Raw genomic sequence first — 144,179 nt, forward strand, 5'->3', positions numbered from 1 at the left:
GCTCACAACAAAGAGATTTCGAGGGAGGAGGGCAATAAGAGTTCATGGATTTGTGAAGGTTCAATTCTGGCAATGAATGTCGCACAGTTTTCCAAAACAGTTATGGTTGCCTTGTCATTACCACCTCCATCACCCTTTGAATTTCTTTTTATTCTGGTGGTGTGAAAGGGCATCCCATCTCGGGTTATTTTGCCCCTTCAGGATTTTTTACTCCTATTCTTCCCCATTTCACTATGAGGCACCATCTTCCACCCACAGCTTCAAGCCAAAATCTCCAGTCATCCTGAATTCCTCTTCCCTCCGTTCACATGAGTAGGTCCTGTTGGTTCCACTTCCAAAACACATCTTTTACACTCCATCTCCACCACCGCCTCCATGGTCCAAACTACCGTGTCTCTCTCAAGGCTCTCACAGATCTCCCTCTATCCCTGCTAATTTGCATCCCCACTCAAGTGCACAAGCAGAGACCATGACCTTCCTGAGACATAAGTCAAATTCTGGCATCCCCTGCTGAGAAGCTGGCTCCTCTCTACCTCCCAAACCTCCTGTTTACTAGATTTCAGCCACATGAGCATCGGTGTCATCTTTGACCATGTCAATCCCTTCTGCATACGCAAAGGAAGGCTTTCCCTCAGGATGACTGCCTCACTCTATCCTTTTAGGACTCAGTTCAAAAGTCTCACCTCCATAGAGAGGTCTTATCTATGTTAGGACCCCACACCTAATTACTGCAGCCACTTACTCTTGAGTATCACTGTGTTTTTCCCTTCACAGCAACTCTGTAAGATAATGGGAGATTCTGGTGTTCATTTATAGTTTGTCCATTCCACCAGAATATAAGTAGACATAAGGCAGACATTGTGTTATTTTTATCACAGCTAAGTTCCCAGTACCTCGCAGAGCGTCAGAGAAGTCATTCAATAAAAGTTTTTGAATTAATACATAGATAAAACCATTTCTTTATTTTTTTAAAAAAAGTGTAAATGTGGCTACCACAGCATGAAAACACCCCAGAAGGTATGAGAATGACATGATAAGGATTCACTCATTTCAAGCAATGACATGAATTTCACACGAAGTCAGATGAACACCTTCCCTCAAATATAATGAGCATTCCTGTGGGCTCACTTGCTCTGGGAATAGTATACATCTATGAGGAGTATGTTTTTTATAAAAACAACAACAACAACAACAAAAAGATAGTAGAACTGAAATAGGGACATTCAAGGAAATGAATAATGTTATACTAATCATTGTTTATAAATCCAAGTCCTAATCCAAAGTATGTTACAAAAGGGAAGTCAAAACTAATGTTATTTTTATACCTCTCACACAAACAAAACTTCTAGAAGAGCTGAGAGCCTAGGAATTTTAAAGCTTTTGCACAAGAGGCAGGAATTTTATCTTTTGAACGAGAACAAAAATCTTAGGACACACAGAAAGCATGTCTTTTAAAAACTAATTTTCACAGTAATTATTCTATCCATTTTTAGTAATCTTTATATTACTTTTAAGTATATCAAATTAATTCATTTATTTCCCTGTTAATAAAGAAAAGGTACATTCACAGAATTAGTGCACTTAAAATAAAAAGTAAACAGAGAAAACAGGAGACCTACAGTCCATAACCTCTTTAAGGCCAAGTTTGATCACCTAAAAAAACAAACTTTTGCTGATTTTACAACTGTTCTCATTCTTCATGTTGCAAATATGCCGGTTTAGCAGGCCAGCTTTTTAGGGCAGCTTAACACAGGATCATCCAAAAATATGCTGAGACTTTCAGGTTGCTGTTATAGAGTCCATGGAATTTTGTGTGTAATGTTAAGAAAACCCTTTCAACTTTGACGTTCACCCCAGGAGCATCCGTCTCCCAATGGGTATCGACCCAGGATTCTTAAGGCTGGATTTCATCAGGTAAGAGGGCAGTCCGTTCCTCCTCTGTGCCCAGGATATTTTCGAGCTTAGATCTACATTGAAGGAAAAAAGCACAGAACCTCAATATTCCTCATCTTAAAAAAACAAAACAAAAACCCAGTACTACACTCTACCTTCCCCCTCAAATGTATCTACAAAGTAATGAGGCTTAGAATGCCCAGAAATCTCCTGACTGGAAGAATGGGTAGGAAATGGTTATTTCTTTTCCACTCCCATAGGCTGATTTTTAAAGGGTAAAAGGAATTGACCATACCTTCTTCTCTGTGAGTGCTCCCACAGATAAAACAAGCCCATTGTCACTCCCTTTAACACAAGTGAAGAAGACTAGTTAATGTCAATTCTCCAAGTCACATTTCTCCACAAATGTAAGGAAGATAAAAATAAAAGACTGACTACTCACGCTTGTCATAGCCCAAAGACCCTGTACAGCAGCTGCCCATTCAAAACCAATTTTCTCATACAGAAATCCACCCAGGGTTGGTCCTAAGAAAGCACTAACAATGAAAAGGAGGAAGAATATTAAATAGCATTAAAAAAATAATAATAACTACTTCCTAAAGTCTGCAACTGATCCCTGAATCATGATCTTCATTAAACTGGAAGTGGACGTACTAAGGACAAAAGCCAATTCCTGGACAGAGCACTGGGTGGAGAAAAAAACTGTATCTGAAAATAAAGATGTCCAAAGTTTTTAAACAATTCTAAGGATGCCTGGGTGACTTCGTGGTTGAGCATCTGCCTTCGGCTCAGGGCAAGATCCCGGGTCCAGGGATCAAGTCCTGTATCGGGATCCCCACAGGGAGCCTGCTTCTCCCTCTTCCTGTGTCTCTGCCTCTCTGTGTGTCTCTCATGAATAAATAAAATAAAATCTCATAAAAAATAAACAATTCTAAAATTATAATAACTGTTTCTGAAAATTTTCACAAAAATTTTTAAAAGTGACACACCCTCAAAAGAATCTTTATACTATTCTCTCTCTGCTTCTCCACATTCGTATTTAAAATAACTTAATTCAGTACATATATATTGAGATATACTATACAGTGCCAGTACACAGCTATCCCTCAGGTACAGCAAAGAGTAAAAAAAAGTAAATGAATGAAGAAGTGAATACATTTTTAAAACTTGAGACATGATCCTATTAAAAAGATTTAGAAAGAGAACTTTAAAAAGACAAAACAGGGACGCCTGGATGGCTCAGTGGTTGAGCGTCTGCCTTTGGCTCAGGTAGTAATCCTGGGGTCCTGGGATTGAGCCTCATATTGGGCTCCCTGAGGGGGGCCTGCTTCTTCCTCTGCCTGTGTCTCTGCCTCTCTCTCTGTGTCTCTCATGAATAAACAAATAAAATCTGTTAAAAAAATTTAAAAAGAAAGAGAAACATAGAAGACCATGTTGATGATGTTTTAAGACCACTGGTATAACCATCGACCTGGGAGCTGGAGGGTATGGGTTAGGACTCCAACTCTGCCCTAAATGAATTAGGTGCCTTTGGGCAACCCATTGGACTTCTCAGTATCAATTTCTTCATGGAAATGAAGATAGTATTTTCCATCTCGCAGGTATGAATCAAATGCCTACTCACCCAACTGACCACATTGCGCTGAAGAGACCTGACACAAGTCCCAAGGTACTTAATCCTTCTTCAAAACCATTTTCACTGCAGAGACACAAGAGTAGATCTGTTATGAAAGGGGAAACCTACATGAAAGCAAAGAGTATGTGACAGAGAAGTTAAAATAGATTGGAAACGATCTGAACAAAACCAACAGCCAGGACACTCCATTTCTAATATGAAAAGCTAATCTAACTCGAAGGAATTTTCATAGTTGTGTTTCCTTCATGGTTTTCTAAAAAAAATTTATTGCATATATAAAGCATGATATTAAGAGTCATGACCCATTTGCATGAAGTCTCATAAAAATATATAATTAATGAATAAATTCTTAAAATGAGATGAACATGCAAAGAGAATAAGGAGAAACTTCTGGAAAACACAGAGGCAGCTCCTTATGGCTCGGAGAATTGTTGCCTTGAGCCAGCAGAGCTAGCGCCATTCTTCCCGCTCCAGTTCACTTCGTGTTCTTCATTGTCATGCCTACTAAACAAAAGACTGGTGGCCACCTGACAAATGCCTGGTATGATACTGTGATTTATAATGAAAAATATATATTTGGTCTTCCTTCTATTTCTAGCCAGGAGCCCCCAACACCCTTGGAATTTCCTAAGTGATGAAAGCAATTTCAAGTGCCTGTGGTTATGTTTGTGAAGTGAGTTATAGGGGCTCCTTGCCAGAAGAGTCAACCATGTGATTAGAAGGTGAGAACCCATTCCTCCCTCTGAGGAGGAAACAGGGGCTGGAGGTTGAATCCATGGCCAATGGTCATTGACTGAATCAATCGTGAGTATGTAATGAAGTGTCTATAAAAACCCAAAAGGATGGAATAAGAAAGCTTCCAGGGTGGTGAATCAGAACCCTTTCACATACATGCCAGTATGCAGGAGCCCCAAACCCCACAAGGACAGAAGTTCCTTTGATCAGGACTTCACCCTTTGTCTCTTTTCATCTGGCTGTTGATTCATATGCTTTTATCTCTTTTGTAGTAAACCAGTAAATCTAATGAGTACACTGGTTTTGTGAGCTCAGTGAATCACACTAGCAAATTAATTGAATCTGAGGAGGTTGTCATGGGAACCTCTGATTTCCAGGCCACTCAGTCAGAAGCACATGTAATAACCTGGACTTGCAATTAACACCTGAGGCATAGGGCAGTCTAGGGGACAGAGCCCTTCACATGAGGGATCTGCTATTCTCTCCAGGTAGATAGTATCAGAACTGAGTTACATTGTAGGACATCTACTGGTTCTGGAGAGTTGCTTGGTGGTGTTGGAACCACCCTCATCCCCCAACACACTGGAAATGGTACAAGAATCATTTCGCCTGGTCATTGTATGCCCTCGTATGGACCTTCTCCATGAGAAGGAAACATTGCTCAGGCCTTTCCATTGTGCTTTGGCTTTTCAAAAGTAGACGTGTTCCTAGGCATAAGCCAAGCCAAGCCTCTATCCACAACTCATTTTACCCATCACTGGATTATTATTACCATATACTGTCATTGATATAGTACTATTGTATATACTATTTATATCACAATATTGTGTGATATAAAATCATGAAGATTTGGTCTTGTGAAAAAAAAATCCAGCATTCTACAAAACTGAGAAATTCAAGAAAGTGTGTGATGCCCCCTGCTATTCACAACACAGTTCCTCAAGCACAGAAGTAACTTACTATGCACAACTGAGGATCTCCGGGATAGTTGGAATTATACTCATCCCAGCAGAGATGCCAGTTTAGGACTAATATTAGCACCAGCAGCCAGAGCTGACTGCAAAAGAGTTTTGGAGAAAGGAACAAAACAAAACAACATTAGCATGCTGACAAGATACAAGCTTCATATTAAGGCAGGCAGGCTGAATCCCAGGGCAGCTTGTTTCATAGAGCACATGACTGGTCTGCCTCATTTCCATCTGACCCCACTTCATTCAGTGACAGTGCCCTCGAGCTCCTTACAGTTTGGTGGTGGTATGGGGGGAGGAGTGGGAATCAATTCACCACAATATCTCAGTTCCTTTGGTCACACATATCACATGCCTAGAGTCAACATAAGAGGTTACCACCATACGACATCTTCCCAAAACTGGCTAAATATTAATGTTGCTCCTTCAATCACTTGGCTTTGAAATTCAATTGACTAAAAAAAAAAAAAAATGGCATAAAGGGAAGTGGCAGGAAACAAATTTTGCTCCATTTCCTGCACTGTGCCACATACTTAACATCCATTTCCCCACTGAACAGCAATATCCTGCCAACTAAAAACTATGATCACCTCCTTTTTTGTAGGGAAGACAATGCAGGCTGCTGGAAAGTAAATGATTTGCCCAAGTTCCCATATCTAGTAAGTGGCAAAGGCAGGATGCAAACCCAAATCTGAAGGATCCTGAAATCCTTGCTGTTTCCGTGTTACACTCCATCCCAGAACTACCTGAAAAGCTTTAAGCACCTTTTATTTTAGCAAATAAATTACATTTAACAAGCTCTAACAAGCAGTGACTACATGCTAAGAATGATATAGACAGAAAAGAGGGTCGCCCAGGTGGCTCAGCAGTTTAGCACCTGCTTTTGGCTCAGGGCATGATCCTGGAGTCCCGGAATAAAGCCTGCTTCTCCCTCTGCCTGTGTCTCTGCCTCTCTCTCTCTTTCTCTCTATGTGTGTCTCTCATGAATAAATAAAGTCTTAAAAAAAAAAAAAAAGATTTGATCCCAGTCTCAAGGATAAAGAAGGAATAGAAAAAACAAAAACATATCATAAGAACTGTCAGCTAAAAGTAGCAACAAATGCTATTTTTAAAATAAAGTACAAACAATCGTGCAATTGAAACACAGAGGGAGAAGCATCATTCTTTTCATTTGATACAGATTTTAGACATTTCTATTTGCTTGTACCACTACCTCCTAGTAAGGTAAAATACTGCCAGTCTAACAGACAACTGTAGTCCTAAATCAAGGTAATTTACTGAAGTAATAAGGTTCAAAATACAGAGCCATGGCAGCATCACACCAAAAATTTCTTTAATACCTCTTAATGCTATTCAGCCAAAAATACAGAAGGAAAAACATTACCTTTTAATGTGCAAGACTGGTATAGGTCCTAAGAGCATGTAGCATCCTGCTGTGATTATGTTTCCCCAAACCAGAAACCATTTCCTTAGATGCTGGTAAAGAAAAGGACAGTCAAAAACAAACAAACAAACAAACAAACAAAAAACCTCTTGGAGTAAAGCACCTCCATAAACAAAGCACATGCAAAAAAATCACTGAAGAACACAAGCCATGACATGAAAAAATCCAAATACACTGAAAAAAACCAAAACTTTACATTTAAGAGACAATAGGTACATGACAAATAAAAAAGCAAGGACAATATACCCCAAGATAGGGAGTTTCTAAGAACAAGCATTCCTTGGGAAGGGAATGTACTGTAGATTTTGCATATGATGAACAATTCCAAAAATAACAATTTAAAAAGCAGTCACAAGGAACCACCTGGTAGATGCAATACCTGAAACATTCACATTATTTAAAAAGTACCCAATAAAATTATTCCTTTTAAACTACTTAAATGCAGGCTGAAAATTCTAGGGGCAAGATATCTGTTCAGTGACAGAAGATGGTCTTAAATGGGAGTTTTTCTGTTCAAAAAGTCTAATCCAATAGTTTGTCAGCAACTTCAGCACAGACCCCTTTTTTCCCAGAAGAAGCAATTAAAAGTGAATTTTCTCAGAGCGATGGTAGGTTGGAAGACACTGGAACCTCTTTATTGACTCCAAAAATTGAATATAGAATTAAATGTTGTTGCCCTTTAAAAAAAAAAAAGATAACATAGAGGCGATGGTTGTGTTAATTAACTAGATGGAGAGCACCTTTTCACAATGTATTTAGATCTCAAATCACCATGGTGTAAGTTTTGAATACCTTATATTTTATTTCTCAGTTATACGGTAATAAGCTGAAATTTTTTTAATTGAATATCAATTCTAATCAATGGACCTCTAGAGTTCCAGAGGTACAGTTCCAGAAAGCCATTGGTCCAAATATACAGGAGTGATTCTTAAGTGTAGATTCAGTGTACATACTGGCATTTTATCACTTAGTAGACCAAACAATGGCGAAGAAATGGCGTAGGATGATGCCAAACCCAGGAATACCAGTCCCACATAACCAGCTGGTAAGTTAAACTGTAAAAGAAATTTTGTGTTAGAGTTATGTGATTAAGTAATTTTTAAAATAAACATAAACCTTTTCTGGCCACTTCTTCAGTTCTTATTATCTACCATGAGCCCACACTTCCTAATTTTGATCTTACTTTTATAAATGGATTTCTTTTCCTATAAGGGGAAATAAAAACCTTACCAGAGGTCAAAAGTCCAAGATGTCTTGCTTTGTAACATTTTATTTTGAACGTACAACTTGGCTTCTATGAATCATAGCACTTTTTACGTGTATACCAGTGCTTCATCAACTTTAGGGCATATTAGAATTACCCGGAGAACCTGTTAAAAGAGGTTCTTATTTGAAGCAAAGTGCTAACATGCCTTGGTTCAAGGGATGGAAAAAAAAAAAAAAGAGAGGTTCTTAGACTTCAGGCCTAGAATTTCTGAGTCAAAAGGTATGGGATGGGGCCAGATAATTTGCATTTTTTATGTAGGCTCCATGCCCAGCATAGAGCCTAACATGGGGCTTAAGTCATGATCATGAGATCAAGACCTGAGCTGAGATCAAGAGTGGGACACACCTGACTGGCTGAGCCTCCCAGGTGCCCAAGGAATTTGCATTTCTAACAAGCAACCAGGTGATGCTGACTGTCTACAGACAGAAGTGCACTGGTATAGTATCCATTTCAAAGGAATGCTAATATCTAATTAAAGATGATATATACACGACAAAGGCTTTTCAAACAGTAAGCTACCACACAACTCTGATACTGTTACTACAGCCAGCATGATACAAACACATTTCTTTGCCTGAGTTGTTCCCACCTTCCATAATTTCCTTAACTAATTTTCTTAAGTAAGCCCATGAAATCTAGGGCCAGGCCCTAAACTCATAGTCTCCAGATTTATCTTTTTGGGTATTTCACATACACAAAACTGTCTCTAGTGACTTCAATGAGCTGTGTTTCTGGTAACTGTGCTTTTGGAATACCAGTACCTCACAGAAAGTCAGTATGGGCTGCAATGAGAGTTCTGCCTTTATAAACACATATTAATTCCTCAGTATAACTATCAGGTAATGTACTTTACCACATTATTAATCATCTTTTTTCAGAAATATCTAAGAGCAAATTTCTACAACATCCAACTTTTAAATTCAACATTTTCCAGCATTAAAAAAAAAAAAAGATGGAGACAGACTCTTGACTCCTTTCTAATATCCCAGATTAATATATTCCATAGTCATTTAATTGTATGTAATAGCTGAAAAACTAAGTGGACTCAGAGGGGATCTGTTAGAGAGGAACATTAAATGAGCTACTGAGTCCCCCAACTGTCTCACTGGAATTTGAACAAGTAGAGGAAAGTATTCTTGTCCAGCAGCCAGGGTGATGCCCAAGCCAGACCTATGATCACTCCAGCAAGACTTTGAAAAGGAGACCAGTATTCAGGCCACTTAGTGAAAAGCTTCTTTTGTTTACCATGAATCAGACCCCCAGTCACAGTAATGTAGCAGAGGGAAGGTTACATGCTACCCAGGTATGCAGTTCTTATCATGTCTCCTTCTCAGCCACTCAAGAGCTCTTTCCACCAAGAAGGGCCCAAAAGCAAGCAATTATACCCACCTTCTACAGTGGAGAGCTCTTTGACAATCAGGCTACCTACCTTCTCCAGAACAAAGAGAGACAGTGTAGGATCAAGGAAGCCAAAACATGAGCTGAGTGAGTTGATGACAAAGGCTATGAGTGCAACCTTGGGTAAAGTGATGAGTTTCCAGAATGAGTGTTCGCCTGGATCAGAGTCTTTGGGTAAAAATTTAAAAAAAAATAAAAAATCAGAGTAATTAAAATTTTGACCTATTTTGAAAAGTAAAATTGCTAAGGCCATCTTTATCTGGTAATCAAAATAACCGCACCTCTGAGTTTGCCTCAAACTGCATATTATCTATATTTGCATATAAATTATTTAAACCTAGAAGCCACATTGAGTTTCCTTAAAAACAGTTTCTCAAATTCATAAAGAATCAACTGGAAGCAGAATGAGAGGAGAAGAGGGGGATCTTAGGTTATTAGGTTATACCTGAAAAGCAAGTGAGGCCTTCCCTAGATGGGATAGAGAATACATAAAGTTAGATTTGGTGCATGGGAAGAGCCAGAAGCTTTACTGAGGAACTATGCGTGTATGCTGTGAAGGGATCTGAATTCATCACAGAGCATCAGTTTTTTTTTCTGATAGCAAAGAAAACACCAGATTGAAAGGGGGTGCTACTGAATCATGCATAAATTATATTGGAATTCATGGCCAACGGAGCACAGACCTCACTTCTAGCATTCCCCTTGCGGGAACCCAGCTTCTTCACTATTCCCAGCAACAGGAATGTCATGACTCCTTTCTTTTTCTCCTGCTAATCTGTCAAATTCTATTCACTCTGTAAGGTTTGGCACTGGCCCACAAATTTTACCTTCCTCTGTTTCCTACCACACTTCCAGTCTCTACCATACATTTTAGCATCTAAACTACATTTCGTTTTACATTGTTTACTATTGTCTGGTGATTTTCCCGATTTCCAGTTAAGTTATTGAGCAAAATCTTTGCTGGGTCAGGTGCCATGCAAAATGTGGGGCAAAGAAAGGCAAAGAAGACAAACTCAGCCCCTGTCCTCTCAGAGAAATTTCAGAAAGGATTGGAGAGAGCTAGGATGGAACTAGGAGGGAACCTTTTGTAGCCTATAAGAGGACTGTCTTAAAACAAACAAACAACAGGGAAAGCCATATAAAGAAGGCTTTCCTAAAGCAGTAATATCTACGTTGGTACCCAAAGCATGAGCTTAAGATGAGCAAGTGAAGGAAGAAAGAATAAGCCAGGCAGATTATTCCAGGAATGGTACATTCCAAGACTCAGAAGTCAACAAAACTTTTCTGTGTTTGAAGAAATGAAGGGAGAGAAGCAAAGCTGGAGGATGGAGACTGGAGCAGGGGGCACCAGCAGAGTGGAGAGAGATCATAATGTAGGTGCATGTTTATGCAAGACTTTGTAAAATACACAGGGAAACCTGAGAAACTGCTAGGGATTCCAAACAAGGGGTAAGAATCAGAGCTGTGGTTTAAAGAGACCTCTCTGTGGCCTTGTGAAGAATGGAGACAAGGGGACCAGTCTGTAGAGGCAGGCCAGAGATGATATTGACCAGGTGTGGACAAGGAAGCTCTTCGAGGGCGAGGATCAGCACTTGAATATCCTCATTTCTCCAAAACACCTGCCATGGTTCATCACTTAATTCTTGGTGAATAATGATCCAGTATGGATCAAAACATAAAAAATCACAAAGAATGGTTCAAGTATTTTGAGTCAGGATAAATTTAGACTTGGTCAGGATACAACAGATAAAGTTAAACCACGATGGTAGTTTCTCACTCATCAGCCAAATATTGAACAGTGAACTAAATGTGAGCACAGTCCAGGATGCTCAACTACAGAAGGTGTGCAGTTAGACGCAGAAAGAGGACAAACACCACCATATGGCTTGGTGCAATAGCGCCAGAAGGGAGACTTCATTTGGTGTGGATTTTAAATAGCTTATTAAAGATGTTCATTAGTTACCTTTGAGATACAAATGATAGAAGATCAATTTTAATCAGTTATATATTTTTGCATATAAAAGGGGCTATGGATTTACGGTATACGATAAACTATTATGGCAGAAATGGTGACCTTCTCTAAATCCAAACTGGGAAAATTGAGAAATCACAACGGGAATATGTAAGAACATCCAAAGAAACAAATAATGAGTTTAACCAGAGGAAGAAGCCCAAGTAATGAAAACCTATGGTGATATCTACTTCAAGATACATATAACAGAATCACCTGGGGAGCTTTTCCAAGCTACTTGGGTTCTCTTTCTGCTCCCCACAATTCCGATCCACTCTTTTAGGGGGGCATGACCCCCCTGGTTGACTACACTGCCACCTCTAACAGCTACTGTTAGAGGTGGGGAAGCAGGGAAGGAAGTGGAGTGCCCATTAGGTGTGAGGGGGCAGCGAAAACACCGATCCCTGCAGCACTACCGAATCAGCATTTAGTTGGGTGATGGAGAGGGTTCAGAAACACTTCCCAGAAAAGGCAATACAAAGTAAGTTTTGAAGGATGGGGAGGGGTCAGAGCAGATGGGATGGGGAGAGATTTCAGATCATGTGATTCTTCTACTGAAATCTCACAACAGCTCCTCATGGCTTTCAAGATAAAGCTCTCATTTCATGGATTTCGGGATTTTTAATAAGAGGATTGGTATGTCCATGACTGTGTTTTAGAAATATTTCTTTAGAGCAGGACAGAAGACTGGACTTGGTGAGCAAATACAAAGGATGAGAGAGCAGGAGGGACTAAAGTTGACTTTCAACCCCCCAAAGCTAGAGCCACATTGTCTATGAGTCTAGAAGGAGGCAAAGGAGTGGGATAGAACCTTGTAGGACACAAAATTTATCAATATCATCAAAATACAAGAAAAATTTAATTCTCTAGCTTCTATCCATAAGCTCTCCCCAAACACTAATTTTAACAAATATTCCTTAATAGGAACACCTAAATCTGTATGCACAGTCTTAACATTAACAACCTAGGAGATTTTTTTTAATACCAGTTTTCCATCTAAATAGAAGATCCTTCCACAGATGAACAGCAATTCTGCCAAACCATATTGTTCCTGAAAATATAGCTACCTGGGACTCTGTTAAGTTCAATGAAAATGCTAGGAGATTTTAATCGAGGAATAACAAAAATGAAGAGAAATAACTGCCAAGTACCCAGGCTGATGGCAGTCAAAGGGGGCTGCAAAACATACCACATTGTGGGGGGTTGGGTAGGGAGGAGATGAGGAGAGCAGACCAGGACTCCAGGAGTAACAGATGTTGGGGCCAGTCCAGCACCTAATCATAGAAATTCTACATATCTTGTCCTACCATTAGTTAGTAAGTCTTTTTCTCTAGAGTACAGGGTTGACATGACTCTTTTCCCCAATGCGTGAGACTCTGGCCTGGGGCCAGTTTCTTGATTATCAGTCCAGTGTTCATCTGTGAACCAAACAACCAAGATGCTCAGCTACAGAAACCACTGTCTTACATGTAGAAAGATGACAAGCACCACCCTGCGTTTCAGGGTGGTATTGCCTCTCTATATTCTCTAGCTCTCTCCTCTCTAGCCTTCACGTTAACTCTCTAGCTCCGTTCCCTTCATCACCTGATAAGGGTCAAATGCCAAAGATGTTACTAGGCAATCTCACTGTAATAAGAATAGCCCTGGCCTGGTAAATTTCATCCACAGAGAAGGAACTATCAATGAGCCACATGTACCTGATGAGGACACCATGCTCTGTGCCTTCCTGACTGTGCTGACTCTGGCATGTTCCTCACAGTGACCTTGGCAGCTATGTGCATGGAGCTGTTACAGGATAGGTTGACTCATAAGGGGCATGAAGGTTTGAAGCCAGGGTGACCCCTATCACTGCCCAATGTAGCTCTGTGTCCTCCCACCTGGGACGACCACTGGGAAGAAGGTCTGACCTCGCCCTTCTGCCTAACGGCCTTCTGAGAAGGTATTACCATGTGCAGCATTTGATAACTTGTCATTTTGAATAGTTAATTAAGTCCAAGAAGATCTGGTGAGCACCTCATATGGTGATGTTTTATGACGAGGAATTAAATATCTGCTTAGTTCTAAAGGTTAGAATTTGTGATATAAAGAAATTCATATAAACTGCCTATAGCAACATTTTTGAAAAGACAATAAGTTCCTTCAGGGTGTTCTACAAATCTATTATTGATTACATAAAGTAAAAGTACTTGTTAAATTGGCCTCCTACAAAGGCATAAAAATACTTAAATTTCAGATTCTTAAAGTGAGTAATAAATGCAGTCTTACCATAATTAGGTAAAATGTACATGTTGAGTGGTATCATCAGCAGAACTATGCATCCCAGAAAAATAAAAGGCACCTCATAGCCAAAGGATTGATACAAGAAGCCACCTAAAGGAGGCCCTAACACTAGTCCCAGTCCAGAAAAAATCTCAAGACTTCCCTAAAAATGGGGAGGGGGGGAAAGAAAATTGAGTCAATATAGTTTGTTTGAAAATTTTTAACAAATAAAGATTTAATGGACACTATCTGAAAAAAATTCTATCCACTTCACAATATACACACACAAACCCACACAAGCCCAAGATGAGCCAAAAACTTACATATACATATAGAAATACTAGAAAAATAAAATATGGCAGATTTTTTCTGGTTTGTTTTTTAATCCTTATGGTAGGAAGTTTTTCTAATTGTAACATAAAACTCAGATGACACAAAAGAAAAAATTCATAAATCTGGTTACATGAAAATATGAAAAACAATGGTTAAGTACATCAAAAAACAAATGAACAGGGAAGAAATACTAACAAAGGACTAATTTCCCCAAATATATCAAGAGAGCTAATACTAATCAGCGGGGGGAAAAATGAATAACTCAACAAGAAAATGAGCAAAATGCTATAAGCAGACTCTTGACACATAAAACAAAATACAAATAGCCCTTGCGCATGTATAAGAAAGCTCACTCTCACTTTCAAAAGAAGCAAACGGTTAAACTACAAGACACCAGTTCTTACCAATCACCTATTAAACACTCTGCTGCAAAGAAAATGAGGAAAGCAACACACTCGTACACTGCTGGTGAGTGAACAGAAGAGGTAACTTGTCAAATCTATTAATATTACAAATGCATATACTCTCTGACCCAGAATGCTATTCTAAGGATTGAATTTATGGGTACAGTTGTAAAGATGTGACATGGCATATGTGCAAGCTTATGTGTTGTAGCACACTGTTTGCATCAGCAAAAGATATAGACAATCTGACTACTTATCAACAATCTCAATAAACTATGGATGTATGTCACCTCCATACAGTGAAGTACCACATATCGCTGCTAAAGGAAAGTAAAGAGTAAGAAACTCTTCACATACAGGCACAGAATGATCTTCAGGATCACTGTTAGTATATCAGCAAAGTCTCAACATTGTAGAGACTATGCTAGCACTAGTGTAAAGAAAACAAAGGAGGAAGGAATCATGGCCTGTGTATGTGTGTGTACATGTTCATACATACATGGAATCACTCCAGAAGGAACCTATAATCTCTGTGCCTTCTGGGAGAATGATTTTGGACTGCATGCCTGGACAAGTGTGTCTATGAAGGTGAGGACAAATAACATACAGGATACATTCATTATATTCTGTATTTCCTTTTGCAACTTCTGAATTTTGTACTGCATAAAATTCTTCTTTGTTAAAATTAAAATAAACAAAACAGTGCTATGGAAAATATTTTACTATTAAAAAAATTCTTATAAAATTGCACCATTTTAAATCAATCTAGTCTTCAGCAGACTGTGGCTTACAACTGTATATCCTCAGATTTTACAGAGGACACAAAAGTAGTCCATTGAAAACTTTCAATTTCATAAAGAATATAAGAATTCTACATTTAGGGATGCCTGGGTGGCTCAGTGGCTGAGTGTCTGCCTTTGGCTCGGGGTGTGATCCCAGGTCCTGGGATCCCTGAGTCCCGCATTGGGCTCCCAGTGGGAAGCCTGCTTCTCCCTCTGCCTGTGTCTCTGACTCTCTTTCTCTCTCTCTGTGTCTGTCTGTATGTCTCTCTCTCTGTGTCTCTCATGAATGAGTAAAACCTTTAAAAAAAAAAAAAAAGTCTACATTTAAGCACAGGGAAGCCATCCAGGTCAACTACCATGTTAGGTGTATCAGCTTTTGGCTGCAATTTTCATATAGAAACGTGGTACGGTAACATGAATATTCCCTGTTAATCAGATAATTGATCAAATGGACTATTGCTGTCATCACAGGAATTTCTTGGGCAGCACTTTCCAGAGCGTCCCACAGAACAGCAGTTCTTTAAGAGTCAAAAAGTGTTTCCATAGTCAAACTGAGTTGTGGAAAATTATATAAAATATCTTTACTACAGGATTTCTCAGAGCCTTAATACACTCATGTGAACTGGCATCTCTAAGCTGGAGGACAACAGATGTGTACTCCTAACATTTCACTCACAAAACCTTGTTTTACAGAGCATGTCAATGAACTAGTGTTCTTCTGAATCATTTTTGTAAAATGTGTTTCTGGGAAATGTAAGCATTACACCTGTCACAGTGGCCATTCCTGCATGCCCAATGGCTAAGGAACCCAAAATGAACCTAAGCAGCTAGCTGGCTATAGATACAGATATTTAACCAAAATTGGGAAGAAATAATTACCTAAACAGCAGTGTATTTAATGGCCAAAACTATAATATTGAGTAAATATGGGCATTCTTGGTACTAAGCTGATGAGGTCCTAAAGTCTAGAGGACAATGATTTATTCTGAGGGCTGCATTTGGTCTTACAGACAAGCCACAGACCCTTTAGGAATGCATGGGTCCAGAGGAGAGGCCAGAAGACAGCCTGCTTGGGTCAGAGGCAGTAGCCAAGAGCTGGGACAGAAATCTGGTATGTCACTAATCCTAGGTATTTAGCATCTAGCCAATCTATGAGAATGTGTGTCAGTATAATGTTATCAAGTGATTGGGGAAAAAGTAAGAGAGCATGCAAGGCCTTCAAGATCTCTATGATTCCTTCCATGAATCTGGAAAATGGAGGGGAAGGACTCTCGTGTAAATCAAGTGTTTGACCATTAGGGATAACTCTTCTAAAGCCAAGAAATGCTGGCAGCTCAGTTTCAGCCTGGGCTACAGAGAGACAACAAAATACTACTGGGGAGCTCATTTTGTTTTGTTCTTAATGGCAAAAAGAATACTTGAACCACATTTACCTGTCAAACTGCTCATTCAGGGGATTCTAAGCTTAGGAAGAGATCTAAAGAAGACTAATGATACTTTGGCGACAGCCTGCTGCTGTAAGTAGTAATTGGGTTAAAAAGGTAACCAAAACACAGAAAATAGAAAAAAGTAGATCTCGAAGAATGGATGTCAGCATTAACTTGGATAGGGTAAATATTTTAGCCTACACTAAGAGGAAAATAGGAAATGTGTATGAAATACATACCAACACCGTAGCCACACTATTTGGAAAAGCCTTTGCAAGAATGGAAAAGGAAGCAGTTATTGCTGCCGCAAAGCTGACTGCATCTGCCATTCTCACCAGAAAACACATAGCAATAAAAATTGGTCCTTCTGGAACTTTATCCAATACACTGAAAGAAAACAAGGCAATTTTCAAATGCATGGTGGGAAAAACAGTAGTATCTCACCCATAGTCCTTACAATAAATCTCTTTAGAAAAGGTTTTTTTTTTTAGTTGTTTTGTTATACTTTCAATAGAAGTGAATTATCTCTCTCTTTTTTTTTAGTAGCAATCTGAGTCATAATGACAGTTTAGTTGCCCTTTTGTGCTGACATAATGGGCCCTCTACACAGTAACACTAAATTGGCTTTTTGAAATATGTAGAATCACTCTGACAAGAATATATACAAAAGAAAGACTTCTTGGTCTCAGGTATGCCCCAGTGGTGGAACTCAAATCTTTAAAAAAAAAAAAAAATGCAGAAAATAGATGATCCCTACTTCCCCTGCAAAAAAAAAAAGAGAGAGAGAAAGAGAAAGAGAGAGTGAGAGAGAGAGAGAGAGGGAGAAAGTCAGCAAAAAGAAAAAAAAAGTTTGATATGAAGACTTCCTGGGCTTACTTCATCATTATCCCACCATACTCTTTTCATTTCTCTATGTTCTCCCATGAAGTTGTGTTGGCTCTTCCATACTATTTGCCACTACGTGGCTGGTAAAGGATGCTAAACCTTAAGAACTTGTGAGCTATTTTGCCTCTGGCACTTATTTTCTCTCTTCCAGGAAATAGCAGTGGAGGGAACCACAACACAAGGGAGCACATGACTCAAGCCTGGCCAATCAGAGCATCCCCCACCTCCAGTGCCCTTGAGGCAGGGATGGGTCACCACCAAGATCAGGCCAGTGGCTCCATTCTGCGAATCTACTGGAAGCTAGGAAAAGTGAGGAGCTGCTGGGCAATTCTTCCTATGGATGCCGCTGGGGAATTCTTGCTACCACAAGGGGACAGTTTGTCCAAGAACAAAGCACAAGAAGAGGAAAGCAAAACCAGGAACTTGAGAAAGATTTCTGATTACATTATTTTAACATCTGTATCCTGATGTGCTCCAGCTGATTCTTCAATGCACTGTGTGCTTGAGCCAAAACATATCCGTGACTCAAAAAAGTGAATTAGGTTTCTGTCACTCACACTGACAGAAGTCCTAATGAACAGATTCAGAAGCCACTTAATGTTAAGTCCTTAGAAGACTCCTTCCTTTATTTGTTCTATCCTCTAAGCACCCAATTTCCTTCACCCATAGCTACATGCTGAGCAGGCAACAATCAACAGTTCTGATGGATTTAAAAAATCCATTAACATTTTAAACTGAAGGTAAATTATAAAATCTGTTCAAGCTCCCAAACGTATTGGAACATGACTTACCCAAAGAGAATTGTAACTCCTCCTGAGACAAACATTCCTGCTACAAACATAAATTTTGCTCCAATCTGTACAAGCTGTAAGAAATGTCAGAAAAGAGGGATAGATTGATGACTGTTATGAGTCTACATCCACATAAACAAATCCACTGTATCAGAACATACAAGATTTGGGAAAGATATATACAATTAATATAAGATTATAATAATTCTTTAAAGGAATGACAACATACATCTCTTCAAACATGGAAGAAATGAAAAATCAATCAACTTATTATGGTCAGAGAAAGACCAATCCCATACAATCTCACTCATATGTGGAATTTAAGAAACAAAACAAATGAGCAAAGGGGAAAAAAGAGACAGAGACACAAACCAAGAAACAGACTCCTAACTCTAGAGCACAAACTGATGGTCCCCAGAGGGAGGTGGGGGTGGGGAACACGGGTGAGATGGGGATGGGGATGATGGAGGGCACTTGTGAGGAGCACCGGGTGTGGTACAAAGTGTTGAATCACTGTATTGTGCCCCTGAAACTAACATTACACTAATGTTAACTAATTGGAATTCAAACAAAAACTTAAAAAAAAAAAATCAATCAACCATAAGAATGGAACAATCAACAGTAGCATAATTCAAAAAATATAATGATAGCTATTTCTGTATCAATAGAAATTCTAGATTGATAAATTAGAATAACTAATTATGAACATATAAAAATTAAAATGTTCTTTAATACTTACATATTTTCCAAATACCAAAGATGCCAGCAAGTCAAACAAAGCATAACATCCAAAGATCATACCCGTAACTGTATTGCTGACTCCTTTCTTCTCAGCCTTTAAAGAAACAGGAAAGGAACAAAGTTTAAAAGACAAATTCTCATCCATGTGGAAAGATGGAGCTATTAGATCAGAGCATTGTTTTATGGTAACGTTTATCTACATAGCAATTTCACAGATTGTTATTTTATTTTTTTAAGAGTTTATTTATTATTTATTTGAGAGAGAGAGCACAAACAGAAGGGAGGAGCAAATTCCCACCTAGCAGGGAGCCCAGTGTGGGGCTCCATCCCAGGAACCTCAGCCAAAGGCAGACACTCAACCGGCCAAGCCACCCAGGCACCCCCAAATATTATCATTTTAAAACAAGCAGAATGGTGAAGGAAGGGAAGCTATAATAAAATCATTTCTGACATGAAAGCTATTCACTCACCACACCCATAAAAATTGTTAGCTTTATAATCTTGAGAAAAGAAAAACAGAACCGAAGGCAATGCATTTCACGATTTCAAAAATAAATTACAAGAGTGCCTGGTGGCATAGTCAGGTAACCATCTGTTGATTTCAGCTCAGGTCATATTCTCATGGTCATTAAATCAAGCCCCACACTGGGGCTCTGCACAGGACATAGAGTCTGCTTAAGATTCTCTCTCTCCCTTTGCCCTTTCCCCCACCCCTATTAGCATGCTATAAATAAATAAATAAATAAATAAATAAGAAGCTGAAGTAACTAAAACAGCATGGTACTGGCATAAAGATAAACCTATGGAACAAATTAGAGAGCCTAGAAATAAACCACACAGTCAATTGATGTTCCACAAATAATGAAGAAAGGATAGTCTCTTCAACAAATGGCATTGGGAAAACTAGATATCCACAAATAAAAGAATGAAATCAGACCCCTGTCTTAACCTACTCACAAAATTGACTCAAAAAGACTTAAATGTCAGACCTGAAACTATCAGACTCCTCAAAGGGGGATGCTTCTTGACATTGGTCATGGCAATGATTTCTTGGATTTGACACCAAAAGCTCGGTCAACCAAACCAAAAGTAGATAGATGAGATGAGAAGTCATCAACTGATAAACCAAAGAGAGAGGCCTGAACAGACCCCTCCCCCACAGTCCTCAGAAAGAACCAACCTTCCCAACACCCTGATCCCAGACTTCTAGCGTCCAGAACTGTTAGACAATGAATTTGTTGTTTAAGCCACCTGGCATGTGGTACTTTTGTTATTGCAGCACTAGCAAACTACAACAGGTACCTCAACGGGAAGATATCATCAAAGGAGTCAATGAAGACATGGAAAGAAGATGCACTGGTCAAGTCACATTATCCACGTTCTTTGCTTAATGGATCTAATAAGTATTTAATCCTGGAGTCTGGCATTATTTATATAATAGCTTTGCAACTAACATTTATTTGGACTCTCACTATGAGTCAGAATCTCTATTAAGTGCTATTTTACATGCTTTCTAAAAACAGTTAAATGAGGGATATATTTTTAGCTGGCTACATTTTATAGATGAGGACACAGACTTGCAAAAGTTACACAGGAAACCATGATGGTTTCCAACCTGTGCAGGTTCCCACACTCACTATGGAGATAGGATGGTGACTTCAGATATCCTAGAATCACATTCCATGGCAGCAGCCAAATATCACTTTTGGAATGTGGATCCTGCTTCACATTAGAAAAGCAAGAATAGCTATTAAAAGCAATTTCTAGTTCACATGTTATCCTGTGACAAAGAAGGAGGGTGCCAGAAAAAGGATGAGTAGAAATAGGAATCCTGCACCAGAATTTAAAAAGAGCCCTATTTTTTCCTTGGTCTCATTAGCTCTAGCTAATAGAAAGGATACATGCAGGAGGAAAGGTAAGTTTTACCAGCACATTTGGCAACCACAAGGCTTTATTTTAATAAAAAATAAAAAGGATCCTAGATACTCTTTGTATCTAGGTCTTTTAAAGTTAGAATGCTCTCTCCCTGCCTCTGTCTTCAGCCTTCCCTCCTGTAAGCAAAAAAAACTAAATCAAAACTTAAAAAGCACAGCATAGGGAATATAGTAAAAAATACTTCAATAACTGTAGGGTGACAGACGGTAACTATTTATTGTGGTGACCACTATATAATGAAGAGAATTGTATAATTGTTATGATGTAGACATAAAACTAATGTAACAATGTATGTCAAGTACATGTCAATTTTTTAAAAGATTGGAAAAATTATTAACAAAATAACAAAACACAAATCTACAGTCTTGTTCTTCTTTGTATTCCACTAAGGAGAAGCTAACTTTAGTTGCTAGCCAGGAAATACCCTGCTCACTGGTTGCTCCAGTTACTCCAGGTCCTCTCTGTCCTAATTACAGAGGCTCAACCTATCATTATATTTTCCAAAACCCAAAACTGATCAGGCTACTCAGTCTTGTTCAAACACCTCTCTGTTTTCTTTTCTTAAGCTTTTATGTATTTATTCATGAGACACAGACATAGGGGCAGAGACATAGGCAGAGGGAGAAGCAGGCTCTCCGTGGGGGGCGGGGGGACTCAGGGATCACGCCCTGAGCCCAAGGCAGCTCAACCACTGACCAACCCAGGCGTCCCTTGTTCAAATATCTCTGATAGCTTCTCGCTGACATCTTTGGCATAAATGGAAGGACCCTTGCATTCTAGCTTCCCCTGCCTCCTCAGATTTGCTCCTGTGGAACTTCTCTTCCATCCCAGGCCCAAGCCACATCAAGTTGTCTGCTTTCCTCACAGAGAACATGCTATTTACTTTGCCTCTGTTGTTCACCTCGAGAACACATTTCTCAAGACTCACCTTGGATTCATCCTGTGAAGTCTCTTTCAACACTAGCCTTTTTCTCCCTCCCTCACCACCCTCACACATGACAAAATTAACCATTCCTTTCTCTTAAGAGTCTCCTAACAATTTGAACAGCCTTTTGGTAAAGGGTGCCCAAATACTCTGCAACTTATTTTTTTTTTTTCATATTTTCTCACTCCCAGTGGATTGACAAGAGAGGTAAGTTTTCCAGATCTCTTTTTTTGTCCTAACTGCATCCAATGCCTGCATGCCCTGGAGGGGGAGGCCATTAACCCTTCCACTCCCATTCAGTAAATAGAACTAAATCAAACTAGTCACTGAACTTCATCAGGAACGTGATGAGATCCTCACTACTCTGCCTACATTCTGGATTAGCTACAGATACCAAATGCTATAAATGTGTGCAAAAAAACACTGAAAACTAAAGAGCACTGTAAGGGTATGGAGTCACATTGTTCCTCTAGCAAAGAAGCCATTTTCATCCTCCTTGGTAACACAAAAAATGAAGGGCTACACATTATTAAGGCAGTTAGAGGACCCAGAGGGATCAGTGCAATTAGACCTGAGGCTTTGGCAAAGAGTACAAGGTAAAACTCAACTCAGCCAAGCCAGGACCATTTCTTCCATGTTATATCCCACCCACATCCAGAGTTCATGTGGATTCTCTACAAGTTAATTCCCCCTTGAGTCTGTGTCATGACCTGCAAATCCACATAAAAGGCAATGATTGGAAGGAGCTAGCCAATATTAACCAGAATTCCTTCTTGGCACCAACCACTGCTACTAGATTCCATAAAAAATTCAAGCCGGAAAAAGGGATTTACTGGGACCATGCCTTCCTAATTCCAAAATACTACTAAGTTAAAAACTCCAGGAGACAAACTTCCCGTCTTAGCAAAGACCTTTTGCAATAATGCTAAAATCTCAGTTACTAGACCACCCCCTTTGTTTTGGTTGCAGAAACCAAAGATTTATCAAACTACATGGTGACAAAGCAGTCCTCAGAAGGTCAATTATATTTAGGTGAGTTATCTCCCAAGAGGATTTTCTTTCTGACTGGATTTTTTTTTTCCCTCTGGCATCAAGTATTACATCAGAAGTCTTTCTGCTGTGGATCCCTGGGTGGCTCAGCAGTTTGGTGCCTGCCTTTGGCCTTGAGGCATGATCCTGGAGTCCCGGGATCAAGTCCCGCATTGGGCTCCTTGCATGGAGCCTGCTTCTGCCTCTCTCTGTTTCTGTCTTTTTCTCTCTCTCTGTTTATCATGAATAAATAAATAAAATCTCTAAAAAAAACAAGTCTTTCTGCTTATCAAAGTTCTATGCATCATCTTTACTAAATGCAGATTTGTATATTTTACACACCATAAAATGAAATAATTCATAGGGCTTTTTAAAAAAAATTAAAGTTCATAAAAATGTCTCACCTCCTTGGGAAAAAAGGGTCCTAGGATAGAATAGCACATCATAGAACCCAGGTTAATGGAAGCTGCTGATACCAGTACAAAGAACTGTTCTCTGGAAAGCTGTCTGGGTGTCTCTCTTGTATTTCCCAGAGAGTCATCACCTTAAATGCAAACATGGTATAATTACAGGCATATAATTGGGACTTTTGATTGAAGTTTCCAAATGTCACTTCTGTGCACTCTGAAGATAATGTCTGCAGAACTAAAGGCTATTTTGAACATAGCACATTTGATCAAATGTAACACAGAGCTTGTACATCACTACTATTTTGAAAACATTTTCAGGGCAGAATTTATCAAACCATCTGATCTGTTTTGCCTTCTCTATTTCTTCCACCTTTAATAAATTCCTTCAAGAAGGATGAGGCAACAAGGAGATCTCTACAGTATAATTTCTCAAGTCACCAGCTTCATATGCTACATGAGCTTAAAATGTTCTAAGCATGTCATGTTAGCTGTTCATTAAGCATTCTAGGGTAGTATTGAAGTGAAGTGAAGCGTGAGGAAAAAACAAGCTAAAGCATTCAATTGGGGAATGAATACTTACAATGGTATGCTCCTGGAAAGACATGTCTCACTAATACATACATCGATACATATTTTACACTAATAACTAGCCTTTTGCACTGATTATTTTCATACTTACTTCCAGGGCTACGTGTTCATTTAATTTAAAGACAATAGGTCAGTTACTCAATTTCAAATATTCATTTTTAAACTCAACAGCTTGAGAAAAAAGAAATGTAGGCATGAAAACTTTACTTGGTTTGCTCTACTTTTCAGAGGTTGCCACTGCAGTCCAGGAAAAAAAAAAAAAAAAAAAATCTGTGCAAGATGAGGAAGTCTCAAGAACCTTTATAAAACTTCTGGAGTAAAGGGGGGAGGGAACTAAGAGAAAGTTTAAGGGGGAACAGTAGGTGCTCCAAACGCAGTGCTTTACCTTTGTCTAATGACATCCGTATTTGAATGCATTCCCAACTTATAAAAGCGGCGCTACAGAGGAAAAAAGTCAGGAGAGACCTCGCCCCGGCCCTCCGAACTTCAACCCCTTCCGAGAGGGCAGAGGCTCAGAGCCGAAGCCCACCGCCAGGCCCCTGCCTCGTCGAATCTCTCTGAAACAAACCGAGCTAAAACGAATTCAATCGTTAGGGAGAGTCAGGACCCACGCCACTAAGGGGTGTCCCCCTAACCGCCCTCGGTCACCTCTGGGGGGGCGTGGGCCCTCTGGACCCCCCGGCGCGTCCATGCGCGGCTCGGTGCACGGGCTCCGGCGCCGCAGCTCCTCCGGGTCCAGGCCCGCGGACCCCGCCTCGCAGGAGCCCTCCGCCGGGCGGCGCCCGCTCAGCCGGACCTCGGCACCGTGGACCCTCCGCGGGGCGGGGCGGGGCCTGGGCGGGCCGGGGGCGGGGCCTGGGCGGGGCCGGGCGGGCCGGGGGCGGGGCCGGGGGCGGGGCCGGGCGGGCCGGGGGCGGGGCCGCGCTGCTGCCGGTGGTTGTTTTGTTTTGTTTTTTTTAAAGACGCAGGCTACTATCATAATCCACGCCCTTGGATAGGCTGTGCTTTTCATTCCGTATAGGGTGAGGTGGGGGAGGACTAGTCTACATTCTAAGTAGGTGAACCCCCTCGTTTAAAATGAATAAAATGTTTTTCCACTAAAGGTGAGAAAGGAAACTTACACAGACACAGAAAAGAGGCCGCCACCTTACTGTCATCATCACAACCTGCTGGCACACACACACAGAAGCTTCACTTAACCTCACCTTATTTACTATTTGGCAACAACTAATGTTTGAGGCCTGGGAAATTTTTGATTTGAGATCAACATAAAATTTAAAGAACTATTGAGTTACCACTTTGTTTCAGGCATTGTGAATTTAAAGATGCATAAGCCCCATCCAGCCTCTAGTAGCGTACCTCCGCCCCAATAAACAGACACCTGTTAATAATTTATTATAATGCAATGAGTTCTGTAATAGAAACGTATTGGAAGAACTCTTCACTTTGGCTGAGTCCAGGATGGCTTCTAGAGGAAAAGGTGTTACCTTGCGTCTTAAAGCTTATGCAAAAATTGCTTGGGCAGGTTAGAGCCATTCTAAACAGAAGGATTAGTTCTAGCGTTAGGTTCCTTCAAGTATCTTTTCAGAATCTTTATGATCTTACCTCCACCAGCTTCTCCAACTTTATTTACTTTACATTCCCTCTCCAATCTAATATCAAGCCATGAAGGAGAATTTTTTTTTTAATTATCTCTTTGATGATTACATTTCCTTTTTTGTTCTCGCTTTCTGGACTGCTCCTTATGCAGATATTGGGTCATCCAGAGTGAACCTCTTATTTATTCATCTTCTTCTCGTCTACTTTGCAACTCTTCCTATTCTTGCTCCATCTTATAGGAATTTCTCCCAACTTTATCTTCCAAGTCCTACAGCTGAATTTTTCATTTCTATTATCATTTATTCTCTCTACCCCTATTCCCATTCCCCCATCGGCAGTCATTCTTGCATGGTTTAGTGGTTTGTTTGTTTGTTTGTTTTTTTTTTTTAAGATTTTGTTTTGAAGTAATCTCTACACCCAGTGTAGAGGGCTCAGATTTACAGCCCTGTTATTAAGTCACACTCTCCACTGGCTGAGCCAGCCAGGTGCCCCAATCTCGCATATTTAAAACAAATCTTTTTTTTTGTATGTATTTCCATAAGATGTATATTCTTGTTTTGCACCCATCTATTTTTCATGTATATAAAGTGTACCGTGGTGTACATTCATATTCCTAACTTTCTCTCCACTTCCATTTTCTACTTCCTATCTTCCATTTACATGTTCAGTGTTACAGCTGAAAATACTATTATATTAGTTTTCTGGCGTTGTTGTAACCAATTGCCACAAAGTTGGTGGCTTAAAACAACACAGCCTTGTAGGCCAGAAGTTCAACATCAATTTCACTGAGACAAAGTCCAAAAGGATCTCAAGATCTTTAACTTAATCATGTCTGCATGGACCTTTCTTTCAAATAAGATAACGAGTTCTAAAGATTAGGATGTGGACATATCTCTGGGAGCCATTCATTATTAGCCTACTGCAAATATCCATTCATAATTTTATATACTCATCATAGACATATGAACACATTTGGAACCCTTTTATTTATAAACTATAATGGAATATTTTGTTTAAATGCTACTTCCTCAGGGAAGTTTATTCTTGGAGGATCTTTTTATTGGATATAGGAATATGGGGAGAGAGTTGTTATCTTTCAGCTTCTTCGGGATATGATTCTACTGATTTTGATCTCTATAATTTCCATGAGAAATCAGTATAATTTTGCATGTTACATACCTTTTTATTTTCCTGGCTGCTTTTTGGAATTTTCTCTTTGAGTTTCAATGGTTGACTTGTATGTGTCTAGGTATGCATGTATTTTTTTTTCAAATTTGTATTTTAATTCTAGTTAGTTAACATATGGTGTAATATTGGTTGCAGGGGTAGAATTCAGTGATTCATCACTTATGTACAACACCCAGTGCCATCACCCACTTAGCCCATCCCCTGCCCACCTCCTCTTCATCGACCCTCAGTTTGTTCTCTAGAGTTAAGGGTCTTTTATGGTTTGCTTCCCTCTTTTTACCCCTTCCTTTGTGTTCATCTGTTTTGTTTCTTAAATTTCACATATAGTGAAATCATATTGTATTTGTCTTTCTCTGACTGATTTATTTCACTTAGATAATACACTCTAGCTCTACCCACATCATTGCAAATGGCAAGATTTCATTCTTTTTGATGGCTGAGTAATAATCCATTGTATCTATATATCATACCTTCTTTATCCATTCATCGATCAACAGATATTTCAGCTCTATGGTTTGGCTATTGCTGATAATGCTGCTATAAACATTGGGGTGCATGTGCCCCTTCGAATCAGTATTGTTTGTATACTATGAGTAAATACCTTATAGTGCAATTGCTGGGATGTAGGGTAGTTTTATTTTTAACTTTTTGAGGAACCTCAAAAATTTTGCATTCCCATTAACAGTGTAAGAGGGTTCCCCATTTTTCATCTCCTCACCAACATCCGTTCTTTCCTGAGTTGTTAATTTTAGCCATCCTGATAGATGTGAGGTGGTATCTTACCGTGGTTTTGATGTGTATTTCCCTGATTTTGAGTGATGTTGAGCATTTTTCATGTTCTTGTTGGCCTTCTGGATGTGTTCTTTGGAAAAATGTCTGTTCATGTCTTCTGTCCATTTCTTAACCGGATTCTTTGTTTTTTGGAGTGTTGAGTTTGATAAGTTTTTTATAGATTTTGGATACTAACACTTTATCAGATATGTCATTTCCAAGTATCTTCTCCCATTCCATAGGTTGTCTTTTAGTTTTGTTAACTGTTTCCTTCACTGTGCAGAAGATTTCTATCTTGATGAAGTCCCAACAGTCCATTTTTGCTTTGATTTCCCTTGCCTTTGGAGACATAACTAGAAAGAAGTTGCTACAGACAAGGTCAAAGAGGTTACTGCCCGTGTTCTTCTCTAGGATTCTGATGGTTTCCTGTCTCACATTTAGGTGTTTCATCCATTTTGATTTTATTTTTGTGTATGGTGTAAGAAAAGTGATCCAGTTTCATTCTTTTGCATGTGGCTGTCTAGTTTTCCCAACATCATTTGCTGAAGAGACTGACTGTCTTTTTTCCATTGGATATTCTTTCCTACTTTGTCAAATACTAGTTGACCGTATAGTTGTGTGTCCATTTCTGGATTTTCTATTCTGTTCCACAGACCTATGTGTCTGTTTTGTGCCAGTGCCATATTGTTTTGATGACCACAGCTTTGTAATATAGCTTGAAGTCCAGAATTGTAAAGCTTCCAGCCTTGCTTTCTTTTTCAAGATTGCTTTAACTGTTCAGGGTCTTTTGTGGTTCTATACAAATTTTAAGAGTGTTTGTTTTAGCTGTGTGAAAAATGCTAGTGGTATTTTGATAGGGTTTGCATTAAATGTGTAGATTGCTTTGGGTAGTATGGACATTTTAACAATATTCATTCTTCCAATCCATGAGCATGGAATGCTTTTACATTTCTTTGTGTCCTCTTCAATTTCATAAATATTCTATAGTTTTCAGAGTACCTCTTTTGGTTAGGCTAATCCCTAGGTATCTTAGGGTTTTTGGTGCAGTTATAAATGGGATTGATTCTTTGACTTCTTTTCCTGCTGCCTTTTTTTTTTTTTTAATTTTATTTATTCATGAGAGACACAGAGAGAGAGCAGTAGAGACACAGGCAGAGGGAGAAAAGCAGGCTCCACGCATGGAGCCTGATGTGGGACTCGATCCCAGGTTTTCCGGATCAGGCCCTGGGCTGAAGGCGGCGCTAAACCGCTGAGCCACCCGGGCTGCCCTTTTCTTGCTGTTTATTTTTGGTGTATAGAAATGCAACAGATTTCCACATGTTGATTTTATATCCTGCAACTTGGCTGAGTTCTTGTATCAATTCTGGTAATTTTTTGGTGGAGTCTTTTGGCTTTTCTACATAGGTCAGCTGCAAATAGTGAAAGTTTGACATCTTTCTTCTGATTTGGGTGACCTTTTGTTGTCTGATTGCTGAGGCTAGGACTTCTAGTAGTCCTTTGTTGAACAACAGTGATGAAATGGACATCCCTGCCATGTTCCTGACCTTAGGGGAAAAGCTCTCAGTTTTTCCCCATTGAGAATATTAGCTATGGGTCTTTCATATATACCTTTTATAATGTTGCGGTATGTTCCATCTATCCCTACTTTGTTAAGTGTTTTTGTCAAGAATGGATGCTGTATTTTATCAAATGCTTTTTCTGCATCTGTTGAGAGGATCATGTTCTTATCCTTTCTTTGATCAACGTGGTGTATCACACTGATTGATTTGCAAATATTGAACCATCCCTGCAGCCCGGAATAAATCCTACTTGATCATGGCGAATCATTCTTTTAATGTACTGTTTGATTTGATTTGCTAGTATCTTCTTGAGGATTTTTTACATCCATATTCATCAAGGATGTTGGCTTAGCATTCTCTTTAGGGGGGTCTTTGCCTAGTTTCGGAAAAAAGCTGGCTTCATAGAATGAGTTTGGAAGTTTTCCTTTCCTTTCTTTTTTTTTTTTTTTTTTTTTGGGAACAGTTTAAGAAGAATAAGTATTAACTCATCTTTAAATATCTGGTAGAATTCCTCTGGGAAGCCATCTGGCCCTGGAATTTTGTTTGTTGGAGATATTTGATTACTGATTCACTTTCTTTGCTGGTTATGGATCTGTTCAATTTTTCTATTTCTTCTTGTTTCAGTTTTGGCAGTTTTTAAGTTTCTAGGAATTTGTCTATTTCTTCCAGATTGCCCAGTTTGTCGGCGTATGATTTTTCATAATATACTCTTATATTTGTTTGTTTTTCTGTGGCATTGGTTGTGTGTGTGTGTGGGGGGGGCGCTGTTACTGCTCTGGCTTTTAACCACCCTAGCCCTATTTAAAAAGGCACCTCCTAACTCTGGGAAACGAACTAGGGGTGGTGGAAGGGGAGGAGGGCGGGGAGTGGGGGTGACTTGGTGGCGGGCACTGAGGGGGGCACTTGACGGGATGAGCACTGGGTGTTATTCTGTATGTTGGCAAATTGAACACCAATAAAAAATAAATTTATTATTAAAAAAAAAGGCACCTGCAGAGCCTCCACTGTGTGTACTGTGCTGCTCCCTGAAATCCATCTGTCTTAATGGGAGGGGTGAAAAATGGGGTTGGCCCACTCTCTTCCTCAGAGACAGATGTTCACAATCACTGCTGTTCAGGAAACCCCCACAGAAAAGCAAACAATCTCCTCTCCTGTGTCCCAGGAGTCCATCAGATCCCTGCCTTCACCCTGTATCTACACTGTACCCCTGCCTGGTGGCACACAGTGCTCCTGTGTTTTATCTCAGGTGCATGGCTGGATTTCAAAACTCCAAATTTTAAGGACCCAGCATGGTGTGGACCCAGGCCAATCCTCTAGGGGATGGTCTCTCCTTGCTGTGGTTGGTACTGGTTTATCTGCAGAATAGCAGTTGCCAGACTGCTCCAGGACTTGGAGTTTCTGCTAAAGCATGGCAAAAAGCTGGCTTCCAGGTTGGCTATCGTCAGGCATCTCTTCCTGTATGCTATTAAATGGGGCAGTTCAGTGGAGCCCTCCCACTCTTTAGTTCTCTGAGAGGCAATGCTGCTTCTCCCAGACACACTCCAAGAAGGGGAGAGCTATCTCTCCCAGCATGACCCAGGGGATCCTCAGAGGATGCTGTCTACTCCCCGGTTTCTGTCCTCCTTCTCCTTCCCGGAGCACTGCTGTGGCCACCAGGCTTGACGCTGGTGATGATGTGGACTTCTAAAACTTCAGCCCTTCAGCTCCACTGCTTGTAAAAAGTTGCAATAATCAGCCCCTCTCACTTACCCATTGGTTTTCGGAAAGTGTTTTTCTTATGCAATCCCCTGAATGCTGCTTTATCTTTCTCTCTCTCTCCTCTGTGATCAGGGCTCTCGCTTCTCCAAGCGCCCATCATTCTTTTCTCCCCTAAATCACATCACTGCACCTCCTACCTTCCACAGTGTGGCCTCTTTTCTCTCTCTCTAGTTGGCAGTTTATTCTCTCAGTCCTCAAATGATTTCCTGGGTGTTCAGAATGATTTGATAATCATCTAGCTGTGTTCAAGGTTTGAAGCAAGCATAAAATCCTTCTCCACCATCTTAACTCCTCCTTCTCTCTTATTTATACTTCTTGGGGTTCACTGAACTTCTTGAATTTGTAAATGTATGTGATTCATCAAATTTTGGAAGCTTTTGGACATCATTTTTCAAATATTTTTCTATCTCATTCTTTTGTCTCCTTCTGGCAATCCAATTGCATGTATGTTAGAAATACGTATTTAATTATACATATGTTAGGTTTTTAAATTTTGTCCCGCAGGTCATTGCAGTTCTATTTAGCTTTTTCAATTCAATAGTTTTTCTCTCTGTTCGTCAGTTGGATAATTTTAGACCGATCTAGCTTAAAATTCACTGAATCCTTCTTTTGTCAACTTTAGTCTACTGCTAGCTCTTCCAATAAATTTCTCACATTTTATTTTTCAATTCTAAAATTTCTTTTGATCCTTTTATAGTTTATGCTTTTCCTATTTGCTCGTTCATTATGAGAATTATTATTATTTTAAAGATTTTATTTATTTATTCATGAGAGACAGAGAGAGAGAAGCAGAGACACAGGCAGAGGGAGAAGCAGACTCCCTGTGGAGAGCCTGATGTGGGTCTCCAGGATCAGGGCCTCGGCTAAAGGCAGTGCTAAACTGCTGAGCCCCCCGGGCTGCCCCGATAATTATTATTTTACATTCTTGAGTACATAAAATTCTAGTCTGCAATTTTAACATTTCTTAAAAGATTTTATTTATTCATGAAAGTCACAGAGAGAGACAGAGAGAGACACAAGCAGAGGGAGAAGCAGGCTCCCTGTGGGGAGCTCAATGCAGGACTGGATCCCAGGACCCCAGGATCACACCCTGAGCTAAAGGCAGATGCTCAACCACTTAGCCACCCAGGCATGTTAAAATTAGTTTAACATTTTGATTACTTTGGACTCAGTTTCAATATTGCCTTTTCTCTTGTGTAAGAGTCATGTTTTTCTGTTTCTTTCTTTTTTTTTTTTTTTTTAAAGATTTATTTATTCAGAGAGAGCGAGAGAGAGGCAGAGACACAGGCAGAAGGAGAAGCAGGCTCCATGCAGGGAGCCCGACGTGGGACTCAATCCCAGGTCTCCAGGATCACACCCCGGGCTGCAGGCGGCGCTAAACAGCTGGGCCACCGCTGGGCCACCGGGGCTGCCCTTTCTGCTTCTTACTATATGTAGTAGTTTTGTATCATATCAAGGGCATCATGAGTAATACATTGCAGGGACTTTGGATTCTGTTGGTTTCTTTCAAACAACACTGATTTTTTTTTTAAATGTCAAGAGTTAAACTTTGTATCTGTTTCCCTCATAGGAAGTAGCTGAAATTTATGTGCATTTATTTAGCCTTGGCAAGGTTGCTAAGATTCTGCCCCATGAAAGTGTGGGTCAAAAGCCAGCCAGAGATTTAGGCAGAGTTAATATGTGGAATGATGGTCTTCCTTTTTTGGAGTCTCTCTTTTCCGGGATTTTTCCCCTCCCCTCTATTTCCAGTAGCTGTGGTTGCTCTAAACTCTGCCCTCTAGTTTTCCAAGAAGTAAAACAAAATTTTGACAATTAGTTACCCCATGTGGCACTGACTAGGGTCTGTCCTTATACTAGAAGCCACAAAAATGGGAGGTTAGCCACTGCCATTCTTTTTTTCAAGTGTTGATCATCATCCTCATTGTCTGCCACCCCCTCAAGTCCTGTATACTTTTGGTTACTGTTCAGTATCTTTAGGTAGTTGTTTGAAAAACTTTTTTCGGCTTACTTTTGTTATCTGCAAGGTAGTTAGTCTTACAGAAGTTCCTAGTAGTTGTATTTTATTTAACTAATAACCTATGCTGGGTTGGGTGAGAAATCTCCAGATAGTCAGTGAGTTTGAGAAGCACTGCCTTATAAAACTTTTCATGAGCTGCTATAACCAAGATCCCTAAAACTATCCTTTTTCTACCATTCCTCAAACCTGATTGTTCAGTAAACCCTCTAATTCTCTGAGCCGTTCAATACTTTATTAGCAGATGCATATTTTAAAATGTTGGTCATTCAGTTGTATGCAAAGAACTGTAAATGATACAGTATTACCCAGATTTTCTACAATGAATATGCCTTCTTGTCCTAATACAATATAAGAAAGCAACTACTGGGGATGCCTGGGTGGCTCAGTAGTTGAACATCTGCCTGATCCGCTCAGGGCGTGATCCCTGAATGCCTGGATCAAATCCCACATCTGGCTTCTCACAGAGCCTGCTTCTCCCTCTGCCTGTGTCTCTGCCTCTCTCTCTCTCTGTGTCTCATGAATAAATATAATCTTTAACAACAACAACAAAAAAGCAACAACTGTCATTTACAAATAAGGAGATCATCTATAACTTGGATACACAAGAGGGAAGTTGGCATCAGTTATAACTCAGTGTCATGTGCTGAAGTCATATGATACCAGAAAATGGATACGGCGGACTGCCAAAGTGTTCAGCATTTACTATTATTAAAACTTTTGTTGCAAAATGATAGCATAGAATGTCCAAATAAAAAGAGTCTTTAAGAGCATCTCATTCAATTCCCCACTATATTTTGCAGATAAGGCACTTGAGGATCAGAGACTAGAAGTGTTTTGACCAAAGCTACACAATGAAAAATGATAGAGGAAAATCAGCATAAAGAATTCTTGAATCAACAATCTGCCCTTTAACTTTATTGCTGGGGTTAGAACTGGTTAGGTGACTGGGAGTTTTTTCTCTCTTTATTGCAGCTCTAGTTCTAAGGACGGGAGTGGTCCTGGCTTTATTCCAGTGGTTCTCTAATAAAAACTGCGGTTATCAAACACATTTTAGAGCATCAGGATCCATTTTTCAAAAGAAATGTTACACAGCAGCAGAACTAGTCTAGAGAAAGTAACATTGGAGTCTGGAGTCCTACAAATTCAGGTCCTCCTTATATCCCAAGTGAATGCATTTAACATGAATTTAGGATTTGTTCTATTAGCCACTACTCTTTTTCATTTATAAATTAGCTATGTTGCTGATTTATAATTAGTTTATCAATAAATTTTAAGTATTATCTCTAATTATCTTCCTCAGTATGTTTAGTTCCCACAAATTCTGAATCAGCCCCGTAGCAAGCAGCCACAGCACCCAAAAGGCTCTGGGCAGCATCTGGTAGCAATAAAAACAAGGACTTAGAAAACATTCTTAGTAAGACTTATGAAAAGGTAGATGAGCATCGCACAAAATCCTCAAAATATGTAAGCTGTTAACAACATAGGCTTCTTATTTAGTTTTTCAATCATCTAGCTCCATTCTCTCCTATAACCATTTCCCCCTTAATAAGCTAGGTTTTCCAATTAAAGTCCTTCCTTACATATGAACTTTACAAGCTATGACCCGCTGTCTTTATTAATTTATTCCATTCTTATTCATCTAGTTTCTTATATTCTTTTCCATTTTCTTCCCTCCCAACTTTTATTTCTCCTTTGATTCTTCCCTTGAAATAATAGAATTCTATCTTCTTTGGCCCAAACCTTTCTTCAGCTACAACTAATTTTCTACAGTATATATTTTTTTTTTCTCTACAGTATATTTAAAGCCACATACTACATAAGGCAAGACTAGACCTAGTGTCTATATACCTATACGTTCCTGAGCTGCAGCAGGAATATTTCCTGAGTTTTATCTTATTTCTTAGCTCCCATTTTCATCCATTAGGCTTATCTTCTATCCCAAAAGGTAGGGACATTTTAAACATTTTCAAAGTAAATGTGTTTTTCTTTTAAATGTGGTTTTCTGGGATGCCCGAAACCTGCCACTAATTCCCAAGAGACGCTTATTTATCTAGCTCTAGTTCTGTAGTTATCTGTAGTTCTCAACATGGCTTTCTTTTAGGTATGCCATCTACTCAGTTGCTCCTTTAAACTTATTTCGATGTGTTCACTTAATACACAATAGTTTAGTGATTCCAATATGCAAGTCACTGTACTAAGTGCTGGGCAGTTTAGGGCAAGAGAAAGTAATATTTAAGAACCTTTCTATGTGTTTTCATATGAAGTTCTCTATAAGATAAATAACTATATTTACAGGCACAGTGGTAAACACTTTAAACAACCATCACATTTAATCCTCACAAAATATTATACTATTATCAAGATTTTGCTGGCTCAGAGTAGTAATTTGCCCAAGGCCACAAAGTGAGCTAAAATTTGAACTTCGCTCAGCTGCTCCCCACCACTGGAAGATAAAAAAATCTTTAATGAGGCCTAGCCCAGCTTCTCTTCCCAGCTCTGGTCTTCTTGCTATTCAACTCAAAGATCTTTTCTGTCATTTAATCTGTCCTGCATCTCTTCTGACATCTGTTCTAGGCTGAATTGTGTTCACCTAAAACACATATGTTTAAGTCCTAACCCCTAGCACGTTATATCAAGACCCTATTTGGAAATAGGGTTGTTCTAGATGTAATTAGTTAAGATGAGATCATACCAGAGTAGGGTGAGCCCTTAATTCAAGGTTAACTGGTATCCTTGGGGTCAGTTAAGCATTGGATTTTGGCTCAGATCATGATCTCCGAGTCCATGGGCTCCCTGCTCAGTGGGGAGTCTTCTTTTCTCTCCTCCTCTGGTCACCCCACACACCTCTTGTGCTCTCTCTTACTCACTCTCTCAAATAAATAAATAAAATCTTTTTAAAAAAAGATAATTAGTATCAGGATGCCTGGGTGGCTCAGGTTTGAGCATCTGCCTTTGTCCCTGGGCTTGATCCTGGAATCCGGGATCGAGTCCCACATCAGGCTCCTTGCATGGAGCCTGCTTCTCCCTCAGCTTATGTCTCTGCCTCTCTCTGTGTCTCTCATGAATAAATAAATAAAATCTTTTATAAAAAGATAATTAGTATCCTTATAAAAAAAGAAAAATTTAGACACAGCTACAGAGGGAGAGAACATCACATGAAGACTGAATTATGCTGCCACAGCCAAGGAACACCATGATTTCTGGCAAACCTCCAGAACCTAGGAGAAGGGAATAAACAGATTCCCCCTCACAGCCTTAGAAGGAACTAACTCTGCAGACACCATGATTGCAGACCACTTGCCTTCACAACTATAAGACCATAACTTCTGTTGTTTAAGTCACCCAGGTTTTGATACTTTGTTATGGCAGTTGTAGCAAACTAATAAAACATCTACACTTAGGACAGGAACACAAATGTCTACGTTCTTTTTCTGCCTCACACTGCAATACTCCCTTTCTCCATGTATGCAACTTTTTAGCACAGTGAAGTAGAACCAGTTGCATTGTTCCCAACTTCAGATGTGAAGAGTTATTGAACTCTGTGATCATCCACATTTGGGCAACCATTCAAATGGAGAGGGGTTGGAACCATGAGATTTAAAGTCCACTGCGCTCAAACACCAGTTTTTGCATTTATTAGCTGTGTGACCTTGAACAACTCTCTAAGCTTATATCCTTACTTTGTTCAAGGGGGCTAATGCCACCGCTACACATAGGGTCTCAAGGACAATCAAGGGAGAAAATATAATAATTTTAAAATAAAAATTATTATTTATTGTTCCTAAAACAAACTTCAGAATTTACCTTTCATGGGTATTTCAGATGCACATTTGTGTACTTTCTATAAGTATTATAATGTGCTGGTATAAGAGTGACTCTGGCCTTTAGTCTCTATGTAATATTGTCTTCCACTTTTGGCAATATCCAAAATTGAGAGGAGGTAACCTTAAACAACTGAACAAGGAGAATTTATATTAAAGAATCCTTGAATCACCTCAGTGTCCATTACATTTATTCCTAGGATTAGAAACAGCTATATGCTAGAACTTCAAAAAAATATGTAGGTCTGGTTCTAAGGAAAGAAATTTACAAATGATAGAAAAGATACTTAGAAGGCCAAATATTAAGGTATAGGCCCATGATATCTGAGTCTACATAAGATTACCAGCTGCTAGAAGACAGATAAGAACAACGTAAGATGCACTTAATTGTTTTCCCTCTATATAGATACATTGCTTAGAAATGATTATTTTTTCCCCCTTATGTTTCTTGAGTATTTACCAAATTCTCTGCCTTCTATCTAAGATTTGTTTTGGGGGAAGGAGAGGGGAGGAAATCTAAGATGAAATCTAATGCTTAGCACATTAACTTTTATTAACTTCAGATAATTAGAAACTGCTGAAACCACCAAATTCTTTCTTGAAAATGCAAGTGTACTATGATAACTTCCAAAAAAGCCAAGGAGGGTATTAGAATGCCCTCTCCTTTTCTCTCATCCTTCCTTAGAACCCTTTCATTTGTTGTTTTCCCATTTCAAATGCTGCCACAGCCTCAAATCCATCTTTATCTTTCCACATCATCCCTATTCCTTAAGCCCCATGCCATTTTGTACCTTCCCTGTGGCCTTTAGGTATTCTAATCTTTGGTTCAAATCTTAACCCTCCCACAACAGTGAGAGTGGCAGAAATAAATCTCATTCTTGTAAACTCTGCAGCTTTTTTTTTTTTAAATAAATTTATTTTTTATTGGTGCTCAAGCTGTCAACTTATAGAATAACACCCAGTGCTCATCCCATCAAGTGCCCACCTCAGTGCCCATCACCCAGTCACCGCCCCCCCCCCCCCTTCCACCACCCCTAGTTCGTTTCCCAGAGTTAGGAGTCTTTCATGTTCTGTCTCCCTTTCTGATATTTCCCACTTATTTTTCTCCTTTCCCCTTTATTCCCTTTCACTATTATTTATATTCCCCAAATGAATGAGAACATATAATGTTTGTCCTTCTCCGACTGACTTACTTCACTCAGCATAATACCCTCCAGTTCCATCCACGTGGAAGCAAATGGTGGGTATTTGTCGTTTCTAATGGCTGAGGAATATTCCATTGTGTACATAAACCACATCTTCTTTATCCATTCATCTTTCGATGGACACCGAGGCTCCTTCCAGTTTGGCTATGGTGGACATCCTGCAGCATTTTTTTAAAGCAAACGTTTAAAAGGTAATTGAATCAACAACTAAGCGAGCAGCCTTTTAGGATGAGTTATGAATAGACACTAGAAGCTCAACACTTTCAATATGAAAAATCTGTAAGCATTCGAAAAGATAAAAACGAACCATACAGATGTGTTAAAATTCCAGTTCATCTCTGCTGTCCTGGTTAATTCTGCCCCGCCCTCATGTTACCCAGTTTTTTTCCCCCCCCCGCTCTCTCTTCTCACATTATCTGTTCACTACGTATCCATAGTGAACCGTCCGGGCGCCGATCAAATGCCTGAATGCTGATGGCTTGGAGACTTGCCAGGAGAGGAAGTTAAGAAAAAGAGACTGATGATACGCAGCCGTATTCCATATATTTGCATTTTGAAATGGAGGTAGTAGGGGTTTGGCTGACATGTGCAAAATTCAAAATGTTGCCTGCCCCTGGTTGAAGCCGGGTTCCAGGGCTCTGGGATGCCCCCTCTAGCTCCGCCCGTCCTGCAGGCCAAAATCAGGCGGGATTTCTCAAAGGCTCGGTTCTCACCACTACATTCCGGTCCTGGGTCGGGCACACCGTGGGCGTATTAAATGCACCTCCTGAATCCTGATTCGCGCGGGATTACGAATTTAGGGGACGATCTACCGTGAAAAAAAGAAAAAAAAAAAAAAAAAAAAAAACAACTTCATTTAGAACCAACTACCTTTAGAAACCGTAACCAACCACCTGAGGTTCCGCTTTACTAAACACATCACCGGTGAAGCGGAATTTGCCTAGTGCTTCGTACCGAAAAGGTGCTGGCTTTTCGTTTCCCAACAAACCAGGATCGCCTCCAAAACGACCTTGAGAGTGACTGAAACGAGAAGGGAGGGCATGCGGCGCAGGAAGGCCCAGTTGGCAGGGGCGACAGAAAGTCACAGCGCAGCGCTGCTGACCTAGGTTGACACTGACTGCGGAGCTCGAGCGCCGCGGGAGCCAAGCAGGCGGCGCAGGAGCGCGCTGGGCCTCCTCGCGCTCCGTAGGACGAGCCCTCTGGGCCTCCGTAGGCCACGCCTCCGGCGGGGAGGCCGAGGCGAGGCTGCCCGCGTTGGTGCCTGTTCCGCGTGTCAACGACCGGCCGCGCAGAGTCGGAAGACTAGGAGTGCTCCGGCCTCAGAGCCGCCTCAACCCGGAAACAGAAACTCTCCGGCCTGGCACCACCAGAGCCACCTCCGTCAGGAAAGGCAGTGCACATGCGCGCAGGGGGCCCTGGGCAGCCCTTAAATACCGTCATGCGCGCGCGTGCGACCTCTTTCTCTGCCGCCGCCGAGTCGCGCGGAGGCGGAAGCTCCTGGTGAGTTGAACGAGGCGGGGGTAGTAGTCTTGCCCCTGCTGCTTCTGGCCAAGGTTGGGTTTCGGCTGATTTGTTTAGTCATCTGGTGTTTTTGTTTGTGTCTACGTTATAGTGCGGTCAAGATTCGGCTACACTCGTAATCCACCGCCATGGCCGAGGAAGGGTGAGGCCGGGGTGCCGGGGTTCCGGGGTGCCGGGGTCGTGGTGCGGGCTCAGGGTGGGCCGCAGCGCCCCGAGGCCACCTCGCAGAGGATTGCGCGGAATTTGCTGGTGGTTTTGACTTGGTTTGGTGCATTTCAGCATTGCTGCTGGAGGTGTAATGGACGTTAATACTGCTTTACAAGAGGTGCTGAAGACCGCCCTCATCCACGATGGCCTAGCACGTGGAATTCGCGAAGCTGCCAAAGCCTTAGACAAGTACGTGTATCAGTCTCAATACTGTGGGTTGTTGGAACCGGAGCAAAACTGCAGCCAAGGGAAGAAAGCGTGAAGTTCATGGTGTTAGCACAAGAGTTCTGAATGACATCGTCCTACAGGAAACCTAGGAAAAGGTATCAGAACTCAGATATGTATAGCCCCACAAAGTTCGTGGGTTCCTGTTTCCAGTGGGAGTAAGCATTTGATGTTTCTTAACCAAAGACTACAGCGTTTGAATGATGACTTAAATTGTCGGATACCCCTTCACTCTCTCGATGAGTGAAACATGAACAGTCTGACAAACCTGTAGGTTGTGGGACGAATCACACTTGAAAAGGACAGCTAGGAGTCCTCATTTGGCAGTTTGCAAAAATTGAAGTATGAAGTTAGGGAATTGCAAGCTATTGTGGAAGTAGCCGGATTGTTGGGAGAATTCAGAAGGTAGTAGCTGTAGAGGTGAACACATGAGAAATAATTGTAAATAGATCTGCTTAGTTTTGGGGCTAGAGACGTTGGCCAAAACAACTGCATGTATTAACGATTTGAGCTGAATTTTAGTGCACTTTAAGAAGTTCTTAAGTAATTTTAAGGCTGTTCAGCTCACTTTGGTGTAGACTGGCCACTTGAATCCACTGAAAAGAACAGTTGGAAGCCCTTCGAGTCCTGGTGTGACTCCCCTGCAGTATTTGTACAGTGATGGTGCTGCTCGGTATTGTGTTCCTGGGCCAGTAACCGGTAACAACTCTTAAGCGTGGTTAGTTTCATACAACAGCTTTTAAACGCGTAATTGGCTTGCAAGAAAGGATGACAAAAGTTTGTGAACTAACGGTACATAAACTTAGTATTGGGGAGTTACTGAAAGCTTGATCCTGTAGATGAACATAGGCTCTTTAACAGGTTCCGCAAGCTGAAGGAGTTGTATCTTCCAGTGGGTGTTGCTTGTTTTGCCACTGAAGTCCTTGCAAAGATACATACCTCCCTTATAAAGTGCCAAGAGAGTAGATTCAGACCTGAGATTGAGATTTCTCCTATTGGATTTTGCATTTCAGGCGCCAAGCCCATCTTTGTGTGCTTGCATCCAACTGTGATGAGCCTATGTATGTCAAGTTGGTGGAGGCCCTTTGTGCTGAACACCAAATCAACCTAATTAAGGTAAGTTACCCATTTAATTTGATTTATCTGAATTGTTAAGAGATACCTTAGTGTAATAAAAATTGAACCACTTAGAGTTGTCTGGATTAATGCTACTTTATCCTATCAGTAAATTTCGTAAAGAGCGTGTCCCTGCTTTCTGGTGTGGAACATCACATAAACATGGTATGTTGGACTGTGCTGAAGCTAGTTACGGAAATGTTATATTCCTGTGGAATTGCTAATTTTGGGTGTTGGTACAGAGTGAGCATATTCTAGGTGATATTGGTGCTGTACATGATGACAACTGGCTCCCTCTACTGAACTGCAGTGAGGAAACTGCCATGTCACCCTATCTGATTACAGCTACCTTTTGGGTCTGATTTATTGTCAGTATTCCTGTCTGGTAACTAATCCAGTGATTTTTTTTTTAATTCCACTCAATAGGTTGATGACAATAAGAAACTAGGGGAATGGGTAGGCCTCTGTAAAATTGACAGAGAGGGAAAACCCCGTAAAGTGGTTGGTTGCAGTTGTGTGGTGGTTAAGGTAAGTCAGTATTTCTCTCTGGGATGAATGTTGTGCTAGGAAGCTGTGTGTGTAGGGTTTTAATTGTTAAAAGTCAGGAAAGTCATAAATTTGTTATTTTCAATATTTAAAATCCCTTTTCTACCTTTCAGAAAAGGAAAATAGGCTGCAATTAAGCCAGCCAATGAATCTGCTTACCTGAATATGTTTCTGCAGAAATTTAAAAATTGCTGGCAATAGTAATGCCATGTTACGAGCCTTAAAGACACTGAAGTCCTTAAGGTCCCTGAAAATGGCTATAAGAAATTTTAGTGTTGTGAAACATTTTCCTAAGACACAAGCTAACTTTAACTTTGTAAAGCTTCACCATAACTAGTGCTAACAACTTGGTAGAGTTTCTAAATGTTTAAAAAATGGTTTTTGTTTATTTTTTTAGGACTATGGCAAAGAATCTCAGGCGAAAGATGTTATCGAGGAATACTTCAAATGCAAGAAATGAACAAATAAAAAACTTGGTTTTTGTTCCTCACCTGCCTTTGTTTATTTTGGGGGCATAAGGTCTCTGTTAGCAACGAACAAAAGATAATCCTTGTAGAATTAGCAAAGTAACTAACTGGAAACCTGTTACTTCTCCTGATTTCTAAAGGAAAGCCTACTCCAACCACTAAAGTGTGGGTAACTGAAAACAATGACTTACAGATAGCCTTGCAGTGATTGTGACTGCCAAGGTTTCCTAGATGTCATTGATCAAGACTAAGGCTAGGCAGCCTAGGACCTAGAGGAAATGGGCCGAGGCTGGTCAGTGTGGTTAACCTTGGCAGTCCTACAATTTGGCAGCAGGTTGAAAAAGTTGAAGTCAAACTGCAGATATGGGCAGGATTGGATTTAGGGTATGGGACATAGTAGAAGATGGCCAGAAGTGATTAATAACGGACATGCCTATTAGAAAAGGTCTGTCCATGGGGTTTGTTAACACTTGGTGTTAGATAAATGTTAATTAAGCACAGAGGCAGGATGTGCTTTGATACGCTCAAGTCTCAATCCCAGGGAAAGGTGATTACACACGTATTTCAGGCCTGGACCAAGTTACTGTGAGCATGAATTAGCCATGTAGGATGAATAGTGTTGTAATCTTTTTTTTTTTTTTTAGTGTAATCTTAAACCCTGCCAAATTGCTGCCTGGGGCACTTTGAATCTCTACCCTAGTTTCCCAGTATTGCTGTTTAGTTAAGGAGGGGGCACATGTGTGAACTGGAGCCAGATCTGGTTTTGAATGCTCACTTGTTGAATAAGCCCTTTTCTAAAGCCTGCCTTTGGAGAAGTAGCAGCCTCTACCATCCCTGAAAACTGCTGTTCTCTGCCTGGTAGATTTACTGTGGTGGAATGAATGGCCTCAAAAGCTGTATAGAGTTAAAGCCATAAATAATGTACCCAGGGGTTCATCTACCATTAAATGTCAACCTGAGATATCGAATTTCTAAGCAAAGAGCTTTCTGTTGCTCTTGAGTTCTGGTTTATGTCAACATCTGAAGCAAACCATTGAGTTATTCTATTATCTGGCACTGTTGGAAGATGTTGAGGGAATAGCAAGAACCTTTACCAACTTTGAGGCTTAATGGTTTGTGGGGAATTCTGAAGCTCGTGCTAGGGAGAATGGCCAAGTACAGCACTCTTCATTTTTTTCACTAGACTCCTTTTGGGGGGTAGTATGGAGAAAACCAACTGCTCAGTATTCTGTTGTCTCACTAAGGTAAGCAGTGCAGCCTTTTTTTTTTTTTTTTTAAGATTTTAGTTACTCATGAGACCTAGGCAGAGGAGAAGCAGGCTTTATGTAGGAAGTCCGATGTGAGATCCTGGGGTCCAGGATCACACCCTGAGCCAAAGGCAGACCCTCAGCCACTGAGCCACCCAGGCATCCCAACATTGTTTTTTGATCTTTGCATCTCCATTGTCCCCTGGGAGAAAACCCAGTCTCTTCAAGGAATACTCTTGTCCTTGATCCATCTTTCTCAAAATAGGTACTACCCTACTGTGGCTGTTACTCAAAATCCTGCTACTCTGGATGATAACCATGCTCTCGTTTGCTGTTGGCTTCTGTCTTCTAAATGTCCGTGTGACCAAAAAGACCTCATATGGTCAAATCCAGTTGCATCACAGTGTTTTCCTCTTCCCTCTTGCTGGGATTTTCTCCTATAACTTTGCCATCCATAAATGAGTGCATCCACACTTCCCCTTCAGTCTTTTGTTTCTCCCTTTGCACTGTGTTAGAACCAGAGTTGGGCTCTGGCCCATTTCTGTGCAGCCTTCCTGGGACATTCCTGTAGCTTGAGATTCCTTCTATTTCTAAATCAGTTCTCATTTTATTTTTGATCAATGGTAGACAAATGATACATTCTAGGGAGTGCCTTGTGAACACCCACTTGAACAAGTTTTGTATACATTAAAGTGAACGTAATCACCCTAAAATGTTTTCGTTAGAGGAGTTAACTAGCGTATCAGGCTCTACCAAGCGTTCATCTCTATTTTCTTCCAATTTTCAAGGCATTGGCATCTGGGGTCCTCTGCTCCTGCTTCTACCTTGTATGGTCCTCAAGCTCTTTCTTTGCTGCAGTAGCTTTTCCGCTAACTGATGCTGTGAATCACTGCTCACTTCAGGTAACATCCACACAGCTCGGAGAGCAGGAGTTTGAGCTTTATGCTTGAAGTATAGTTTTCCCTATCTGGCAGTCTACTTCAAAACCCAGTTTAAATGTAACTTCATCCCTAATGATTGTGACCTGTCTACAGCTTTCATGGGATTCACAGTGGAGCTCCTCCATGCTGAAGTACCAAGGCAGAAGCAGCTGTCTTCGTTTTTTACTGGGAAAAATACTTCTGTGAAACCAGTTGGTCTCAGAATCTTGACCTCTCATGGACCTAAGCCAAGCACTTTATACTGTTAACTGGCTCCTATGGTCAGTCAGTGAGACCTGGACATTCCTGTTCACTTAGGCTATAAGAAACCTCCAAATCAAAACCCTCCCATTTTCTTTGTCCTTACCTCTGTTTTTATTTTTGCTTGGTCTTGGTTTTATTAAAAGTTCTATTACATGTATTTTTGGTAAGCCACTTTTAAGTGCTTTTAAAAAAGAACCAGGACATCCGCAAAGGACTTAACAGGGCTGTATTAAGTCAATGTCTGTTAAAAACAGGAATTTGTTAGTAATTTTTAACTAGATTGTGGAAGCAGTGAAGCCATTATGCAGGCAGAAGTGCATAGAAGTCCTAGAACAGTGTGGGAGTATCAGTTTGATTGAAGACTAATCTAGCCCTTAAGATGGAGCTTGAATTTTTCTTTTTAGGTGAGTATACATACAGAATTAGGTTCTGTTCAAGGGATATGTTCAAGCATTTAATACTTTTTGCTGTACTCTTGAGACCTAGAGGAGGAAGATAAGGATATTTAGCTAAGGAGGGGAAATAAGGGGACAGCTTTCATGACTCCAGGCTGGTGATGGGGCAGGCCTAGAGGGGTGAGGCATTGTCTTCCCAGTCAGGGTCCTCACCTCAATCTACAAGCCAGAACAGAACTTGTAGGCAGTAAATTCCAGAAAGAGCAGTGGAGGCATCATGGCTCCACTGATGGTTAAGGAGAGAAGCCACTAGGCTCACCTTCCTGTAGAGAATCTATTGGTTAAAGTATGACTAATTTCTGGTGGCTGGCCAGGTGCTGGGGGGCAGAGGGATCATGGAGGTCAAAATTGAAGATTAATCTTTCAAGGGTTGTCAAAGGGTTGTATTTGGGACTTGGGTTACATAGTCTTGCCTCAGAATGTTCACAAGGATTTGGACTGGTGCTTGCTCCCAAAGGGAAAAAGATTGTGAGTCCTTTTAAAACCTGGATTATGTTTCAAATAGCACAAGCACACCTAAATTCAAACTGCTTTATCACAAGAAAGGTGTTTCAGCCAGCTTTTTTTTTTTTTTTTTAAGATTTTATTTACTTATGAGAGGCAGAGTCTTAGAGGAGAAGCAGGCTCCCCATGGGGAGCCCGGTGCAGGACTCCATCCCAGAACCCTGGGACCATGCCCTGAGCTGAAGGCAAGATGCTCAACCACTGAGCCACCCAGGTGCCCCTCAGCCAGCTTTTTATCTGAAACCTGTATTACCTAACCACAGTCTGCTGATTGAAGTTGCATTACAATTTGGCCTTTGCTTGGAAAGACTTAGAAATGAGGAAGGTGATCTTGAGGATTCCTTATCTATACAAAAGGGACAATTTTCTCAGCTTTCTCCTGGTTTGCATGAAGCATCCCTTCAGTATGCCTTTGCTTTTGGTCTTTGACCATCATCACTGCATTCCGAATTTGCTGATTTCCACAGCAAATTGGCTTTGGAAAGAGAAAGTGCCAAAGAGGGGAGAGAGAAGTACTATTACAGGTAGGAAACCGATCTCTTTCAAGTCTCTTTATGAACTAAACTGGATGTGAAATATGTAGAGGTAGAGACACTAGTGATCATCCTGTAGTCCTGACAACCCAAGAGGTTGTATGTTAATTTCTCAGGTTTTTTTTTTTTATTAAGATTTTATTTACTGGGCAGCATGAGTAGGTGGGGAGGGAGCAGCAGACCCCCTGCTGAGCAGGGAGCCTGATGCGGGGCTCTATCCCAGGATCTTAGGACCTGAGCCGAAGGCAGAGCTCAACTGACTGAGCCACCCAGGTGCCCCAACTTCTCAATTTTTGATGATAAAGGAAAAAAATTGTACAGCATCAGTTCAGAATGCCCTTAGGTAAGAGCACTCATTTATTGTCTAATAATAATAATGATTAAGTAAAAAGTATAATTATATAATGGGATATCATGGTACCTAAAACATAGACAATATGAAGGACATTTGTTAATGTATTTTAAAAGAATATTCAAAATGTACAATAGGACCACATTTTGTAAAAACAATAACATATATAAGGATATACAACGAGGTTTTAGTGGTTTCTGAAAAGGTGGATATTTTGGTTTACCTTTTGCTTTTTTTCCTTCAACATGTATTGCTTTTGTAATAAAACCTATTTAAGGAAATGAGATAATGGTATAGGGCTCTCTTGGGGTTAATATTAAGTACCACTAATACACAAGTTAAAGAGAATAATGCTTTGTGAACAAGTGCATTTATTTACTTGTCCAGTAAAATAGCAATTGGGTAAAACACAAGCTTTAAAAGGCTGAACTTAGACTTAGCCAGCAGAGGGCAGTAAGAAGCTGGTGCCTGGTGAGGGACCTGTCTGCAAACCAGTCAGACAAGTACTAAGGACAGTGCTCCTTTCCACAGCACTTACCCTAACATCGAACAGAGACAAAACTAGCGTGGCCCCTGCACAAGGATGACACCCAAATTCGTGAAGCAGCAGTAACTATAGCAGGCTCCCCGTAGGGAAAGCTGCTCCCGCTCTAATATTGTTGGGCTTTAGTTTACTACTTAGGCTGCATTCACTTTTTGCCTTGCTATTGCAGAATCTGCGATCCCTGGCCAGGGAGGTTGTTTTCCTTATGTCCCTGGAAGCTGTCAGTAGAGGTGACTGTGGTTATTTTTATATGCAACTAAGAAATTGAAACTCTGCAACACATTCCTGGAGGAAAGTTTTGAGTCCATAGTTGTATGCTTCTGTTAAACTCCTCTTCCACTACACTGAGATTTGTCTAGAGCCACCTGAAGGCCAGAAGGTTTCAGAGCAGGCCGATTGTGGAAAATGGGCAGAATTTGGAGAGTATCACGGCAATAGATATATTTTGGAGATTACAGTTCACATGATAGCTCCATGGAAGCATTGACTTGGTTCTGTGCTGTGTCTCTGACCTTGAACAGTACTGGTGTGGTAGGCACTTGGATATTTTCTCTTGGATAAACAGATTTGACCTGCCTATCTGTCTAGTAGGTTAGTTAATTTGTGGGTTTTCTTTTCGGGCTTGAACTCCACAGCCTCTTTTGCTATTTCAATTTCTCATGTTCCTTTTATTCTGGCAACAACAGTGAATCTCTCAGGGTGGGCCTCTTTTAGACTAGAACGGTGCCAAGCTGTCTCAGCCTCCCTTCACTCCAGCTCCACTCTTGGGAGCAGGGCAGAGAAGTGTATTCTATCACAATATGGAGTACAGAGCTCTAAGAGTCTGAAAAAATCATTTAAAAAGCCACTTTGAGACCTGGGAACAGTAAAAAGTACTTGAATTCAGTGAAACTATTTTTACATTGCAATAATTTCTTTTTGAAGCCTGTTTATTAAGACACATGCCAACAGCACAGTATTGTACAAGTGATGTGAATTAAACCTTACACAAATGTAGTATTTGTCTTTTTATTTTTCCTTCTCTCAACTGCCCCCAACTAAAATTTACAAATGGATATAAAAATCCTGTTTGTACCTGGTTGGCTTATTAGAGAAATACTGCGTGAAAGGCCTGTGATATTTCACAGTGCTGCTACCAGATTAAAAGTAACAAAATGCACATAAATAAATATGAGATTCATAACAAAAATAAAATATTAACATACAAAAGGCTACAAATTAAAAGCACTGTTTTCACTTTTGGACTTGATGTTCAGATATACTTGGTGAGTTCCAGAGATCAGCAGGTGTTTTGCTAAGTGGGTGCATGTTGTGCCTTGCTGGGAGGTACTTGCCCACACATGGATTATAAAGTGATGCAGTTATGCCATTGTTTCAGGAGGGATTACATGTATAATTTTTAAGAAGAAATTAGAATCTTTTCTAACCCTGCCCACAAGTTGCATTTTGGAAGGCAGCTATGATCACTATACCGCCAACAATACACCACCAACTGCATTGTGATATCCAGTTCACAATTTTATATTCTAAATTTCTGATATATGAAGAATCTAGAAACTTTACTCTAAAACATGAAAATGATGACATGTATAACATGAGCCATGCTGAAGTGCAGAAGCAGAATTCAGAGCCCTATACAGAGAGGAATCAATGTATATTAAATCTTTCAGATTTTAAGTTACTGTGGTCAAGGCATAAAGATCATCCTTGTTATGACCTTGACTGTGGCCTACCATTGTCATAAGAGGCGGGCTCATTCAAAGCACTGCAGGGCGCCTGGCTGCCATCTGCAGTGCTGGGTAATAGAATGCAGGACGGAGGTAGGTGTGGCTGACATTCAGTGGCAACGTGATATTTGGGCAGCAGTAAAAATCAAACAGGTAAGAAATGAGTTGGTCTTCAAAGAGGCTTCTCAGTTTTAGTAAAACCACTTAGTGCTTTTCTCTTCTCAAAGCTTGAGAACAATGGGTAACAGTTCCTTTAATGAAGCAGAAATCTGCCTGAAAAATGCGTCTCAGGACTTTCTAGCATCATGACAATTTGAAATAAGTGTTCTGTTCATTTGTGGCAAATGAAGGTGACATTTTAAAAGCAAGCTGTATTTCTGGGGGTTGGGGGATAGAGAAGAAGAGGAAGGAGGGGGCGGAATGGGGAAAAAATAGAGATAGGAAATGAAAGAGGGAGGTGTAGGGGGCCAAGGGCAGACTGCCCCAAGATGGGAGATTTTAGCATGAGGATTACTTGAGTTAAAGACCACCAAACCTTAGTAGATTCAGGAGAAGCTTTTTACTTCCTCCACAGCCATCTGAAAAAATTTATTTTTTAAAAAAGATTTTATTCATTTTAGAGAGAGGGAGAAAGAGCATGAGCAGGGAGGGGCAGAGCAGGATGAAGTAGGAGACAGAGTCTGAAGCAGACTCCGCACTGAGCATGAGCCCTATAGGGAGCCCATCATGATCCTGAGATCGTGACCTGAGCCAAAACCAAGGGTCTGGTGGGCAACCGGCAACCCACTGAGCCAGCCAGGTGCCCCCATGAAGGATTGAGATGGAGGACCTGCTCCAGAGAGGGAGCCATCACCACAAATAACTACACTATAATGTGAACTGGCTATGGTGGACAGGGAGGAGTTCAGCAAGGCCTGTCTGATCAAGCTCCTCCCCAGTGTCTTCCCCAGTGGCCCAGCAAACATTCGTTTACCAAACATTTACTCTTTTCCATCTTTCTGTGAATTGCATTCCTTCCCTTTGAAGTCCCAGACCGCTACCCCCTTCTCCTTAGTTCAGAATGACATATAGACCCAATTTTGCTGGTCTTTGGAATTTTTATGTCTGTGTGGATTCCCTGTACATATGAAATGAAATTTTATTTTGTTAATCTGTCTTTGGTTAATTTGATTACTAGTCCAACTGAAAGGATCTTGAAGGGCAGAGGAAACTCTTCCTCCCAGACAGTGTGAATGAGGAGGTAAGTGGAAAGAAAGAGAAGGAGGAGGTGGGCATGGGTTGGGGAGAGAAGAAGACAGAGAAGGAGGGCTGGAGAGGGAGAGAAGAATATGCTTATGTTATTATAAATCAGTAGGAAGCATTTATTAATTTATCCACAAATTATTTTCTTCAGTTAAAAAAAAGAGAATATCAACATTTGCCTTTGATTTTTGGAAGGTCAGTAATCACTTAACATTATAAATCATGAGTTAAAAATACATATAAGTGAGTTGAATATCAGCTGACCAGTTCCACTTTTATTGCATTGGCTTGAAGTCCAGTAGTTGTTTTCCCTGGTGTTCACAGTCTCAACTGTAATTATGTTTTATTGAAATGAAAGTACTCAAATCATTGCCAGTCCTCAGACTTGTGCTTGTGTGCTAAAAATGTTTTCTCTGAGCAGCAAAATAAAAAAAATTATATCCTACCTATATAGGTTAACTGTATCTTCCTTGCAAAGCATTGAAATTTGGAGGTTGACAGTTTGGATGAAAGATGCCAACTCTTCTTATTTAAGGAAAAAGTACATTTAATAACATTTATATTGCTTTATCTAAATTGAAACATAAATAACCAAGCAAAATCCTCCCAACATACAAATAACATGTAACAAAAACAGGAGCACCTCGGTGGCTCAGGCCATTAAGCATCTGCCTTTGACTCAGGTCATGATCTCAGGGTCCTGGGATTGAGCTCCACACCCAGGCTCCCTGCTCAGTGGGGAACCTGCTTCTCCCTCTCTCTCTGCCCCAATCCCCCTCCCTTGGGCTCTCTTTCTCTCTTTCTCTCTCTCAAATTAAAAAAATAAATAAATAAATAACATGGAACAGAAGCAAAACATCTGTGTAGGGTTGAGTGTGTGGGTATATAAACTGTTCCTTTTAGCCCTGTAATTCTGATTCTTTGATTATTGCCTGTTACCTTGATAATATGAGTTAAACAACTGTGCAAGGAGTTAACAGACCTTTTATTCTATCATTTTGTCATTGTAGGCAATTCCCAAATTGCTTCGTGTCTGATATGAGTCCTTTGAAGGGGGTCTACCAGCAAGGGACTCTAACATCATTCTGGGCTCTATTTAAGACTAATTTAGTGCAAAAAAAAAAAAAGAGTATATTTCTATTATACCTATCACGATCACTTCCTAGAGTTAGCTTATTGCTAAATGATATAAAATTTAGGGAAGTTTAGTAGTCTACACAATGACACAAGTGATCTTTTTAATACTGTCCTCTAAAGTAATCATAATGGCAATTGTGGTACATTATTTTCTGACTATCAATAGCTACCTTGCCTCTGTTACCATTTACTGGTTGTGTTACTTTTTTGAAGTGACTATGTGTGCTGAACAAAATGTGACCTTGCTACTTTCTCCTTATATTTCTGGAGAAGATGTTCTCTTGCCCGGAAAGAATTGGGTCTGGAGTTCAGGCCTGAAGTGATGAGATTTTTCCCACTGCAGACTCTACTTGCAGTTAGAATCTGAACTTTTAAGATAGAAGGACCTGAGAAATGGTCTTGTTTGATTCCCTCATTTTCCAACGGAAAAGATAGAGTCACAAATCCTAGGACATGCCCCAAGAAGCCTTTGGATATGTGTATAAACTGAGAGATTATCAGATTTGTCAGTTTGTTGAAGATTAAAATATTCTGTATTTAATATACATAGGATTGTTTGTCAATGTGTAAGTGAAAACTATCAGTGATGAGAACCACAAACATCCTCTAAATCCATAAACACTTCTTAGATCCTGAAAAAACAGTTAATGATGGCAATTTAGTCGGCTCCTACAAGAGGAATGTATAGATGTGGAAGAGTGTTTATACAAAACAAATGTACATGCATAGTCTTTCACAAGTCATCCTTTTGCAATGCTCAGCACGTTGAGTTTGTCCATGCACTCTTTTCCTGATCTGCACTTGTTCCATATTATCCAGGCCAACAACATGATATAGAGGAGGAATGTCTCTGGAACCAGAGATCTACAGCAGAGACCTTTGTGGGGCCCTCAGAACATAGGTGAACCAATAAGTTCAACGATGTGTCTTTTAAAAAAAGATAGAAGGGAAGGGGAGCTATTGGTCCAGAAAACAGTGATTTGAATAAAACCCATCTCAAAGTGAATAATGAGAATGTATTTTTACAAAAGTTTATAGCTAGTGTCTTTGCCTTGTCATTAAATAAAGAAATAAGCTTTAATTTTCAGAAGCAGTTATAAATAACTTTAAAGGAGGAGGACTGCCATCTATAATTGATTGGTAAGGAGAACTGGACTTTTCTTTTTAAAAATGGTCCTGGATTAGGTGTCCATTCTTCTAATATACTGTTGGTAGAATGTTGCTAATATTTGTAGAGAAGAGCCTACCTCTTAATGATCTCCTTAAGTTATGGTCCAGAGACTTAGATTCTTATCCTAGACCAGAATTCAGTTCCCACCCACACAAATCTGGGGAGACAAGTACACTAATACATCAGGTGTTAATGGTTTACATGGCAATAACAAGAGGGAAAGAAAAACTAATTTTTGAAGATATGGAACCCTCCAGGTATGTTTTCAGATTCTAAAGGTTAGTGATGAAAAGAAAATCTGCAAAGTTTATTTACCTACTTGTCTCTATAGTTTGGTAAAACTCCAAAATAAAACTAATTTTTGTCAATGTTAACTTGTCTTCCACCTACTCTCATCTCTATGAGGGTTTCTGAATTTGGAATCATTGAAGAGAAATCAATTTCCTGAGAACACGTTAGTTAATATTAGAATTCAACATATGTGATTGTTATTTTTAATGTTTTAAAATGCTTTATTCGTGTTTGCATTGAAAAAACAGATCAAGGGATCCCTGGGTGGCTCAGCAGTTTAGCGCCTGCCTTTGGCCAAGTATGTGATCCTGGAGTCCCGGGATCGAGTCCCGCATCCGGCTCCCTGCATGGAGCCTACTTTTCCCTCTGCCTGTGTCTCTGCCTCTCTCTCTCTCTCTCTCTCTGTGTCTCTCATGAATAAATAAATAAACTCTTAAAAAAGTAGTAACAGGAATTACTATTTAAAAAAAAGCACATCAAAATTTAGGTCATATGGAAGCAATATTTAGAAAACTCAGAACTACTGATTTAATGTGTAGATAAAAACTCCCAAACTTCTCTACAGTAACTTATATCTAAAACATACCAAGTTTAAAACAAGATTACTGTAGCATTACCACTTTGAATGAGAGTGGTCTTAATCTACTGGCTGAAGAAATGTATGAAAGAGCCAGCATTCTCTAGTTGGTTGGGTTTGTCCTTTGCAGGCCTTTGCGTTCCTTTGGAGGGTGATTTCATTCCATTCTATGCAGTGAACAGGAGATGGCAGCATGACTTCAGACGTTCGAGAAGAGGCGTCTAATCCCTTCTGAAAAGAGGAGGTTGGAAGATGGAGAGCAGAGTTCTAGCAGCAGGTGCTACAGTGTGTCTATCAAGCAAGATACATAGGAAACAAATGTGAAATAAAACTGTTTAATGCCCCTGAATGCTGCAGATTTTTACGCATATTTTCCAGTGTAATAGTCCCTTCCTTTGTAAAAATGAAATGGGTCAGATGTTGAGCTTTTTATGGGATTTAGAAAGCTGTACAAGCCTAGCAAAGAACTTGGCTCTACAGCTGTGAGATTTCTAATTTCTGGTTTTTTTTTCATATGGAGAAGTAATTTTCTAAGAACACTAAACATGTATCTTCCTTATTTCTTCTCAAGTTTCTAAACAGACTTTAATAATGATGGACAAGGAACCTGGATCTCAGGTCCATAAAAAGACATAAATGCACAGAACTGGAACTGCTACTCTGTTTTGCTACAAGGTTAATGTAGGAGAAAAGCCATTAGATTGGTAAACCCATGGGTCTCCAGGTCTCAAGACCTCAGCTTCTTTTCAGTATTCAGTTTGGTACCTTTCCTGGAGGAGGCAACTTCAAGGAATATAAACATGTAATGTGCAACCTGGATATATCTTACTGACATACTTAAAATGATACATATTTGTAAATATATTTACATACATTCTATATATAATTGAACTTGGAATTTCTCTCTTCAGGAATTTCTTTTAACCAGCTACTGGAAGAGTACCTGGAGAATCAAAATTTATTGGCTTTATGAACAAAGAAGAAAAAACAAAGGCCTCTAGAAAAGGTTTTGTGCTACCTACGGTAGGTCTTTTTACTCTGGTTAGGAAAGAAAAGATTCAAAGGATCATTGGAAATTGGAGAGTTGAATTCCAGCTTTAACCTTCATTTTAAAATTCTATACTTAGGGGTGCCTGGGTGGCTCACTTGGTTGACCACCTGACTTTTGATTTTGTCTCTGGTCATCATCTCAGGGTCATGAGATCAAGCCCGTGCCAGGTCCATGCTGAGCAGAGAGCCTGCTTGGGATTCTGTTTCTCCCTCTCCTTCTGCCCCTCCCCCTGCTCATGCTCTCTCTGGCTCCCTCTCCATACATACATACATACATACATAAAATTTTGTTTCTTAAGAGTCTTATTTAGGAGATATTTTCAAAAATGCTACCTTTTAAATATGGATTTCTATTGCTCATTTTCATTAACCTGTGAGCTTTAATCTCCTCATGTCTCCATAGGGTCTGCTTTAGGCAATGCTTGGTTGTTGTGGTTATTTAGTTTTGTTTGTTTTGTGTTTTGTTTTTAGAAAGCAACCCTTCCACAATGGCAAATTTTGATCTGTGTGTACTAAACAGAACATTTTATTAATATGCTAACTCTCTTTCCATTAAAATCCAAGGTTAACAAGTACATATATATAGCTTTTATGGGCTGACCAGAGACTCGAAGGTGAACTTGAAATTTAGTCTACCACTTGGCAGCTTATGTCACTGACAGGGTTACTATATCAGAAATAATGGCTTGAGTGTGAATTTGAATAAATGAAAACCATAGATGTTTAATCATAACTCAGGAAGAGGTTTATCCTAGCCTCAATTATGTAGTAGGAAGGAATATCTAACCTTAAAACCCAGGCCACCTTTTTCAATATGTTGAGCCTCCTCATTAAATAATTGTGAACAAAAATACTGCTAGTTTTCATCCTTTTGATGTACTAAGAATTTAGTTCTTAAGAACTTTAGGATGAGATTTGACAGAGGTTTTTGGTGTGTTTGTAGGACCAACCACTGGGCATCAGATTGGATAGTAGAAGTTGACATGGTGTTCATCATCAATTCATTTGAAAATGAGAACTCAGGGGAACACAATCACTTAAAGTGTGTGTGTGTGTGCGCGTGTACACTCATACTAGTTGTTTCAGCCCATATTGGCCTGCATGTGAATCCTAGCTTTGCCAGTGAGTCATTGTGAGACCCTAGAGAAATCATTTAGCTTATATAAACCCCAATTCTTTTTCTCTAAAATAGGAATACTAATAATGTCTTACAGATTTTAAAAATTAAGATTAGATGAGATAATATGTGTAAAGTGCTTAGCTGTGTTCAGAACATAAATGGTGGTGGGTTAGTATGATGATGATACAGAATTATCACAGAAAATTATATGCATATATACAATATAATTAGATTACTTTTTTCTTTGCAAAGCCCTTGGCTATATAAAGATAGTTTTAAAATCTGTTAAAAATTTGGATATCCCTTAAGGAATAGGTTTATAACTTTTAGTTACACACTGCTTGAGACAATTTATTTGTGTAACCTTCTCAGAAAAGTTTTATAAATAGTTTCGAAGGCCATGGACTTTATTAGGGTCCCAGTCCTAAGGGGTTCATAGAAGCTGGTCTAAAGATTATTTAGTAAGATTATAGAAAACTGTTCTACCTAATGGGAGTTTATGTCTTTCAGATTCCTGCTCTTGAATTCAGCTCTCAACTCTGGCTTTGTGCTTCCATAGATACCATGCATGTTAAGAGCATTGGTTGTAGCTATGTGGAGCCATTCCTCTGAACAGCATTTGTAAAGCAGGACATCCATTTTTGCATACTACTTAATGTACTGCATGTTCAATACAATGTGTTACTTTTTTTTTTTTAAGATTTTATTTATTTATTTATTTATTTATTTATTTATTTATTTATTTATTTAAAAAGATTTTATTTATTCATGAGAGACACAGAGAGAGAGAGAGGCAGAGACACAGGCAGAGACAGAAGCAGGCTCCACGCAGGGAGCCCAATGTGGGACTCGATCCCAGGTCTCCAGGATCATGCCCTGGGCTGAAGGCGGTGCTAAACTGCTGAGCCGCCTGGGCTGCCCAGGTTTCATTTATTTATTCATGAGAGATTCAGAGAGTAAGGCAGTTCTTATGCTCGGAGGGGCCATAAAAAATGGAATGTATCACAGCTATAATTTTATAATTATTTCATCCTTGTCCTCATATCCTTCATCATGCTCACATAGCAAAACCCCACCCCTGCTTATTACAGTACTGTTAATTCAATACAGGTTAATACAAGTGAATCTGGTCCATTCCTACACTCATACAACTGAACACCATTGCAGAAAAGCATGCAACCAAACCAACTGGGTTCATCTTGCAGGCTGGAGGTTAGAAATTGTGGTGGCAAGTTGACATTCCTCTCTGATTATTTCTGTTTTCTTTCAATGAAATAAAAAAGCAAGGTCACCAACCAGAAGAATCAAGATGAGGGAGGAGGTGATGAAAATTTGAGGTAGAGGAGACAACCAGGAGAGAGAGTGAATAGGCAAAGTATATGATCCCACATACTTTAGCTACTGTCACCCTTTCTTAATTCTCACGTAGAGCAAAACTACCCAAAGGAGTATCTAACCTCCCTGTTTTCAGTTCTCCTTGCAGTCCATTTTGAAACCACTCCAATCAGTATCCACTCAAAATTTCCCTGAAACTTCTCTCCTCAGGATCAGCAGTGAATCACTTGTTAAATTTAATGTTCACTTCTCAGTCCTTTTCTTGACTTCTCGGTAGCATTTGAGAGTTGAGCACTCCCTCTCCTGTGAAACACTTCCTTTACTTGTCTTCAGGTTTTGGTTGCTTCCTTGACTCCTTCTTGGTCTACATTACAATTCTTCATTCTGTCTCTGACCGAAATGTTGGAGAACAGAGGTTTCATTCCCTGGGTCTCTTCTCTATCCACACTTACTATCTTGGTGGTCTCATCCATACTTTTGTGGAGGGCTTCAAATTTCTACCTTTTTAACAGAACTTTCCCCTGAACTCCAAATAGCCTACACCCGACTGCTCACCTGATATCTCTGCTTGGATGTCTGACAGGCTCCTCTAACCAAGCTTCTCATCTTTCCTCAAAAACTCATTCCACTCCTGATTCCTCCCCACTGTAGTAAATCACAACTCTACCCTCTTAATTGTTCAGGCCAAAAACTTGGGAGTCATCCTTGCCTTCTCTCTTTCTCTTTTTCTCTCTTTCTGGTTCACTTCTGTCAGCCAATCCTGATGTTTTTACCTTCAAGATATAGTCAATAAGAGGTGATCTCTTTCCACCTTCATTGTTTCGTTCTGATCCATGTCAATATTATGTCCCACCTGGACAGCTGCAGTGGCCTTCTCACCAGGGTTCCTGTATTTACCCTTGACCCCAACAATCTATTCTCCCCAACAGCACCCAAGGGAGCCTTTGACAACTTAAGTTATATAATTTCTTCTCTGCTTGAATTCCTTCACGGATTTTCATCTCATTCAGAGTAAAAGTCCTTAAAATGCATACAAGTCTTTACATTGTCTGACTTGGCTATCTCTATGATCTTTCTCCTTTTTTTTTTTTTTTTTTTTTTTCTCATTTACTTCACTTTAGCCACACCAAGGAGAGGCGCCAGCAGGGTGGGAAGCAGGTGAGGTTCAGGTGCTCAGACTGAGGCTCCATGTTGGTTCACCCCCATCCTACAAGACAATCAGGGTTGTCCCTACTCTCTTTAGGGGTAGTGACAGCTTTCTGCTCTTGCTAGTCCTGGGATCCTATATCATTCCTTGCTGTTCCTCCAAATGAGCTAACTTTTTAAATAATCTCTTTATTAAACTTGGCTCAAATAATCTGAGTATGCCACTTACTTCCCACTGGGACTTGGACTGATACAGGGACACAAGATATTCTAGCAATAATTTTAGGGAGCTAAAGAGGACTGAGGAGATTACCAACTGTCGTGTGGAATTTGTACATAGATGTAAAACATCTGAGGAGACTGAGGTTCAATGTAAAACACCCAGCAGAGAATACTGAGTTACATTTGCAAATAGAGGCTCAAGTAGCCTGATGTCAAGTGGTCCAAGTCCCTGCCAATCCCACAAAGGCAGGGAAATGAATTTGGATACATGTTCTTTCCTCAATATTAAGCTCCCACCAGCCAAAGGTTCAGAGAAAGGTGATGATAATAGTTTACTTTTTCTATTTCCTTGACATCTATACCCTCTAGCCTTAATGTCTCCTTCATTGTTACATTTATTTAGCATGTCCTGTCATTCTTGTGTGATATTGATTTGCCAAATAAGATGAACAAACAGGCCATCACCAGTTCACCAGTGTCAAAATAGCTCTGAAGGGAAAGACATCTGTGGAGGATAAGTGAGAGGGCACTTAGGTGGACAGAGGGACCCAAAATAAACAGAAGGAAAAAAATAAAATAAACCTGAGATGATGCAGAATTTTGGAAACAATTTATATACCAATGCTGCAGTGGTAGAGGGACTTCTGGGAGAAAATCTGATGTTCATCTGTCTCAGAGATAGTGGTGGCTGGGCTCTCAGGGGATCAATAAGCATAATTTTTCCTATGTGTGTGGACTGATCTGCAGTTGTATTTGTGCGTATGCACAGTGCTCATAAATTGAACATAAAGAACAGATTATTATTTTTTCTATTATGTAACTCAGTGCAGCACCCAACAGAGAGCTTTGTATTTTGAACATGCAATCATTAGTTAAATGACTAAGTAAATGTTAATCTACTGAAAAGTGAGAGCCCAAAACACCAGAATATTAATACATTAAAACTTTTCTTCTTATTTAACTGATTATTGTTTTTTTGAAAAGATTTTATTTATTTATTCATGAGAGACACAGAGAGAGAGAGAGAGGCAGAGACACAGGCAGAAGGAGAAGCAGGCTCCACATAGGGAGCCCGATGCGGGACTCCATCCCGGGACTACAGTATCATGCCCTGGGCCAAAGGCAGGCACCAAACCACTGAGCCACCCAGGGATCCCCCCATAACTGTTTATTGTTTTGGTTGGATTTGATTATGTTAATTGGCTCTTGTCAATTAATAGCCAGCTATTAAACCTATCAAAGAAATAAATACACTGGGGATCCCTGGGTGGCACAGCGGTTTAGAGCCTGCCTTTGGCCCAGGGCGCCATCCTGGAGACCTGGGATCAAGTCCTACGTCCGGCTCCCGGTGCATGGAGCCTGCTTCTTCTCCCTCTGCCTGTGTATCTGCCTCTCTCTCTCTCTCTGTGACTATCATACATAAAAAAAAAAAAAGAAAAAAGAAAAAAGAAATAAATACACCGAATATCTGTTTACTTGGCTGAAAGCTAATTGCTGTGATTTCTTTCTTTTTTTTTTAAGATTTTATTTATTCATGAGAAACAGAGAGAGAGGCAGAGGGAGAAGCAGGCTCCATGCAGGGAGCCTGACGCGGAACTCGATCTCAGGACCCTGGGATCATGACCTGAGCTGAAAGCAGACACTCAACCGCTGAGCTACCCAGGTGTCTCTAATTGCTGTGATTTCAAACACCTTTTGGATCTCTCTCCCTAAAGGAGTTACAGAAGAATCTATTACTTTTTAAATCATTAACATACAGCCATTGTGACTTGTGTGTGTGTGAATATGAAAACTAAATGTTAATATTGTCAAGTTACTGCTCATTTTTTTTTTTAAGATTTATTTATGATAGACACACAGAGAGAGGGGCAGAGACATAGGCAGAGGGAGAAGCAGGCTCCATGCTAGGAGCCCGACGTGGGACTTGATCCTGGGACTCTAGGATGGCGCCCTGGGCTGAAGGCAGGCACCAAACCGCTGAGCCACCCGGGGAATCCCCTGCTCATTCATTTCTAATTAGAACCTGAGTTGCCTTGACCACTTTTAACCTGAGCAAAAGTATAATTAATCTGACAGAGCAGCAAAAACCCAAAGTGCCTCCTGGATGAATGAGTAAAAGATGTGTCCCCAAGTGGAGCATCACTACCATCATCTTTATGCATTTGTGAATGCATATTAAATAATTCAAGTTTTAAATGAAATTATTATAATTTTACCAATGCTCTATATTTGCCTTAAAAGCTAATTTTGTGCCATCTGAGTCATTAGATAAGAGGAAAATGAGGAAATGTATTTCATATGTTAGATTTAAATACATTTAAATTTTGGTGCAACTTTAAGCTTGAGATGAAACTCTGGGCTCCTGTAGAATTTTTTTTACATACTGTATAATAAAAGTCTGTAATCTGATACCTCACACATCTCCATTAACCTCTAACATTGAATTTGTTCTATCCTGATTGTTTTTTCATTGATACAAGTGTTTGGTGAGGAATTAAGGAGCTTTCCTTCACAAATGTTTTGTTTGATTTACAACACGTGGGGCTGTGATATTCCTGGTTAGAATATTTTACTGTTGAAATCCTTAAAAAAAAAAATTAGTTGAATTCCCAAAGGGTAATGTGCATCAGTTCTATGTTAAGCTCTTTGTTTGGACTTATTATTTCAGTCTCCAAAATGTGTTTTCACTAACATAATTGTGCTGTAAATACAAAAAGTATATGTACAGCTTAAACATTTGGGAAGGCTTCTACAAGTTGCTTTATGCTGGGCAGTTTACTTTTTCTATAAAGGCATTTCTATTCCATACTCTACTGTCCCACAGGTTTCTGAAATGTGAACATGGACTCTGTAGGAATTCTATTTTCGGACTTAAAAAACACCTGCATTGTATGGTAGACAGTTTTCACTATTGTCTAGATGAGTGCTTTCTCCTTTCTTCCTTCTTGAGTACACGGACATCAGTTTCACCAGTTTCCCTTTGAATTTTATGTACCCTCCTTTGATTTATAGGATGTAAAGCTTCCAAGAACCAGAGTTAGGTGTCATATTCATCCTGTCTGTCTGTCTGCCCTTCCTTCCTTCCTTCCTTCCTTCCTTCCTTCCTTCCTTCCTTCCTTCCTTCCTTCCTTCCTTCCTTTCTTTTCTTTTTTTTTTTTTTTAAAGATTATTTATTTGAGAGAGAGAAAGGGAGAGAGTGAGCAGGGGGAGGGGCAGAGGAAGAGGGAAAGAGAATCTTAACAATCTTCCCACTGAGCATGAGCATTTGATCCCACCACCCTGAGCTCAAGATCTGAGCAGAAATCCAGTCAGATGCACAGCCGACTGAGCCACCAGGCATCCCCGTCCTGTATTTTTCATGCTGTTCCATTTTCTTTTTTTGACCTTCCTAATCACCTCTTTTCCTCCAGCACTCTGTAATTGTGAGCCATCAAAATATAGTGCCATCTTCAAGATGGCCCAAGCCCCACGTCACTAAGACATATGCTCCGTATCTGCTCTTCCCGTTATGGAAGCCAGTAGCCATGTGTGGCTGTGGAGCACTTGCACTGGGGCTAGTCCAAAACGAGATGCACTGTAAGTGGGAAAAACACTGGACTTCACTTAATAGAAATAAAAAAGATGTAAAGTATCTTATCAATATTGATTACGTGTTAGAATGGTAATATCTGGGGCTTATTGATTAAAATGTTTTAAGTGTTTAAATCTTTTAAGAGATTTGAAAGTATTATTAAGATTTTTTTTTTTGTTTGAGGCTACTAGAAAATTCTTTTAAAAGTGGGACTATCAGAAAATGTGACTCACATTTGTGTCATGCATTATATATAGGTTAGACAGTACTGCTCAACATCAGTCTTTCTCAAATCTGGTTGCCAATCAGAAGCATCTAGGAAACTTTTAAAATCCCCACATTTTCTTGAGTATTATTCCAGACTTATGAAATCTGGATACTGGACGTGGGTCCTGGGAATTTGTACGGGAATTTGTACTCAGACAACTCTCCTGATAATTTTGAGGCTGCCAGTAGGTAGAGCAGCATTTGAGAACTTCTTTTTTTTTTTTTTTTTTTTTTTTTTAAGATTTCATTCATTTATTCAGAGAGACAGAGAGAGAGAGAGAGACACAGGCAGAGGGAGAAGCAGGCATCATACATGAGAGCCTGACATGGGACTCAATCCAGGGTCTCCAGGATCACGCCCTGGGCTGCAGGCGGCGCTAAACCGCTGCGCCACCGGGGCTGCCCGCACTTGAGAACTTCTATTCGATGTGGCCCCTTTTGATACCTCATGCCACACTTTTTGGTCGTAGGTCCAATGTACTACAGGAAGTGCTCTTTTATGTGACTGGCTATGGTTGTGGGTAAATCACAAAATATTAGTCCCTACTGCTTCCCTTAACCTATTTATTTAGAACCCTCCAGGAAGGGGCTTAATGAGCGAGGGTATTTGTATAATGCTATAGAAGCTCTTTTATCTGATTCAGATGGGACCAGCAGTGGCCATTTGCTTTTCTTTCTAGACTTTTTGGGTTTAATTAAAAGAGTAGTTTTAGCTTCACAACAGAATTGAGAGGATTTTCCCCATACATGCCTCCACATGTGCATAGCCTTCCTACTATCAGCATCTTCCTCTAGAATGAGACATTTGTTACAATCACATTTGACACATCATCATAATCTAGGTGCACAGTTTACTTTCAGATTTGCTTCTGGTATTGTACTGTTTACTGTAAAAATGCCATTTAAAGGGGAAGGGGAGGGCAGCCCCGGTGGCTCAGCAGTTTAGCACCACCTTCAGCCCAGGGCCTGATCCTAGAGACCTGGGATCGAGTCCCACGTTGGGCTCCCTGCATGGAGCCTGCTTCTCCCTCTGCCTGTGTCTCTGCCTCTCTCTGTATCTCTCATAAATAAATAAATAAATAAATAAATAAATAAATAAATAAAATCTTTAAAAAAAATAAAGGGGAAGGGGAATGATATATTCATATGTCAAACATTTTATGTGAACTGGAAAAATATATACATAAACTCCAATATTAATCTTTTGATGTAGGGCCAGCATGTTTTCTTGATATACCGGTCTGCAGATTAGAGTTGTCTAGTATCTTTTTTCCATAAGCAAGATCTAAAATGCTTCCTTTACCATTTTCACCTCCATATCTTCCATATCTTTAAAATGTAGAATGATCTTTTTTTAAAGAATGATCTTAAATATACTTACAAGGCAATCCATGTGCAGTGTTGCTTAGCTTATTGTGATTTTGTCTCAAATTCTGTAGTGTTATCACTTAATTTGTCAGAAATCATCTTTCCATCATCCTGAAGCATTTAACTTAGTTTCCACAGAGATAACTATGGTGTGTTTTTGCTCTTACGTTTCATACTATTTATTAAATACAAAACACTGATAACAATTACAACTGTTACAATCAGGTTCGGGAATAAACCAATTTGACTACTGTTAAGCATAATACTCAACTGGCTGGAGTAGGGCTTCTCAGGCGTCATCTGCTGTTGACAACATTTAAAATGCCATGGGCATCAGTATGTATGTTTAACAGAAGGAATGGATAGTATGGTGAATTAATCTGGCAAATCAGTTAATTGAAGGTCATTAAGAGAAGCTCTACTATAAAACATAACAGTAGTAATAGTAACTGATATTTATTGAACATTTACTATGTGCCAGACGTAGAAACTTTATGCATAATACCTCTCATTTGACCCACAAACATCCTTTGAGACATGATTTATAACTAGCTTCATTTTATGTGTGAGGAAATTGAAGTGTCCAGAGGTTAAATCACTTAAGGCCACACAATTTTAAGTTTGGAAATAAAATTCAAACCCAAGTCAGTCTGATGGAAGTGTCTGGGACCAACTTTTAGTTTCAAAAGCCTAACCTTGATGAGAGGGTTCATGCTGTCCTTTGCTGGAGACCTCACTTGGCCTGACATTGATCTATGGGACTGGGTCTTGACACTCTGCAAAGCAAGCAATTACCATAACAAATAACTTGCATGTGTGTCCTAGATTAGAGGACAACTCTATAAACCTTCTTAGAATAGGAGGAAGCATCATGTAATTAATGTATCTAATGTCTTAAACCAATGAATAAGTTGAGTGTTTTGAAGCAAACTTTGCTAAAAATATTATTTGAGCTAGGGCCCAGGTTTCAAGGAGGTAAATAAATTTTTATCCTCATTTCTGGACACTCTATTATGGGATCCCGAAACCAGGTATTTATCATGCTGTCTCCTCTGGGGCGCTTTTCTTGGTGTGATGAATGTGGCTTCCTGGAAAGGCTGTTTTACACCAGCCTTGAGGCAGAGACCTTTTAGCTCAAAGAAAAATAAATTGGCTTCAGAAAAGAAAAAAAAAATCATTGTCAACCTTTTAATCCTTCATTTTCCATCTTCTCTTTCCTGACTATGGTACCATGAATAGTTCAGTCTTCAGGGATTCATTGTTCACTTCTAAAAGAGCAGCAAGTGACCCAGATGTGTACTTTGAGTGCCTTTTATATGTTTTGTCACACCCATATTTGTATGTGATAATTAATCAACCAAGGATCAAGTACCTAAAATACTGCCCCAGGCTATCTCTGACCCCACCATAATCTTCCTCCCTCAGGAAAGAGAGTGAGCTGCTTTGCCAACGTGTCATTTGGTAATATAATGTTTTTCCAAGAAGTTTTCTAGTGAGCTACAGCGATTTACACCTATTTTCTTGTCTTTGCGAATGAATAATGACATTTATTTGCTTTGAACTGTAATTATGTCCAAAAAAGTCATTCTATTTATTTAGTGGTTCTAGATTTTCTAAGGCTTTACTTTCAAGCCTGCCACATTTGAACCACTTTTTTTCTAATGATTATTTTGATCTGAATGTAAAAAAGAAAAAAAAAATCAAGCTGTGTAGTTTCCCTTTTGCCATGGTAAGAATAGTCAAAATTATTCTGTGAAAATTTCAGTTCATAAAAACTTGCTGCCAGGGAAGTGAGCAACTCTGTTAAAGCCTGTGACTCAATGAGATACAGATTGGCTGTCCTGTGTCACTTGTAATTAAAGATGTCTGGCTGCCAGAAAAGAAGTAGTGGCCATGAGTAGGTCCAAAGAGAATGAAATTTCTCTTACTTGAGACCTTTCTCTGGGTGTCTGTGAAACAATACTAAACGTGAGTTTTGTTTCACTTCAAAAAAGTTAGCTTTAAAAAAAAAATTAGCTTTATGGTGAAATCAGCTTCTTGATGAGAAGAGATTCTCTCCATGGTTTTTGCCAGAAGGTCTGCATTTTAGGATTGGAAATCAAATTGAATATCAAGAGTGGATGGGATCCTTGGACATGCCTTTATAGATGGACAAACTCAAATAAGTTGCAGAGGGCACTAGATAGATAGATAATGGCTCACACGTGCCTTTTAAAATAAATGCTATTTGTGTTGTAGACAAATGGTTCTCAAACTGTGCTCCTCAGAGCAGCAGCAGCAGCAGCAGCATCACCTCCATCTAAGGGAGGCAAATTCTCAATCCCTACCCCCATCTTCTTAAATTGTAATCTCTGGGGATGTGGTCTGGCAATCTAGATTTAAACAATCTCTCCAGGTGATTCTGTACATTGATATTTGAGAACCACTACTGTACACAATTATTTTAGCTGGAAGGAAATTTTGCCATCATCTCTCCAAACTTACCGCTTAAAATACAAAGATTTGAGGCTCAGAGAAGTTCCATGATTTGCTTGGGTGTTAGTTTGTTCCAGGTTGCAAGGAATAAAGTCAAATAATGACCATTTAGTTTATGGAAAATTATTATAGGGGTTTGTAGGGTGCAACAGCGATATTAGTATGTGGACACAGCCATATCTCTTTCACTCTTTGTTATTTATAATACTTCTGACAGATGACCTTGTCTTCTCTCCTACCTCACGGCTTCTGCTTGCTTACACTTTTCATTGCTTCCTTGCTTTTACTTAATGCCTTTTCTCTCCATTAGCAGTTTTGTTTTGTCATGTTTTTCAGTCTCTGCACCAATCCACAGTATCCCACTCTGTGTCTTATTCTGTAAAGTCCCTATGAAAGAGGATCTGGTATAAAATATGGAGTTCTGCTGCTAGGCAGGACTCTAACATCAGACCATCTCATTCACTCATTCACTCAACAGCCATGTGTTGGTTCTTTGGGTCTTTTATTATTCTAGGCTGTAGAGACATGAGTGAAGAAGATAACACAATATTTATATATCTGTGGCTCTTAAATTCTAGTTGGGAGGATGGAGAGAAAATAGATGAGGAATAATATTTACAGGACCACAATCTCTTATCTGTGCTTCTGAAATTCAAAATGCTTTTTGAACTGAAAGGTATTTCTAACTCAGTTGGCAGCAAAACCTGACTTGACTTGAACTTAACTGGCAGCAAAACCTGACCTGGAGAAAGGTGAAGCTATTTGTAGTCTTTGTTTATGGCTCTTCCTGTGAATCTCCATGCACGGCATTGAAGAAATATTAATGTTTGATTATGGGGAGCTGATCCTAATGGGAAGATGACATAAAGTCTTTATAAAAATGTTTTTAAGAGTTGAATTCTGAAACACAACTAGTCCTAAGGGTTTTGGTTAGGATTGCAGGCTTGTAATAAGGATTGACCAATCCAGTGCTATGAGAAAAAGTTACTCAAGGTAAGAGGATAGAGAAAATGGAAAATGCTATACAGATTCTAAACACTAATGATTGCTATGATTCTTCTTAGCGTGCTTTCAACTCTGCAAAAAGTCACTAACACATAGGGATGAGGAAATGTAATCACCAGGAGAAGATAAAGGGACTATTGCAAATAAATCATTCAAAAAACGTAATTTATAAACTTCTAATCAATTCTCACCAAGTAATTCCTTAAATATATTAAGTATTAAGTAAATTATGAAATCTTAACATTATGGCCTGATGTGGGGGGACATTAATGCTCTTAAAGCATGTAGAGTCTAAGGAAATGGATTTAAATCATGCCCTTCTATAATAAGGACATAAATATATGTTTAGAAAATAATGACTAAATGGATTAATTAATGACATGGCAAAGAGGGAATGAAGAGGAAGGGAATCTGAATTATTTCTTCTGTATGTATCTGTTGTGTGTGGTTCAACCTAAGCAAATTTATGGCCTCTTTATACAAGCATGAATTGCATATGGAACTTTTCTATGCCATGTTAGTGATACCATCAGTCTTGTCAACTTCAAATTCTGTCCTGCTATTGATATTTATTTATTTTTCTCATGCTGCCTGTAATACAGTCTTCACCTGGTAGGAAATACTATTGCTAGCCTGCTGTCAACATATTTGAAAAATATAAGTGGTATCTGACTCTATTGTCTGACTCTTTGCCTTATTATTTTATCTTATGTGTATAATTTGTAACAATATTTAGTATGCACTGAACTGTCTCATAAACCCAGAATAAACTTAATGAACATCAAAGACTGGATATGTACCTTGACATATGCTAGATTTACATTTTTAAGTGATTTATGGCTTTTTGATCTCCAAAGTTTTTAAATAAGAAGTTATGTTTGGCAAAGAAACATACATTGTGATCTACAAAACCAGTATTGGATGAAGAATTAAGAGTCATCCCATCATTCCTGTTGGCACACAATCACATGGTCTCTGCATGCTTGTGGTTATACTCAGCCACCTCCATGTCTTTACAGCTTCATTTTTGCTGTATGTGGAGTAAAATATTAGCAAGTGCTGATTATGTTTTGTGAAATTATAGAGACTTGTCTCCTCTCCCAATCTTTGACATATACTGTCAAAGTCTTCTTGCATCTTTTCTTTCCCACATTGTTACAACAGTTAGTTTTGGCAAATTTCATCATTAGTTCATGGTTTCTAGACAAAATTGTCTCCAGAAGACAGAGTCCTATTTTGTATTGTCCATTTATAAATGTAACACCCAGATTTGGTTACGGTAATCTGACCGATATAGAATATGACGACAATAGAGTCTCCTAAATCTGGAACCATACTGTTACTTTGCAATTCAATCATATCTTTCTTCTTATTTATTTATTTTACTCAGAGCTGTTATCACTTTTCTAGTGTCTCTGACACTTTGTTTGGGCAACTCTGGATCTTAGATCTTCATAGACTGTCCTTGGTCATAGTTGGTTATATAAGTGATACTCAGAAACAGCCTATGTACTATTATATTGATAGGTCGAGGTGAAGACTACACATGGGAATAGTTCAAGATTACTAGAAAATCTCTGATTACATTAATTGGAGATTTAAAAGCAGAGTTTTCATTTAGTTTTAAATTTTGAGATATAATCCAATCGTGTGTGAGTGTTTTTTTTAAAGATTTTATTTATTCATGAGAGACACACAGAGATAGAGGCAGAGACACAGGCAGAGGGAGAAGCAGACTCCACGCAGGGCACTTGATCCTGGACCCCAGGATCACACCCCACAAAAGGCAGGCTCTAAACCACTGAGCCACCCCGGCGTCCTGGGGTAAGTCAATTGTTAATCTTACTGTTAATGATAGTCTCATTAACTTTGTGCCTTACATTTACTAATTTCAGAAAATGTCAGTGGGGATTCATGTTCAAGATATGAGCTCTGAAGTAACAAGTAGTGTTGGTGTGTATAAAGTTTGTGGAGAAAAAAACTCAAAAACACTTCATCTTAGTATTTGGATTCTAGAAATTGACCATAAGGATGTTAGAGTTTTTTTGTTGTTGTTTAACTTTTGTGGTTAAAAGAATGAATTACAGTCTTGATTACAGATCTTCATTGCAGACCTTCAGCTTGTGAGGTTAGGGGAGTGATTTATAATGTTGACTATAGGTCAGATTGTCTTTGAGAAAGCTGTGCTTTCAACACCACGGGGTTAAAAGAGAAAACCTAAAGGAAAATTACTATATTAAAAACAACCCTCCTCCCCACTCCTACTCCCAGCCCCCACTCTCCCCAATATCCTGGTTTATAAACCAACATAAAATTGATGCTGGTGACTGATTGTCTTTGCCTCCATGTGTCGACTTCCTTACTGTTTTACTTTTCCCCAGCTTCCCCGTCTGTGCTCATTACTTTCACTCACTCTAGTTCTATCAGGATTATTAAACTGGTTGAGTCCTGCTTTGTGGTCTCTTTGAAAGGAAACTCATAGCTACAGCCAAAGACAATGGAGGAAATTTCACTTTCCTGGTTTTAGCATCATATTGCTAAGGGAATTACACTGTGTCATGAAATATTGGTTGGTTACCAGATTTCCAAGACCTCACTCATGGATGTAACCCTTATAAAATATAAATAAAGGCAGAAATCCAAGAAAGCCATACTAAACTTCCCAAAGGGAATTACATTTTCAAGACAGTAAACTTTTAAATGTGTTATGTATGGTCCTTTTAAATGTTATAACTGATTTCCTGATTATAGAGAGTGGACAACAAATACAAGCAAAAAATATAGAATAGAAAATAATAGTTTTGAAAAACTGCCACTTAAGTATCCACACTGGATACTTAACATGCATATTGCATTTTTTAAAAATGAATTAGCTGAGCACTAATTTTAGATTTTAAGTGGTCTTACATTTCGTCTTCTATTTCAACCTCTTCCCTCATTCTAGTTTTCATATTGACAAAAACTGTCTTAATTGCCCCTCTATCTAACATGGGTAATTTAGAAACTAGAAATTCTGATTCATTTGTTACCTTAATAGAACTAAGTTACTAACATAAATGTGTGATAATATTTTCCAATTTTAGCGTATTTGCTGCCGAAGTGAGCACATGTAATAATATTTTCCATAAAGATTATTCTCTTAGGAAAAAAAAATATTGACAATGACAAAGTGCCCAGGCTTTATTCTTATAGTGAGTAGTATAATCGGAATGTCTTTGGGGATTCAGTTCATTAATATATGTAAAATATTTCATTGGAGGAGTGTAATTATTGACAAACTGTAAGTCTTCAAATGTGCCCCCTGCACAGATAAAGTTCCACTGAACTTCCCTAATGACTTGTAAACGAGAAAGGCAAAAGTTGCATGGCTTATCAATGTCAACTACACTCTAGCTGGTTGACACTTAAGTCACGGAGGCACTCCTTGAATGTATGTGTTTTTCATTATAATAATTTGCCTTTTAAAAGGCATATTCATATTAAATGTATATGTGAAATAGAATTGTCTTCTGAAAAGGGATAAGCAAATACTGCAGTGTAGGCCAGGGAAAATGTTGACATAGACTCCAGTTGATACAGGACTTACAGGAATGGCCAATCACCAGAAAGCCAAAGTGACATTTGGGATTATCGTTGGCTGTTCTGCCAACCAGTTTTTGGTTTCTTCCAGCTTATTGGGTAACAGTGAAAGTTTTTGATTTAGAGCAGAGGTTGAAAATCTGTGGTAATTCAAACATGGACTACATTTCAGCTAATCTTTACTCTCCCTATGAGCAACTAACTGATTAAAAACAGCGAATAGGATTATAATGGAAATGTGCGTTTTAGAATCAGGAAAAAAATATTGTAGCAATCTAAGTGACCCTCTCCAGATAGTCGCTGTGCTACTTACAAGTCTCCCCTTAGTTTTTTCATTCATAGGAACTCTACACTTTCTTAGTTCTGAAAGCAATACAACAAAACAACAAAACAACAAAACAAACTTCTGTAATTTTGATATTTGCTTATGCCAGTTTAATTCACTAGTTTTAATATTCCTAATATTCCGAATCTCTATTCATTCTTTTTTAAATTAAAAAATTTTAAATTTTATTTTAATTTCTATAAAGTTAACATGCAGTTTTATATTAGTTTCAAGTATACAATCTAGTGATTCAGCAATTCTATGCATTACTCAGTGCTCGTCAGGGTAAGTGTACTCTTAATCCCCTTCACCTGTTTCACCCATTCCCCACCCCCCACCTCCCCTTTGGCAACCACCAGTTTGTTCTCTATAGTTAAGGGTCCGTTTTTTGGGTTGTCTCTAGATCTCTATTCAGATGAACTATATTCCTTCCCATCACTGCCTTAGACCTCAGTTCTCGGTGGCACAGGTGCCAAATCTCGGTGCAAGCAAATGGTGGGGGTGGAGGTGCTGATACAGGCCAGCTGGAAGCTAACAGGTCACAGTGAAGTGAGGAAAGTGAATTCTCTAACTTTTATTTCTGCAAACCTCTCCTGTCCCTAGTTGTTTCTCCACCCACGGAGGGTGCCAATATGAGACTAAGCCCAAATGGGAACCAGATAGTATTATCTGGTCCAGTCTAGCTGTGGAAAATCTCAGAGGCCAAGGATGGAAGTGTCCAGGATTAAGGTGAGATGTAGTCAGAGTATGAGAGGCAGAGCTGGATCCTTCAAGCATTTCTTTTGGAAACTGAAGGAAAAAGAGACAAGAGCCTAATCCTAAAGATTTGCAACTTGGATACCAATGTGGGAATCATGGGCCTTTTGGATGGAAAGGGAAAGAATGTGGTTTCCCTGGGTAGTTGGAAGAACATACGATAACTTTTAAATTTTACCAAAACTTCTGATTCTGGTCCATGGTTAGTACCTCTCCTTGCACATCTCACTGCAATCCCAAAAGTCTACCAGAGTATGACTCTGTGCACTGATTTCTGGGCTTCGTCCTTGAGATGATGATGACTTTTATTAAAAGAATCACAGTAAATAAATATTGTCATATTTTCCCCAACTATATGAATACATTTTAAGGTAGCCAGAGGCCACCAAGAGAATGGTTTTAGATTCATTACCAGTGTGGGAATTACACCCACAAAGTCTTACAGTCCTTGAGTAACACAGGACTGAGAGCTGTGGGCTGAGTGCTGGTGTTCCAACTGCAAGTCAATGCAGAGTATATCCAATATGAAAATGGAATTGGTTCAAATGATGAGTGTATGGAAGTTCAGAAAAGAGGAAGAACTACACAGACTTGAGAGAGAAGAGACCTGTGTGGAAAAAGTGTCACTAGCTAGACTAGATTATGCAGAAAGAAGAACAGGGGTATTTGTAGGTTTCCTGATGACAGGAAAGTAGTATTCAGGAAGATGGTGAGGAACTTTGGCAAAAATAGGCGTAAACATTACATAGGGCTTTGAAAGTCAGTTTGAGGAGTATAAACTTCATACTAAGGGTGAACTATTGACATATGGTTTAATTTTTAAAGTGTGGCATTTTGACGGAAGGAAGGTTTTAGGAAAATTGTTTAGCAGAAATGCCGTTTGGCTTGGAGAGTAGCAAAGCTGGAAATAGGAAAGGCAACAAGAGTTCTATGTGGGGCTGGCAAGACCCAGAAAAGGTAGAAAGGGCACCTGGTTGAAGGAAGACAGCATTCTCTCTGCATTGTAGCAGTTAGGGAAGGGCCAAGACAGGGCCACTGGTAAGAATGCTCATGGCTATGGAAAGTGACGTCACAGTGCTCCAACTTGAGAAGAGTAACCCAGCCTTCTGCTTTTGGAGAAGGAGACTTAGTGTCTTGATTTCATGTGGTAGATCTGCATGACACAACTAGTTTCCCTACTAAGGCTGGGGGCTTCTACTGGCTCCACTCAAGGCATACCGTAAAGATTTTTCTAAGAAATTAGCTCCAGGGGATCCTTGAGTGGCTCAGTGGTTTAGCACCTGCGTGATCCTGGAGTCCTGGAATCGAGTCCCACATCGGGCTCCCTGCATGGAGCCTGTTTCTCCCTCTGCCTGTGTCTCTGCCTCTCTCTCTCTCATGAATAAATAAAGAAAATAAAATAAAAAGAAATTAGCTCCATGGAACATTGAGGCCTGTCTGTTGGTTGTAATCTTTCTGATGTGATTTTACCTGCACAGAGCATGCATGTCAATTTCATTTTCATCACTTTGGATGAAAATGCTTAGAGCAGAAAAACCAATTTGGTGTCTGGTGCTTTTTAGGTGCAGGAATTTCAGTGGCTTCAGATGGTTGCCACACCTTAATTCTTCCCAGTTCCCAAGGACCTCCTTGTCCTGGAAGTTCTTTGAAAGCATGCCTCAAAACCCTAGGACATAGTCCAAGCAATCATTCAGCCTCATACCCACTCATTCCTCTTTATCTTAAGTGAAATTAGCATGATTTCATTCACTTACCAACATTTATTGACAGTCTATTATGTATCAGATTAGCCCCTGTGGGGATCACAGTGTAGTAAGGAAATCAGATAGACTAGCAATAAAGAAAGCCTCAGACACACCATGATTGGTACCATGTAGGATGGGACTCTGGAGCCAGACCATTGAAGCAGCTCTGCTACTTACTGGCTATGTGACATTGGGCAAGTTACTTAATGTCTCTGGGGTCTCAGTTCTGCCATTTGCGAACGAGAATAATAGTAACACCTAACCTAGAGGATTATTTTGAAAGTTAATAGAAGACAAGTATTTAAAACAATACCTGGCACAAAGGAAGTGCTCGGCAAATATCAGCCAGTATACTCCTGGCCAGGGGAAGGGCAGACACAGTGAAACATAGCATAGGGGCAGCTGATTATTGTTAGTACATTTTAGCAAATATGAGAGATCGATAGCCAGAATCCACTCAGACTGGTCATGGCAAATTTCTGGTTGGTCATTATGTCCATTTTGATTGGTTGGTGACTGTGCTGTATGGTTTATTATTATTTTTTTTTTTATCATCCCGGAGTCTAAGTCACTGATTTTGAAACATTATGATATATTATCATAGCAAAATGCTTGCTAAAAAATGTAATTTCTTGGGCCCTAGGCCAGAGAATTAGTTCAGTTAACATAGAGTGGGCCCAAAATATTTTAAACAAGCTTTGCAGGTCTGCTCTCTGAGAAACTCTGATTTAGAGAGTCAGGGAAGGTCATCTGGAAGAAGTAATGTTTAAATGAAGACCTGAAATTCCAGTACCTTCAGGCAAGAAGGTGGGAAGAGCAGGATGGAGCAGGAGATCATTCTTTTCAGGGGAATAGCATGGGCAAATGCACAGAAGTGAGGGGAGAGACGTTAGGGATGGCTGGAGTATTGAGTACAGAGGTAGAAAGCAGCAAGCCCTGTTTTTTTTTATTTATTTTTATTTTATTTATTTATTTATTTTTTATTTATCTTCCTGACAGTGAATGGGAAGTCACTTAAACTATTTTAAGGATTGGTGACAGGATCACATTTACACGCTAGAAAAGCTCTGGTTTTGTGCAAAGGGAGGAAGCACAAGCAAGTCAGAGGCAGGAGGCCAACCGATGACTTCTGTAGGGAGAACTGCTCCCTTGGTGGCCTGTCATGTCTCCTAACTTTGCAGTTGGCACCATCCCTGACTCTTTCCCTCACTACTTGACATCTGAACCTCTCTTGACTTCTTTAGCCCCTCAGGCTTTAGTATCTTTTTTCACATCAGGTGTGGCTTCCCTGCTTGTGGCTCTGGGATTTCAGGAATAGCAACGATGTTCTGGCCCCAGTGCTTGGCCACACGGGCCACACAGGCATCTGAGGAGGCAGCTTTGGAGTGTGGCGTGCATGGAATGTAAGATAGGGGAGGCAAGGCTCTGTCTTGTCGAGCTCTCTTGTGGCTATGAAAATGGCACCTGGTGTAGCAACAGTGTCTAACGGAGTGGTCTACAGTAGGTGCTCAATAAAAATACCAAAAGATGACCACCCAGAAACACCAGAGGGCAGTTCTACGTTCCACAGATGCTATGAACTGATCTCTAATGACCCAGCTTGGCACTGCCAGTCAGGAGTCATTTTAATTCATCCTTTTGATCACACTTTCTTCTCCCCACCCCTTCCTCATTCTTTGCATATTTCCTAAGAGGAATAAGGGATTGGACATCATTTTTTTTTCTTTAGTTAACCTTAACATGTTGTATTTTAGCTCTACAAGCTATTCTTATATTGTATCTTTGGCTTACTTGGAATCACATTGCCAAAGCAGAGAAAGTACAAATCCTAGAAACCTGCGACACTCTCTAAACTCATGTCAGAAACCCATCCATAATAATTTCCCAGAATGAGATTGAAAAGGAAAGGACAGGCTGTAATCAGCTGTAGCACTTGTCAGCTTACCCCTCAGATCTTACCCTCCTGCCAGCTCTTTGGGGCAGGCTTCCCAGAGGGCAAGAGGTAGAAAAAGGAGCTAAATAAGCTTCTAAAATGGTCATAATTTTCTAAAGGCCATGTTTTAAAACCCTGGGATTAGTCCCCAGAAAACCATTTATTCAAGTGTTTATTAAAACAAAGTTATGGGTAATGCTCTTTCCCCCATGAGCTGACTGGATGTTTGTTAAAGCTGAGTTGTACTTATTGATAATGGGGATTAGAGAGGATTCACTATTAAGTGCCAACTGCGTGTTTAATTGTTACTGCAAGAAAAATATAACTTACTGGTACACAGTGCAGAATTTTAAACAAAGTGCCCTTTATACTTTCGGAGGAATGTGGATGTTAACCAAATGTGTCTGCATGGTTTCAATTAAGCAGAGGAATGTTAAATGTAAAGCTAAATTGATGAAAATAACCAAACTTTCTGACAAACCAATAAATTGGAGTCTAGAACTCATTGCCCATACTGTATAGCAGCCAGAGAAACATTGCTAGCTCATCAATTTTTACCTAATTTTTTGAGTTAGTTTATACTTGAAAAGAAGGAAGGAATGCTAGGAAAGTAATTTAAATTCTACCCAGCTATAAACAGAGAATATGCATGGTGGGTGTTGACCTTATTCTTCACAGTATGCAATAGAACTAATTGTTTATTCTTTTAGCAATTTTCTCATTGACATTTTTGGAAACTTAAGACAAAGTTTTGAGGGAACTCTCATGTCAACATTTTGGCAAATGATCTGACCAAATGCTAGTCACTGAACTATTTTTCTAAACTCCTTAGAACTCTTCCATAGCAATCCTTATTCTCTTAAAATAATATTTTAATTTTCCTTCCCTCAAATTTTGTATTCCTAAGTGTTGCTGTCACATTGAGATGACAATGTACAAGAAAAATTATGAGCTTGGAGAAAATCCTGAAAATTTTCAGAAAACAGAGGATAAAATTACTTAGTCAGAAATCTAACTCTGCACATTTCTGCCTATGTCAGAAATTTCTATTTCTAACAGAGAAATTTACCTCTGAATACATCCTTATATTCTGGGGGAAATGGCAGGAAATGAACTGAACCAAAAACAAGTGGGAGTTGAAGCCATCATCTTTACTATTGTGATCTTCACGTGACATGAAAATGGGCATCTTTGCTGAACCATGGCCCAGGAACCCGCCTTCCGACAGGCTGTACGTGCTTGAAGTAGAATGGTTGCCAAATGCAAGGTGGAGTCTCTTAGTTTTCGAGTCCCTGTCTCAGGTTCCAAGTGTGCCAAATGGACCCTCTGGTACATTCCCAGCCAAGGGTCTTTTCAAAGCCTATTTATGTTATAATTTCAACAACACTGGAGGACAATCAATTTTTTTTTTTTAATTAGGTGGTTCCTCAGCACATTTTATTTGGTGACCACTTAACAAATGTTATTTTTTTGGACACAGTCATGAATCTGCTTCTTTATGTGCCTTTAGATTAAGTTGTCAAAACTTTTTTTCAGTATTTTTCAAATTGGCCTACAATTTTAAATCAGACATACTTAGATACATTACACATTTACTCTATTTCAAATTTTCATTACCTGCTTAAATAGCATCCAGAGGGGAAAACTCAAGTGATCTTGCTTGAGAGCAGGCAACATGGTTTCCACTCAAATGAACTTTGTATCTACTTGTTTCTGATGGTTCTGACTCTGCTCAGTTAATACTCCTCTGATAGTTTCCATGAACTGCTGAATTTAAGATGCATGGTGGCTCTCGGTTGATGAATTAAGTATTTACAGCACCTCCTGTGATGATAATTATCCTTCAAGCTTTGTATCATCCACACATTTGATGAGCTTAAACCTCTAAGGTATTCATTCATATCATAGCTAAAAATGTGGTAAGCCCCTGGACATATGCCTTCAGGTTGGGTTGATCTGAAAATATTTATTGTGTATCCCTTGTTCAGTCTTGGGATGCAAAGACAAAGAATGTTACATGGTTTCTGCCCTCAGACACTCTCAACAGACACTATAGTAAGGCATTGATTGATAGATATATTTCAGTCAGCTATTAATGCATTTAATGTGCTATTCCCCCGGTGACATTCCTCATTCTTTCCATTTATTAAGTGCCTACTATATGCCAGACAATATGATAGGTCTTGGAAATAGATACAACACCATCTGTGATTTTTATTCCAAATTTATCCTGGAAGACATTATCAAGAGTTTTTCTATAATCAAAATCCACCATGACAGTTAATTTAGGATACTTTCAACCAAGTAATCTTATCAAATTCAGACAGGCGGAGCTTGTAGTGAGCAACTTTAATTCTCAAGTTTAGGATGATACCTGAAGCCTTCTAATACCCTGGCTAGTTCGTCAGATATCCTTCTGACTTTACCATTCTCTTTTCTGGGTTTGATTATATTTTTACTAGTTATTTTGTTTTTAGAGAATTCCATTGTGTGCTTGTGTTTTGCATCCACCCTTTCTTCTCTAGTCTTTCAGAACCCCTGCCCTCTGGTTCCATCCAGCGCTACTCAATTTTCACACTAGTATTCAGCCCTTAGTCAATTTTTTGCTCATTCCAACATTAATACTTTCAAAAGATGTGTAAGGATGTCTAATACATGTGTTGGACATGATATCTATCAATCATTATACATTCGCATTTGCATATACACACATTTGCTTTAACTATACCCAAGATAACTTTTGTCTCTAACCCAAAGATATTATATCATTTGTAATATAGGGTAAGAAATATTATCATTTACACCATAACCTCAAAGCCTAATAAATGCGATGTTATTATAAGGATGGTCAGGCAGTATTTCTAAGTGGAGTTTTTGGGAAGGTCTTTAATCACCATCCTGCCCTAAAGAAATACTGTTAAATGCAGGGATGCCTGGGTGGCCTAGTGGTTGAACATCTGCCTTTGGCTCAGGGTGTGATCCCGGGGTCCTGAATCGAGTCCCATATCAGGCTCTTTGCATGAAGCCTGCTTCTCCCTCTGCCTGTGTCTCTGTCTCTTTCTTTGTGTCTCTCATGAATAAATAAATAGAATCTAAAAAAAAAAAAAAAAAGAAAGAAAGAAATACTGTTAAATGTGCTATATCTGTTTTGCTCTTCAAGGGCCACCTAGAGTATGTATGGTCCTTCCTATCACAGCGTAGAAGTAAAAATCTGGGAAGGTCTCTGCTTGAGTGTCGTCAAGTGTTTTATAAGTCTTTAATTACAACCCTGTGCTATCATTTGGTACAGATGTGGTAACACTCTGATTCAACAATCATTTATTATTAAGGACCTATCATATACAGGTCCTCTTACAGATACTTTGACAATAAATTGTTTATTCTTTATTTTAACAAGTATATGTATTGAGAACTTATTATGAGCCAGATTTATGTACCAAGTGGAAGATTTGCTATTTGGTCTCCAATCCTAGGGAAAATCCCAGTGAATATAAAATATAAAGATAAAGCAGCTCAGAAACTTCTTTGTGTTTATTTTACCAAAATAATTGTGCAAAAGTTTCCCATATTTCAGGGTCTATAGATACTGAACATGAACAAAACAAAATAAGAAACTCTTATTATAAGAATATTGTTGGGACACCTGGGTGGCTCAGCGGTTGAATATCTGCCTTCAGCTCAGAGCATGATCTCGGGATCAAGGATTGACTCCTGCATCGTACTCCTTACATGGAGCCTGCTTCTCCCTCTGCCTATGTCTCTGCCAATTTTTCTGTGTCTTTCATGAACAAATAAAAATCTTAAAAAAAAAGAATATTGTTGTTTTTATTTGAATTTCCTAACACAATGAAGAATAAAGCAAAGATCATGTATGGGGGAAATATATACATCTTTCCTTTCTACCTTCAAAAAATTAAAAGAATCTTTTTCCTGCTTAGAGTCATAGTAATATATATTTAATATAAATTTATAATATATTTAATAATTTTGTATTTTATATAAATTTTTATGTACATGTTCAAACTCAAGCTGAGTGTTTTGGATGAATCCAATTCTCTTATGAATAGTGACTCACATAATTTTGGTCACCAGGAAACTGGTGTGACTAACTTGTTGGTAGATTCCTTTATATTCTTCTTTCAGAGGTGCTGACTTGGTAGTGTTGGTTAAATTTGAAAAAGAGATCAGAATGGAACTCAGAGTAGGCCCAGAACTCAGAAAACCTTGTCCCTCATTCTAGCTTAGGCTGTGACATTAGCTGTATATCTTCACTTCTCCATATATAACACAGGTACATCTCTACTGAGTAACAGTCTTCAGGGATCCACTAAAAATAATTTTAATTGTAAAAGTTGTAATAATAATGATAATAAAAACAATAAACAACATTAATAGTAATAGCTAACATTCATGAGGCTAAATATTCTATTTATTTTATTTTATTTTTAAAATATTTTTTACTGCTTAATCAAGAACATTAAAAAAAATATTTTATCTATTTATTTAGAGAAAGAGAGTGTGTGAGCAGAGAAAGGGACAGAGAATCTCAGAGCCAGATGTGGGCTTGACCCCATGATTCTGAGATCAAGACGTTGAGCTGAAACCAAGAGTCAGATGCTCAACCAAATGAGCTTCCAGGCACCCTGAGGTCAAGTATTTCAAATACATCCTCTTTAATCCTTATGATAATCTATATGGTAGGTTCTATTAGTCTTCATTTTATAGTTCAAAACACTGAAGTTTCAAGAGATGAAGTAGCTTTTCCAGGTCTTCCATTTTTTTAGTGCATATTTAATAGTTTCCTTTGGACTTTTCTTCTTTACCATTTGGTAATTGGCCTTCCATGAATATTATATTGAGAATAGGTATATCTGTAAACTCAGTTCAAAACACCATTGTTTGATGATGTAATATATAAAGATATAATGTAATATATAAGGATAATATATATAAATGTAATCTATAAAAGACAATAAAGATATAATCTGTAAAGATAATAAAGAGATACCAAATATGGTGTTTGAGACTTAATTTAATATTGTTCGATTATTAGTAGCATCAGAGAAGCATTTGAAAGCAATGTCCTAGAAGGTTAAGGAAATGAGAGAAGGTTATAGAGTGGCAGTCCCTGAGATGTCAGGAGAAGCCAGTAGGGTCTTTGGGGTAGTCTTTAGAAAATGCTTTTGCTCACAGCAATTTCTTCTTCTCCTTGGGCCTGTAACAAAGGACATTTTGTTACTAGAACAATTTATGTCAAATCCCCTCCTGATCCCAAGAAAACTGGACTTTTGCTTCCAAGTTGTATTTCTCTCATCCTCTCAAGGCCAAGGTTTGAAAAAACCTCTAAAAGCAGGATTCAATAAATACATTGAGCTTGCTAGGAATATTTAGCTACTTGGTTTTGTGACTGTGGCAAATCATTCACTTGAGCAGAGCCCGAAGGGCTTTTATTTGCCGTTATGGGAAATACAATCTGGGCGAGATAGAGAATGTTCTTTAAAGGGAGATGTTTGTGGGTCACTTCAAAGTTATGCGTGCATACCTAGGGCTCTCTCCTTGAAGAAACTTTGTTAGCATCAGCATCCATGTTTCTGTTTTTAGTTTAGAATGCACATTTCTCCTCTCCACTCACCAGCCCCCTCATTCCTCTTTTTTCTGGTAGCTTTGCAGATTGAAAATACCTCTCTCAGGACACAGTAGAGAGAGGCCTGGGATGTGATGCTGAAAAACAGCTGTGATTTAGAACAATTGAGGCCCCCTGGATGTATTTTCTGCTTTACCAGCAGTTTGATAACTAAGGACTATAAACTTTTAGTGGTGATTCCAAGTCCCTGGAGGCTGCCCTGTTCATAGCTCACCTTCCACACTATTTTATAGAGTATAACATTGGCTCCTGCCTTTTTAAAGAAGTATTTTCTGGTTCTTTAGAAATTTTGAAACATGATATATCCCAAATGTTGAGAAACTCAGTTGGAGAAGACTAAGTTGACAGTATTCTTATGTACATTTTGGTGAAGAGTGAGGGTGTATTTTCTCATGCAAAAAAAATGGGTTCTATTTGATTTTGTAAAATTTAAGAAATATTCACTGAGAATTGGCTAAATGCTGTGTACTATGCTAAATGCCAGAAAGTAAAAAAACACAGTTTCTGTAGTCGAGAAGCTTCTGGTCTAGAATAGCTTACTTCCATAAAAGTGCACAAGGCTATGGTTGACTGTGCTTATTGAGACTACATTATAAATATTATAACCAAAAAAAAATACAGCAATATTCAAAGTATATTCTTAATGTAACTACTGTTTAAAGTGCTGTATATTAGTAGGTAATACAGCAAGTATTTTATAGTCAAATAAGTTTGGAAAATGCATGGTTAGGCGAAGTTAAATATGATTCTTTTTGTGATCCTTCAGGAGGAAGGGTGGGGTGCAGCACCCCAAACTTACTTGAGTTCAGAACCCCCTTTTTTGAAAAAAATTATTTATTTATTTATTTGAGACACACACATACACACACACACACAGAGTAAAGTGAGAGGGGCAGAGGAAGAAGGAGAGAGAGAATCTCAAGCAGATTCTATGATGAGCATGGAGGCTGACTCCGGGCTTGATCCCAGGACCCTGGGATCACGACCTGAGCTGAAATCAAGTGTTAGTTGCTTAACCGACAAGTGGCCCTCTGAACCCCTTTTCTTAAACGTTCCCAGGGCAGGACCTGTGAAACACAATTTTTAACAAATATCTTAACTTTTAGTCACTTAAAAACTGTATTTAAAGGAGGCTTGTCAGGCTAGAAAGTTCCAAGGCGACAGTGTTCAATGGGACTGAAAGATCTACTAGGTAACCGCTTGCATTCATTGTTGGAGAGCATGGAGAGCCTGTCAACCTTTGACCTGACATGCCCATACTCAGGAGATACCAGCTCTTGCCTTGCCTGGTTCCTTCAGCCTCCCTGAAGTCTACCACCCAGAGGGACAGGAAGAGTATGCAGGGAGTAACCAGGAATGTCACAAAGTGGGGGCAGGTGCTCAGGTGCAATGGCAAATCCCTTGGCCCGATTTGGAGAGGCTGGGTCAGGCACCACCTCATCAATCTCCAGAGGTAAATCAGGTCCATGACATTTTTATAAAACGGAGCATTTGTTTTACCAAATGAAACATTTCCCCGAGGCTTTGTACACAGAAATGGCAGAGGCAGCTGTGAGGAAAGCGGCCAAGGTAGCCAGGCAGCAGCCCAGGAGCCCTGGACTTGCCTTGGACACCGTTACTCATTTGTTGGGAGGGAGACTTCTAGTGGTGCTTTACAGATTCCAAAGTGCTATCGTGCAGTTCATTGCTTTTGATCCTTCTATCAGTCCACAGAATTAGTAGGGGGGATGCTTCCCACTTTATTTTATTTTAATTTTTTATGGTGAAAAAATTTATGTTTAGATTTATAGCCGGCTGGACTCAGTTTTGATGATCCCAATTTTGTTGGCAACACCCAAAGCATCATAGTCAGGAGCCAGTCGAACGTATGCTTTCTTCTCTCCATCAGGCCTGATCAAGGTGTTGATCTTGGCCACATCAGTGTCATAGAGCTTCTTCACAGCCTGTTTGATCTGGTGCTTATTGGCCTTGACATCCACAATGAACACAAGTGTGTTGTTGTCTTCTATTTTCTTCATGGCTGACTCAGTAGTTAAGGGGAACTTGATGATGGCATAGTGATCAAACTTGTTTCTCCTGGGGGCACTCTTTCGAGGATATTTGGGCTGCCTTCGGAGACGCAGGGTCTTGGGTCTCGGAATGTAGGTGACGTGCGGATCTTCTTTTTTTTGTGACTGTGTACGCCTTTCAGCACCGCTTTCTTACCTTTCAAAGCCTTTGCTTTGGCTTCGGCTTTGGGAGGGGCAGGGGCTTCCTTCTTCGCCTTCAGCCCCATCTTCGTGAAAGGGATCTCCTTCCCACTTTAGAGATGAACAATTTAGGTTTAGAAATGAGAGGATTTGCCTAGAGTTACATGCTAAGGAAATAACCAAAGCAAATCAGTGTTAGACCACAGGAATAGTGCTTCTTAAGAATCATCTGGAGATTCCGATTTAGTGGGTCAATGGTGTGGCCAGAGATTCTGTATTCCTAACACTCTACCAGGGGATTCTGTTATTGCTGCTTCCTGCGAGACCATACTTTGAGTAGCAAGGTTCTAGGCCACATTGCTTCATGTAAATAAGAATTGATTGAAAATGTACGGGCAGTTTGTTTCTCAAAAACCACCTTACAAAGGTCTCACTCGAGTAACTATAAGACTCATGATGGCACTAGATGTACCTCTTTTTTTGTTTTTGAAGATTTTGTATTTATTTATTCATGAGAGACATAGAAAGAGGCAGAGACACAGGCAGAGGGAGAAGTAGGCTCTCTGCAGGGAGCCTGATGCAAGACTCGATCCCAGGACCCCGGATCAAGACCTGAGTGAGCCAAAGGCAGATGTTCAATCACTGAGCCACCCAGGTACTCCTCTAGATGTGTCTCTATGGTCACATAGCTAGCTGCTCATGCTCTCTCCACCAAATCTGACATTTCTTTGGCCAGTAAAACCCCTGTTCTGTGGTTTGCATCAAGTCCTTTCTTTTCTACTTAATGTTCTTCACATCTGTCCTTCTGTCCCCTCATCTTGTCCCATTACTATTTTAGATCCATCTAATTTTTTTAAAGATTTAATTATTTATTTGTGAGAGACACAGGTAGAGGCAAAGACACAGACAGAGGGAGAAGCAGGCCCCATGCAGGGACCCCGATGTGGGACTCCATCTTGGATCCCAGGATCACACCGTGGGCTGAAGGCAGACACTCAACCACTGAGCCACTGGATCCATCTACTTTTTTGAAATTCAAAATATGTTTTTACTAAGAATTTCCTTCTATCGAATTAAACCATACCAATTTATAACTCAGGGCCTCAATTAGTGAACATGTACAGATATTATAATTATTAACTTTTGGGTAGTCCATAGTGTATCCTACATAATCCATATGTTTATATAGAGCAATATTTACTATAAGGAAAAAAATAGATTTTTAAATGTAGGTCTTTTGTGGATACATTTTTCCTAGGTCGGGTAGAAAAGTGTATCAAAATTATATTTTGGATTGGTGGAATGAGTAAGGAGTGCTATGTTATGGGTAGTGATGTGAGTTAATGGTTTCCAGCTGGCTTCTGAAATCACACAGACTTGATCTGAATTCCAGAACTTCTATCTGTGTGATATGGACAATTTATTCAACTTCTTCTATACGATGAGAATAAATGATAATACTTTTAAGATTATAAATGTTAGAGCAAGATTTTCTGTTTTACAGAGAATAATTGGTGCATTATTGTTACTGTCAAAATATAACACAGTAAATGTCACTTTAGTGTCAAATTCATAGCTTGAGGATAAAGTGCTGAGAGGATAGATTAATGATTAATTAAAAAATATATAACTTTAAAACCTGCAAAATAGGATCCTTCAGCCTTTGCTTTCTAAAACTGTGACTTGTTTTCCGATTTAAAAAATTAAGAATATTATGTGTATTTACAGAGCCCCCAATAAAATTCTTGTGCTTTCAAAATAAGTATTTATTTATCTTTGATTTGGGGGATTGTGTTAAAAAACTTCAAAACAAAAATAATCTATGACCTTTGTAATTATAATGAGATTGTTTTCAGTAAGGTGTGAAATATGAAACTCAGGAATTCTTATTGACCATAATTAATGTATACTAAATCTTTTAAAATAATTCTGAAATGGGTTTGGTCTGAAATCTAGACAGAATTTGAATGTGGAATTGGGACGTTGGGTCTTTCCCATAGCTTTGCTTGTATTGTAACTTCTGTTATTGACAAAATCCTGGTGCCCCAAATTTTTTTGCTTACTCAAGGCCTGATTCTCAAAGTTGAAGCTGCTGCCAAACTCAGGGGAGTCAGAGCATGAGAAAGGAAATTGAAACACAAATTCATGGAGCATGTGTTTGAACCTGGACCACAAAGAAGGTGCTGGACATGGATAGCTCCTGGGCAGGGAGATACTCAAGGAAAGAACACCTGATGTGTACTAAGAAAAGTAAAGAGACTGGCCTGTTGTGAGTAGATTGTGCATAGGATAGAATGGAGAAAGATAAATACGATGGCACCAGTAAGGCTGAATTAATAAAATCCCACAAGATGGAGGGATTTGAACATACTGCTGAAATTTTGCTTTTTATTTTAAAGCTTTTTACTTTAGCAATCAAATGATGAAATCTACATTTTCATGATATTATCCAGGCATTTAGTGTGCAGAATAGCTTGGCTCCAGGAGAAACTGAGGGCAGAAACCCATTTAGAAGTTGTGATCACATCACTGTAGGTGGGAGGTAAGAAGTGGTGCCCTGAGAAGTGGCCACAGTACTGGAGGGCAAAATAAGAGAGGAAAAGCAATTGCATTAAAACAACAACAACAAAAATCAGAGCATTCGTTGTCTATTTGCATTTGAGGAGGTAATAAAAAGAAAAATTCACCCTGACCCCAGAGATGCAAGCTCTAGTGGCCAGCAGAATAGCCACAACTGGCAAAACCAAGAGATTATTGGCTTACTTTTAGATATGCTTCATTGAGGTGATTCCAGAACTTTTCGATATAGATGTTTTGTCATCAATTGAGTATTAAGAAAGGCAAGAAGTGCAATTGAGAGGCAACACTGTGGACGTGGCAGTTGACATATATCACCGTATAAAGTTTCCAATGAGGTAGGTTGAAAAAGAGGAGATAGAGACAACTAAGAATGGACTTCCACCTCTGCAGAATAGAAACAGGTCAAGAATTAACTGAAGATAGAGGAGGACACATCAGTGGGGTAGGAGGTGGAGGAGGCCGAAGATAAGATCCAAGGATTTCCTAAAAGCTCGTTCATTGCCTATGTGCCATGGAGCAAGCAGAGAAGCATGGGGGCAGATTCTAGGAGGATACTATGTCCTTTTTCATTTACAGCGAGCCTCTCAGCATTCTTGTATACATCACTACTTCATCAAACATTAGTGTAAACATGCAAATTATTTATTATTGAATAGTTAGAAAAGTGGTGATAAAAATTGAGCAAGAATATCTTTCTTGACAAATTAAATTTATATTGTGTGAGAAAATAGGCACAGTTTTTCTTTGGCAAATTGAAAATTTTTAATTGCAATAACAATATTATAGGAATAATTATAAAAATCATGTAATATATTGAGTGACTGCAATCATGTTAGCATGCATACTGATGTGGATGCTCTGTTCACTCTTCTAAGACCCACTTCTTCACTCTATCTCATCCTCTCACCTTATGCAAGAACATCTGTACTTTGCTTTCTAATGAGTCATTTCCATTGACACAGACACGTTATTTCTTCAGTCATAACCTGTTAACAAGAAAAATCTTCCTCCACCTCACTTTTCCTTCAGGTTTTGCTCATTGTCTCTGCTTATAAACACATTTCTCAGTAGAGTTGACTTTACTCGTGGCCTCCAATCCTGCCTCAATGCCTGGTGTGCCCACACTAATCGGCCTCCCCTACTTCTCCCTTCCTTTCATTCCACCGAAACAGTTCTGACAAGGTCAGTGAAGACTGAGGACCTCCATATTGTTGAATTCAGTCAGTTCCTGGTCTTTATATCACTCACCCTCTCAGGAGTATTTGATGCACTTGCTCACGTCCTTGGAATACTTTCTTCATGCCCCAAAGTGAACTTAACGCGTCCCAAACTAAACTCCTTACCTCAGCTCCTCCCACAGTAAATGGTAATTCCATCTTGCCCATCGTGTGGGCCGAAGAACTTGGTGTCATCCTTGGTTTCTTTTTTTCTCTCAAACTCCACATCCAATATGATGGCATCTTACTGGCTTTACAATAAAAATATAACCAGGGATCTGGCTACTTCTACTCCTGATGGAAGCCACCATCTTCTCTTACCTTGGTTATTACATCCTCCAAGTTGTCTCCCTGTTTCCACCCTATCTTTTCCTATGATCCATTCTCTGTATAACAGCCAGGGATACAGCCAAGAAATTAAGACGTAATATTATTTCTTTGTTCAAAATTCCCCAATGGCTTCCCTTGTCACTCAGAGTAAAAGGCAAATTCCTCATGATGGCCTCAAGGAGCCCTACATAATCTGGTGCCTGCCACTTCTTTAATCCTGACACCCCTGATGGGTTTGACATGCCTGCCTCAGGGACATTGAACTTGATGTGTTCTTTGCTGGTATCTTCCTGTGGCTTACTATCTCAATTCTTTTAGGAATCTTCTCATATTTCACCTTTTAAATTAAGTCTTCCAGGCCTGCTTATTTAAAGTTATGAGTTCTTGCCCTTTACACCCCAGCTTTCTTCTAAGCTTTATTATTATCATTTTTATTGCACTTGCTACCATTAGGCAAAATATATCTTATATGTGAATGCCATTAGAGTAGTGATTTTTTTTCATTGTTATATACCAGCACCTAAAGCTTGTCTGGCATATAACAGGCACTCAATATATATAAATGAATTAAATTAAAAACTAAATCAGCCTGATTTAATCTAATAAAATTATTTGCATTAATCTCATATTAAACATCCAGAAAATTGTTTGTATTGACTGTGGAGTATTTTGGATTCCAATGCAGTGATAATCCAATGATAAATTTTAAAGATTGCTTGTCTTTTAGGAAATATAGGTTTCAATGGTAGCATTACTTTTTGGGAAGTAATCTACATTCATAGGAAATGCATCAAGGAACTAATATATGTGAGAAGGTCCTGGCATGGATTATCAGTGATTATCAGCTTCTCAGCAGTGTTATCCTGGCTATAAATATGTCTCACTTTCCATAGTCAATTATTTAATGAAAGGTAGTGTAATCAAATGGAAAGAGCCTGAGATTTTAAGAAACCTAAGCTATTCCTCACCAGTTGTGTGACCTTGGCTAAATTATGTAACCTTTCCAGGTATTTTCCTCTTAACAAAATGGTAACAACAGTGAGGTGATTGTGATGATTAATTCAGAGAAATTTTTTGAGCAGGGACAGTTTTGCTCATTGCTATAATCTCAGTGAATATTACATGTGAGCAGCGAGTGTCAGATACTATACTCAATAAGATAAATATTAGTTGAATGAATAAATGAATGAATAATGTTTGCAAGGCATCTAGACTAGTGCTTGGCACATTATAGGCGCTTAATAAATAGTAGCTATTACAATAGTTATTAGTAAATTAACTATATTTCTTTAATTATATAAAACTCTTAGAAATTGAAGAACACAGAATAGGTTCTAGCTGACTTCAGCTGTTTTTTTCCTTATTGGATAGAATCGAAGATGCTTAATAGAACTTCCAGGATATTTATAACACTACAATTAGAAAGCATTTTCTTTGGCTTTTCTCTTGATGAAAAGTACCATTCAACACTGAAACTAGAGCTGTAGTTAAGATAGAAGCTGCACTACACTTTGATTAACAGTTAATGTCAAAACTTAATTTCCTTAGTTTTTTTGTATAAAGGTGATGGAAGAATGACCAGTAAATGGTCCTGATGTGTTCACCTAAACTGTTCACTTATAGTCTCCTTGCATATGATGCCACCACAGCAGAACCCAAAGGTAGCAATTACCCAGCCACATCATGTTAGATAGACGTCTTCTATGTTCAAAGGCTGTTAGGGCAGCCCTGGCTATCTTTACCTCTGAATAGAGAAGAGTTAGCAGTAAAGGAACTGAAATCAGCAGATCCAAGTTCTAGTTACAGAGCTTTAGTAACCAGTCATATAATGTTCCATTATTTGACAGCTCCTGATCTATTAAAGGTGATAAAAAAAGTTCGTATCCACCTTTTGTTTTTGTTGTTGTTTGTTTCGTTTCTGTGGGCAGCAAAGTTTATTGAGTGATAGTAAAGTTTATTGAACAATAGTACAAAGCTCCTGAAGAGGGAGGGGAACCAACAGGGTTGCCCCCTTACCCACCTTTCAGTGGAATTTAGAAAGGAGAAGTACATATGCTTTGTTTGCAAGCAAGAGAATAACATCTAAAGTTTAAATAAAGAGGGTGCGTTTTTGTTTTACATTTTTTAAAAATAAAGAGAGAGAGGATTTTTTTAAATTGGAGTTCAATTTGCCAACATATAGCATAACACCCAGTGCTCATCCTGCCAAGTGCCCCACTCAGTGCCCATCACCCAGTCACCCCAAGCCCCTGCCCACCTCCCCTACCACTACCCTTTGTTCATTTCCCAGAGTTAGGTGTCAGAGAGAGAGGATTTTAATAAGACATCGGGTATATCTTATGGAAACATGGACAGGATGTGTAGCTAAGCCTGAGTGAGTGCTGGAACAAAGAACTAGAAAACCATCAGAAACCATAGCTCCTTAATCAACCTCCTTTTCTTTGTGCCAGTTGCGTTATGTTGCTTTGTGTTTCTACTTCATCATCTTGGTTTCCCCCATAGACAGCTCTGTTGGTTGGTTCATTAACAAACAAAATCTTGAATTGGTAGTTTTGACCACCAGTCTGGTAACTTAACAGGTAGAGGAACCTCAGAAAATCTCCTGTGTTTTAACTGCAAATTCCCAGAAAAGAGTCTTCAAGGAGACCTTGCTTAGGTTAGACGTCCTCATGGTCCAATCAACTATGGCTTGAGTTTGGGTGACATGCATTGTTGCCCCTTTATTGTTTTATTATTATTTTTTAATTCAAAGATTGTGATTTTTTTTAAGGTTTTATTTATTTATTTATTCATGAGAGACACATAGAGAGAGAGGCAGAGACACAGGCAGAGGGAGAAGCAGGCTCCATGCAGGAACCCCAGGATCATGCCCCTGGCCAAAGGCAGGCGCTAAACTGCTGAGCCACCCAGGGATCCCCCATTGTTGCCCCGTTAGTGGGTTCTGTGGGAATATTCTGAGATGGGGGATGGGCAGATTCTTGAAAAGAATGTAAGAAAGCGTGGGGAAATAATGTTCAAAGAAAATGATTGACTTTTCCACTTCAAGTCTTTACATTTATTTGGAGATGAAAAATAAAAACATGTAAAAAGTTTAAATTAATTATCTTTATGTTTTCCCCAGTATATTGATTTTTTAAGTGAAAAAATTATATTGTTAAAACAATTGACTTGATTATGATTTGATCAAGATGAGTTTAGCTGAGAGAAGTGTCTAATTTACAAGTACGGAGTTATACAGAGGGGAATTATGTGTTCAGAAGGCTTCATTTGAGGTAAAAGCAGTGCAAGACTCCCCCTACCACCTCAGTGACACTCAACTTTCAACTCCTTTTATCTAAAATTAAAAAGAAAATAAAACATAACAAACAAGCAAGCAAAAAACTCCAGGAAATACTTAAACTCTTATAAAAACACAGGAAAAGAAACTTGCTTGGAAAGTTTTCAGTAAGTTATGTTTGGTCCCCAAGGTACCAAGGTCCATCCCAAGTGGCTTGTTTTCATTTCTTTTAATGTAATATGTATTTATATTACCAAATTAGCACTGAATAGATTCCAGCATGGTTTGGGTTTACCTGAGTACTCTGAAGATTCTCTTCATTGTTTTTATTAATGTCTTTTCCAGCATTTCTAAATGAACTTTATTTGTACTGTACTAGCAGCATACATGGCTCATGGAGAAAAGTTTGGAGAATATGGGATAATATACAAAAATAGAAAAAAACCACATAGATAATCACACTACCTACAGGTACCAATTGTTCATATTTTGTCTGTTTCAACGTTTTTTCAATGTTTTTTCATCATTTTTTTTTCTAATAAAGAATTAGCCACTGAATATGCGGCTTGTGTTTTCCACTTATTGTTATAATATGAAGTTTCTTGTGTCACTAAACTCTTCATGAACACTCTAATAGTGTCAGAATGTCCTAAATGGATGTATTATGTAGTAAAACATTTTGTGTACTTTCACCCTAACAGGGGGCATTGAGGTTGTTTCTTATTTTACTTTATTATAACAGCAATATGTAATAATGCACATTTTAACGATATAATATTTGTCCCAATTTCTGTTATTCCCATAGGATTAATTACTACAAAAAGAATTACTTGGTCAAAGGTTAAAGGTTGTACATTTTCATGTTCTTAAAGCCATTTCTAAATTTCTTTCCAGAATACATGTTCCATTTTACAAATCTATAGACCAAAAAGATGTCTCTCCTTGCACCTTTATAGTATTGAGTATAATCATTAAAAACAAAATAAACCCAAAAAACACCTGTTAACTTTTGTGGGGGAAATAGCATTCTGTTTTCATTTGTAACTAGTGAAGTTGACAATTTTTTCTCATATATTTCTCATATTATTAGTGACTTAGAATTCTTTTGAGGAGCATCTGTTTACATACTTGGCTCATTTTAGGGTCCTAATATTTTCCTTATTAATTTTTATGAATCTTTTATTTATTAAGTGTATAACCACTTGTCAAATGATTCAGAAGCATTATCTTGTTTTGCATTTAGATGCTATGCATTTTTAGCTTCAGGTCTATTGTTGTTACTAGAAAATTTTCCTTCCATCTTTCTACTTAAAAACTTACAAGCTTGTAAAAATTAAAGAACAATCCAATGGGCCCTTTATACTCTTCACTTCGATTCACTGGCTAATAGTATTTTGTCACCTTTTTTTCTCCTTCTCTTTCTCTCTCATAAATAAGATACATACATATATGTGCATGTACATGAATATGTGTGTGTGTATAAGAGAGAGATATTTATTCATGATTGTTGAACTATTTGACAGAATGACTCAGACACTTGGCTGCTACAATCTTTTTTTTAAAGATTTACTTATTTATTTATGATAGACAGAGAGAGAGAGAGAGAGAGAGAGAGAGAGAGAGAGAGGCAGAGATACAGGCAGAGGGAGAAGCAGGCTCCATGCCGGGAACCAATGCGGGACTCCATTCCAGGACTCCAGGATCATGCCCTGAGCCAAAGGCAGGCGCCAAACCGCTGAGCCACCCAGGGATCCCCCTGATACATTCTTTATTGTGTGATTTCTTGGAATAAAGACACTTGCCTACATAACTGCAATACTATTAATTCATCCAAGACAATGAACAGTTCCATGATATCTAATAACCAGTTCTTACTTGCATTTCTACTATCCCTCAAATGTCTGTTACATTCCTTAATTTTTTAAATCCAAAAATCCAATTAAATTCCATAGTGTATCTATTTTGTGTCTTTTCAGTTATTAAAGATTAAAAAACTTTAAATAGTCTTTTTTTTTAAAATTTATTTATGATAGTCACACACAGAGAGAGAGGCAGAGACAGGCAGAGGGAGAAGCAGGCTCCATGCACCGGGAGCCCGACGTGGGACTCGATCCCGGGTCTCCAGGATCGCGCCCTTGGCCAAAGGCAGGCGCCAAACCGCTGCGCCATCCAGGGATCTTTTAAATAGTCTTTTCTTATGAAGAAGTTAAATGGCTTTCCCCTATACTTTCTACTTTTTAAAGTGTATCATTTTATTTAAAATGATACACTTTTATATCCAGTTGGAATTTGTGTTATGGTGACTGCTAACCATCTCAGCTCATTTTTCTTTCTAAATAGCTTATTTTCTTTCAGTAATATTTATAAACATTTCTTGAATTTCTTACTTATTTTAAAAGCTTTACTTCAAAAATTTTGTCCAACATTTTTTAAGTTCTTATACATACTAATTAGGATCTGTTCCAAGATATGTCTCTGTTCCATTGATCTTGTATGAGTTCCACAGAAATTTCATGATTATAGATTTGTAATGGATTTTAATAGATGACAAGTCTAATCATCATTATCTTCATTTCCTGTTGTCTAATTTCGGAATCATTGCACAAGTTTTGTTCTTATATAAATGCTAGGATATATCTTAAATTTCTCCTATTATATAAGGAATGTCATATTATATTTTTACTGAGATTCTAGTCATCCTCTGAACTTCTCTTTATTAAAGTTACATATTTTTCTTGCTTAATAACTCTTGGCACTCAGTAGACATTTTAATCTATATATTAATGTCACTTAATTATTTTCAGAGTTTATATAAATATGAGTGGAATATTGCTTGATATATGTGTTGTCTACCCAGTTATAGATATTCTAAATATCATCCCAAGATGGAGCCACAGAAGGCCACAGTGTTGCTCAACATTTATTGCTACTCTCTCTTCTTCCCAGATCCACCCTGATAGCTTTCATAGAATTGTTCTTTGGCATGAAGCTTTGATTATTAAAAAGATGGCCTTATTAACTTTGTTCCTACATCTACATTAAAGATGCTGTTTGTTACAGTTTATAGGAGTCTTGCTTATGAGAATCTATCAGAAACTTTTCTCTCTAGCCTCACTCTAATGAGTGCTTTTCCCAAATAGTTATGTTTTAATTTTATGGATGGTGAATCTTATAACTTATTATGTTTGAATTTATACTTCTGTCATTTGAAAGCTTAGAGCCAATTTTGTGAACTTCATTCATTCATTCACTCCTCCAGGTCTCCAATAAATGCTTTTACAAAATCCCAATTTTTACTTTCTTCTCTGAGTATATACTTGCATCCAAATGGTGTTTGTGCTGTTGAAATTGCTGCTTTAATTGGTCTATTTGTGACTTTTTCCCTTTCTCTTTAAAATATTGCAAATTTATCTATAAACTGAAAGAATGGTTTCAGGGAGCAGTAAAAGAATGGGGGGAATACCCACTATGGTAATAATGACCTTAAGTCTCATATTTTAAAGAGACTGTAAGTTTAGCTTTGCTCTGTCAATGGAGCAGAAGTGTTGTAAACACTTGAAAATCACTACCTCCAGGCCTAGACTCCCTTTGCTCCATCTCATTCTATAAACCTTCACTCATGCCCTTCAAAATATGAGAGAATTGACCTCATTATAATTTATGGAGATTTATTTCCACAAAATCTCAAGGTTCTTCAGGGGCTCTTAATATTATAACACCTATTGCAAAGATTTAAATCAGTGCATTATTATATATTCCAAAATATTCTTGTAAAGAAGGAGTGGGCCACATTCCCTCTTTCCCAGTTCAAGGAGGGAAAAAGTTCTGACTCCATTCTTAACAGCTGCATGAAAGGAAAGAATATTCTAATTACATTGGGAAGTCTCCTGATATGTCACAGACAGTTCTACCTTCAGACAGAGTCAGGTGATGACAGACTATTTACACACATATTTCAGGAGAAAGGGCTTTCACTTTCCATCTGCTTTCTCTTTTGATGAATAGTTTTTTTTTTTAAAGTTAATATCCTTATTGGAATATAAGTTGCTATAAATATATGTAGTGAACATAGGAACATGAACCTCTTCTTTTTATTGATATTATATAATAGGTCAAAGTCATATTTATCATGACATCTTTTTATGAATCTAAAAAGTTGTGGGTTTTTTTTTTTGTTTTTTTTTGTTTTGTTTTGTTTTTTACTAATATTAGTACAGCTAGAGGAAATAAAAGAGATTCCTTCTTCACAAGCTGAACTGGTAAGTTCAAGACCAGAGGTCATAGAGATAAATATTTTGTTTCATTTCTAAAGGGGCAGAATAGCGTTGTCAAACCTAATACCATTGTCTAAGAGGTTAAGCCAATTCCTGTGAAGAGCTCACATTTTTCTTCTACATCTGGGGGTTTGGCTTCCATCTGGATTTTCTGCTCTTTGAGTGTTTTGGATTTTGTGTATATGTAGCCATGCTTTGAAGAAGTTCACTCAAGGTAATCATATCTCTAAAATTATACAGTGTTTTGGATTAAGGTCATAATTATGCAGTTGCTTAGCTTTTCTTCTGATAAAAATGGTAATAATAAAACTGATGAGACTCAATAATTTCTAAAACGTACTTGGCTGGACTACTTAAAATTCGTGTTTTAATATCATACAGCTTTCAAATAAGGAAACCATTCATGGAAATACAAAAAGAGAGGTTTTTAACAGACCAAATTTTTTTTAAAGACTTTATTTTATTTATTCATGAGAGGTACAGAGAGAGAGAGAGAGAGAGGCAAAGACACAGGCAGAGGGAGAAGCAGGCTCCATGCAGGGAGCCCGATGTGGGACTCGATACCAGGTCTCCAGGATCAGGCCCCGGTCAAAGGTGCGCTAAACTGCTGGGCCACTGGGGCTGCCCTAACAGACCAAATTCAAATATAGGTAGTATTTTACCACTTTCCTATAAACTTTAGGTCCTATAGCTAGGTACTTGGTTTATTCTGAATAGAAACTGAGATTTACTGTTTTGAAATGATACCTTGTAGAAATTATGGATTTATTTCCTTGAAGGGTTCAGAGTGGAATTCTCATGATACTTAATGATTAAACAGCTATATTGTATACTATTCAATAAATTAAACTTCAGGGATGCCTGGGTGGCTCAGTTGGTTAAGCATCTGACTCTTGATTTCAGCTCAGGTCATTAGCTCAGGGTCATGAGATCAAGCCCCATGTTGGGGTCTGCACTCAGTGTGGAGTCTGTTTGTCCTGCTCCCTCTGCTCCTTCCCCTATTTGCTCTCTTTCTTTCAAATAAATAAATAAATAAATAAATTCTTTAAAGATTTTAAATTTCAGCTTCATCATAGGTTTTTGACACCAACAGCCATGTGTTGTTGCTTTTGATGATCTCTGTAATCCCTATTTCAGTGATTGTTACCATCCTCAGCTGGAATTCTCCTTTTGTAATCTGGGGTATCATGTTGAAGGACAATGCTAAATCTGGAAATATCTCCTATACCTCCAAAGAGACCTTGTGATATGCATTTTGTATTTACTGAATGTTATAATAGCCCATCTATTTGAAAATGGGTAATGTAAAAATCATATATGATATCTTTCTTTAACCTTAATATTTGGTTATCCTATGTGCTTTCCCCAAATTTTGAGTAGGCATTTGCTGTAACACTTTTGGAGTCATTTCTATGTATGAGTCTAGGTTGAAAAAGCAAAAGAAGGAACAATGGCTGTGCCAGATTTTTCTGAGCCAGTATTTGACCTGATTGCATTTCTTTAAGGAACCATATATCAATCAGGCATGATTTCTAAGAAATGCTTTATTTTGTTTGAAGTATAAGGATTCATTAGTTTTAAGAGCAAAACATAGAAGCTGGAAAATAGTTGTTTTATTTTTTTTTTTAATTTTATTTATTTATTTATGAGAGACACACAGAGAAAAGCAGAGACATAGGCCGAGGTAGAAGCAATTTCCATGCAGGGAGCCCCATAAGGGACTGGATCCTGGATCCCAGGATTTTGCCCTGAGCCAAAGGTAGATGCTGAGCCATGTAGGCATCCCTGAAAAATAGTTTTAGTTTTTTTTTTTTTTTTTTTTTTTTACAGAGTCAGCCCGTGTAATTTCTGAGCATAATCATTTTATAAAATGTTAGAAAAATTTCCTTCCTTCCAACTTTTGCATTCCAATTGAGCCTAATCGCTTTGTGGGTTTTGATGATCTAGCAGGTATGAAGCACTATACATTAAATGCAATGTTGACAAAGGAAATTCACTGGCAAGGGTTTCATTAACTGAGGATTAAGCTAAAACCCTTTCCCAGAATTGCCAATAAATGAGACTGTAATCTAAAATTTCACATTAAATTTAGTACAACTAAAATGTGTATGTTTGCACATGTGTGTGCTTACTGAATGAGTGTGTAAGTGAATGAGGGATAATCTTATTTTTTTTTTTGGTTTGTTTTGTTTAATTCAGATGGCTGGAAAAGTACAAATTTTCCTGATTATTGTAAATGTAATGTACTAAGTAGGAGAAAATCCAATAACCTAAGTCTTCCTCTATAGGCCCATCCAAGCAGATGCAGAAATATATCATTGAGAAATTTGAAAGGTGAAGCATTTACCACATTCTATGGGTGAGTTTGGGCCTGATTTAAGAGAGTATCTTTTTTTTTTTTTTTAAGATTTTATTTATTTATTCATGAGAGACACACAGAGAGAGATTGGCAGAGACACAGGCAGGGAGCCCGATGCGGAGCTGGATCCCGGGTCTCCAGGATTAGGTCCTGGGCCGAAGGCGGCGCTAAACCACTGAGCCACCCGGGCTGCCCTTAAGAGAGTATTTTTAATAATTATCTTATGAAATGGAGATTTTTAAAAATATGTTTATAAATTTGATCTGGAAAATGCCACTCTGAAAGAGTACATTGTAGTATTTTTTATATTTTATATTATATTTGGATTTGGTCATGATTACTATATTACTCTAAGATTAGAATGAAGATTGCTCAGATATTGTTGAAATTCTTTTCTACATTACTAATTTAGGCTTAGACTTTGTGGAAATAGTGGTTGTAGCTGAACATACCAACAGCAACCTAATTTTGTGATTAAGTAACAATGGTTTGCTATTTCCTAACCGTATTTTTTAGTTAAGAGTATAAGCTTTTCCAATCTTTGGTATGAATAATTTGGGCTAATACTTGAATACAGTGGATAATGGCTCATTACACTTCAGTTTGTACTGTTAAAATCTAATGTCAATCATAAAAATTGCTTTGAATTTGGAGATGTTTATAAAATAATAGTCCTGAAGGCTTTAAGTGAACTCTGTGGAAAATTTGGCTTATTCTCTACTCTGAGGCTGATAAATGATATTCCATGTTTTCAAACGAATCAACAAAACCTTAAGAAGTTAAATGAGTTGCTCTAGGCCTTGCATCTTGTTTCTTTATTTTATTTCTTTATTTATTTTTATTATTTTTAAAGATTATTTATTTGAGACACACAGCGAGAGAGAGAGAGGCACAGACACAGCAGAGGGAGAAGCAGGCTCCATGCAGGGAGCCAGACATGGGACCGATCCCAGGTCTCCAGGATCACGTCCTGGGCTGAAGACGGGGCTAAACTGCTGAGCCACTGGGGCTGCCCTCTATATTTTAAATAGGACACTAGAACGCAGTTAGGTTTCTCACCATTTTGTGTAGAGTTTCATTCATTGCGTCACACTGCATTTTAATTTGTTGAATAGTGAATTTCACTTTTAAAAAGTTTTATTATGGAATTTATTAATTCCAAATATATCTAACATTTGAACACAGCATGGAAACTCTTCTGTACTCAACATCCAGATTAAATAATGATCAATTCATGGCCAATTTTTTTTCATCCACACTCCAATTTACCTTCCTTTTCCCACATTACTTAAGTAAACTCTAGACATTACACATTACACACTACTCATGTACACACATATATGATAAAATTTCAGTTTATACTGCTTGTTTCCACAGGACTACAGAATTTTCATCTCTCTTTCTTCATGCTGAGAATCCTGGTTTTCAAGTTTGTTAGAATATCATCTAATTTGCCAGCTACTAATTTGCTTTTACACATTACCCACATAACAACCCCAGAATAACAATCTCTGGCAATATTACCGCAGAGCACTGTTTGATTTGTGTGTGTGTTTGTGTGTTTGTGTGTTTATGTGTAAGTGTGTGATTCTTTTTATCCTTGAGATATAAACCCTAATTCCTCTTCAGTTACTCAAAGATGATGACTAGTTGACCACACAAATAGAATTAGGGACTGTCCAAATATAGGAGAAAATCCTCTGGAGAGCATTTAAAAAGCAGATGGTTACAAATACAAGCACAGTTTGAGGAATGGAGTAGGTAGTGAAGGCAATTTCTTTCTGTTCTGCATTGACTAGTTGTAGTCAGAACATACTCCATAGTTCTTTTGTGAAAAGACAAGTGCCTGGGTGGCTCAGTCAGTTAAGTGTCTGATTTTGGCTTAGGTCATGAACTCAGGGTCCTGGGACAGGCTCCCTGCTCCGTCTGGGAAGGAGTCTGCTTCTCCCTCTTCCCTTTCCCCTGTTTGTGCTCTTGCGTGCTCTCTCTCTTTCAAATAAATAAATAAAATCTTTTTTTTAAAAAAAAGAAAGAAATAACAAGTAAAGCCATTACCAAAAATTTAAAAACTATTCTTAGACACAAGGAAGACACAAATAGGAACACAGGAAGCACAGGTTGACGGACGTGATTGAGTCACCGTCCTCAAGTATGAAATATGTCCTCAAGTCCACTAGGAACAGAAAAGAAAGACTGGATAGAAAACTGATGAAAATTAAAATCAACCATTTCTGAACATTTTTACAAACCCTCAACAGGGCTGTGCATTCTAGAGGAGATAAGAGTATACAAGACTGGGTTTCTGTTATTAGAGTTGATGCTGTAGTGGACACTGGTCATCCCCCCTGGTCCCTCTTCTCTGGCATGTACTCCTAGAGGTGCTCTCAAAGCAGGCTTGAATATCCTGGGTAGTCTGGCCCTGACACAACTTATTCGTTCAGAGATGGATATGTGCTCCCAAGCTGGGATCACCATATTGTTGCTGTGATGAAATATCCATTAGGATGCAAAAGAGCTCAGTGTCTGTCTGGGTTAGTCTCCTGAATACAGTTGGTGTGATCTTGGTGTGATATAGTCACTTTTGTCAGGTGTATATAACTGCAAACAGAAGAAAGGAGAAGAGAGAAGAAAGTGGATGTGCTGAGAGAACCAACGTGAAGAAATGGAAACAAAGCAATCCCCTGGCTCCCAGGAGCCTCCCAGTCTCCACTCAGTCTTTCTGGAAGCATAGCTGCGTTTCTGCAATTGGATTCTGTGAGACATTCCTGTACTTTCTTATAATCTTCTCTTTCCTTTTCCCCTTTTCTCCCCCTCCTCCTCCTTTTCTTTCTTGCCTAATTACCTTAAATGGATCTCTGTTGTTTGCAAACAAAGGAATTTTAATCAAAACAAGCATTCTCTTTGGAAACAATGAATTAATTATCATCTAAGACTCCCTACTATGTGCCAAAGGAGCTTTAGAGAAATTTCTGAACTGTGGATGTAAAACCAACATGAAACAAAAGTAAGAAAGGCAACTTGCATTTATTGAGAGTTTATCACACCCCTGGCAGTAGGCTAAACTCTTTAAAAACATCATCATAGCATCATATATAATCCTCACGCAGCATTATGGGGAAGGCATTATTATCTGTTGTCCTTAGTGGGTGAGGAATGTGGGGCTTAGAGGGGTTAACTTTTGTGTCCAAGATCACCTAGTTAATACATGGCCCAAGAGCCTGACCACTTAGTCACTATGCACTGAATTTTAGGCTAAACATAGATACCAAATATATAGAATTGGCATATTTGAAAACTGCATTCAGACATTTAAACAATTATCCATAGGTGGGGAGAAGAGAAAGTCAAAGTAGAATAATTTCATCTAGTTAATAAATGCTAATATGCAATAACATGGACTATCTTAGATTAAAATTTTGAGAATGATTATTGATCAGATGAAAGGTAAAAATATCATTGAAGAACGTGTTACATGGTAAACACTTAAATACTGCTCTTATACAAAGCTTTTGGAAATAAAATGACATTTAAATTGAGAGTAGAAAAATTCCCAAAATAAAAAAATAAAAAAAAAAAAAAAAGAAAAATTCCCAAAATGCTGGCACAGCAGATCCAGTCATATAATTAAAAAAAATTTCATCCCAAACCTCATTCCTTTATTATTTTTTCCTGGTTCTCAGCCCAAGTTTCTCTCATGATGAGTGGGGAGAACTAAGGTTTTTGAAATTTTGCTTTTCCTTTTCAGTCTAATCAGTGGAATCAAAATTCTTCAGAACCCAAAATACATAAAACAGGTGCATGTGAACAGTACTTTAAAATGCACTCAAGTTTGGTAGAAGTATATTCAGTACTCTTACTTGTGTCAGACAAAAAAATGAGATGGTTTAAAAAATAATAAATATTTTTCCCCTCTCAACAAAAAGCTCCATTCTCTGCCTCAGATAAGGGTGGTCTCAAGCATCAATAGCTGATATGACAGAGTAAATCTGAAACAAATTGCTGCCATGACAATCCCTCTTGGGTATGAGCTGATTGGGAAAAATACCACAAGTGTCTTAGATCTGAGCTGACTTAAGCTGGTGAACAGCATGTTCATTATCATCTAACAAGTTGAACATAATTTCTTTTATCTTTACACATTAAAATAAAGTATTTTAAGGGAACAAGTATATTCATTTGGAAAAAATGATCATCTAATATCTTTAATAATTTTGAACCCAATGTGAATAATTTTATATGAACTCTTTTGTTTGATCTTTTACTTATTGAAATTGCTTATGATCTCTGTATGAAAGGCATGAACTAAAATAATAGGTGGGACCATTAATTAAACTTAAATAAGGTTTAATTAATGTAAATGGTTGCCAAACAAAGAAGAGTCATTGTTCAAATGTTTCTTGGGATTAAACATGGAAAGAATGAATTTGTAATGCCCAAGATTGGTTCTCATCCCTGATTTGGCATCTAAATGATTATCCTTCCTGCCTTCTGGAATCGTATTTGATACAACATTTCAGGGTTCCCATCATAATACTACAAATATTGGCTAAATCACAAGTAGTATCATTTAGCTAGCAAGAATTGCATCACAGATCAAAAGGCTTGATTTGGAGAATAGAAGTAAAGCCTTTAAAAGAAAATTTTAAAAATACTTTTTTAAAGGCCTTTTTTATTTTTATCAGGTTGGTTTTTTAAAAACTGTTTTTCATTTAGTTGCTTATAATTGTACCTAACACTTCTTTTAATTTAATACATTTCATTTTGGTTGTCTCAACTCCCAAGCTTTGACCAGCTCAAGAACTTATTCCAAATTGAGTTATAGAAGGACTGTTTCACCTGGATTAAAATGTAACACTTGCTGTATGTGTGAAATAACTTTTAAAAATAGCATTTGATGCCATAATCAATAACTTTTAAAAAAGAAAGATGAGAAATGATTTAAATATGGACTACATTTTAAAAAGTACTGTAGGGCAGCCCGGGTGGCTCAGCGGTTTAGCGCTGCCTTCAGCCCAGGGTGTGATCCTGGAGACCTGGGATCGGTCCCATGTCGGGCTCCCTGCATGGAGCCTGCTTCTCCCTCTGCTGTGTCTGTGTCTCTCTCTCTCTCTTTCTCTGTGTTTCTCATGAATAAATAAATAAAACCTTTAAAAAAAATACTGTATACAGCTTCAGAAACAAGTTATTTTTTTAAAGATTTTATTTTTAAATAATCTCTACACCCAATGTAGGGTTCAAACTCACAACTTTGAGATTAAGAGTCACATACTCCACTGACTAAGCCAGGTGCCCCTCAAGTTATGTTTTTTATTCTAGGGTTTTTAAAAATTCGACAACAGTGAGCATTAGAAAATATCCAATTTTCTGAGTAAATTATACAGTTAAAAATCCAAATGTACCAAAAATGGTATTTAAATTTCCTTGCAGGCCAATTCATGGTAAGTTTCAAATCTAGCAAGGAAGACCCAAGTGTGTTTTTTATTAAAGCTTAAACAACCAGCTAGTATAATGTTCCTGAAGTTTCATCCATCATGCTACCAATTTCTTCATACTAGGGAAACATTATATTCTCTTGTTATGTCTCAAAGACGAGAAATACATTCAAGAAGTTTTACCAGTGACAAGTGAATAATTGAGATGGTGAAAGTCATAGAGAGCATTATGCTTGCTAGGAGGTGTTTAGAAAGTAGGGCAAAGAGATTTCTAAGACAATTTACTGTAGTATGAACCATGCCCAGCTGATCCTTAAGTAGTGCAATCTATGAATTTACTTTTGCACTTTTCCTGGTCCTGTGGAATTCAGAGCTCATACAATAATTAGTGTAGAGTTGTCCCAGAAGTCATCAAGCATTTAGGCCGGGAAAATGAGTCTTTATGGAAAGCATGTAACACAATCACAGAGGATTAGGATGAAGTTTCTGATGGAAATTATAGCATGAAGCAAGATTTGTAAGAGAGTTTATTGCTTCTCATATTGTTGCCAGATCAATAGTGTTTGGGTGCTCTTAAATGATGAGAAAATATTTGAAAATTAAAAATCAGACCAATGAGGTGATTTTTGCTGCTGAAGGAATTATGACTCCTGTTACTTTAGCAAAAGCAAGCTGTTACACTAGACACTACCTGTGTCCAAGATAACTCACAAAGTGTTTCCCGTTGCTGGTTGCCTCTTCTCTGGATGTCTCATCATACAAAGCAGAAAGTTTTGGTCTCAACATTGTAGGATGGTTTTACTCTGACATTTTGACTCAGAAAAAATGTAGTCTTGGTAAGTAATCAACAAAAATAAAATGAATGAATATCTAATCTGCACACAATTCTTTTTCTAACTGAAATTTAGATGCGTGAAATGGGATCAAATGGGATATTGTTTCTTTTTTTTTTTTTTTTTAAGATTTATTTATTTATTCATTCAGAGAGAGCGAGAGAGAGGCAGAGACACAGGCAGAGGAAGAAGCAGGCTCCAGGCAGGAATCCCGACGTGGCACTCAATCCCAGGTCCCCAGGATCACACCCCAGGCTGCAGGCAGCGCTAAACCGCTGCGCCACCGGGGCTGCCCGGGATATTGTTCTTGAGCAAATAACAGACACATACACTACCAGAAAACAAAAAACCCACAACAGCTTAGGTAACAATTGATATTGTATGGATCCCATAAAGTAGCTAAATCTTCACTGGTGATTTATATTATAAAATGATATTGAAAATAAGTTCAGTTAAACTTGAAAAAAAAAAACAAAAAAATGGAAATATTTAACTGTACTACTTTGAAAACTAGAAAGGGATTAAATTGATAAATTTTACAGAAAATCATTGTGTATAGAAATTGGTCATTAAAGGTAAAATACAGATTAAAATGTTTATTTTTGTAAACATGGATTTCGATTGTATTCAGATACGATGTGGTACATCCAAAGTGATCATAAATGATAACATCCTGTATTCAGTTTTATGAATTCTTGTCCATTTATTGTGGGTTTTATGATTATGAGGATAAGACTGACCATTTACTTTAGTGTATCACCCCAAGATAGTTACAATCTACAAGTTTGCTGAAAGATTTCGCCCAATATTTGATGCTTTCTGATATGCTCATTCTCACCCAGAGTTGATTTAGTGAAGCATCACTATCTTTCCATATTCATGGCATTTGGCCCTGTTCATTGTTTAAATGAGTATAATTTATGCCTAATATTCCCAGATTACTACAGTTCATGGTAATTTCAAAGGCGTCTCCTGCATTTATTTGAGCATTTAATGATGAAAAAATGGAACTCTTAAAATCTAATTCCAGTAGTCCAAGGTAAATTCCATGTTTAACGACCAAATTCCTATCAACCAGTCCACTCTACATATAGTTTAGAATGTTTAGGACTAGGATTTCTTTTAGTTGTATTTTAACCATTTTCATGGTTATTCAAGTTTGAAAATCGAATCATTTTTATTTTTCTCCCTTCTGTTTTTAATATTCTTTCTGTCACTAATATATGTGACATTCAAATGTATTTCCCTCCTTTTTCTTTCTTTCTTTCTTTTCTTTCTTTCTTCTTTCTTTCTTTCTTTCTTTCTTTCTTTCTTTCTTTCTTTCTTTCTAGATTTTATTTATTTATTTATTTATTTATTTATTTATTTATTTATTTATGAGAGACACGGGGAGAGAGAGAGGCAGAGACACAGGCAGAGGAAGAAGCAGGCTCCGTGCAGGGAGCCGGACGTGGGACTCAATCCTGGGTCTCCAGGATCACACCCTGGGCTGACTGAACGCAGCGCTAAACTGCTGAGTCACCCGGGCTGCTCTTCCCTCCCTTTTCTCACTGCCACAATCTTAGCCTGATTCCTTACAGCCTGGATTAGCCTGATTCCTTATAGCCTGGATTTCAAGTATCTGTGACTCCTTTCATATCAGACTCAAACTTCTGAGTCTGGTGTTCAAAATATCCAGAATCTGGCTTGTTTTGCACTTCTACATTTTCTTCCCCACTTGAGCAAAGCACTCTTTTCTTACTACTTCCAGAATTCCCTTCTTTGTGCCCACATCTTTAATTTGTTCACACATCATTCTTCTCTCTCCATGTAGAATGTCCTCTGTCTTCTTATTACCACTCTAGCATTTCACATCAACCCTCCTTTGATTACAGATTTCAATCTCTCCCTCCTCTTTTAAGTATTTTCCAGACAACCTCAGCCTATGTGGAAACTCTACATATAATTATCTTTACAGTATAGGCAAAGCTGTGGGATTTTCTTGAATTGCTTTTTTAAATGAATTCTGTGTCCTCAGATTTTAAACTCTAAAAGAAAGAAAGCTAACAATGCATCAGCCCATGCCGAAAAATAGAAACCCTTAAGACAGTGATTTAATAGATGGAATTGAAGTACTGAGATCTAAAGAACTAAAACGACTTACAGTGTTTTTTTTTTATCAATAATATACATGCTATTGTCATGTTTTATAGTCTACATTGCTAAACAAAAGGACTAAAAAATGGAAATTTAAATTGCAGGGATTTACATACTCCTTTATAATCACAAATACAGCAAAGAAGAGTTATAATTTAAATGTAAGATGGAAAGAAGTTATTTAATGAATATGGCTTTTTCTATAATGATAATTTATTTTATCAGAAAAAGTAATTAAAATTAGTACTTAGCTAAAAATTAGTATTTAGCAAACCTTGTCCTTGGCATAACTAAGATTTTTACACAAAAACTAATTAAAATTTTTTCAGTATAAAGTAATATGACAAGTACTATAGCTATGAATTTGTTTGAGAAGGTAAAGTTTTAAGTTAAACCTAGACTTACAAAAAGTGTTTTAGTTCCTTATTCAATTACCCAAGAGACCAGGAAGGGCAGATAAGCTAACTAGGTTTCTCTTAACTCTTTACTTACTCCAGTTTGATTTAATAAGATCAATCACTATCTTTAGTGTTTTCCCACAAAAATATTTACTCTTATATGGCAATTAAAATAGATCTATCAACTCAGATAAGCTCAGCCAACACCATGTGAAATATTCTTTGAAGGGGCTATTCCAGACAGTCCAAAGTTAGAAATACCTGTTCTTATCTCTGCTCTGTCTTCCAAAACATAGTTGTCCTTTATGGCAGAAAGAACTCTTTAGGGTTCTTCTTCATCTTCTTCTTCTTCGTCTTCGTCTTCGTCTTCATCTTTAGTTTACATATTTCTCCGCTTTTCATCTATAAGAATGCAATTAATTTCCCAAAAGTATAAACTTGCGAGTCTGAAATTACCCAGACTTAGTCTTTGTAGACAGACTTCCTTCTTTCATTTAAAATCTGAAGACCAGAGGTTCAAATCTAATTCCGTCACCTATTCGATATTGACCTTAAGCCAGGTAATATCTCAGAGGCTCAGAGTATTTATTTGCAAAGCCTGTGAATGATAAGAATGCTTGCTTTCATAAGGCTCTAAGGAGAACAGAACTCACTCTGAAGCATTTGGATCCAGTGTCCTTTCCAACTTCAAAAAAATATATTTCTTGACTGAGTCTGGATATGTTATGATGTAAGAGTTATTGAAAATTAAGTTGTAATACATACAGATTCATCATTTAATAGATATATTTTTTGATCAGAACTTTTGTATGTGATACAAGCCAAGAAGAAGGTTACCTGTGCTCACTGGAAAAAAGGAAATGAAAGGAAGGTATTAGGATGGGTTGAAAGAGAAACTTTACCCTGTGTAAGATGCATCACTTTTTCCCATCACTATTGGTGGCAGTGTTTGCATAATCTGTTCATTTGCTGGAACATATTCATTGAGTGCTTTCTTATTTGTCAACCCTTGCTACTTCTTTCAGAGTCTTTCTAATGGTGATGTGGTAACATTCAGTTATTTCCAAGAAGTGTCAGAATTTTTTCCAGATATTGTTTGATCTGATATCAATCTACTAACATTAAGTCCAATGAGCACAAATATGAAAAAAATAGAGACAATAGTAATATTATTGAACATTTTATAGTTTTAAATAATTATCCTTTCACATAGGATATTTCATTTCACAATGAAATATCCTTTCATTTCTTACATGGTAAGAAAAGAATCTAAATGAATCTCTACTTTTTATTCTTTCCTTGGTAGCATTTTAAAGTCAGAGTGGCAGGAGCAGTCTGCCTTGAGGGAAGTCAGTAAGGGGCTGGCTGCTCTTAGAGAATTTTAAAACAATTATATAACCAACTTTTAGTATATCTGTTTTGTCACCACGTGCTGCCAATTCTAAACAAAGTTAGTTATAAGCTATTTAAAAAAAAACTATCTCAGTTTACACAATTTATATGGTTATGTTCAGTTTTAATTACGTATGAGCACATGTGTGGGTGTGTGTAAGCTTCAAATTAGAATATTTTTAAGTTTATCATTTAATAAACATCACTTTTATATGAAAACTCATTCCAAAAACTTCCAGTTTAATGGTTTGACCTCAACACACAGAGATTCAGCTATACAGATTCATTTTTAGAGCAAGTTCTTGAGGGCTCCAAATCCTTCTAGCTCCCTTTGCAGGCAGTTTGTATTCATGGATCCTGATAGTACATTTTTCTTGTTTTCTAAGTACTGGATTTGAAATAAAGGATGATAGGATGGTGGTTGCTAAGACACCAGGAGGAAGTCTGTCTACAAAGACTAAGTCTGGGTAAAGCAGAACTTTAGTGGCTGCAATTTAGTTGTACTGAGTATTCACTTAGAATTCTTATTTATATTTAAAACTTTTCAACTTGTGGAGACATTTGAAAACATCTAGTCTTGATTCCAAAGAAACAAAAACAGAATTGCAATATTTTGAATTTCTGGTGAAGTGGTATTTTTTCTGATTCTTTGTCATACTCACCCTTATGTTTAAGAATTGTCTTATTTGTGCATCTGCTTCCTCATGTGAAGGAAACTTTTCAAAGTTAAAATTACAAAACTGTTCCGTAATCAGTTATAAGCAAAGGTAGAGTTTTAAAAATCTGACCATAATGCCTATGAGTACACAACAGTCAATTTTGATCAAGTCATTTACCTATTTGCAGATGTGAAGCCTCTAAACAAAAAATATAATGTTTCTTATTTAGTACTATGGTTGACCAATATGCAGGTATAAGCTTTTTTCTCTTCTTCAAAGGATATGGTAATGTATTAATATACCTTTAATGTGTAAAATATTAATTCATTACCTTTTATTCTATTTTGTAATGTTGTACTTATTTTATTTTTTATATTTTTACCTAACATGAATATATACGTAAAGTTCAATAGAAGAAAAATATCTACCACTTAATTTCTTCTTTAGCTATATTATTTGTTTCCTTCCATGATTACTACTGGTGATAATTTTGTTGAGTGGGGGTGTTAAAAATTATTTGCTCCAGGTATGTTGCTTCTCTTCAGCAGTATTTTAGACACCTAAAAACAAGCAAGAAAAATAAATACTCTATTTCAACATAACTGCAGAGGTTGCCAGGGACCTAAAGAAGAAGCCCTGCCTATTTAAAAAGAGTTTAAACAAAATATACAGACAGTCAAGGGTTAGACATTGTGATTTTCTTGTGACAAGGCAAGAAAGTGTTAAGCAAGGTTCCTTGTGGATAACTACTAATATTTGAATGGCAGATTCTCATTTAAATAATTTCAGGAATTGTTAGGTGTCCTAATTGGTGTAGTATTATTTCCCCATATACAGAAGATGTGATGAAAATGACTGGCTAGGGAGATTTTAATAGAATATTTAACAACTGTGTTTAAAAATTAGTGTTTAAACCAGGTTAAGAAATCCAAGGCAGACACATCAACATCTCTTTCCCTTAATAGATTTTATATTCTAAAAAACAAAACAGATCAGAAAACTTTCTGTCCAGGCATGGTTTACTTCCTTGCTCTCAATTCTCTGTTCTCTAACCACCTCTCTCCCCACCCAATGCGGTAGACTAAACTAAGCTAGATTAATTTCTTTTTCTTAAAAAAAGGTTTATTTATTTATTATAGAGAGGGGGAGAGAGGCAACAGTAGAGGGAAAGAGATAATCCCAAACAGACTCCCTGCTGAGTGGGGAACCTGACATGGTGCTCTATCCCAGAATTCTGAGATCATGACCTGAACCAAAATCTGATCATGACTGAGCTACCCAGGTATCTCTAATTTTCTTTCTTGATCTCTCTAAATCAGAATGCTCATTCATTATGATTTTTGTTTTTTAATTCAAATTTAATTTAATTAACACATAGTGTATTATTAGTTTCATAACATATAGTGTATTATTAGCGATTCATCAGTTGCATATAACACCCAGTGCTCATTCCATCATGTCCCATCTTTAATGCCCAGTTACCCCAAACCTCCACCTACCTCCCCTCCAGCAACTCTCAGTTTGTTTCGTATAGTTGAGTCTCTTATGGTTTGTTTCCATCTCTGTTTTTGTCTTATTTTTCCTTCCCTTTCCCTATGTTCATCTGTTTTGTTTCCTAAATTCTACATATGAGTGAAATCATATGTTACTTGTTGTTCACTGACTAACTTATTTCACTTAGCATAATACACTCAATTTCCATCTATGTCATTGCAAATGGCAAGATTCCATCCTTTTTGATGGCTGAGTAATATCCCATTAAATATATATATATATGCCACATCTTCTTTATCCCCTCTCCATCAGGGACATCTGAGCTTTTTCCATAGTTTGGCTATTGTGGACATTGCTGTTATAAACATTGAGGTGCAGGTGTCCCTTTGAATCACTATGTTTGTATGCTTTGGATAAATACCCAGTAGTGCAATTGCTGGGTCGTAGGGTAGCTCTATTTTTAACTTTTTGAGGAACCTCCACATGTTTTCCACAGTGGCTACACCAGCTTGCATTCCCACCAACAGTGCATGCAGTTTCCTCTTTCTCCACATCCACGCCAACACGTGTTGTTTCCTGTTATTAATTTTAGTTACATGATTTTTCTCTAGAGAAACTATTTAATATAGGAGAAACCCAAAGCAACAGCAATAGAGAGCTAGTAGCAAGCCTTTGTACTGAGGTATAGCTCCTACAGCAGACAAGGCTATCTTCAATTTGTTTTTAAGTTTGGAGATTTTTCTTCAGTATTTAAATACCCAAGTACATGTCCTATATCCAATGGAACTCAAGTAACACAGCCTGTGCCACCAAAGGCATGATAAAGATTTCCTGATGAAAACAAGCCCAATTCCTTCCAAAATGCTTGGAACTTTCGCTCTAATTTTTTTTTTAAGTCTTCAAAACTAAGGTGTAAGCATCCTTTCAAGATGCTTTCCTGAGTATAGCACTTGCTAAGGAAAAAGTTTTTGACTATACAAAGGGACATTACCTACACATGGGGCACTTGTGAAGTTGATGGTGAGAAGGGAAGCAAGAACCTGTTGTAAACCACACAGTGAAGGTCATTTTCAGTACATCTGTTCGCACCTATCTTTGATACCTGGCATCAAGCTACTCATTGATGGCCATAGCTTTTTATTTCAGTATCCCACGTAGATCTGTTCTGGTGGCACATTTCAAACTCTAGAACATTCATAACATCCTCCTAACATCAAACAGACTTCAGCATCTGATTACTCAAGGAGAGTCTTGAGTAACAGGAAACAACTAATCTGAAAAATTAATCTCTTCCAAGGTAATGATCTAGGTGCATTACCTCTCCACAGCCACAGGACTTTCCTGAAATTCTTGACTTTGAGGCATTTCCAATGGCCCAGTGGGAAGATCATTTGACTACAGTGGGGGCAAGTTCCTAAAGTAATTCTGAATAATAAACTTCTTATTCTGGCCCTGTGTCTATATATTTTATTTTATTTATTTATTTGAAAGAGAGAGAGAGAGAGAGCACAAGCAGGGGGAGTGGCAGAGTGAGCAGAGAAACAGACTCCCTACTGAGCAGGGAGCTGGACATGGGGCTCGATTCCAGGACCCTGGAATCATGACCTGAGTTGAAGACAGATGCTTAACTGACTTAGCCGCCCAGGCGCCCCTCTTTGGTACAGATCTAATTTTGTATCATCTTAACAGAGATTTAAAGCATTTTATTAGATCTATATACTTTCATGGTAACATCCATTAAAGCAAATATCTAGTGTGTCTTAGGCACTGATTTATGTGTTTGGCATGGATTAATTTTGCTAATCCTTACAATAATCTATTGCTGGTATCTTATTATTTCTGTTTCATAGATAAAGATACTGAAGCAGACACAAGTTGAGTGATTTGAACTGAAGTTCCTGGGATTTGAACAGACAGTAGCTTAGCTTGAATCAGAGTCCCTGTGTGCAGTTACCACCCTATGCCCCTCTGCACATGACTTAAGGAAAGCTTCATTCACTGTCAAAGGAGAAGTAACCCTAGGCGGGTACACCTGCAGTTGTAGTTGCCATGTTATTCCATAAGTTTTATGTTCACTTCTGTGTCCCACTACAGTATGATCTTCTTGAAGACAGTTGTTTTACTTTATTCATATTTTTTTATTGTTGGCAAAATGAACAGTTCATGTTATTTGTTTTGTGGAAGGCAGAGCAGAAGTCAGAGTTATTTAGAAGATCTGATCTGTGTCTGATGAGACTGCATTGTTATCACAAGGCCCAAGAGGTTGTACTGTCAGAAACCAAGTCTGAGCTGGGTCATTGCCCCCTTGGTAATAAGAGTGGAAGAAACATATAATGTGCCTTTCTTGCCCTAAACATAAAGTCTTGAGAAAACCATCAAAGCATCAGTTTTTAGCAAAACAAGGAATTGAAAAGATGTAATCAGAATATACCGGAGCTTCTGGATACAAATCACCCTAATACAAGGGACAGAGGAACTTGTTTAACCAAACCATGGAGATACAGCAAAATAGCTTAAAAGTTCAGTATGGTTTTCTTATATGAAAACCCGATCTGGAATTGAGATTTGGAAGTAGGGAGGGGTTGAGTATGGAAATGTTGACAATAGACACATTTTGTGGACAAGATTGAGGGTTAAAAGAATAATTGGGAAAGGCATAGTCGGTATACTGCTTTGCTTGTACCAGACAATGAAAAATTTAGATTTTCCATAAGTCTGAATATATTTGACCAACTAACATGTTCTCCAGGTTAGTACCACAAATAAATAATGAATATAAATACAAATTATTTTTATTCTGAGACTTTTCCAGCTTATTTTTGTGTTTTCTTGCCAACCATATCTTTTGGGAATTCTTTTCTGCTTAAATGATCTCCATATATCTGTCTTTAGGAAATTATTTTAATTGATACCCATTTGCTCTGTTACCCGCTTCTGATGGAATTGTCATTTTAGACACCTCTAGATATAGTTGTTCACTAGACATTTATTAAGTACCTCCTTTGAATTGTGCTTAGCCCTTGAGATCCTGGCTATTGAGATTTTAAATGAAATATATATACATCATGAGAGAAGTACAAAAATGTAATGGGAACACACTGGAGAGGAATCAGTTTTGCTTTGAGAAGTTGGGAAAAGTTGCATTGAGCAGGTGGCATTTGAGCTGAACCTTGATGAATGAGTGGGAGCCTGCTAGTTGGAGAGAGAGGAAATATCAAATATTCAAATATCCAGAGTTGTGAAAAATTCGTGGCATGTTGTATGGTAGAGAGAAGTTTAATGAGCTGTTTAATGGGGAACAATATGATGGGTGAGGGGCTCTTTTTTCTTTTTCTCTGAGCTAAAGTAAGAAAAAAATCCCAGATAGCCAAAGCATTGTACCTCACAGACTAACAAAACACTGCCCTGTAAGTACTCCCATGTTTGTCTTGGGAACTTTGAACTTTCACTTACAGGCAAAGGAGAGCTAGTGGAGACTTTAAGGGGGGCGGGGGTGAAATGATCACAAGTCTTAGAGCAGTGGCCAAGAGGAGATGGGCTGGATGGATTTAAGAGCAATGGATGAGGCAGAGTCATCTGCTTCATTGGCTAAGGAGATGAATGACACAGATGAAGGGAGGCATTGAGTTTGGGTACCTGGTAATGTACTGATGTCATTTGCTGACAAACCAGGGGGAGTTTTTTGGAGGTGGAGGTGGTGGAAGAGATGAGTTCATCCTTGGGCAAGTGATATCTGAGGAGTCTGAAGTACATCTGGGTGTTGAGATGGGTTTGAAGCTCAGATGAGGTCAAGGTGAGGTTTTTGAACATATAGGGAGTATCTGTGGAAGTCATGGAAATAGATATCTTTTAACATTCCTTTCCTTCAAAAATATCTTGAAGTTAACTCCTGTTTCATTCTATTTAAGATGATACTTGTGTACTTTATATATCTTTCTGGACTTAACAACCAAGCTTTAAATGGATTTTGTAGAGTCCGGTAAATTTGACAGTCCATCAGTATTTCTCAGAACCACGCTTCCAAAAACTCTATTTAAGACTGCTTTGGCGAAGTCACATTTTTCCCCCTAATGGTTATATGCCCTACTTTTGGTATCAGATTTAATGTTTCTTTCTTTAACTATTCTTACCTCTTCCTCTTGACAAACTTTTTTCCCTCAATTTTATCTTTCTTTTTCTTAACTCTTGTGACTGATCATTAGTCGGTTTTTCTCACTCTGTTGTATGTCATAAGCCAGTTACTCTTAATCATCTCAAAATTCCTTGTAAGAAATGCTTCTTCTTTTTTGTTTCCCCATATTGGTGAGCTGCCCATAGGCTTCTGGTTATTATTTGTTTTGTGATTGAGTGAGTTTTCATTGATGAATTACTCTCTGCCACCTATTGTTATGTTTTAGCTCCTCCAAGAAATGGTAGTAGAAGAGATTGGTAAGTGGTAGCTAGCATACTGTGAGTGGTAGCTCACAGTATGACCTGTGCTCTGCTGGCCACTTCAGTTGCTGCAGCAAAAGCAGCAGTAGCAAAGACTTGAATTGCACTACACACGATTCTAAGGGTATGATGTATATAGTAAATCATTCAATATGTATTGCAGTGCCATCAGGTAGGCATTATTATTATTCTTACTTTATGGCTGAGGAGAGTAAGACACATTGAGTAACTTGCCTAAGGTTTCCAAACTAGTAGATGGTCAAGTCATCAACCAGATTCCTGTCTGTGCACTGAATCAGCTGTTCACTCTACCATTTTGGTATCTGTATGTTGTTCTTGTTCAATTGTAGTGTCATACAAATAAGCAGCACTGTTTTTCAGCATGGAGAGTGCTTGGCATCTTTAAATCTAGATAGTGTCCTAAGCATGTAGATGAGAAGGTCGTTTTATTTACTAAGATCAAACTCACAAATACTATGGTTGACTCGTCATGGAAATAAGCTTGAATTTGACCTTTGTGAGCCTTGTGTATCACCTGTATCACCTCTCATCATTGTGGTTTTTCCTCCTAAAATTCCCTGTGGCTGAGGAATTCTCCTCTGAACTTCACCCAGTGATTTAGTGGAAGTCAATGTGCACTTCCTATGGAACACTGCCTTCTCAGTGTCAAAACTATACAAAACCTCTGATGAGCATCAAGTGATGTTTGGTGGCTGAGATCTAATTTTAGCTTTTCTAAAAGTATCTAAAGAAACTACCCTTCTAAATAATATTGAGGATTTAATTGGGTGGCTAATCTATTTACTGGTCATTCTCATTACAATGTAAGTTACTATGACCATGGAAGCCTGGTTAGTATTGTAAAGATCACACTACTTTTTGTCAAGGGACCACGTCTTGTCTTTTCAGCGTTGGATCCATTTACAGGCAACACTTTTCCCCCTAAATTTGCAGGCTAGTCACTATCAGAATACATAAGGATGTGTTTCTCGGTATTCTGGTAGTACTGCTGGCCAGCTATTCCATGTGAAGATCATCAGTGAGACATCCTACTGAATGAACTACTTCGATAAAGACAATCTAGAATATATTCCCTGATGAATATTTCACAGTTAATCACTGTGCAGTGAAATGACATTTCTGTGTGAAAATTTGGAAGTATCAAATTCTATTTTTTTGGAGAGCCATGGTAATTAAAAATTGTGACTTAAATCTTTTTGCAGTGTGTCTATTATATTTAGCTATTAAAATTTTTTGCTTTTTTTTTTTAAGATTTTATTTATTTATTCATGAGAGACACACACAGAGAGGCAGAGACACAAGCAGGCTCCATGCAGGGAGCCCAAGGCGGGACTCGATCCCGAGTCTCCAGGATCACACCCCGGGCTGCAGGCGGCGCTAAACCGCTACGCCACGAGGGCTGCCCAACATTTGCTTTTAAAATATCTTTTTTTTTTTTTTTTTTTAACATCTACATAGAAAAATAATTTACTGTGGCAATAGATTGACTTGACCAATTTCAGCTATGGGTTTGTTTAATTTCTAGAAGGAGCCCTATCAAGAGTAGTATTGCAACTTTATACATTCTGTGAATTATATTTATGATGGCGAGGGTTGAAATGTGTAAGGTCAGTAAAGACTTTTATTTTCTGATTTTATTAGCTGCTATTAAAAGGAAAGAAAATCATGTTGTCTACTTTCTTATTATGGGAAGCAAGATCATCTAGGATATTTGTCTTTTCTTTTTTATCTTGTTATTCTCCAAAGCATATCAATCATTACATTAAATCTTGTTTTTCATAAAATAATTGCCAGGGGTCCTCTTTCAATTTTGGTCAAACAACTCTTTACTCGATTACTTTATGTCAAATCCACATTGAGTTTCTGAAGTGGGCTCCATGCAGTCTCCATACCTGAGAGAATACCAGATTTCCTGCTTCCTGATTTACATGACTTCTCAAAGTCAGCATTTTGATAATGACTTATAATGAAAACGATCCTTTTAAAAAGGAATGACTTGCCATTGCAATGGGCAGGAGGCATTTGGGATGACTGAGCAGCTTAAGTCATCTATTTATTAGAGGATAAATAATGAAGGGGAGTTTGAATGGGTTACCAAGTTATAAATTAATCTTGAGGTACTCAAATGATTGTGAACCACCTGAGCTTTCCTCTCAGCTTTTAAATCATATGATATCAATCTTTGCTCGTTTTCCTCTGGGTAATTTGTTATTATGCTTATGGTAACCAACTCCATGAGACATTAACCGGCAATCCACATTACCAGCGAGTATACATTACAGCACTAAAATAAAAATAAACTCATTGAAGAAATAGCTGGAGACCTCAACTGTGCTTTTCTGTCTGCAAAATGGTATGACAGTTTGGGATTTGTAACTGAAAATAAATTTAATTATGTCACTACCTTGCTGCTGCTAATTAGTGCATAAGATCTGTATCAGGAGGGCAGCACAGTGCAGATTTGGAAAAAAGGGTTCACTACCAAGGTGGGATGAAGGAATGGGCTGCCTCTTTCGCTCTTAGTATCTAAAATGACATTTAAATTAGATCCTGGGAATGACCTTTTCTGTTTACGTTAGCAAGATATTTTTCTCTTTTGCCTTAGTAGAGTCAGGAAGCTGATTTATAACATTTTGCATCGCCTGCATGAAGTGTTTTGCATACCTGTAACCTTTCAATTAATGTTATTTATGTTTCAATAAACCGCCATGCTACTTTTCCAGATGTTCTAATCCTTCATGTAAATGAATTTATTAGATCCAGCCACCAGACTCAATGAAATCTGCCAAATTCACTGTCTGGGCCACATACCATGGTGTTTAAACTAGATTTGCATAAGCTTGTTCTGTAAGTGTAATCTTATGTATCATCTGCAGAGTTAAAGTTTCACTAATGTAAATCCCTGACAAATCAAATGCAGATGTAGCTTTTTGCCCTCAGGGTTGAGCCTGTCAATTCTCTGCTCTCATATCTACCTCCTCCCCTTGGCGCTGGGGCCGGGCCTCCCATTCTCAATTTTTATTTCAGTATCACTAATCTTTCAGTTGTTTATGATGTAAATACACTGCAGGTACTAAAAGTGGCGGTGAACAATGGTTGCCCTGGTCTTCCTTTGCTCATTCTCCCAGACTGAGAGGAGGTTGGCAAGTCATTGGAGGGGAGCTAGTTGTACCACCTGGAAAAATTTGCCCTGCCAATCAGGAGATGGCAGACAGATTGTTTCAGTTTGTCTAGAGATGTTTTAGATAAGGAGGAGTCAAGCTCAATAAATGCGTTAATGTCAGCCGGCAAATTCCATAATGTGGCCAAGGTAAATTCAATAATAGGCCAATAGAGAAAGAGTGGGGGATTGGCAGGAAGAGGCTGGGGTAGGGGTGGGGGGAGGGTCTATCTATTTACACCCAGTCCTTTCCGTTATTGTCACAACCTCAGTGAAAGGCAGGATTCTTCTTAGTTTCAGTGATTAGCTTCAAAAACTCTTGACAGGTTTAAGCCATGTATAAAAAGAGGGAAAATATGACTGCTGAATGTGGAGGGTGTTAGTGTTCTTTGGGTTTGTTTTTGATTATTTTAAAGTCTAAATATGTTTCCTCTGCTGGTGCCCAGTTGCTATTTATTTGGCTTTAGCCTTTGATCCCCCTTATGCTGGCACATCATAAAAAACATATTCCTGCTCAAGTCTTATATTATGTAGTTTGTTTCTGCTCGGGGTGTTCACCAGGCAGGGCTGTACCCACTGAATAAGCCTCTCTTTGTTTTTGATAGACTCCAGGTGTTTATCGCTGTAAGTTAGTAATGGAGTTAACCGCAAGAAGCAAACTAGAAAAAGAAGGAATTGAAGAAAATTCTGAGTTTGATAACTCAGGAGTCTGCCTTCTGGCAAACCCCCCAAGGGAATAAATACTCTTAAAAAAAAAAAAAAGAGGCCTTGCTTCTGCTTTTTAATCTAGTTGGATGAAATTGAAGTTTTAGTATGCATAGATGCTCATTCATTTTACTTCTTCTGTGAGTTTCTTTGAAAGTGGCCAAAAAGCCTTTTTTTCCCCTTGAATTTTCACTATGGTACTGAAATGAATAACGATGGCTATTTCAGAGGAGATTACTGATATCCATATTCTTGATCTGAGCTAGAGAGATTAGTGCCAGAAGCAATTTTCCACCTGTGGTAATTTTTCCTTTCCCCTTTTGAAAGTGGGGGGCGGGGTGAGGGAGCAGAGGATTGCCATGGTATTGGAATGAATGTCTGACAGTGAGGCAGTGAAAGTGATCAGAGGAGTCTCCCTCTTTTCCCTTCACTTTTCAGCTGGGCTCCTTTTTAGTTTTGCATTTCTTTTCTGTCCAACCAGACATTATTTTAGGGTGTGTGAAGCCAAATTAAGAGCATTTCATGATTGGGAAAACAAGATTATTGAACAGTCTGTCCATTTGTCTACCTTCTCTGTTTATACCAATACATAAGGGTCTTTGCATGTTGAGAGTCAAAGCTTTGTTTTGTCCTCAGGGCCCAAGACTAAGATTGGGCCCTCCGGGGAATACAGACTTTTCACCATCAATTTCAGACTCCTGTTGTTTGTTTTTTTCATAAATTATTTTTTTTTTATCTGACTTAAGTATTATAGTCTTAGGCATAATAAAAATTGTGTCCAAATAAGAAGACTATGAGGTCAAACAAAATATTCATACAAAGTGCATTACAGACAGATGCAGTACCCAAGGAGTACACATTTCAAAAAGTACTACTTTAAAAAATTTTTGAACATGTGCTAGGTGTTGTTCAGCTATCATCCATGAATTAACACATTTAATTCTCTCACAGGCTGATCTGTGAGGTGGTCACTGTTACTATCTTCATTTATTGAGGAGGAAACCAAGGCACAAAGCATTTAGCTCATTTTCCACAATAGTGAGACAATGGCATAGCCAGGAATAAATAATAGACAGTCTGGCTAAAGCCTGTGTTTTGTACAAGGTTTGTGTAAGTGCAAATAAGAATGGGTTAAGTTTCCTAACTTCCAGAAATGTATGCTGCTAAAAGAGACTTTCTGGTTAACAAGGTCTTATTTGAAACCTTTAAGAGAAATAAGTTCCATACAAAGTTCACTTAATACTAAATGTTCTGTTATTTTGCTTGATGTTTTTGCCATACAATATATAGTGGGACTGACATGATAAATCAACTCAAAAGTTAACTTTTGTTTGACTTTCTCTGGATAGAGTTTTCTGATATTGAAAACCTCAATATATATATATATTTTTTTTCCTTTGGAGAGAGAGAGTAAGAGCAAGGGGAGAGGAGCAAAGGGAGAGGGAGAGAGAATTCCAAGCAGGCTTCATGGTTAGCCAATATCAAGAGTCATAGCTTAACTGACTGAGCCACTCAGGCATCCCTAAAAATTCAATCTGGTGTCTGCTTTTCGTGTAAATAGATGTGTACAATAAATGTGTACATTTCATGTCAAATGAAAATGAAATAGGACTACAGTTTTAAAAAGCTAAGAATCTATTCTCACTTTGGTCTTTTTTTTGAGCAACAACTTACTCTTTATTTCTCTTTCTCTTTCTTTCTTTTCTTCCTTTCTTTCTGGACTACAGTTAATCTAATCCAAAGTTGTCGATTTCAAGTTAGATTTTTTAATTCCCCAAATAAAAATTAAGAAATTTCTATATGTTTATTTTCTTGGAAAGAAAGGATAGCTATTAAGAAAGTAGAAATTGGAAAGAGAATCAGACCCTAAAGAAACTCTCCAGTTTCCAAAGGAAAGGGATATATATATATTCCCCACCCCACCCCCCAAAGAAAAGGGATATTTAAGACATCTACACTCAGTTTGGGCATCTGATTCTTCTATGTGCCAGCAGAAAGACTAGGTTGGCATTCTTGACAACTGTGGGTCCCTATTTATGGAAAATTTCATTTTCCTCTTTGCTGCCCTATAGATGACAGGGAAGGGATTGAGAGAGTGGCAAAGGTTGTTCCATTCTTAGGATACCCCATTAGTAGCACCTTGTTCTTGAGCCTTCTTTACAGACATTTCTGGATCCATTTCTACTCTATTTATCAAGACTTCTAGTCCTTTTTAGACATTCTCTTACCTCTCTAGTCCACAACACACAAAACATTTAAGAATGGTTTTTTGTTTGTAAACAGTGGTACAGCATAGCATTTCTTTCTTTCCTTTTCATGTTTCTGAGTATATAAGATCATATCCAAATGTGTGTGGAACACATTATTAGGCCTCTCTGTCAACACAAGATCAATATAGAGGATTTGGAAGTGCTCTGGAAGGTCATTACAAGGTACTTTTTTGGTACCTTACAGTTTGTTGGGTTTATACAGCAAAACTCTTCCCAAGGAGCAGGATGTGGGCTTAGCAGGCCAGTCAACAGAAAGCAACCATTTAATCAGCTGGAGTCCCACGAAACAGGCTTGAAATGTAACTGTTCTCTCTTGGAGAATATACACACTTGTGCCAGAAGACCAAGGGCAACTCCAAACAAGGCCAAAGGTGTCTGCACATTTTCAAATGGTGACAAGTGAAGGAAGAAATAATTTCTTCTCTCACCCCAAACTGCTGCTTACCCCAACACCTTCAGCGACAAACAAAGGCCACTCCCACAACCAGGACAGCAGAGTACAAGGCAGGGTACAGATGGACACTCACACACTTGCACACCATGGTTTTTGCTTCCTTCCCTTCTCCTTTTCAACTGGCCAACTCTTATCATCATAGATTTTTGTCTCAAGAAATAATATTTGGAAAGTGGTGCCAAAGGATATGCATTCCAACAACTTCTCCAGTTTTTCTAATACTTGCCAATCTGCTAGGCAGTTACATACTTTGACCAAATTGCTCTGGCCCCTTGTGGGATCACTTTGACTGAACTGCATTTGGCATCACGCCCTTAGTGAGCGTGGGGCAGGCAAGGAGACCCAGGCAGAGGAGTCGATTGCAGTTTTTGTTGAAAGGATGTTCTTAAGATGTTGTTTATCAGAGTCTTCTTTATGAGTCCCGCCAGAAGCATTTCTGTTAAGCCTAGGCCAGGCAGGGCTGCGTTCCCTGGGCACTGGTATGTTTCTAACTTACAGACACCAGGCATCTTATAACAGCTAAATTCAAGTAAATAAAATCTTAAGAACATAGCCAGTATACACAATTTTCATGTTACTGCCCAATTATTTCATCAAACACACAGGCCACAGTTCATTTGAAATAAAATTGTCCTATTGCTGATCATGAAAACTGCCAAGGTACTGACATGCCTTGGAGAAAATTGTCTGGATTTAAGCATTTCCATTAACAAGTGATACTGATGCCTCCAAGTAGATGAGGATGGTGATGATGATGATGATTTGTTTTTAGGAGTTTTTCTTTTTATTTTTTTCCTGTTTTAACCCACTTATATAATTTCAAAGTTTTGGTTTGGGTTAATTAATAAAAAAGAGCAGGTGATGATAAGGTAGGTACATGGTAATTTGGAAATTCTCATTGTGGCAAGACAGAGACATTTATCAGGTAAAGAAAGAAATTAAGTCTCAGGAACTATAAGCCTCCAGAGATTTTACTGATAGTACTGTAAGATTTTACTGTAAATATTGAAATGTTCCTTGGCTGATTTACTATATATCAATTTTTATTTGAATTGAAAAGTATAGACTTTAAGTTGGGAAAAACTCATTTTTTTTGAGAAGTAAAGGACAAAAATTAGCCTCAGTACCCACAGGAAGTGGTTCTGAACCTTCGGCTTCAGCATCAACCATCATCCTTGGACTTGTAAATGCAAATCCTCCTGATGGTGAAAAGCTAGAAAACCATTGCCATAGAGCAAACATCAAAATACTCTATGAATTCTATGGTAATGATATGGAGTCAAGCATTTTCTCACCTAGACTGATTGTCCTAGGCCTAGTGTCTCAGAAGGAATCACTCCAGTCTAGAGCATAGAAAATGACCTGATGGGGTACCTGGGTGGCTCAGTCGGTTAAGTGTCAGACTCTTGGTTTAGCTCAGGTTGTAATCTCATGGGTTGAGAGATTGAGCCCTGAGGCTCTGTGCTCAGCAGGGGAGTCTGCTTAAAGATTCTTTGCCTCTGCCCCTCCCCTAACTCGTCCTGTCTCTCTATTTATTATAAATAAATCTTAAAAAAAGAAAAAGAAAAGAAAATGACCCGATGAGGGCTCTCACTCATTGAACAATTTTATATTTTCCCCTGCATTACAGGTAATGATTCAAACAAATAAACAGAGAAATTATTTGAATTTTATGAATCATCAATACATTTCTTTTCATATGGTACTTTTTCTTCAAAGAGGTAACAGTTTGCTGTGCTCTGAGGAGCATTCCACTGGAGTTGTATTAGTGGTGACTGAGTTTGTGGCAATCTGGGAGGCCGCGGAGTTGCAAGGTCTGACCTTGTGCTTTCTAATTGCTGAGTAACACTTCTAGAAACATGGAATATTCATAAAGACTGAAGTGAATCACACAATATCTATTAATGCCGTCCTTCTAATTTTTTTTGAAATTACAAAAATAATGATGCTCAGTAGATATAAATGAAAACAAACATCACAACATTTTTTTCAAAGGAAAATTAAAGTCTCTTAAAAGACCCACCACTTCTCCCCAGCCTGCAAAAACTCTGCATAGTTATTTATTCTTCAGAGGTAATTACTATGAATAATTTAGTGTGCATCTTTCTAGAACTGTTCCAGTCTATAGAAACACGTAAAAATATTCCATTTTTTTAAAGATACAAATTAAATTATACCCTACATACTATTCTGCTACTTGTTTTTTTCCACAAAAATATATTGTGGGACAAATTTTTGTAACTAGGATTTACAGGAAATATATCTTTGAAAATTCAGTGTGCAAGGTTTGATAGCTTGTGATGTTCTATTGAGGAGCACCAAGTTTTTACTCTCAGTAGGTCTACAGTGTGGTTAGGGAGAGCACACTAATACTAGTGAATCAGAGCAGTTAAGATCCTATTGCCTGGGACTACTTTGTGTGTGGTTTTGTAATGAAGACATGTGAGAGGTATCAGTAAGGCTCAACTGCCAAAAAATTGTTCACGAGAGAGGAGGCAGTTAAAATGCAAAGGATCAGGACACGTAAAAAAGAAGTGGTGGGGGGTGATGCTGAGCTTTTCAGCTTTTCTAAAGCAGGAACAAAGTCATAATAATAATAATAGCAGAGCTGAGCATGGCATCTGGAAGGGTAAATTAAAAGAGTGGTCTGGAATGAAGGGGAATGTTTGGGATTAGTGGGAAATCCATTGGATTAGTGGGGGAGTGGGGGTATATTTGACATGAAGCCAAAGAAATTTAGACATGATATCATAAAATACTTGGATAAAAGTAAAAATGAAAACATTATGTGACACGGACATGAAGGAACATCTTTCCTTCCTCACATTTATCTAACAGATACTTTATTTTTTTGAAAAGCAAACACACACACACACAGAGCCCTTCTTTTTCAAGCAGTTTCATTAAAAGAGTAATTTTTTAGTAGTATTTAGTTTTATAAGGTGGCTATTTCCATAATTAATGTCTAAACTTGAATTCACATAATTCATTAGGTGCTGATCCAAAGACTAAAGCACTGATTTGCATAATGGCTAAACCCAGGGGAATAGCAAGCTGTGTTGTTAAGGAACTCTTTTGGTAAGTGTTGAAGTAAAATTTGTATCTACATTTAAATTTCTAATAGGTGGGTTCATCCTGAATCACAATCAACTCACTACTTGTCACCCATAAGAAACACCATTCGTGGTCATAGTTTCAGCTTAAAAATACATAAATGGCAGAAGGCAAATGTTTGGTACTTTTCCATTAGGAAACTTTCTCTGTCTAAATATATATAATTCTTTCTTTGGCTCATGGGACTTACTGAATGTTATAAAAGTGTAATCATCATAGCCGAAGAGTCCAGCACTAGATAAGCAGTGCGCTAGTTGTGTTTGAAACAGGCTGAACATTTAGCAAGATTTGTATACTTTTTCTCCTTAGACTAAGATCAAATGAACAAACTCCAAAAGAATGCTGCAATAGAAGGAGACAAGGGAACATGAACAACTATATTCCATCCCTGACCTTTTGCCCATATTGAGATGTGATGTCCAGAGATTTCACAGTGTGTCTCATGGTCCTGACTCATGCATAGAATAAATAGGACTTTCTTAAGAAAAGCAGAAGAATGTCATGGTGTTACAAATGTGCATGTTTATGCCTTTAAGTCTTTTAAGTCTTTAAGTCTTCTCTTCAGAAGAGAAGATCGCCACACTAAAGAATCTCCTTAGGTTTTATGTAATAATAAAATATGTCAGGCATGTTTTGTTTATTTCCTTTCTAAGTACTACATAAATTTAATTGCACAATTTGTTTTAAAAAATCTGAAAGAATGAACAAATCATTTCCAATAGGATGGAAACACACTAAAAGCAGAAATTTGGAAAAAGCCAAATAAAGCCTCAATCGGTACATTCTTCCCATCCTATCTCCCCACTTGCTTTTCAAAATCCAGCTTGTATTTTAGGATTTAAAAGTATTATATGCAAAATGTCCCTCTTTCCCATGTTTCTTCCCACTATTTATTTATTTATTTATTTATTTATTTATTTATTTATTTATTCATTCATTCATTCATTTAAGCTCTATACCGATGAGAATTTGGTGTATGAGTCTGGGCAGTTTATGGGCACCAGTTATTTTGGTCTACTAATCTTTCCCAGGCTTTCCCTATTTTCAAGACACATTATAATTTGGGATCATATAGATCATTTATAAGGAAATACCTTTTTGTAATCCACTTGCCCTTACATATATTTTTATTTGTAATATTTGTACAGCTAATTTGACCAGAGAGAAACTGCTTTTGGAACATGAGTGATTTCTACACAGAGAACAAATTTAGTTCCAATCAAGATCTCTATGATTAGGAACGGGTGTTCAGAGTAATTTGGAATTCAGGGCAGTTACCAATGTAGCATGAGTTTAGACTTTTAGATGTGGTGATGAACTGTTGAAAAGAAACTGGCTGAGATTTGAACATTATTTGAAGTGGAAAAAGAAAAATAGCTTGTCTTTGGGCTTCATGCCATTTTCTTCCTTTGGTATCTGAAGAAGAAATTTTGTTCTGGTTTAGGAGAAAGTGGGGCCAAGGATCCTAACAGTAACCCAAAATGGTTCCTCTATGAGCAAGGGATATCTACCCAATATATCTTAGTAAAAATAGGTCTAGGAAATTACAAAAAGACTCTTATTGCTAGGACTAGAATGGGAGGAATAGAAGATTACAGTGTTCTCTATGCCAAAGGGTTTGATATTGGATTGTTCAGAATAGTTTTACCTGTAGTAATACAAACCTGACACAAACTGGTTTAACGCAAAGAAAAATTATTATATCACATCTTAGAAATCCTAGAAGTAAGGCTTCAGGGGTAATTATTTAGCAACTTGGAGGCAGCAGTACTGAGGGCCAGAGTTTTTGCTTCCCTCACAGTTGGCCTGGGACTATCCCGGCTGTTTCTTCTCCTGGATGTGAGAGAATAGCCAGGGATAGTCCCTTCCTGGATCATACCCAATGGGAGAGGGGGAAAGAAATTCTTTCCTTCAAATATGTAAGAAATTTTTCCCTTCATTCTGGTTATACCTTTGGATTCATGGGAGTAGTCAGAAGAACACCATCTGCTAATTGAGGACAAGTAGTCAAGATCCACCTTAGGAACTGGGCATAGACTCTGTTTTGTTCATTGCAGTATTGAAGTACAGTTTGCTGCCATTTTTGGAAAACGTTGTTATGTGCCACAATTTAAATTTTACTCTTCTTGGAGGGAATAAAGCACTGGCAAGTTAGTACCTTTGCAATTAGGATCCAGAACTCAGAACAAAGGATGAACGCAATAAAACCATGTAGTATATACAATTGATTTACGAGTGTCCTCTGGGAACATAACCTCATTTTGAAGCACTGCCTTTATGGAAAAACGCATTCTAAGTAAAAAAAAAAAAAAAAAAAAATCAACTTCCAATCAAGTAGGCTGTATTTATTCCCAACATTTAGCAGAGTCTGGCATAGGATAGATAATTGATAAATATATATTGAAAACATGCATGGCTTTGGAAATGCAACCCATTTTTAAGTTCAGAATACCTGCGTGCAACGCAACACCCTTTGCAGGGAGCTTTCAGTGGGAGATACGGCATCTATAAGAAAATGTTAGTGATCAACAGAAGAAGGTATATAATAAAATACTAAGTTCAATGTCACCAAGAATTCCAAATATGAAGTTGTAGCCATTAGGATCTAAGGACAACCACGGAAAAAAGAGAGCAATTATTGCCAGAGTATGTGTTTTTAAAAAAGTTAAATCAAAGTTGAACCTGAAAATAATAAAAAGAAACAATGAATATATCATAGTATTTAAAAAATATAACTTATTTAAAAAATATAACTCAATAAACTGTAAAATTTAAAAACTTTTCACCATAGTGTTCTATATTTAAATTCTAAAGCTACAGGCATATGTTAAAAAATACCAAAAATGATTTCTTACATCAAAACTACATATTGTTAATATGTAGTCAAATATTTTTTAGCCATATCATTGCAATGTGTGTTAGAATTTCATCAGCTATGATTTCAGGAAAAATATTTTTCAGTTTGAAGAACTCACCTAGTAAAGAACAGTGTCCTAGGTGTAGCTTTATTTTTTAGAGCAGGGTAGGACCTGGTCACGTTGGCATAGGGCATTGCCTAATGAATTGAGGAACCTAGAAAGCCTCTCTTGCTTCAAAATATGATTCCTATTCTATAGTCTTCCTGATGAAATCTCACCAGCAGATATTCATTCCTGTGTGTCAACATACGTGACATAGATGGATAGATGGATAGACAGATAGATAGATATCTTTTGATTAGCTATAATCGTGCCTCAGATAAACCTCATTGGCTACAATACTGCCACTGTGCAAAGCTATATACATATGTGCTCTTTTGAAAGGCTACTCTATTCACCCCTTAAAATAAAAAGCAGCTTTAATTCATTCTTCCTTCTCTCTAATTAAACCTGGTCACTGAGGGAATTCATAACCCATAATCATTTATTGACCTCTGCCATGACTGGATACTGTAAATCTCTGGGGTTACAAAGATAGATTATAAGGAGTCTCTTTTTTTTTTTGAAGTCCATAATTTCACCAAGAGACAGGTTTCACTGCAGTGATGTGATGGGGCATATTACATGGGTGTGATGCTAATCTACATACTAGGGGTGAAGGATGTACTGTTTTGTGAAGATGTGGAACTTCAGCACAGAGCAAGTGGCAAAAGAGGCCTTTGAGTTTTGGTGGGATGGTGTTTCTAAGTAAGGAATAGGGAAAGATGTAGCAAGTAGTAAAGACAACACAGGTCACATTTTAATTATTTAAAAATAATTTTTGAAGTGGAATCTTTTACAAAATGATCTCTAAAATTGAAATATGCAGGTAATATTTGTTTGAAATTTAGAATAAGATTGTAGTCAGTTAATAACCTTGACAATAGAATGTGTAAGACAAATATTATAAGATGCTTCTAAATATGTGGTGATGATGAAGGTGAAGTGATACACATGGACACAAATGATGGTAATGGTTGCAGGATTGAAGTTACTCAAGACTGACAAAGCATCATAACATTCCTTGCTTTTTTCCAAATCTTCCTCCTCATGTGGTCAATTTCCTGTGCAAAAGCCCAGACCAATCACTCTCAAGACTGAATCTCAAAGTCATCATTCAGACATTATTTCTAAATTATTTTAAATTTTAACTTAGACCATAAGTCCTGATGGTAAGATGCATGAATGTATATTCTGATTGGTCAATGAGGCCAGTTAACAGCACTGTCTTCAATTACATGTTACATTGATGTGAGTACACCATCCTTGTCTGAAGGCTGAGCTTGTAAGACTTAGGTGTCAAATCGCTTGCACCATTCCTAGTTCCCTTTTTAAGTATGAATTACACGATCATGGAGCCACATGGTTTCTCAGTCTTAGTACCTTTAACCTTTTCAGCTGCATAATTTTTTGGGAGGTGGGAGGAGCTTGTCTTAGCAGCATTCCTGGCCTTTATCTACTTAGGTGTCACAAGCAAACTCTTCCTCCACCAAACGGTGATGGCCAAAGATGTCTCCAGACATTGCCAAATGACCTCTGGGGAGCAGAATCATCTCCAGCTGAGAACCACTGGGCAATATGCCATACCAATAGCCACTCTTCAGTAATGTAATTGATACTGTTTATAGACCTACTTTATGGAGTTATAAGGTGTTACAGGTAGTCTACACATGACTCAGTGAGAAAGAATGACAGACCAACCAGATCAACAACACTTGTAGCCAATGATACATCAGGACACACTTGATCATAGATCGACAGTATACGACTTAATCAGGAGGAAGTAAAACGGGAGGTGAGCCATGTGGTATAATACAATGGATTTCTTTTTGTGTGTGATTCTTTTCCCCTGCTTTTAAAAGTAACATATGTGTTCACTACAGAAAAAAAGTAACATATATAGGAGTATGAGGAAGAAAAGAAAAATTAGCCCTAAAATTAGATAATGGTTATTGTGGAAATTGTTGTCACATGGCTTTCCCTCGACTCTTCTTTCTCTACATGTGAAGAACAAACTACCAAAGAAGGACTGTATCTTCAGACTAAATAGTAGAACAAAGAGGATTCATGAAGCAGAGCTACAGCTGACCTCAGCTGACATGAAACAAAAGCAAGAATTTCACCTTTATTTTATGTCTCTAAATTTTAGGATTATTTGTTATTGCAGAATAACCTCATAAAATCTAACATATTTTATTCTAGTCTATATAAACACATGTATATATCATGAATAAAATATAAATATAATATTTAAAATACATACATTTCTAATTTATATTTTGAATAATTGGAGTAGTTTTCACTTATATTTGTGATTTATTCCTCTCTCTTTGGTAATTTTCAAGTATAATCATTCCTCCCTTACACAAATTTGAGTAACTTCCTGGTATTCTAGTGTACTAAGTCAACCTCCTATGTTAGTACATTTTTACTCTATTTTCAATTAATACCCTTATCCATATCATCCCTACACAGGGATGCATCTCTGATTATTTTTTAAAAATATTTTTTTTATTTATTCATGAGAGACACTGAGAGAGAGGCAGAGACATAGGCAGAGGGAGAAGCATGCTCCCTGCAGGGAGCCTGATGTGGGACTCGATCCCAGGGCCCTGGGATCAGATCACACCCTGAGCGGAAGGCAGATGCTCAACCGCTGAGCCAAGGAGGTACCCTGTATCTCTGATTATTTTCTTAGGATAAGTCAAGGAAGTGAAAAACTAGGCAAAGAATGTAAACATTTGTAAAGCTTTTAGTAGAGATTGCAAAGTTGCTCACCATAATTATCACACTGGTAGACTCCTTCCAGGGTGGATCAAAGTGTTACTTATTCACACCCTCATCAAATTAGAGATCAACATTAAGTTCAGAAAGAAAAGCTTTGAAAATGTCATAGAGGGGCATTTGGGTAGCTCAGCTGGTTAAGTGTCCAACTCTTAGTTTTGGCTCAGGTCATGATCTCAGGGTCATAGGATCCAGCCCGGCATTGGGCTCCACACTCAGTGTGGAGTCTGCTTTTCCCTGTCCTTCCCCTTCTACCTCTCCTCACTACTCACTTTAGCACATGTGCACATTCTCTCTCTCTAAAATAAATAAATAAAGTCTCTAAAAAAATGAAAAATATCACAGAGCAAAATTCTTTTTTTTTTTTTCCAGTTTCTTTTCCTGGCTTGCTAGTGACATTACCTTTTGCATATTATTTTAAGTGTTCTGCTCCTTATTTTTAAAGTAAACAGGAGATAGGTTATGAAACCTGATTTTCCTACTCAAATTAGAAGACTAACATGGGTGGGATCAAGGTTTTAAATCAATAATCCAATAATACACCCTGAGTAACTTGGAACAATAAAATACAGTAGAAACATCAGTATGGAAAAATTCATGTAAAGATGACTTCAAGTGAACTTTGAAAGGAATCAAAAGGCGGAGAAACAATGTTCTGTGCCACTCATTCATCCATTAATTCTCCAACAAATAAATAACGAGATGAGCCACATATTGTGTAGATGTGGAGGATACAGTGTTGCACAAGCTAGACAGGCTTCCTGCCTACATTGGGCATGCAACCTAATGTAATTACACAAGCAGAGCCATTTAATTTGATGGTGCCCCAATAGGATAAAGTCAGAGCCAGAAATCACATGACAGGAGTATCCAACCATATCAGATGCCTACTTTAAAAAACTTTCCTGTGAGGAGACATGCCATTTAATAAGTGACACATTGAAGATTCGAATCCAAGTCTTTTTGATGCTCCAAGTCTGTGCTCAGCCAAATATTTGTATGGTATAATTTAGGAGGGTAGTATACAAGATACATAGAAAGGGACTATATTGACAAAACAATATTTCCAAAACTTTATATTTCAAGTTTGTAGATGTATATCTCTAGAAAGGAGTAGAATATATCTTAGCTCTTTAGTGATACTACTTTGTTAAAATTTCTCTGTCTTGGAGCACCTGGGTGGCTCAGTGGCTGAGTGTCTACTTTTGGCTCAGGTCGTGATCCTGGGGTTCTGGGACCAAGTCCTACATCAGGCTCCCCGCAGGGATCCTCCTTCTCCCTCTGCCTGTGTCTCTGCCTCTCTCTCTATGTCTCTCATGAGCAAATAAACAAAATCTTTATAAAAATAAAATTTCTCTGTCTTTATTATTAGCTCCTCTGACAATTTCCTATACAGTACATTGAAAAATTAAGTTATTTGGCAAAAATTATAATGAACATGTATTTATATTCACAAATACATTCATTTTATCTTTATCATTAAATGTTAGCTTTTGAAGCAGAAATAGGTTTTTAAAAGCTGGATGACTGTTTGAATTTGTAAAACAAGTTAAACCTGACAATAAGGCATGTGCTTTAAATTTCTTTGGTTTGCGGCACTGTTTACCATGGCAGCAACATCGTGCTTACGTCAAGCTTTCTTGCTCTCCCCCATAAACTGTTGCATGCTACACTGATGTCCACCAACCTTAAATGAAATATCTGAAAACAGCACATTTACTTTTTTGATCTAATGCTGATCAGTCCAGCCTCCAAGTACCCCACTAGACTATGTGGGAAAGTCTGGGACATTATGATGCGGGTCACCAAAGTTTGAGTATTTTATAGATAGGAGACCATCATAACTTAAGTGGAACTTTACAAAGTAAGCTGTTGTTTTTCCCAATGCAGGGTCTCAACATCTTCATTAGCTTATTTTAAATATATCCTAAAGCAATTGTTCACCAGATGACAAAAATATATTCTTACTGAGTTTGACACATTTTATATTTTTGTTGATGGTGTTGATTAGTCTTGATATATGAATCTTGGCTAAGTGGGAAAGCATATCTTTTCTTTTTTTTTTTTTAAGATTTTATTTATTTATTTGAGAGACAGAAAGAGAGAGTAAGCTAGAGCGAGCATGAACAGAAGCAAATGGAGAAGCAGATTCCTTGCTGAGGAAGGAGCCCAATGTGGGGCTTTATCCCAGGACCCTGGGATCATGACCGAGCCAAAGGCAGACAACTGACTGAGCCACCCAGGTGCCCCAAAAGGCATGTCTTATATGTCTATATGTGTTATCTTTATTGTGTTGTGTGGCTGTATGAGATAGCTCCTCAGTTAAATAGGAACTTAGACAAGAAGGATCCCTCGAAAGCTCAGACAAGTCCTTGAACAAAATGAAGGCTTAGTTATTCGAGGCCTTAGATATTTTGGAGGAGGGGTTTCTGCATGTTGCTTAGGGAGGAATGACTTTCCTGCTGTATTTTCAAGACACTGGTCTCTTCTTTGACACCACTCTAGTTAGCTGCTTCCACTTACTTCCAGCCAGAGTCTCTACCAAATGGAACATTCCCATTCCTTCATTTGTTTATTGGTTTGTTCAACCAATGTCTGTGGACAATCTACTACATTCTAGTTCTTGTGTTACACTGGAACTTCATAAGAAACCCCCAAATCCATGTCTCTAATTGTAGCCTAGAAATTCACAATACTTACATGTGTGTGATGCATTGGGGCTTACAGATACATTTACTTGCGTTATCACCTGGTTTACAACAACTCTGTGAAGTAGAGAAGACAGATATTGTTTGCACTTTGTAAATTAGATAGCTGATTATTGTGTTTTTGAGTAGAATTTTGTCTATACTCTACTAGAACCAAGAGCTGAAATTTTGTCTATTTGGTACCTATAAATGTTGACCTAAAGAATAGTGGTCTCAGTGGGGTGATGGGGAAGGAGGGATGTTTAGTTGAGGAGATGGGGAGGTAAGGGAGTGGAGACAAGGACTATTTAGAGATCTCTTTTGAGGAAGTGGGAGATGGGGTGACAACTGAAGGCAGATAGGAGGTCAGGAAAGAGTTTTCTTAAGAGGGTTTTTTTTTTTAAGATTTTATTTTTAAGTAATTTCCATACCCAACATGAGGCTCAAATTCACAACCCTGAGACCGACCAAGAGTCACATACCCTATCAACTGACCCAGCCAGGCACCCCTCTTAAGAGTTTTTTGAAGCACGTTCATATACTGATAAGAATGAGCCAGTAATAAGGAGAATATTGATGATGCAGAATAAATAGAGTCAGGGGATAAATGCTAGAAAAAATTCTCTGAAGAGGCTGAAAGAGGATGCGATCTAGGTTAAAAAAACAGAAGAGAAGAGGATGAGTTAATTCAATTAACAGGAGGGAACAAAGTATGGACATGGATAGGTAGGTTGGTAGATTTGGTGATTGGAAACGAGATGATTTTCTTTTAATTGACAACATTTTCTTGGAGAAATAAGAGAACAATTAGCTAAGAGTAAGGAGCAAGTAGATATTGTTTAAGGTATAAGAAAAAGGAAAGATAAGGAAAGGTCATAATATATTCCATTTTATATTTTTACTGTAATAACTTCCTCCTTCAATTTCTTCTATAAAGACAGAAAACAGTTACCCCTAGAAATTTACATAATTATAAAAGTCTACGCTATTGTCATTATTATTTATTTACTCTATAGCTATCCATAGGAAGTTTTACTTTAATGTAAGATCACATAGACTACTTGAACATTCTGTCTTCTGGAACAAGTTTACATTGTGCCACATGCAAAACAGTGCTTATTTATGTTAAACTTTTTATTGCTGATAATGATGACTAGTTTTGAGGTTCAAAATATTTGCTGAATTAATAGTGGTTGTGTTTGTTACTAAATGCTGCAATAACGTCTTATAAAGTTGAGTTATAGTCCTTATAATCTTTCAACATTTTTATATTTCTAAAGACTACATTAGGGATGGATATTGTTCGAGTCAATTCTCCATGGTGTTTCTACAGGTCGTGTGACAGCTTTTACTTCATACTATATTTTTAGTGCTCATGGCACAGCACTTGAAAGAAAGAGATCTTTCTGGAATAGAGGGAGGATCTGCTTCCTGACAAGAATGATAAAGATAATAGCTGTTTCTGGAAAAGGTTGGGCAGATATGTTTAGCAACTCCTTGTAAGACTGGGGTTTCCTGAGCTTAGAATTCTCCAGCTGTGATAGATATCCTTAGGATGCAGCACCCACTTGGACCACTTTCATCACGCCTGTGGGACCTGGGACATAAGAGGAACCAACATGAACTTGAAGCTCATGTTGCCTGCTGTGCTGTGTGTAGTAAAGTCTCTCGTCTCTGACCCAGGAATCTCATGTCTTCGAAGAGCATTTATGACTGTGACAGGCTAACTTGTTAATTTACAGGTAAACGTCATAGTCTTTCCATAGTTCCTGACATTTCAAAAGGTGACATCAGCACCGTCATTTAATAGCATTTAAAAATGTGGAGCACTTTTTATTTATTTCTTAGAGTTCTGTACTTGCCCCTAATCTTTTTTTCCCTTTTCTTTCTGTTTTATTATTTTTAATTTCCAGGATTGAATTTAAACACCAAGGTATCTCAATCAACACTTAAGACATACAATGTATTTAATAGCCTTTCAGTAATAATATTTAAATGTTTGACTTTTAAAAATGACTTTTCCCCCATTTTTTTTTAAAAGAACAGTTATTTTAAGAAGATTTTTCTTCTGGGTGGAAATAGTAATTGTTTCTGAGTCACGGCAAGCAATAGATTGAATTTTGAGCTCTGAAGATCACATTCCAGCTAAATAATTTCCCAAGGAATAGAAAGCCCAAATCCTTTCCTAAATATCAAACAAATGAGAGCAGTAATTGGTAGAGGACCGCTTTGAACTGAAGATGGAGAGCAGCTTACTGTGGTTTACCAAATTTAGACTTGGCAAAATAAAACCTAGTAGGTAGAGGCAGAGTAGACACCAGGGTCAGTTGACGGGGCAGGCCAGGGAGAGCCCAGCTGGCTTCTTTCAAAGACTATATCCAAAGAGAGGGTCTTGGAAGTCATCAAAGAGTGAGAGACACGAGCAACATAAAATACTCTAGAGATGGCAAGGGAAAATTGCATCCTGTGCTTTTAGGATGGCAGGATGTGGGCTGACAGAATCAAGCATGGAACTTTCCTACTCAAAATGAGTCAGGGGATAAGACTGGTGATCAAAGGCAGGAAGTAAATAAAGGTCCCAATGCAGCTGGGACCCATGATGCATACTGCACGATGAAACCCAACTGAATTATTTCCCAACTGGTGAGGAAACATCATGAAACAAATGAAAGCATGCCTAATTCTGGAAAATGTGGTGGGTCTGAAACATCCAGATTAAAACTTTATCAGATATAATTATTAACTAATTACTTAAATATGCAAACATTTAAGGAACTCAATGTAAATTTAAGGAGTTAAAATTATAGATCATTAAAATATTTTTTTTATTGAGCCCATTTCTAAACAAAGGTGTTAGGAATGGATTCAATTTATTTTTAAATTTTTATTTATTTACTTATTTTTAAAAGTAAACTCTGCCCACTGTGGGGCTCAAACTCATGAGCTCTGAGATCAAGAGTCACACACTTTACTGACTGTGCCTGCCAGGCACCCCTGTTAAAATACTCTTGTTGTGAAGTGTACTAATTCAGTAATCATTGTATTAGATTTCTTCCTAAATGCATTAAAGTAAAAAAAAAATCATAGATATGATAAACTTTTATAAGTATTATTTTTTTCGAGTGGGGATAAAATGCCAAATAAAGCTATTCTGTTGTCTTATTTTTGTCCCTGTTTATTAAAGGCATGTGGCCTTTGAGATCTAGTCTAGATGATGCTAGATGGGTACCTATTTTCTTGAGAAAGAAGTCAGAATGGATCGTTGGTGATAAAGTGTTTTTCCTTAATGCCAATTTAAAGGAGTTACCAAAAGAATCTTGATTTCAATTTTAATTCTCATGTTTATAGAATGTTGGCTACCCCACCAAAATAAATTGCCCCCAGAAGAAATGGCAATCAAATAAATGAGTGAGCTTGAAGATGAGAAGTTGTATGAAATTTGCTCCATATGCCATTTATTTAATGAATGTTTAATGCAAGACAGGTGCTTATCTATCTGTCCTTATGGAGCTCACATTCTGGCAGAGGGAGACTGACAACCAACAAATCAAATAGTATGCCAGGTGGTGATAAGTGTCATGGAGGAAAATAGAACAGGGGAAAAGGAGTGAGGGACGCCAGGGGTGGGATAGGGATGTTGTCTGTCAGATATTTTGAAAGCACACATCTGATAGCAATGTTCCCATGCTCAAACCTTTCAAAGCCACCCCATTACCTTCAGCACCAAGATCACACTTCTAAGCCTGACATACTCCACCGTGCATGGTTTAACCCTCAACATATTCTCCATTATCAATTCCTGCAATGCTTTCAGGCACACTCTTCATTTTGGCTGTTTTTAGTTACATAAAATACCAGATTAGGCCATGCTATCCCATGCTTCCATGACTCTGCTTGTTTATGCATCTTAAAACACCTATCCTTTCCTCCCCAGTTCTGCTTACCTAGTAAACTTCTTCTTAACCTTTAAGACTCTATCTAGTATCATAGCTTCTTAGAAGTGCTTTCTGATTCATTGTTCTGCTATCATAGGTCAGTGTCAAGACCTTCCTCTGTTCAGGGCCCCGTAATGGTTCACCCCAGTTACACAACCTGCTTAAAATTCCATAACACTATACTCAATGCGTCTCTGTTTTAACAACTTTCACACCATTATATACAGAAGTTTAGAACTAGGTGGGCATAAGTAATATCCTCACTCACTTGAATTGGTTTTCACTGCATTATGTATTACTTGAGGATGGGGTTTGTGTATGTTTGTATCTGTGCATGATCACAGTCTCTGGCACATGGTATGCATTTCATAAATGTTTGTTTAATCAATAGATTTCATATGTCAACATTCTAATCAAACTCTAGATACTGATTGGTTGAATGGCAGAGATCCTCTATAGTATTTTCTACACACTAATATCAAGGTATAGTAACATGAATATATCCACCCTAATTTCTTTCTTTTTTTTTTTTTACTTTTTGCTATTATGGATGCCATGTCATATTCTAAGGATATAATAATATATAACATTCATTGAACTCATACCATGAGCCAAGCACTGTTCTAAACATTTTCTTGTAACAACTTATTCATTCCTTATGACAACCCTAGAGATGAGTTTTATCAATTTCCCCATCTTCTATGGCCACAAAGTGCTTAAATAACTTGTCCAAGATCTGTCATACAAGGAGGTTTCAAACACAGGTGGTCTGACTCCCATTCTTGTGTTTTTAACCACAACACCATGTTATCTAATTTTTATTAAGCCTCAGAAAGTTAAATTATTCATTCCTTAAGAGAAAGAAAATAAGCAGCTGAGAAATATTGGCAGAGAATTTGAACTACTGAAATTTTTAAGGGTTGTTTGGAATGGTGTGGAGGGTGCAAAGTACCTTAGGAATTGTGCCAAAGCTTTGAACCTAAGCCTTTAGGTACAGTAAATTAGACACATGATATTCTCGTCATCTGCTGTCTTCAAAAGTAATTCATTTAATCCAGTGAAGGATGGTAAATGCTTTGGAATAAATACAAGATGCTGTGGTTTCCATGGGGTGTAGTGAGAAGATTTAAAACAAATAAGCAACTCTTTGTAGCCTGCAAATAGTTTTCCCACTGTACCCTATCTGTCCTGTTGGTATAATAACAACAAACATTTGAGGTGCATGCTCACATGCCCTGTTTCATTTGATTCTTTCTACAAATATCAAGGTAAGTAGTGCATATATGATTCATATCTTAGGCAAAGACTCAAAATGTAAAAAGCATGAATGAGACATATGAATTATGACTCTTACTCATTTTTCTCTCCTCCTCATCCTGCTTTTTAAAATTATATCATATAAACAAGTTGAATTGCAATGGATGCAATTGCAGTTGCAACTAATTTATCTGAAATATAGTGATATCAAAATTAATGCTAAGAAAATGATTCATTGAGAAACCATCCCTGAAGTGATAAAAATGGATATATACAGGCCATATGGATATAGTCTCTTAATTTAAACTTTTTTTTAAAGATTTTATTTATTTATTCATGAGAGACATGCAGAGAGAGGCAGAGACATGAGCAGAGGGAGAAGCAGGCTCCCTTTGGGGAGCCTGATGCAGGACTCAATCCCAGGACTCTGGGATCATGACCTGAGCCAAAAGCAGATGCTCAGCTGCTGAGCCACCCAGGTGGCTTTTAGGAACTTTTAATTGAGGGTCTTACCTACCCTCATTCCAGCTATTCTGTACCCATCCTTGATAGCTCCTGCCTGTTACATTCCTATTTGGAAAGAGTCTGGAAAAACTAGGAATGGTGGTTCCTGGAAATCTGCATGAAGGTCTTAACGATACTTTAGTGATAGTGACCATAGTTCTCTAGAGAAAGTAAAATACTTCACATAGAATCATTCCAACAACCCTTTTAAGTGGTATAGTAGATATGAATATTCCATATAGGTTTATAGATGAAGAATTAATTAGAATAATGTGACTCTATATTCTTTTTAACAGTTTCTCATTGGTCTCTCCATATATGCTTTTGTGAATTTAGGTTTGCTATGAAGCACAAGAAAACATTGCTTCTCAAACTTATCATTTCTCACTTTTCCTCATCAAATAAGCACTATTATTTAGTGCTTGAGTAACAAACTTAGGAATTTCTCTCTTAGGAATATCTCTCTTTTCCTTCTCCTGACATCAAATCCATTGGCAAGTCCTGATGACTTTATTCTAAATTGTAACCCAAATCTGGGGCTGTTGGGTGGCTCAGTCAGATAGGTGTCTCACTCTTGATTTTGGCTCAGGTCATGATCTCAATGTTGTGAGATGGAACAGGATAAGACAGTGGGTGGGAAGCATTCAGAGGGTGCAGGACAAGGGCTGCTTATCAATCAGTGGGGCCATATTTCAGTATTTTAACAACTGAACATTATATTATGACTTTATCTCCATATAATAAATATCAGTTACCATTTGGTCTAACCTAACATCATTGCCTCCAGGGTTTCTCAGTTTCCAGTAGCACCTAACTTTTATAGTGATGCTTTTAATGCAGTAGTCAAATCAAGTCATTCCCTTGTTTAGAATCCTCCAAAGGGCTTTTCAATACCCTTGTAGTAAAAACTCAGCTTTTTTTTAGCCTTACAGATCATTTTTTTATTCCTTAGTTCATGGTCCTTCAAATAGCTATTTCTCCACAAATCCTCCCATGACTGCCTTTTCTTAATCATTTGGGGAGAACTGAATGATAATCACACTCCTCTGGAGGGAACTTTTTTGACTACCCAGGATTATAGAGCTTTGCTGCTCATTCTCTTCTCTTCATGGGACTCCTTGCTAACTATTGTGTTTATATTTGTCTTTTCTGTCTCATTCTCACCACTTAAATTAGTCAGAGCCCTGGAATTTTCTCTCTCTTGCTCGTTGCAGTATCTACAGGACCACCTAGAACAGGACCAGGCACGTAATAGGCTCTTAAATATTTGTCTTTTGATTGAGTGAAGGAAACAGATATGCATCATGGGCTAGAGTGCCAATGAGTCTTGATAGTACCATTTCTTAAGTTTGAGGAGCTATTTGATTTTTAAAAAGAATTATTTCTTTTAGAGGAGTGAGAGAGAGAACAAAGTAGGAGGGAGAGAGAAGGAGAGACACTCAAGCAGACTCTGAGCTCAGTGTGAGCCCAAGGTGGGGCTCGTTTTCATGACCCTGAGATCATAATCTGAGCTGAAATCAAGAGATCCACGCTTAACCAATTGCACCACCCAGGCACTACAGGAGATACTTCATTTTTATTAATGTGCTTATGGACTGAATAACACAATAGAAGAAGTGTATGTATATACATTTGGAAGATGATCCTGCCAATAATTTGTTAATACTGAAGTATTTTTTAAAGTATGAACATATTAGGGAAGAAGATAAAATGCTTCTCTTATAATAGAGGCAAATTTTTACCTGAACCATGTAGTTTGGGAAATGTTACTGAAAAATATAAAAGATATCACAATACAAAGATTAGGAATATAGAGTGCTCTATTGAAATAAAGCAGGAAAGAAGAAGTCTGGTACATTTCTTATTCTATTTTAATTTTAATTTTGTAAATTCCAAGTGGTATCAGACAAGAGCGCATTATTCCTTCCTAATCCAGCAGCTTTGTGATTTGTAGACTATTTACTACATTTAAAAAAGGGCGAACAGGCAAAAAGCCCCAGTGAATGCTGTATTCACATATGAATGTGGAACTATTACGACTCTGTTGGACTTGACTTGTCCTCAATTCCTCAGGAATAATCAGTTTTAGAGGGTCCGGGGAGAGTCTTTCCTGTTGAAGATTTTCTTTGTCTGTTTCCGTCAGCTGTATCAGATAGGAGTTAGTTTAAAAGTGAAACATGACATTCTGACAGTGAATCCAGCAGACAGATTCTTGGCTGCCTTCTTAGCTGCACTTGAACTTCTGCTAAGCATGTGATGAAAGAATGTTTTCAACTGCACCAGCTGTGGAGAGGTTAATAAAACAAAAGAGAAGAAACCAAAGTGTTCACTGTAGAAAGCTTCTGACTTTGCTGATTTTTTCTGGTTACAAACAATATGTCAGAGAGCTCTAACTGCTGCCTCGTTTTAGCCTTGAAATCCTTTGAAACAAGTTGGGCTTCTGAACTACAAGTTCAAGGATGATAAATAAGTCGCGCATCAAAATGCAATTTTACATATTTTGATCTGGGAACTCGAAACTTCTGACTTTGTCACAGATCTGTGGAAATTAGGAAAAATGTGTTTATTTTATTGGCAACCTCAGTAGCTCCTCCCACAAATAGAAAACTGCACATAGGCTTTCTGATCCTCAAGATATGTGGGAGCCAAGGTGGTCTTGTCTTATGGCCTGAGAACAGTGATTTGTTTCCTGTCCCCTATTCCTGTGTCCTACTGCTCCAGGAGAGGTCCTGGAATGTGGAGCCTTGCCCAGCCTGTGTCTCAGGAGGTGATTTTGCAATCCTGTCTTGTGCAAAGAAGGTCAATTGCTGACCCAAGAACCATTTAAGCTGGGAGGAAGAATTAAACAATCCCCCCAGGGGGACTGACTGCAGAGACCTTTCCCGACAAATTAGAGTGCAGTGTGCAGGACAGGAGGGCTGTCCACTAAATTTCCCAAATCCTCCGTAGGCCCGTTGCTCCTCATAGCTGAGGTCCAACACTCAACGTGCTAGTTGAGCTCATCTCTGATGAGCTCATCTCATCTCTGCTGTCTTGTTGCATTCTCCTGAGCTGAAGGGATAGGCTAAGGAGTCCCATCCCTTCCCACAATCATAAGGGTTCTATCAGGAGGAGAGACGTAAAACCAATCTTTTACTATTGATTTCACTCCTGGCTGTCAACCTGGAGGCCAATTACGTAAGTGTTCGAGGGTGCAATGAATGTGATTTACGTATGTTATCTGGGAGACATGGTGTTTATGTTTGTTGGATTAAATGGGGGCAGAAAAAAAGTACAAGCATATAAAATCTGTAATACGTGAGAGAGGCTTTGGAAGGTATTTTTTAAAGTGATATTTTAGTTATATTTTTAGTTGTATAGATATATTTAAAGTTATTCCTGTCTTCAGAAATTGCTGTCTTCATCGTTTCATCCATCAGTGATATGAGAATCAGAGAATTAGAAACCTCTGAGATACAACTGATTGTGTTGGAGACAGTTTCTGAATAGCTGCAGGACTCCATGCAAGTCCTAATGCTGTACACCTTCCCCTCCTTCTCCTGACTCCCAGAATTCTAGTTGCTTAGCTCATCCATCCTCTTTTCCTTAGCATCTTCTCTCCATTGGACAGAGATCCTCATGGAGCCTTCTTGGTGACTCGTGGTTTGGTTCTCTCAGGCACTAGAGCATTATGACAGCAAACATAGGAAGCAAATAACACCTCTGTTCTGCACCAGAAGACAGTCAGCTGTACCAACATCTTGATATATTGGGTTAATAAGTTAGGGAATGATTAATTACAGCAGTAAGGAATTTGTCCTTCTAGGTTGTATTTGCCACAGGATAAGAAATGTGATTCAATTGATGCAAATGTGATCTGCAGAGGTCTGTTTGGGAGTACTTTCAGAGCAAAGTGAGGTATCCTTTGGATAAAGTATTTGAAGAGGAGTGGAGCAAATGTGGGAAGGTTTTGAGATGGTTGGGACAGTACGTGGGAAGCTAAGTTCCCCCACCCATTCTGTATAAGGTAACCATAAAATTGTCAAATACTGATTTGTATGTCAAGACCATGGTAATTTTCACTTTGTTTTCACTCTTCAGCTAGCCTACACAAAAGAAAGCAACATGGAGAAATTTTTTCAACCTCCACCATGCCCTCAATAATCCAAATAATCTGGCATTTTACCTGTTCATGAGAAATCACTGGCAAATTAAGAAAAAGAAACAAAATGACAATTTCAGGTGAGACATCTTCAAAGATCTCACTTAAAGCATTAATCTTAGCTTCCAAGCAAACCTGTATTTTTAATGTGAGTAACTTATTTTTCTGGACCTCAGTTTTTTTTATGTCTTAAATAGGACTAAGAGTACCTGGCTAAATATAAAGAAAATAATTTAATATATGTGTAATCAAGTTACCTAGCAGAGAATACACAAACCAATTTAAGCTTCTGCATCCTTCCATATAAGAAATATAACACTTACCGAAGTTGATAGCAGAGGTAAACATAAATTAATTCTCATAAAATAGTCTTTAAAACACATATAATCAATGAGTAAAATCAGCTTTGAGGAGACACCTGGCTTCTAATTCAGAGACTACTTCAGCTGTGCATTTCCTTCAGAACTTTTGGAATGTGTGAATATGTTCAAGTGGGCAATAAGCAAACAGAAGTTTCAAGTCTTTGGCCTGGTTTGGAAGAAGTAGAAATAGCTAACTATTGGCCCTGAGACTCTGTGGCTTTCCCAAGAGACAAGATGTGCTGGGCAAGGAGCCTTAGATTGTGGAGGGGCAAGATTACAGGGCTTGGAACAAAATATTATTCTACATGGCCCGACAAGACATGTTATCAGATACTTAGTACTGGCTGCCTACCTGGGCAGTGCACCAAAAAGGAGAAGACTGTGGGGTTAGAGGAAATAATTATTGGCGGCTGTTATTCAACACTTAACAATCCACGTGAGGGAGCCAGGGCACAGATCCTCTTTTGCTGCTGTCTGTAGTAAGATGTTCGCTTCTCCCATCTTCAGGAATACGTTGATTCAAATGATTATTTTAAAATTTTGAAATATTTTAGCAAATATTTAGCAAACAGGAGAGATCATCTCCGTTCCTGCCAATGTCAGCCACTGAGAGAGGACTGTTGAGGGTTGAATCAGGGAGAGGGACAAGAGTCTCCTCCACCATCCAGCCGGACTCCCTTTCCAGTGAGCCCTTCCCCCATGAGAAGTGAGTAAAGCATGGAACACACAGAAAGAGGACTAGCCACTGGCAGGTTACCTCTGGCTTGGAGCTAAACAAAATAAACAAAACAAAGGGCCCATTGCAACATTTGAGAACTTGGCTTTGATAACCGAGAACCTGGAAAAATTTTGCCAGACAGATTCACCAGTTCGCTCTCCTACAAAAGCTTGCCTGCCGGCTTCCCTTAGTGTGATTTTTGTTTGTTCTAAAATTGTGTGTGAGCATAAACATTTCTCAGTATGGACCATGACATACAGAATATCTGCATGTCTTGGCCTTAGGGTTCAGATTGTTCCTGGAATATCTGCTGTTTAATACCACAAAACAAATACAACACCGTAGAACGAAACCTTACAAATAACTTTCTAGAAAGTACATTTGGAAGCATATTTCTTCTTTCTGGACTGTCTGCTTCATTCTCAGAAGCAATTTTAAATGGTGAATTTTTAAAAAGGTTTTATGATCTCTTAATCATGTACCAGAAAGAGAAGGACATTGGAAAAACCAGCTTTACGATACAAATAACTCTCCATAAAGTTCTGTAACATTGCTCTTAAAAACTCCTTATTAATTCAAGGCCAAACATAAGTAAAATATTTATAGACTTGTCAGATTAATTTCTGTGGGTCTTCTTTTAAGAGGAAAGTTTTTTTTTTCTAGAAGACTTATTTATTGAATAGCAATATGATTTTTAAATTGTTGTTACTCTTTAAAATTTTTAGTTATAAGTGATTTTGTGTCAGTTACATCTGCTATTAAAGTTTTCTTCTGCTCCTCCTTCTATCAGTAAGAGAGCTGGGTAATATCCTTACCATTACATCCTCCTCCTTATCACCATCCTCTTCAATGCCATCACCATCATCATATCACTCACTAGGAACCATTATGTGCCAGGCACTTTGCGTGCATTATTTCCATTGTCAAAATAACCCTGTAGTGTTTACAGGTAAGGCTCAGAAACTTAAAGCTCCAAGGACCCAAGGCTAGTAAGTGATGATTCTAGTAGAATTTGAACTCAGGGTTGTCTCTTTCAAAATTCTTCACTGTCCCTAATTCTGAAATATGTAAAATTCTCAAAAGCGAATAAAATATTGCCTCTTTGAAAATGGCAATAGTTAATTTATAAGCCTTAATATATCCAGTGGAGCAAATCCTTTGCCTTTAAAGTATCCTGTTTGTTCCTCAGAACTCTGTTTGGTTTTGTTCTGTTCTCAAAGCATCCAATTCGCTGCCAGAAAATAGTTCAAACATGTTGGAAGAATCAAGCTTCCTAAATTGAGCAACGCATGATTTGGTTTAAAACTGATATAACAATCGGAAATTCTGTTTATCCACTGAATCGTATTGATTACACGCCAGAGTCTTGTTTTTTTATCCTAACCACACTCATCTCCTTTTTTTTTTTCATCTACAGAATTCTCATAGCCTACAAAGCAAATTTCAAAACAGATATTCAAAGAGATAAAAGGGCTTAGGTAACTTGATAAAAATTACAAGGGGGAAATTAATTTCAAAGATAACCGTAAGTATCTGGAATATATAAGTAGTATCCAAGTTCTCGATAATGAAGTCATGTTATTTTATATTTTCAGAAAATGGAAAAAAGAAAAAAACTCTCAGAATAAAAATAAAAGTAGAGATAAGGCCTAAAAATGGAAAGCAACCATGGAGATAAAGTGAAAGACAAACAAGAATGTTTAGAAAAATCAGATAACAGAGATCCAAAAGAGAGAACCCTCA

At 38.2% G+C, this 144,179-nt stretch overlaps 2 protein-coding genes, 3 long non-coding RNA genes, 4 other non-coding genes and 1 pseudogene across 13 annotated transcripts in view; 7 read left to right on the forward strand and 3 right to left on the reverse strand.

The window, feature by feature from the left end:
* Positions 1-927: 927 nt before the first annotated feature.
* SLC18B1 (solute carrier family 18 member B1) lies at positions 928-24,666 on the reverse strand. Its single transcript, XM_025422302.3, is given in 15 exon segments — positions 928-1,967; positions 2,189-2,238; positions 2,336-2,429; positions 3,518-3,592; positions 5,225-5,286; positions 5,288-5,321; positions 6,617-6,708; positions 7,630-7,731; positions 9,373-9,509; positions 13,618-13,774; positions 16,797-16,944; positions 18,234-18,307; positions 18,973-19,068; positions 23,268-23,407; positions 24,510-24,666. Coding segments are annotated over 15 exon segments (1,377 nt in total). The 5' UTR covers positions 24,553-24,666; the 3' UTR covers positions 928-1,894.
* Positions 24,667-38,303: 13,637 nt separating this feature from the next.
* On the reverse strand, positions 38,304-39,019 carry LOC125755761 (uncharacterized). The gene is made up of 2 exons (XR_007413056.1): positions 38,734-39,019; positions 38,304-38,587 (listed from the first exon to the last, which is right to left on the reverse strand). It is a non-coding gene; the product is annotated as an uncharacterized LOC125755761 (long non-coding RNA).
* Positions 39,020-39,047: 28 nt separating this feature from the next.
* RPS12 (ribosomal protein S12) lies at positions 39,048-41,884 on the forward strand. Of its 3 annotated transcripts, XM_025422306.3 has the most exons (6): positions 39,138-39,279; positions 39,392-39,442; positions 39,580-39,696; positions 40,746-40,848; positions 41,275-41,376; positions 41,792-41,884. In XM_025422306.3, exons 2-6 carry the CDS (start codon positions 39,429-39,431, stop codon positions 41,852-41,854), a joined length of 399 nt encoding a protein of 132 aa, XP_025278091.1. In that variant the 5' UTR covers positions 39,138-39,279; positions 39,392-39,428; the 3' UTR covers positions 41,855-41,884. The 3 variants fall into 3 exon arrangements, with proteins under 3 accessions (XP_048970172.1, XP_048970202.1, XP_025278091.1); XM_049114215.1 differs by lacking the exon at positions 39,392-39,442 and having other exon boundaries at positions 39,048-39,279; XM_049114245.1 differs by lacking the exons at positions 39,392-39,442; positions 41,275-41,376 and having other exon boundaries at positions 39,048-39,279.
* Positions 39,927-40,000, forward strand: LOC112645728 (small nucleolar RNA SNORD101). Its single transcript, XR_003127220.1, has one exon. It is a non-coding gene; the product is annotated as a small nucleolar RNA SNORD101 (small nucleolar RNA).
* LOC112645744 (small nucleolar RNA SNORD100) lies at positions 41,118-41,194 on the forward strand. The gene has a single exon (XR_003127235.1). It is a non-coding gene; the product is annotated as a small nucleolar RNA SNORD100 (small nucleolar RNA).
* Positions 41,530-41,659, forward strand: LOC112645737 (small nucleolar RNA SNORA33). The gene has a single exon (XR_003127228.1). It is a non-coding gene; the product is annotated as a small nucleolar RNA SNORA33 (small nucleolar RNA).
* Positions 41,885-46,651: 4,767 nt separating the features above from the next.
* LOC112645716 (U6 spliceosomal RNA) lies at positions 46,652-46,754 on the forward strand. The gene has a single exon (XR_003127211.1). It is a non-coding gene; the product is annotated as a U6 spliceosomal RNA (small nuclear RNA).
* A 2,113-nt stretch (positions 46,755-48,867) lies between these two features.
* LOC125755766 (uncharacterized) lies at positions 48,868-70,336 on the forward strand. Its single transcript, XR_007413061.1, has 3 exons — positions 48,868-53,102; positions 53,737-53,848; positions 59,220-70,336. It is a non-coding gene; the product is annotated as an uncharacterized LOC125755766 (long non-coding RNA).
* Positions 70,337-126,216: 55,880 nt separating this feature from the next.
* On the reverse strand, positions 126,217-126,368 carry LOC112645765 (U4 spliceosomal RNA; annotated as a pseudogene).
* A 13,727-nt stretch (positions 126,369-140,095) lies between these two features.
* The window catches only part of LOC112644140 (uncharacterized), a 9,948-nt gene continuing 5,864 nt past the window's right edge, over positions 140,096-144,179 (forward strand). Inside the window, exons 1-3 of one of the 3 annotated variants that reach the window (XR_007413072.1) lie at positions 140,096-140,392; positions 141,296-141,436; positions 143,854-143,961. This is a non-coding gene — a long non-coding RNA (uncharacterized LOC112644140). The remainder of the gene's footprint in view (positions 140,393-141,295; positions 141,437-143,853; positions 143,962-144,179) is intronic. The other 2 variants (XR_003126167.3, XR_004811392.2) reach the window with 2 other exon arrangements.

The sequence above is a fragment of the Canis lupus genome, chromosome 1 (genome assembly GCF_003254725.2).
Source record: "Canis lupus dingo isolate Sandy chromosome 1, ASM325472v2, whole genome shotgun sequence".
Lineage (NCBI taxonomy): Eukaryota > Metazoa > Chordata > Mammalia > Carnivora > Canidae > Canis > Canis lupus.

Bases quoted from the DNA above. Each gene is read 5' to 3' on its own strand.
- RPS12 (XM_049114215.1), top strand. From the start codon at position 39,179: ATGCGCGCAGGGGGCCCTGGGCAGCCCTTAAATACCGTCATGCGCGCG. The intron at 39,697-40,745 runs GTACGTGTATCA...TTTGCATTTCAG, and splicing joins GCTGCCAAAGCCTTAGACAA to GCGCCAAGCCCATCTTTGTG. The intron at 41,377-41,791 runs GTAAGTCAGTAT...TTATTTTTTTAG, and splicing joins GCAGTTGTGTGGTGGTTAAG to GACTATGGCAAAGAATCTCA.